Source organism: Lacerta agilis, chromosome 4 (assembly GCF_009819535.1).
Source record: "Lacerta agilis isolate rLacAgi1 chromosome 4, rLacAgi1.pri, whole genome shotgun sequence".
NCBI lineage: Eukaryota > Metazoa > Chordata > Lepidosauria > Squamata > Lacertidae > Lacerta > Lacerta agilis.
Genome location: NC_046315.1, coordinates 38794262 through 38923924, shown reverse-complemented (window position 1 = coordinate 38923924; position 129663 = coordinate 38794262). Strand labels below are relative to the sequence as shown.

Below are 129663 nucleotides of genomic sequence, written 5' to 3'. Positions count from 1 at the left end.
CACACCCACATCCCTCTTTTAAGACTACTGGACTTCTTAAGGCAGAATTGGGATATATCATGTGCGCAGTCTGAGATGGTGGTGGCAATGCAATCTCATAGGCCATATGAATACAGGATTGTTGACATTTACATCATATGCATAATGAACAGACAGAGAGAAATATTAAGGGACATATCTGTTTGGGAGCCTTGAGCATTATATTTTTTTGAAGACATATATATTTGAAAAACACGTTAGTATCCTTGAGCACATAAGTAATGTGATGTCTCATTTTGTCCCAAAGATGTATAGATTCTTTCTTATAGGGCTTGCTATTGCTGAAATAAAAATAATTACACACAAACACACATAGAGAATCAGTAAGAATTCCAACAGCAGTGAAGGAATTGCTCTATGCATCTGAGGGGGGAAACACTATAAAATAGAAAAATATATCACATTTTTAGTGAATGCAAAGCAAAAGTTCCATGAACTACCACAAGAAATGATTAGCAGACCTGTATTTGAATATTTAAGAAGAAATTTGGGGAGGGCTAGGAGAAAAAAATAGGTAAAACATTAATTACAGCCAATCTTAAGGGGGGGGGGGATATAAAGCCATGCATCAATGGCATCTGACATTGTATAAACTGAACCTGATTTATAAATCTTTCTGAGGATAACTGCTGGAAAAACCTCATGCAGATTATATGCCACATATTTTGGAGATGAAATAAAATTAAAAGTTTTTGACAGTTAGTGCTGCATTATAATCAATCACAAGATACAATATTCCAAATAAGATGACTTAGAGTATTACTAAACCATTTTGAAGGCTGCATTGAATGCCGAAAAAACCCAATAAATCTGTCAACAGCAGCTAAAATATTAATTGCCATGTATTGAAAAAAGAAAAGTTCCAGCTCTACTTGATTGGTACTGTAGGATTCGGGTTAGAACATTGCTATACAATATAGCATAATATAAATTATTATATTTAGGCCCATGAAAATCATCAAAGATCAACATTTATCAATGATAAAGTTGGTAATGACGTATGGCTGTTTATGCCGTTTACATTGTTCTAATGAATCATCTCGCTTTTGCTTTATGCTACTTATTACCAAACTTGAAAGGACTTTATTTATATTTGTAGGTATTAACGCTTGTTTGTTTTGTGTGTTAATGTAAGTATTAAAACTTCTCATGGTAACATGAGGGTTTAAATAAACAAAATGATTTGAATCAATAATACTGTTTCTATACTACTAAGACTCATCCTGCAGTAACATGGAATACAGTGCCAAAATAAACATTTTTTCACTAAACAGAAGTTAATATCATGCAGAACTGAGCCACATTCTGAAGGTGCACAAATGTAAATAAGATCAACTGTAAAAACCGTATATCTTGTGGCTCATTTCCCACCATACAACCTGAGAAGAAATTTACCAATACCGGTAGTTATTACGGAGAGCTGCGATAAAAACGTATTAAATGCAAACATGTTCAAAAGTATTGTTACACATCTACCAATCTGGACATGATAAAAAAGCTTAATATATTATGAAGAATGAAGTCAGTACCCTGTATCCAGATTTATAAGATGGATTCTGGATTCATTCTTCATTGAAGGGAATTTTGTTGCCTGCTCCTGCAAAAGTTTTGTTACAAAACAAATATAGTTTTGTTACTATATTTAAGGATCTGGTGACTTCTGTTTCAGTGTATCTGAAGAAGTGTGCATGCACACGAAAGCTCATACCAAGAACAAACTCAGTTGGTCTCTAAGGTGCTACTGGAAAGATTTTTTTATTTTGTTACAAAGTAGGGCAGCTTAGTTCAGATAAAGGCACTTTGCCAAAACTGGTCATATGTAAAAGCAGCAACAAACATTACATCTAGGCTTTGTGATCAGTTCACCACAAATCATCAGGACTGCAGCTCACAGGGCCCTTCATAAGAATATCAAATCTACTGCTTCCATCACCATCCTATTTTAGCAGGCAGAAGCTGACAGTTCATGAAAAATAGCATTTTTGTGACTAGTCTATCAATCTAAAAAAAAAAAAAAGTATAGTCTGTTGCTGCCAAACACTGGTTTTCCCTCGACCTGCTCCCTCATTTGGCCTCTACATGTTTCTACAGGTACATCACATACATTTTAGCTTTTCAGTATGAAAGAGGCAGGTCATGTACCATGAAAGCAGGGCTTTTATTTATAGATATGAACTAGCTTGACTGTTTGAACAACAATCCATTTTCTTCCAATAAAAAAGCTGGCTGAATATTAAACACAAGGTGAATCTTTTACGAGGCAACAGGGAAATAAGATATACCAAGCTCGCAACACACACTTCACAAAATTAAAACTACATACAATAATACTTTTGTCCTCCCCCAAGAGATCCGCAAGGTACTTGTTCGTGATTACATTCTGCAGTGCTTTTGCCTTCAAGCAGCAGTTTTCACAATGAGTAAACACTGCCTAGAAGATGAGAAAACTGGGTATGACAATCAGCACTGTACAAAGGAGATCACAGTACAATGCTATCTAAAGGAAACAGCAAAAGGTGGGGGAAGCACAGTGTGCAAACTGCTAAGCACCAAACTGCTCAATTGCTCACATTAAAAATAGTTTTACGCTGCAGACTCAATTCCTCAAAGGTGAAGATCATTTTCTTGAATGGAAAGCTCTCAACTCCCTACCCCCCAAGAAAGCATGCAAGAGTGTCTCCCGTCCCAGCAATAATTAGCACAGATACATAGTGTTATGCCTGGAAAAGGGGTGGTTTACTTGGGCAAGGAATGTGGCAATGTAGAACACACGTTTAAAGTCTCTATGCTACCCTGCTGAGTAGCGTCGCTGTCCTCAAGCTATGAAACCTGGAACAGCTGGAAAGGGGCAGAAAACTAGAAAAGGACACACGGAAAGAATAGTGGTGTGTTTTATGTATGGAATGAATAAATAATAGAATCCTGGAATTGTAGAGTTGGAGACTTCCCGAGGAAGTCTGTTCCACTGTTGAACAGCTCTTACTGTCAGAAAGTTCTTTCTAATGTTTGGTATGAATCCCCTTTCTTGTCATTTGAACCCATTGGTTTGGGTCCTATCCTCCAGAGCAGGAGAAAACAAGCTCGCTCCATCTTCCATGTGGAAGCCCTTTAGATATTTGAAGACGACTATCACATCTGCTCTCAGTCTCCTCTTTTTCAGGATAAACAACCCAACTCTCTCAACCATTCCTCATAAGGCTTGGTTTACAGACCCTTTATCATCTTGGTCACCCTCCTCTGCACACATCCTAATTTGTCAAAACTCCAAATGTGGCCTGACCAAGGTAGAATAGAGCAGTACTATTACTTCTAGAAGTATAGTCTCCAGGTCAAGAGAATAGCATTAGCTTTTTTTGCTGCTGTATCACTTTTTTGCCTCTTGTTAAGCCTGTGGTCCACTAAGAACCCTACATCTTTTTCACATGTACTGCTGGCAATCCCATGAGGTATCGTAATTTAAAGTTGTCAGCCTACTCTTTCACATTTTCTCCTCAACTTCCATGTTTAATATATTAATAAGATACCAATCACTTTTGTAGAAGACAATTAAGCTACTGTACTTGGGGATACAGAGAGATCAAAACCTGGTCCCTTACCCAGTACTTTTGCCAGTGGTGTCACAAGCGAGGGCAGGTTTGACCCCTACGTCACTGATACCATGGACTGTAGCCATTTGCAAGAAGGTAAAAACAGGCACACCACTTCTACCTCAGTGGTTCACAACCTCAACACCCAGGACCATGTAAAAAATGCGGAGGGTCTTGAGGGACCCTATAGAACTCAATTCCCCAGGAGGCAGTGATGTCCACAAACTTGGATGCCTTTAAATGAGGATTAGACAAATTCACGGAGAGGGTTATCAACGGCTACTAGCCAAGGTGACTTTGCTCAAACTTTTCCACAGTTGGAGGCTGCAATGCTTCCGAATACCAGTTGCTGGAAACCATGGGAGGAGAGAGTGCTCTTGTGCTCATGTTCTGTTCACTGGTTTCCCATAGGCATCTGGTTGGCCACTGTGAGAACAGGATGCTGGACTAGATGGGCTATTGGCCTAATTCAGCAGGCTATTATTATTTTCTTAGCTTGTTGTAGCAACTGTATGTAATGCGCTGTTCTAGATGCTGTGTGATTTTTAATTGTATTTTTACACATTTGGGTATTTTCACCTAAATGAAGCTCGCAGAACACTGGTGGTCCATGGACCAGAGTTTGGAAACCCCTGTTTTACTTCATACCAACCCTTTGCCATCCAGACATCTGACTAAAGAAGCTATTGGGGGGGCGTGGGGGGAACGACAGGATGAGAGCTTTGCTGATCACTTATTAACTTATTATCAAAACATAGAGAGTCAATTGATTCCCCTCCTAAGGCCTTATAGGTAAGCATCTGCATGCTAATCTGAGCTATTGAACTGTCCTCATAGCACTTGGGTATGAAAGCAAGCGATCATATCCTACATTGGCCATTGGTATTTCATTAAATGCTTCATCTAGCCAATAAATGTCTAATACTAATAAATGTCTGAGGATGATCAGCATCACTGCCACAAACTCTTTCAACCTGTGAATTCCCAACTGAGGGGATTTGCACTTGATCCCTTGGAGAGTCATCTCTGAGGAGCAGGCTCAGTGGAGATCTACAGTATAAGGAAAGCTGCAAAGAGAGGGAAATAAATTTCCATTCCTCATTCTGTCCAGACCCTTCCCTTACTGACACTATTCCATGTCTCCATTTGTTGAATAAAGTAAAGAAGAAAATACTGCATTCAGGCAATACTTTCTAATGACATCTTCTTGGCATAAATCACTGAGTAGTTTTATAAACTTCCGAAGAACAAGTCATTGGCCACATGAATGACAACAAATGCTGGTTACAAACAGGAAATTTTAAGCCAAACATATTATAGTATGCATAGTATAGTATTATAAGCATGCATGCAGAATGTTCTTTTAGTTAAAAGTATCATCTTCATTTACAAGAGGATTACCCAGTGGCTATTATATAGATTGCCTTAAATGCTTAGTAGTAGTAATGTTGGTCATCAGTTACAAGCTCAATTATTACTGCATTATTTGCATTAAATAGAACAGTTACATTTCTTATTACAAGAGAATGTCTCATACACAGTTTTAACATAGGCAATTCAGAACAGTTATAAGTACAGTGGTATCTCAGGTTACATACGCTTCAGGTTACCTACGCTTCAGGTTACAGACTCTGCTAACCCAGAAATAATGCTTCAGGTTAAGAACTTTGCTTCAGGATAAGAACAGAAATTGTGCTCTGGCAGTGCAGAGGCAGCGGGAGGCCCCATTAGCTAAAGTGGTGCTTCAGGTTAAGAACAGTTTCAGGTTAAGAATGGACCTCCAGAACAAATTAAGTTCTTAACCCGAGGTACCACTGTATGCAAGTCGGTCCAATGAACACCATGTAATATTTGTTGCACCAAAGGATCTAGGACTTGTGACTGTGCAGTACACTGCCCAAACAAATGCAGTTGCTTCAAAATATGCACCCTAATTCCAGGCACAAAATGCATCACACACTGGATAAGCAACTTTCTGACCAGATGCCTGCCAGAGAGGCAGTAAATGATTATGCCTTTATTTGTTTGTTTCAGCAAGAGTTTACCACTGACTTCAGGTGGCAGCCTCAAAGGCAATGTGAGTTCTGCATTAAATGCCTAAATCTGCAAGATTCTTCTTAAGGGGTAACATCCAATCTCTGCAACGGACAGCTCAAGCAAACTTGCATCTTATCTCATTAATTGTCTTAGCTGTCCTTTGAAGACAGAGTCAATTCTCTCTGAAGAAGTCTCAAAAGAGATTGGGCCCAAACATGCTGTTCTTGGTGCCTTCAGAGGTCTTGTCTCTCTCTGGTTCCTGTGCCAGTGTCTTCCCAAATTCTCTTCCACTAATTTCTTAAGAACTACCTGCAACAAACTCTCCCACAAGTACATTTATTTGTGACGATATTTTGACTAATCACTTAAGTAAGAATACATTCTCCTCATGTGCTTTCCCTATGAACTGCCCTTGACTATTTTCATTTTATAATAAAAACAGACTTAAAAAAAAAAACAACTGGAGGCAGTTCAAGCTATTAAACTCTCCAGAAGCTCCAAGCTGTTTACACAGCTTTTACTTGCTCAGTGTTGATTTTATATTTCCAATTACGCACAAGCAAGGCAAAAAGCCGAAACATTCCATAAACCAACGTTAAGATGTGCTAGTAGTTAAATGAAGAGTATTTGATTGTACTTAGCACTAATAGTGTGGATTTACAATGATGTATAATAATGAGAAAACTATTAAGAGTAGTTCCTGAAAATCATTACCATTATAATTAAATTCTGAAAGGAAGCAACAATAGGCAAGTTGATTGTGAAGGTTGTAAATGAAGTTGCCTTGATTTTACATCTCAAATCTATGCACAACAAAACATATTAGGATAGAATATGACCACTCCAGAGCCTCCTTCCTCTAGGCTTCATTGAAATGAACAGCAGCAAACTCTCTGCCTCTTCTTGCAATATTCTGCATGCATCACTACTATCAAAAACATTTTATTTTATTACCCACCCTTCACTCTAAGATCCGAGGGCAGGTTACAATTTTAAATACAGCATGAAAAACCATTTAAAACAGCTTATGAACACAAAAACAGAGTGGGTCCTAAAAAAATATGCCCCTCAAGTGTCAAAGGCCAGGGTGAACAGGTTTGTCCCCAGCATTTGCTGAAAGCTGTATAGTGAAGCTGTCAGGTGCACCTCTGCAGGGAGGAAGTTTCACTACATAGAGGCTGCAGCACAGGATGTCCCCAACCTTTATAGCAAGATATAGGAAGATTCCTTTCCTGTCTCTACTTTGAACTTCATTTTGTGGTACTTCATAATCCAACACAGCCTTGGTTCCTAGAGCACCTGGGTCCCAGGAAGCAGCTTACCATCACACCTAAGAATGAAGACTATGCTAAGCATCGATACAATACAATCTATGTGGGTCTTTCTTTGTGCTTGGTCTGTAATCTGCAGTCAGTGCAGAATTATGCAGAGCAATTGTTGACAGGAGCGAGACCTTGTCACAATATTACAACTGTGTTCAGAGATCCACACTGACTGCCTGTTTGTTACCACGCCAAATGCAAGGTGTAACAGTTAGTATTGTCATTTGTGCAAAGGGGGAGGGGGCAGACTCCCCATCAGAGGCACCAACTTCTCAAGATGATTGAGGGGGGCCCACACAACGTCCTGATGTCACACATGCAACGTCGCCAGGGGGCGGAACCAAATGCCCTTTGAATATTGAGGTATGGTGGCTGCAAAGGGGAGATAATATTTTGAGCTGTGACATCTTCTCCTTGGAATTTCCCTCCCCTTATACATTAACCAAACACCCTTACGTATGGTGCTCAGAAAGCAGACAAAATATGCTTTATTCTCTCACTGGCTTTTAATAGTATTTTATTTTAATGCAGTTGCTGATGAGCTGTTTTAACCCCCTTAAGGTTCTTTTACATTTTACCATGGTTTTTATTAGGTTATTGTTAGCCATCTTGGCAGAGGTTGGACATAAATATTTTAACAAGGTATAACTAGGCAAACACTTTGCCAACTTACTATTATGCAATTACTATACAGAAAAGTAGAACAGTACTTCAAGACCAATTCTGTCTTTATAAAAAGCATTTCAAGTGTGGTATTTCACATTTCATGCCTATGTTATCAAGTTGAAGCTGGTGTTAAGTGCTGCAATTATGATCCTGAGACTAGGAAGTAAATGTCTAAGATTGACTTGGTATTTCCCCCCCCCCTTAATGCCCACATTCCTGAATAATAATGTACACTGAAAATAAATAGTTTGTGTTTCCATGTTTTATCACCTCAACTAAGCTATTGTGCAGAATAACTTCGGCACATTTTTGCTGGTGCACTTAGGCCACTGAATATTGACTCGGAGGTAGAACTAATTGCAAGTATCAGATTACAGTGCTCTCCGTTTTGGATAAAGCTTCAAGTCCCCCCACCCCCACCCCAGAAATCCCCACTTATTTCACAAGAACTGCTGCATAGTACAAAGTTTAAGGGTAGCAGCCTCCGTAGCATAATTGCTTTCTTTTCATATAAATTGCTTCCATGATCTCCAAAAACGAGTGCACTGTTAGCATCTTTCCATAGTCCTTTTCTGTACTGCATTTCAGAACTACAAAGGCAAGGGATCATTTAATTTCAGACTGAAGACAAGGAGATAGAACAAGTTACATTATCACCACCTCTCTCTCATTTCCCTTGTCTTAATCTAGTGCTCAAAACCAATGATCGCAAGAACATTGAGGTTGTATACTTCTTTGCAAATAGTTTAACAGATGCCCCTAATACTATACTACTGCTTTCCTCTCCTGGAGCAGAAAAAAAACATGGGCATGTTTTGCAGAATTCATGGGGCAGTAGCATTCTCTGTAACCAGACTCGAGGAGGAAGTAAATAATCGTGGGACAGAAAATAGGGTTCTAATTACAAGGTTCCTCCCCCCACCCCAGTAGCTTTCAAAATGTACTTACCGGTAAATACCCAGGGATACTAAATGGCATTTGGGAGAGCAAGTATATTAGCACCTACAAGCTAAAACAGATTAAAAGGCAATGCCCATGTTCACACATTTGTCTTCCAGGTGCTTCTCTGCAGCATCTGGCTGACCACCAACGGCAGACTGGAGAGTAAGGTACACAATAAGTGGATCCAAGATCAGAGATAGTGATTTACAAAAGGGCTATTGCTGTACAGATATATAGCATTTTGTCCTAAGCTTATCTGCAGCCACAGGGTGTATGGGGTGTTAGGGGAGGGATAGTACCTCTGGTGAGGGACACACTGTGCTCGTTCTGGGGTAGTCTGTCCATCTTTGGTCCCCACTCTGAACTCAACTCTCACCTGTGTCTCCTGGAAGCTGTCAGCATGTGACAGTGGCACACCTTGGGAACGGCTTCAACTGGCTGATTAAACCAGGGGAGGGTAGCCAAAGGGTCTCAAACCCTCAGCGAGTTAGGGATTCCCCTGCATGCAAAGACAGCAGATTGAGTGGACAGGACCAATAGTGGGTCCAACGGTCAGGAAGGTGGTTTCCACCACCCCCAGGCTCAGCCACACATACGAAAGATCTTTGTTGTGTGTGAGAGGGTAGGGAACCCAAGATGCATTGTTACAAGTCTGTACCAAAGCCTCCAACTTGGAAAGCTCAACAACCTAGTTTGAAACACATCCGTTTGCTCAAATATCCCCTGGGTAAATTTGAATTTGACACCTTTCTAAATCCTGCCCTTTTGTTTTCCCATGGGCTAATGTTAAGTACTTTAATAATGAGAGAGGTAGCTTGGCCTTCTGCCCTGGACTGCCCAGACAAATGCCTGTCTTCCTGTAATCACAGGGCAACAATCCAACTGCCTATTCACATTTCCTTCCCTCTTCCAGGTAAATTGTTTTTGAAATAATAAGATGCAAGTTTGTTCAGTTAATTCCCTCTCCTCTCCCCCACCCTGCCTAACAGAAGAGTGATCTCAGAGTATTCCCACTAGGGAAGTATACTCAAGACAGCCTATGTGGAAAACAAGAAACGCTCCTCCTACATCTCCTGGTATCTTCCTTGTTCCCTGAAAGACAAGACATGCCAGAAACAATTTCCCCTTTTAAAAAAAAGTCTAGGATTTTGGACAGAATTTTTAAACAACTAAGAACCAATGCCTTCTTTTCTGGTAACAGCAGGGAGCAAGAAATACATTTATTTTGTATGATTTTCTTGACAATGAATTTACTATTATTATTATTATTATTATTATTATTATTATTATTATTATTATTGCCAGAAGCAGGTTTCAAGGAGGTTAATTTCACAATTCATTGCCATGCCTGGCCCACATTAGAAACTCCTCTAGTTACATGGTGTTCCCTTTAAAGTGTTTATAATTACTCCACAAATATTAGGGTCAGTTGTATACGGTTTCCAACCAACCTAAATTGGTGGGCAGTGGCACCAAACTTGAGGTACCAGGAGACTTTTGAGCACTAGGGAAGAGACTGTCCCAAAGTAGTTCAGCCCAGCTTTGTACCGTACTGAGTGTATGGCTCAGTTATGATACTTAGGACATCTTAAAGGTAGATCTTGAGAAAGCCAATTTTGCTGACCCTTCAAACCTTGCTTGGTCCCAAAAATATGCTCTTTTTTGCAGGGGTAGGGGTTGCTGTCTAGAGAATTTAGAATTGGTACACATGATCTAAGATTGTGAAACTGAATTAATTTTGAATTAGGATCTCGGTGTTTAGCCGAACTGAACTGGTATTAGGTATTTCTTCAGCAAAGCTATACCCAAGGAATGATGAGTTATTATGGCTATACATCTAATTTTAAGTTGGGAATTGAATATGGCTGATGAGCCGCATACTTATTCCCCTGAACTCACGTGGGTCAAGTTTTGACAGGTGGGTAGCGTTGTCAGTCACCTGACATCACAATGATATCAGGCGAGCCATTTTACCAAAACAATCAGCTGACTGTCCACACTTACAAAGCACTGTGTACAGGGAACTGCACATGACTTTGGAGATGCTGTCACTCAGCTGATCAGTGATCCCTTTATGCCCAGGTACATCTTTAACTGACCCGCACCTGTCATCATATATGAATAGTTTATGGTTTAATGTGGTGTGTAAATTGGGCCAATATATGATGTCAGCCTAGGGCAGATGGACATGGCTTGGTCAAATAACCTAGTGAGACAAACTGGGATGTCTTGAGGACCAAATTACGTCTGTGGTCTGCAGCTTCTTCCCTGCTGTTTTAAATGAACTGATGAAGTAGAAGGGGACTTATAGAAACTGATTGACTTTGGTAAATGTTTGTTTTCATAAAGCTTGAATCCTGTGCCAATGTCGGTTTATACTGTCCATTTATGACTACGTGATTTTAAAAGTGAAGTGGGCTGGGGATGTATGTTGATTTTGCTCACTGATGTTTAACCAATTTAATGCTTCTTTAATTTAATAGTTTATGGTATTGTAAATTTTAGTTTCAGGCACCGATCTCTATAATTTGCTATCTTCCTTTATCTGTTCTAAGCTGAAAATCAAACCAGTTTCCTTACTCCATTACAGGATAAAATTTCAGCTTCAAAAAGAAAATCAGATTAGCAACAAGGGAAGTAGTTTATAGTAGCTTGGCTGGTATATTGAACTCCTTCCGAACCCAGCCGTAATTTCTATTCCTCCTCCTCTGCCTCTAAAAACTTGCCTTTGATGATCAAGAGATATTAAATATGAATAAGAGATAGGAGAAGCTTGTCAGTAAAAAGCTACTGATTCTTGTCTCTGAAAGGCAAGCCTGTTCTTAAGAAGTACTCCTTGATTTGCCACTTAGCTCTCAGTTTCCGTTTGTGATCGATCTTACAAGGACTAAGTATCTATCTTAGACTTGTCAGTGGAGCACAGTATTTTGCATTTAATGCAATCCACAGTGCTCTAGATACAGTAGTTAACCTTCAAAAACACCAAGTGCCTACACTCTTATCAAGTGTATAGTGGCGAAATGAAAAGAGGAAAAATTTTAAAGGCTGAGAGAGCCTTACTAGTTTTGTGGCATAGCCACACACATACTTGCACTGTGTGGTGGTGGTGGTGGTGTTTTTAAGTACCATAGGTCAATCCCAAACATGATGCTCACTTAGGGTACCTATTATGTCCTGTTTTGCTTTACTTTGAAGGCATCCTCTGTTTGAAGGGCTGTCCAGTCCAAGTCCAGTTCCAAATGAAAGAACTATAAGGAGGAAGAGCAGAGGCTGCCCATCAGCAGTTTGCTCCTGGATGGCAGACTGAGCAGGCACACAGGTCAACTGGGCCAGCCTTGCCTTTGACAGTGAGATATGTATTGCACTTCTATTTATATTACAGTCTTTGGGTCAGATTCACCTTACAAACCCTGTCAGCAAAAGGCTGCATGACGGCTTCACAATGGGACTCTGCCCCGCTCCCCGTGCCTCCCTAAATTGGTCTGGGGTGGGTGGTTGGAAGAACAGTAGCGAGAGGAGAGGGGAGCTGATACGCTTGTGCTGATGGAACATTTGTAACAGTGTGACGTCAAATCCCACCCACTATTTCTAAGTTCGCATATTATATAAACACATGCAAATTTATGCAAATCTGTGCCCTCTTTTTGGCAATATGTAAGCTTACCCAGCACGCTATTTATTTATTGGAAAACATGTAAGGGACCCTCACGGGCAGGCAATTATTCTCAAGCAATGTTTCAGCATCCTACAACTACTGAAAGCATGTTTGAAAGGGGATGGATTTGTTATAATTCTGCTCTGGCAGCATACAATCAGATAAATGCCAGATTTAGTTTTCTATTCTAGATGCAAATCTTCGGATTAAAAGGAAAATGTCTGGTCAAGATTTGCATTTTAACTAGCTGGCTGTTAAGTCTTTTCTAACACTAGGTACATTGTCTCAGTATCTTCAATATCCCCCACAAACATCCCTTGAAAGCGCAGGGAATATTACAGACTCAGATTAAGTTACCTATAATTATTGTTGTATCAGCATGACATATTGAGAGAATGCCATTAAAGTAGTCAAGTTTAGAAAATAGTATGTTAAAGGATTCAGGAGTACAACAGACATCAGGTACAATGTAAGGTGGGGAGGAAGAGAGAAGGTGGGTGGGTAGTGTTAAAAATACCGGTAAGAGTCTAGTAGAATAGTTATGGAGTATTTCAGATTGAATATTCCCCTTAGCCTTCTACCTGTTTATTCTGCCCATCTTTCTCATTTTAGGACTGGCCAGTGTAGCACATTGACCTTTTCTTAAGGTCACTATTGCCACTGCCCAATATTCCTCCCCAAAAATTCAGGTTTGCAGATATAGTGAAAGGAGTCCTGTAGCTTCCTTAATATTTGCAAAAACTGGAGATCCGCAGATCTCTAGTTCAAGTATTTCAACTTCTTCAAGCCATTGGCCCAATTCACATTGCAATAAATCACAAATCATGGTTAAAAACGATAGGCAAAACGTTCCTAAGTCTCAATGCTTCTCATAAAACAAAATTTAAAATAAGTAATAAAAATAAATATCATATAAACAAGAGCTCTGTGTAATCCACAGAGACTTAAGTCCAACACAAATAACCTATGAACTGCAGTGGGCCTGAGGTACTTCCATCATTTCCTGGCATGTAATCTTAACAGAGTTCAGATTGCCACAAATTCTAGAATGCAATGCTGAAGGCTATATCAAGAGATACCATTACAGAGCCGGTGGCAGACAACGGTGAGCAAGTTCCATACACTGAACCTCAAATACTACATGACGTACCTGGGTCAACAGGAGGTCAGGACTATCACAAAACTGGAGCTAAGCCACATATTCTGGCTGGTTTTTTTGTCCAAATCATATGCCTGAGGCTAGGACCACCAATGTTCAGTCCCTGCAGAGAGCCATTCCACTGCAGATCATAATCAACAACCCTCAGGTCAAGTGCTTTAAGGAGCTGCAAAGTCTAGTAAAAACATATGCACAGACCAATGTATTTCAGTTAACATTGTTTCATTTTAATGTTATGTGGTTTACACAGAGCAACTCAAAATTAAGTTAAGCACATGAGACCCAAACTCATCACTTGGTAAGAAGAAAAAGGATTTGAAAAGCAAAGGGGGGAAGGAAGGGGGGGGGGAGAAACCAGCATCAGAAACAAAGATGAACTGTAAAAATACTGTTTTGCACATCTGGCAAGAAATGGAACTTGCTAAAATATCAAGGAAAACTGTGTTTACTTTAAAATAAATAAAAAAGGGGGGGGATGCCACACATGTAGCCACCACATTTCAGATCACCCAAAGCACATCCTAAAGAGTATAAACAGATTTCCACAGTCTAACAAAAATGGGATAAACCTGTCTTTCACAAACAAGGCTACATTTTAAAGTCTGAGCAGCTATTATACTGTTTATGCTACATTTCTCTCAGGAGACACAACAGCTAAAAAGCCTCGTATGAGTGACAAGCAATTTGGATATTGTACTTCACAAAGAAAAGCTTCCATTTCAGTCCAGGAGGAGGAAAACATTCTTAGCCCAAGTATGTCACGCAAATTTTAAAAATGTCACATTTTTATCAGCCACCAGAGGAATCCATACATTTGGTGCATGTATATAAACCAATCTGCAGACTTGTTTCACACAAGCTAACTTCAGGTCACATCTGCACAGTACTGCACAGCACAGCACAGCACAGCACAGCACAGCAGGCCCACATGCTCCCCAACCCCCATCCCACACTGCCTGTTCTATATTTTGCTTTAGATGTTAGTCACATGAGGGCTTGAGTTAACTAAGATTGCCCTGAAACCATGGTTTGCAGTCTACCAAAAGTACTTTTAAAATTTTACTTTACAAAACATAGAAATTACACAATTCTGTTTTTAAAATCAGATTTGGGTATTTTGTATGGATGTGGAATACACTTAGCTCCCCCCAATGAACTGCAGACATAGAGAGGCTTTTGCCTTTGCTGAAGCAATCTCTTATCTTCCCGCAGGATTTTGGGTCCCAAATATGCTAAGAATAAATTGTACTAAGGAAGGAAAACTATTATCTGAGCCACTGCGGGTATATTAGGTCAAAGTCGCCTCCCAAATGCACCCTTGATAAGTCAGAGGCCCTGCTCCATGCTCTTCTGCCAACAGGAACATAGCAGTAGCCTATGAAAGACAGGGCCTTCTCTGCTGTGGTGCCTAACTCCTGAGAAACAGTTGATCAGCTTCCAGCAGGCAGCAGAAACTGCCCTGTTTCACAATGTTTTTCTGGATGCTGCTTTAAAGCAAGATCCTATCTGATACTGTGATGCTTTTTGTTACTTTAATATTAATTTATTGATGCATATGGGTTGTTGTGAATTTCTATTGACCAATGGAAGCTATCTTGATTATTATAGGAAGGCAGGGTACAAATTGCTGGAAATAGATAATGCCACTGAGCAAATGGGAACAGGTCACTCATTATAATAAAAGAGGAAGGAGGAATAGATCACAAGCAGGAGGACTAGATCACAGATATTGTTGGCAATTTGCCGTCCGAGTCATAATCTAGGAAAGGTCAGAATTTTTTAAAAGGTCAAACTCTCTTGGAACAGCAATATATATGATAAAGACTGCACTGCATCAAATGTATGAGAAAAGGCGTTTTGTTTTTCAAAGGTCTTATACGCTTTTGAATTCCCTCCTTTCTGATCCCCTTCCTCCTGTACTGCAGCAGCCACACAACCATCCCAGCTTTGTAAACCATTTGGAGACAATTATAGCTTTGCAGTATATAAGTTGCTTAAATAAATAAAAATAAATCAACAATCAAATATTTTAAGGTTGGAGAACACACAACAAATGCATCTGCAAGACTACAATCCATTAGATAAATTCTGGACTCTAGACCTAATGGTATGCAAAGTGGAGGTGGGGCTCTTTAGATGGTAATGGACATTATTCCAGACAATCTTACAGGGACCCTTCTTTAATTCTTGCTTTGAAATGTGGCAAGCCAGTCCTGCTGCATCTAGGGGAACCCCCTGTCCAGAGGGGCCCATGACTTCTGCCCCAATTCTATACCCAATGGCAGCAACAGTGATGGCCCAGTGTTAAACATGACAGCTGTAGGCATGACTCTCCTCTCCTTTTTAGCCACAAAGGGCTACTGGCTCCTTAAGAGAGTTCCATGTATGCAACTGATGCTGCAGTGGACCAACACTGCTCACCTAGCTCTCTGGTGAGCAGCAGCAAGTACGTGGAGAGCACAGGGTGAATGTGTTGTTTGCCACTCAAGTGCTTGCCCGTGGGCAATACCAGCTCGGCCCAATGGAGCAAAAAATTGCAGAGCAGCTTGGTGTTCATCAGGCAGCCAATAAGCTGCTTTTAAAACACAACAAAACTTAATTCTATGACCCAGAAAGATATCCCAAGAGAATGAGTTCTAGTGTTTGCGATGGAAGTCTGGGCAGCTAATTTAAGCATTCCTGCCTGACGAAACTGATCTGTGCAATGCATACATGTAGTTAGTTCTTCATCCTTTGAAAGATATTAATGTATTAGATGGAAGCCCATGGCCAAGGAACATTCTTCTAGTCCCGCCCCACAGCTGAAGTGCACACTTGCTCTCAAAAAGTTTGCCAGTGTGGTGTTAGTGTCAGAAACTTCAACTCCAAGCTTGGATGTTTCAATAAGCATCTAGTTACTAAAATAATCACTGCATGTCCATAAATTAAGTGAGCCACAGATCTTTCCTCCTGATCCACTAATTTATTCCTTTTGCACTGAACCTTTTGCACTGAGCTGCAAGCTGTCCATTCACTATGTGACACTCTTAGACACAAAGCCAAGATTTCCCTGCTGACTTGGTCCCTTCTTTATCAGTTAACTTTTCCTTACCAAACAAGAGGAAGAAGGAAGATACCTATCTTGAAAAGCATGCCTCAACCAATGAACAGCACAGCAGAAACTAGTTCAGATTTTCTGGTGCCAGATTAAGTTTTCCCCCAGGCCTTTTAAGGTTGCTGCAGCATTTTAAATCTGTTTTAGATTTTGGTTTCATTCTTTGCTCTTTTAGCTTTTGTTTTAAGGTCTTGATTTTTACCCCCTCCCGTGCTTTTATGGTACTGCATTGTATGACTAATTTAAGGACAGAGCTTAAGTTTTTATTTATTTTATTTTAATTCTGTAAATGCCAAAAATATTTATTATAGGGTGGCTTGTAACTGTCCTAAAAAAACCTCCTGGTTGGCAGTGGGGCTTCGGTGCTCTGCGTAAGTGCTCTGCGTACCTCTTTGCACCACATCATTAAAAGAAACCAAAATAAATTATGTAAACTAATGAAATTTGCAGAATAAGGGAAATTGTACAAAAAATGTGCTTATTTTGCACTGTCAATAGAAAACACAGGGGGGGGGGTTGCCTTTCTTGTAATGCAGGGCTTTGACAATGAGCCTGTCTGCCATGACACTGGGATCATGACATCCTTCTCCAGGGGATGAGACCAGGAACTTAGGGTGGAAGATGGTCAGCCTCAAATTTACACTTGGAAAAAGAGGAGCCCATTGTGCCAGTACCTCTCCAACTGGTGGATGTTGAGTCAGTGAATGATAAAGCAAGCAGAGTCCATTTAAATGAAGGGGCTGCTCCCACAAAAGACAGAGCTAGCAACACTGATAAACTGCAGCTCTAAGACCTAGTCTGGGGATGACTGCTGCTGAATACATCCTCCAGCCTGGGCCACACACAGAACTGTCCAAAGCACCACCGAAGCCTTGCCTTTGTATTGCTGAGACCATCACTCAAAAAGGAATACTAGCATGAATTGTTTCAATCGAACATTCAAAGCCCAGATTCAGTGCTTTAATTGGATACCTGGTGCAGCATACTGTACACTATCTAGCCTCATGGCAAAACTGCTTCTCGACTGGTTCAGTAAACACATACTCAAAGCAAGTTGACAGAAAAAGAACACAGCAACTCTGATTCACCATGGTGTTTTCATTCTTACAAACACCTTGTGGCAGATCCCCACGTGCAAAAATAGAGACAGAAAAACTCTGGTTCAGAAGTTGCAACTTGTCCCGGGCATTCAACAAGGACTGAAGCCATTGATCACATGAACTTTCAAGTCAGCCCTTGGTGCAGAGTGTGACACTGTATTGCAGCTGCCGCCGACAAACAATTACATTCTGAAAAATCTTCATGAATGTGACTGTTGACAGCTCTGAAGCATGTGGATTTGGAAATGCTGTTTCTGTTTCTTCCACCCTTTACGGCCCAGACTTCGAGGCTACTTTGGTCTGTTCTTGAATATCACAGGGCCAGATCACAGGGCTTTCGGGAACTAATGCAAGTTTCTGCTTGTGCTTTCTACAGGCAATGAACACAAGGTGTTCCAAGGGAAAAGGCAGCTTGCCCTTTTAAAGCATGTTTCCTACACTAAAGTTATGTGCAGGAGTGTCCAATCAGGACTGTTGGCTGCTGTCTAGACACAACTTTCCATCAGATAAAAGCTCTAACCAAAAACAGCTGTTAGTTTACTCTATTAAAAGAACAGGAATCTGATAATGATCCAAGTCAATTACTTGATTTCCTTCATTCTAATCATGATGCCGAGGGGTCTGGATATCCAAGGCCACCGTGACAACCAGCATTGTGGTCCATCTTCCATGTCCCCACCTCCCACACCCATTTGAGAGTAGAGAGTTGTGATTAAATGGTCTGTAAATCGTTCTAAACAAAACAAACGTAATATCATTTTTAAAAATTTTCTCTTGCCACCCGGGTGTGAAAAAAGATCCTGACTGTGTAGTCTGCATCTGATGAACTCTAAGAATTCCAGATAAACCTTCTGTCTCTTGCACAACTCCTTGCAGCTGCTATTTCCTCAGGACTACACCTTCACATACATTTCAAGCTGCTTCCTGGTACATTGCCAGAAGGACTGAGTTTGGACAAGAGTTTGTGATGGTGTGGGTGATATTCAACTAAGCTTTACTAAAAGCCGACTTACTGAAATTAAAATTGACCTCACCTAGCCATGTTCATTCATTTCAGTGGGACCACTCTGAGGAAATTTTAGTTGAATAAACACTCTGTGGGAGGAATTCAACATTGCCAGAGTGTTTGCTGGATGGAATGATTTTACCTCTTCTCCCTCTACACATTGTTCTGGGTGTTCTCCTCCAAGTCAATCGGGGGGGGCAGTGGAGGGAGCTGGAGCTGGGGGGCAGGAAAGCGGGGAAGCCCCGATGCACTAGTGGAAGTCCTTATATAGACTCCTCCAAATGAAACGCATTAGTTAAATCCAGCCCTGTGTATGCTGCCGTAAAATATTTCTAGCACAGGGCTCTTAGCAACCTTAGCCTGGAATCATTGTCGATTGTGCTGAACATTCCTAAATGGTACTGTGCTCTTTGATCTCATCATTAGCCACTTTCATCCACTTTCCCCTCTAAAGATGACAATGTCAGATGTATATACATCTATCAAAATCCTTTAGAATTTTTCCATCTGGGAGTCTATAAAGGCAAGCCACTGAGTCACCAACAATTTGCATCACAAGTTTTTAAAGTCAGGCTGTACAAGATTCCTACCTTGTGTAGACCATAAAATGCTTACAGGCACGGAAGCCACATCCTTGATCTTTATCCAGCTGTTATTTCGTTGCCTGCTCCATGAAGAAATTACACAATAATAATCTCCTCTGTCTACTTCAGAGGTCCACTGGATTCGTAAGCGGAAGGTGTCCACAGTTGGTTTAGAGAAAATAATTTCCCCATTCTGGGCCCGTTGTTTGCTTCTGTCCCCAACTACCAGCGTCCAGTCTGCATCCATGGTGGCAAGAAGTTCATCTTTCACTACTTCATCACTGCGCATAGGTAATCGGTAGTACCATGAGACAGTGAAACGCACATTTGTTTCAGTGTTCTGCGCCTCTGTGATCCTACATTCCAATTCTGTGGGATCTTCTGCATACTTAGGTGTTTTAGTCGCATTCAGAAACACATGGTAATTTGGCTCTGCGAAGCATTTTGTAAAGCAGGAAGACAGACAAGGAAACAAAAGTATGAAATAAAGACCAATTCAGAATGTAGGCTACATTTTCACATTTATCATTTCAGAACGGCAACATTCTTTTGGCATCTTGCAAGTCATGGCATGGGATGGGGCATGTAATTCCCAGAAATGGAGTATCTTCATGGCATGCAGCCCCAAGTCAAACAAAAGGCAGAATCTAAAGCCAAAATTTAGTAAGATACACTATACTGTAGGAATTTCATAATACAACATTCTGGTTACAGAACACTGCATTGCAATTGCAAAGTCTGCCTCTCAGGGAAATGTTTCATTTTAATGAACATGCTCTCCATTTTGGAAGGGTATGCCAAGAGCGTGTCAGGTTTCTGTACACTGCTTTACCATTCATTTTATTGCCCACTTCAGCGACCTTGGCAGAGGAAAGCTGGCACTTGAGCAAGCCAATATTGGAGAGCATCCCACATTTACTTGTTCCTGGTGTTGAGCGCCAGTGCTAGAAACTGAATATACCCTTCAAGTTAACTTTACTGGGGGGGGGGGGAGGTTAATACAATTTCTGACAGTATCATAATCACAAGTCTGAAAGAACTCTGAAGGGCTCACTCTCTGCTCTTAGCAACCATATTTAGGATCCCAGAAAAGAAGAAATACAATGTACTACAAATATTTATAAAGATCATGGAGGGAAAGGTAGTTAATGAGCCACAAAAAGGGTTGGGTTGGACAATCATACCTCACCTTAATAAGTCAAGATCTGAATGAGGCTTATGGATGTACACACAGTGCCCTTGCTCCCCACTTTGCTACAGTTTCCTATTTTGTCCAAACAAGGAAACTATGGTTAACAGTTTCTGAACAAACCAGGATATGAAAACTTAGTCTGAAGTTGGATTAATACCCTTACTTGTCCCACAAAAATTAATTTCCTGGTTTGGCTGATACAGGAAGCAATAGTTAATCAATGTCTCCCTGGTTTTTTTAGCAGGAATGGAGGAGCAAAAGAGTTGCTCATGTGCAGCCAAAAGGCTTGTTCTTGGCTCAGCATAATGATATATGATAATCTGAACCAGCCCATGTAATTCACTGGAGCAGCTTGCTTCCAAACAGAAGCACCAACAACATTTTTATGTCCTGATTAGGAAATGGAAGAAAGTTGAAGGTAAATGGGATGTCAGCTAATCATATCCAGCATTTGGAAGACCTGTAGGGAATAGAATGGCTGGGGCAAGTTTTGGCTTTGACAGTAGTGCTCCAACTAGTCTCTTCACACTGACTCTCAGACAGAGGATTTAGCAGGAAGGAATAAAAGGCTTGCTGGATAAGCCTCATTCCTGCACTCTTGTCAGCTGTCAAAGAACAGCCTTGCTGACAGTTCAACGACTTAATACCCTGCCAAGCTCTCAAACTTCAATCAAGTAGGCGGGGGCTGCTGTTGAATTTTGGACGCGGTTTATGTACTACAGATGAGAATTCCTCTCCTGCTTTACCCACCCGCAGGCAATGTAAGATCATTTGAAAAACATTTTTCTCCTCCCCCTTAACCTGCATCAAAATAATTACTAATTTGGGATGCAAAAGCGAAGAAATTCCCACTGACCAACAGAATACTTTCAATGCAGAAAAGAAGCACCCTATTCAAGGCAGCTTTTAAAGCTATGGATGCTTTCCAGATAATATTGGTAACAGAAGTACAGAATCAGTGGCACCTCTCTGTTTAGTTGCATTCGGTGGGATGTCTGTTGGATGAGAAGAATGAGAGACAAGCTCACTCTCATAATTAGGCCTACAGCAAGCAGGATGGAAATCATTGGGCCATCTTGAGATTTCCTTTCCTTTCCTTTAAAAACTTGCGCAGCTTATTCTCATTCCTCTAAGGCTATAATTCTAAACTAACCTACCGGTATTAGCCCATTGAACTCAATGGCTGCATTTACACATAGAGCTAAATACTAACTAAAGTTTCATAAACCATGCTAGGCAGTGCACAGGGGCTGTTTCACTATTCTAGTCCTTGAGAGCAGTGTGGGTAAAGCAGGAGAGAAACCAATAAAAAAGCAGCTGGCTTAAAGTTTCATCCAAATCCAAGGTTGTGGTTTGTATTGCCCAAACAAACCAACCTCACTAGCCAGGCTTACACTATGATTTGTTATCAGCTTATACTCTTTGGCTTGCTGTTAAATTGTAATGCAGCCAAAGAGATTTACTTGTAGATAAACATGTTTAGAATTGGATTGTACAAATACTGCAGAAGTGGATTTCAGCTGTCATGGCTCTCTGAAGTACAAGAGATGCTGTGGCTGTCAGGACTGGGTTACCATCAACCTAGTCTCCGATTGTGCTACGATAGCATTTAGAAGTGTATATGCACAATGCTTGAATTTCAGCAGAGTGTAAGTAGAAATGCTTGCTCCCACTCCTTGAAAGGCTGTCAAGAATCATCTGGCTCCTAATTGCAAAGTCAAAAGCCAGAAACTTGATTTTTTTAATTATCCTCTAAGAGATGCTGACACGTCAAGGCAAACTCTACAGAACAACATGGTTCTTTAGAAATTTGTGCTAGGGTTTCAGTTTTCCATATCTCTCCTGCCTGGATGCTCATTTCCTAGAACATCTGCATAAAAAGCAGATCTCAGTAGCTTAAGAGTTCAGCCAGGAAAACAGAGTGACTGAAAACAGTTCTCCATAAAGTCAAAGCAGAATATTGGGGTAAGGAAAAGTGAAAAACAATGTTTCTGTCTAGACAAACTTCTGGTTCGCCTCCTAGTCTTTCCATACGGCATAATGTCCATTAAATAATAGAAAGTGATCTATATTATTCTTAGGATTTCCCCAAGGAAATCTGGCAGATCTAACAATGGGTCTGAAAGAACCATTATAGTAGTGACTATGGGATTAGTCCAGTTGTCCAAGCCACACTCCAGAACAACAAATCAGAGCACAAGAAGGTGTCTAGATGAGTCGCTGGACTACCTGAGACCAGATCCTACTATGCAGCTTTGCCAGATATAAACTATAGATGTGGCCTTCAGAACAAGTGTGCATTTGACTATATTTTTATTTCCCTTCCTGTCTCTTTTCTTTGGAGAAAAAACATTTTATTTTGTTTTGTTTTTTTAAGAAGAACTTAAACAGTGTGGATCATTTCCATCTAAAAAAAACCTCAACCATTTTGAATTTTCTCTTTGTATGACTAATGGGAAAAATTACATTGCTACAGAGGATGGCAGCCCATGTATTTTCAGACAGACTGCTAAAGAAGACCGAGACTTAACAACAACCAGCACTGCATAAGTCTGCTTTATGTCATGGCAGGTCCTGTGGGGATTTCCAGCTTATATATCCCACCAACTCTACCTTTGGGCTTGTTGAAAGCTTTTGAATGTCCCCTCTTTTTTCCAAGACAGGGATCACTTTAAATATTAAGACTATTCCATCTTTGTGTTCTTTTAAGTCAAGTTAAAGAGCCACATTTGATCAGAACAAACATTTCATTTTAAAATGTTTTCTCAGGACTGACACATTAGACACAAAAAAGGCAACCATAACTAGTCATGAAAAAAGCCCAGGGTGGCTGCTATAGTTAAGAGGCCATGCTGGACACACCACCAATGAGCATGAACTGGTAAGTCTTAAAGAGTTTAGCATTTTTAAGAACTACATAATTTTCTTCCAACACATAGTCCAGGGCAGGAGGGATCACTCCTATTGAGTACCACTTTCTGTTCACTTCCATATTGTGGTATAAACCCAGGATAGAAAACTTGTGGACCTCCAGAGGTTGTTGGGACTACAACTGCCATTATCACTTTGCCACTAGGTCATACTGTCAGGGACTGATGCAAGTTCAAAGCAAACCACCTCTGGAGGGCCACATGTTCCCTATCATGACACAAGAAAAATTACCCATCAACTTTATAGCATCACCACCCAGCTACTCACCTAATGCCAACACCTCCACAGTGACAGGCACAGATGTCCTCTCTGCTACCTTGTGCCAGCTACCATTGTGCTGTGGCACCCAGAGAGTTGCTTGGCAGTAGTAGTAACCGGAATCTTCAGTGCTCACATCACGTACCAATAGGTGGTAAGAACTCCGATCGACATGGCTGAGGCTGATGAGGGTAGAATCACTAACAACAGAATCACGGTCTGCACTTAGCAAAACCTGAGCTTCTGCCATGGTGCTATCAGGTGATTCACTGAAGTACCACCTGACTTCTGCTTGGAAGATACCACTTCTGTCTGTTGTGAAGTTGCAGGTAAGGTCAAGGGAGTCTCCCTCTGTCACAGATACATTGCTTCTGGTGATGAACACACCTAAAGCTTTGGGCAGGAGGGAAGCAAGACAAAAAAGTGTTATTTTCAACTTTTTAATACAGCAGGTAGCATAACTGTTGGCTTCCACTGCCAGTTTTTTTTAATTAGTGGCCTACATATTTACAGGCAAAGCTCACAGATATTATTGCTGAACTACGGAAAAACAGGCAGTGAATTTTTTTCCAAGTTCCACTACTTATCTAATTCTATGTTCTGAAGCAAATCATTGTGCAATTTCAGTTTTCTTAGACTATAAAACCAGCTTCCTTTGCCTTGTGCATGGATATGCAAGGACACAACAATTTTTTTCCTAATCAAATTCACTGTCAATCCAGCTTCACACAATCTACATCTTAGCTATAACATCCTTCCAACAGAAGGTGTTCCAAATGGCTCTACATTTAGCTACGTACAATTAATCCTCCCAGAAAAAAACAACACCTCACATGCGTACCTACTCCAACATAACTTCAAGCACAGGGAATGTCAAGGGGGTCTCTCACCATCACAGATATGTTGTTTCTCATAATGAATACACCTAAAGCCAAGACACACTCCCAAAGGAGTACAAATCAGATTTTATAAACTAACTATTATGAAGAACTGAATCACATCTGAAGGATTGTTGTGGCATTTTCAAATTCTGTGTGGTGATTAAAGGATTGCAAGTCCAGTATGAGCATACTTGCAAAAACATATAATTTCATTTTGCTGCTAAGAGGCCAACTTGCTTATTCTTCCTTCTCCAAAATTACCATTGTACACATTTTGCAGCCTGGCATGATCCATCAAAGCACATGCATTGCACACAGGTATATTTAAACAAAGGAAGGGGAAAAGTCATTTAAAGACTACTATCTAGTAACTAAGCTATGGGGGGAGGGAGTTGCGAACTTAAGACAACTGTAGATTTAAATTCTCCTTTAGCCCTAGGCAATCCCTAAAGCCAGGTAACAAGACCTTTTACACAAATATCCTATACAAACTACTGAAAAAGAAAAGGGTCCTTTGTTATGAAGCCTAGGTTTTAAATAGATTCCAAACACAACTATGCAGTAAGTATTTAAAGAAAACACAAATATCTAAGTTCTTATTTGCAGTGCCTTCACAATGTATCTAACACATGTACTGAGGAAAGTACACAATGTTATATACTGTGCTGAGATACTTAAGGGAGCAGCCACTCTGGCTTTACACCAAATGTAGGTGGCTGCACATTCTGTCCCACAGCAACAATGGTATTACAGCATAGATGCTAATACAGGCAACATCATTTCATGAATACTGCATGCTCACCTGTTGGCTGCACCACCACATTTGCTATATCCACAGCCTTTTCTTGGATCTTCTGCCATGAAGCATCTGCACCTTTAACCCATTCACTCACTCGACACCTGTAGGCACCTTCATCTGTTGGAAGAGCCTGGGACACAGACAAGCGGTAAATGTCATTGGCCATGGCATCTAAACGCACATCTCCACTGATATAGCGCTCGTTATACTCTGAACCAGGCTGGAACTTGCCCTCATGCGTCAAGGAGAGAATTTCTTGCCAGGCAAACCCATTTCTGAATTCCCAAGACACGTGCAGATGTGTGTGTTCTGAAGAATTGGTGGATGCTGAGCAGCGCAACTGAAATGCATCTCCTTCTGATAAGTTCCAAGTGGATGTAGCTTTAGACCCACCAATGGTTAAGCCATCCGCAATCACTATTCGGAGAAAAGAAAAAGTTATCAAGCGTGTGGGCTATAATAAATGGCTTTACATAAAGCAACGATGAAACAGAGTCAAGCTGTGGTAGATTGTCATGAAAGAGATGACTAATTATGCAGCATAATGAGTACGCTGAGCCAAAACAAATCACTCACATTGGAAAACATGAGCAAAAAAGTGTTTTCACACACCACACTTTCTCCCTTAACTCAATCAATTATTCAGCTTCAGAAAGACCTCCACCCACAATTACCTATTCAAGTACCATATATACTTGAGTATAAGCCTAGTTTTTCAGCACATTTTTTGTGCTGAAAAAGCTGCCCTCGGCTTATACTCGAGTGAGGCGGGCGGTGGGGGCGGCGAGAAAGAAGCCCTTTCTCTTCGCTCGTGCCGCCACCCGCTCTCCCCAGTCAACCATTCCTTAAGAAGTGTATAAGAACAGCGGTTCTTTACTCTCCCCAGGCAGCTTGTTCCATTCCTGAACTGCTCGCATAAATGCAAACTTGGCAAAGGAGGAAGAGGAAGGAGCAGCCCAAAGGGCTGCTTTCGGGCTGCTCGTTCCTCTTCCTCCTCCTCAGCGGCAAAGGTGAATCGGCTTATACTTGAGTCAATAAGCTTTCCCAGGTTTTTGTGGGAAAATTAGGTGCCTCGGTTTATATTTGGGTCGGCTTATACTCGGGTATATACGGTAAATCTATTAGCAGAGAAACTTCCCCTTCCAGTATACAGTGGTGCCCCGCTAGACGAATGCCTCGCTAGACGAAAAACTCGCTAGACGAAGGCATTTGTCTAGCGGAAGGCTGCCCCGCTAGATGAAAAAGTCAATGGGGCTGCCTCGCAAGATGAAAAATTTCCGTCTTTTTTTTTTTTTCGTTTTGCGGAGCGCGGCTGTCATTGCCGCTCCGCAAGACGAAAAACCCGCTAGACGAAAATTTTCGCAGAACGAATTATTTTCGTCTAGCGGGGCACCACTGTACTTTATTTAGAAACACAAGTCAGAGAAGAAGGAGGGAAAAAAAGACTGGAATATAACAGGAGCTATTCTGAAGTGGCTTTGTCATGCTGGCCACATGACCCAGAAGCTGTACGCCAGCTCCCTTGGCCAGTAACGCGAGATGAGCGCTGCAACCCCAGAGTCGGACACGACTGGACCTAATGGTCAGGGGTCCCTTTACCTTTATTCTGAGCATTTTGCTTTGTTTTATAAATTCAAACGATCCTGTTGAGATAGTCACCAACCCACTGCTTCAATTAAGGACAGTGCTATGACAATGGGACATGGGGCACTGTCTACCTTCAGGTTATACAAAAGTGTATTTGGCTGGATTGCATCTATTCCAGCCATTTCACGTAACGCTTGCAAAATTACACTAAGACCCAATACCAATTGTAAATACCCCTCACCCTTTAGAAGTACCTTTGACTTCAACTACGGCATTGTAATTTCCCTGAACGACAGAATCTGTGCTGGGCGTTGTGCATCGGTACATCCCTTGGTCAGCAGGGCGGATGTTTCCAATCACGAGTTCCACAGAGTTGTTGCTGTTTCGCCTCAATGTGATCTCTTTACCGTCAACCCGATCTTTATACTCCTGAGACGTGAACCAAGGGTCCCAAGTACTCACTACTTGTACAAATCTAGAGTCCGGAGCAGAGATTCTAGAGAACTCCCAGTCAAAGTTCTGCTCGCTGGGTCCTTCATATTGACTAACGTTGCATGGAATCACCACCTCTGTGCTCTCAACTCGCACTAGAGGACCTGCAGGCACCTTCACAATACGCCCGTGGCAGGAAGCTAGGGGGAAAAGCAATGGATTGTAAGTTAAAAATTGCAAATATATATATATATTAAAACAGGGAGATGTGGGGAGGTAGGAAAGTAAAAAGGACACTATTGTTTGCCTTCTAATTGATGATATGTTGCAATGTTTTAGGTGAAAATGTTTGTCAGCGAATTAGGAGAGCGGGCAGTGCGTTGAAATGGCGGAAGGCAAGATCAAATCCTTGCTTAGTTGTGAAATGCAATGGGTGGCCTTTGGGACTTTGCTACTCTTCACTACATCCACATTTGACTTGTCATTGGATGCCATCTGGGATTGTGAATACTGTCAGCCACAATTTAAGAATTCTTGTTCTTTCCACAAACATGATTTCCTTGATCCTCCCTTTCATCTGCACTATGTACAGCTCCACTTTAGAAGAGTTAACAAAACTGAATCAAGAATTTAAAAGAGTCCAATTACCACCTCATCTAGTTTGCAGATGAAGTGGTGTGTCTTGTTTCAGAAACAGAAGTAATTTGAAATGAGCTGCCTGTCCATGACTGAAAAGAGAGTCACCAATTCTGGTGATATTCCGGTGTCTGGATATATTCTGAAGATTTTAACCATTTTGGTTAAAGAGGCATGCCACCAAGGGTTTGTTTCCTTTGCAGCATTTTAATGTTTTAGACATCTCTCATCAGTTAATGCTATTAACATTTTCATTGCTGTGATAAGTTGGGGACTTAAGTGATTATTTAATGTTAACAGAATAGGAAGTTCAAAACTGCAACTTTGAATCAAATTACAAAGTATGTCTTGTTCTTTTCTTCTATAAATAGCAATCAAAGAATTGCTTCTCTTATATTCATAATAAACAAAACATCATGGAATCCTATAGACACAAAAGTATCATCTATTAAATTTCAGCAATGTTGCAATTTGAATCATTTCACAATGCTTGTGTTTTTGATGCATGGTCATGTAAATATATGTGGAAGACAACAGCATAGAGTGGGAGAGATCTCTGCCCCCTACAGCCCTTGAGCTTTCATCGTAAGAATGACACCCACATTTTGGAGTTACAAATACTCCAAATGGAAGACACAAAAGAAATGAAACCCTTATTTCCCATCTCAGTGTTCACTGGTGTCAAGCTACAGCTGTTGCTGGAGAGACAGGGAGCAAGAAGACATACCCAGCACTAAGCATACCCTACATTATCCACTGTCTGCAGCCATGCCCCATGGCAGAACCGCATCTGTTTCTGACTGACAAAGACTCACAAGTTAGGGATGTATATCAAGACAACAAAACCTGACTGATAACTCAGGAACAACCTATTACAGGACATCCCTAGAAGAGAAAGTAACAGAACCACTTGTTGTCCATCTACATGTAAATCACCCCAATGTATCAATGATCAACAGCTTATCCTGGGTAATTATGTTTTCTTCACCCAGGCCTTTGGTGGTACTGAAGCATTTTCTTAGAGAGAGCCCCCACCCCACCCCACCCTAAAACAGCTGCTTACCTACAATAGACACAAATATAGGGATCAGACCCTGGAGCAATCACAGTTATGTCCACATATCCACTCAGGCAACACTATTACTAGTTACTGTTACTGTTGCTATTACTATTACTATCAGCCATGACATGATCTTTCACATACAAGATGTGTACAGTGTGAAAAATGCTATGCCACTGTTCTAAGAATGAAACAGTGTAAATAATTCTCTAGTTGTAAATTAACACTGCATAGTGGCCAGTTTTGAGGCCCAGGTTAGGAAGTATATGAAGTAGCATCAACAGGAAACTCAATTTAAAATCAATGATAATTAGCCTTATATATTGCTGATTTAAATCACTTTGGCCTGAATCAATTCACCCTGCACAGAAGACCACTGAGCCCCGTTAAATATGTTAGCTGCTCCTCACGAGTCCTAAGTGTTTCAGTCAGCCATGTGAAAAGCCAAAACCTCTTCTGCCTTGCAGTGGGCTTGTTTTGAAGCCCAAAAATCTCCAAGAGCTACAAATTGGCTTTGGTAGGATCTCTCATTTCCTAAGAATGCTAAGCAAGCACTGCTTTTATTTGCAGCTCAAGACTTTCCATAAAAGGAATAACCATTTCAGCTGCAGAGATGCTTCAATTTCAGCCTCCAAACAAAATCACTTTAAGGATGTCTAATCCCACACTGTCATGTGTGTGCTTGGTTTCTTGCAGGACCGTCGCAGTAGCACCCCAAAATGCTGCAACAGCTCAACAGCAATTCTCAATTCCACAACAGCCATAAACATATACGCAGTTTCCATAGACAATTAAGGCTGGGGAAAGCCATAGGATAAAGGTGTGGAAGCCAGTATTACATCACCTTTCTTCACCTGGGAAAGCAAGCAGGCAGCCGAGGAGGAAGCACTGCAGCAGCCTTCAAGGAAGGCCAGGTGGGTCTGGGAAGGCCCATGGCAGCACATGAATGGACAAGATAGCAACTACTGTCACCACCTGGACCGAATTAACTTTACTCTCCCTGATTACTTCACAATATTGTGGTGAGCACATGAGTACTTTATGCACTGTCTCCTGTTTCCTTTTATTTCCCTTTTGCCATTCCCCTCCCCTTCTCCTTGAGTGTGTGGTTTCCATGTCTGTGCTTTCTTTGAGCGTATGGCTCCTTTGGCTGTTTTATTGGTGGCAGTTAGCTGAGAGGCAGCAGCCTAAACCGGCTCCTGACTCCTCGGCACTTCCATTGAGCAGCCATGGTTCTGGCCCACTCCCTGGTACTGTACTTCCAACAGTAGATCTGACTGTAGTGTTACCTCTCCCCGCCCTGCCAGCTCAGTCTCACAGCAAGCTCAGCAGTGGACAGTGGTCTTTCGCCTGCCCCCAACATGCTGCCATGCCAAGCAGCAGCTGTCAGCAACTCTAGCATCTTGTAACCTTGTCACCGACCAGCAGCAGGGAGAGATGAAAGAATGGGGGAGAGAAAGAGGTCCCCACAGGTGGTCACCCCCACCCTGTTCAGTCCCACTTCCTGTATTCTTTAAAAAAAAAACCTACAATTCCCAGGAGTCGGGGGGGGGGTGCCATTTCCTTATTTGCCTCAGGTGGGAAAATGTATTTGGCTGGCCCTGACTCTAAGACAGCCACCCTCAACCTGCGGGCCCTCCAGATGTTTTGGCCTACAACTCCCATGATTCCTAGCTAACAGGACCAGTGGTGAGGGATGATGGGAATAGTAGTCCAAAACATCTGGAGGGCTGAAGGTTGAGGGTGCCTGCTCTAAGAGAACTTCCTGGGCCAGAGATGGGGTGGCCCTCCAGATGTCTATGGACCAATCCCTGGCCATTGGTCATGGAGTCTAAGAACAAATGAGAAGAGCAGGTTCCCTATCCATGAGTTAAGCCCTGCTCAGTCACCAAGGTCTTCCTAAGCTCTGGCATGTTTCTATATATTTTCATTGTTCCCTTCAGCCCAGACTCCTGTTTCCTTCCCATGACTACTGGTTCCCAATGCCCAGCTCACATCAGACTGCTGCACCCTGGCCCTGAACCAAGGTTCTTTCTTTTACCCGGTATCCTTATAGTTTGAAATGCAAGAGACTGAACTTGGGAACTTCTACATAGAAAGGGTCTCTATATAAAATTATGAATGGTGTGGTGCCATCCAGTGAAACTGAATGGTGGGAGATTCAGGACAGACCAAACAAATACTTCACAAAGTACACAGTTAGAATTACAGGATTTGCTTCCACAAGATGTAGCAATGATGATCAACATGGATGGCTTTAAAAGGGGAGGAGACAGATTCATGGGCAACAACGCTATCAATGGACTGTAGTTATGGTGGATGTATATCTTCTCCAGTATCAGAGGCAGCATGCTTCTGAAAGCCAGCTTCTAGGAGAAATGAGTGATAGGGGTCTATTGAATTCATGTGCTGCTTGTGGGCTTCCCTTAAGCATCTGGTTGGCCAATGTGGGAACATACTGCTGAACTAGATAGGACTTTTGTCTGGTCCAGCAGAGTTGCATCTCGTGTTATTATTAAAGCATATGTTTTTACCAGTGAGCTATGGCCCCTTGCTGCCAATAATTATTTGACAGTGACAATAATTATTTCTCTCCATTCTATGAAGCATATGCTGCACAATCCATTCCTGTCAATAATGGCCTCTGTTTCACTGAACTGATTATTCCAGTGTTACCTCTGACAACTATGATTCAAGTCACATATGATCAGGATCCCATTCTGCAGGCCATCAGGAACATTAGCCAATATTAAAAGCAGGCACGCAACCCATGAGAGTTTTCTGTAACAGCCCAGCCAACCAATAAAACAGATTATTACATCATCTTCACCACAGCATTTCTTGTAATGCATTTTCCTCAGGGCATATCCAGCCAGACACAGAAATACATTTTGCAAGGACATTTATTTCTACTGTAGATCTGCATAATGCAGCAGGGTTAATGCTGTGGGAACCAGAGATAACTTCACAGTTCATATGCCATAACATTTTTAACCTTGGTGATGTAATAATCCAAGTACTTTGCATGTGCTTAAATAGAAATCTAATGATACAAACTGCTAAAAGGGGAACATTTTAACTTTAAAAAAGTAGAAGGGGTACAACTAAGGCAGGGGAGATACAGGGTTTTGGAGGATTTGCTGAGTACCGCACATCAATAATTTTAGTCTCCAATTTGAGCCACACAAGCATCTCAGTTAAAACAACTATAGGGAAGCTGACAGGAAAGTCCAGATTTTACCTATTAGCTATCCTTTACCTGACACTGTCCTCAAAAAAACCCGCTCAGTCAAGTGTGTTCTCACTAGTAAAGAATCTAGCTGCTTGCTGACAGCTTCCACCAAATCAACACTTAGTGCAGAGATGTTCAGTGTGGAGGATAAGGAGAAAGATTCACACACACAAATACACACACACACCCTACCACCACCAGATAACCAGGCACAATCCAAATATTCTGGGGTTGACAATAGTTTTTAAAAAGCAATCAAGTTATTACAGAAAAACATAGTGTTCCGTGGTTCTCACAGGAGATGCTCACATTTCAAACAAACAGGAAGTCGCATTTTTCTTTGGGCTGCAGATTGTAGTTGCTCATCCCCAAAACAGCAACATTCCAAAATGGAGACATCAAAGGAATTATTTCTAACAAGGCTTGCATATTTATACAAGGATTAGCAGGTTCTGTTCAACCTACCATCCTTGCAAAGGTCAGTAAGGCTCTCTTTGTCAACTAAAGCACTGAATCTTGAAGCGCTTGTTTAGGAGAGGGAAGCAAAAGGTTATTCTGCCTTCAAAAGGAACAGAGGAGGAAAAGAACGCTGCTTATAAGAATTTTCTGAAGGGTTTTAAGGAAATTGAATCTGGCATAAGAAAAGGAATTAGCTGCTGTCTATAAATGATTCAAACCTTCAGGGTTCTGTCTGATTTAACTCAGATTTATCCACAGTACTAACAAAACAACTTCAGGTATACTACACAGCCAATATACTGTACTATGTTGCAGAATCTAAGTCAAAGACAACCTTCCCGCCCTCCCCCACTTCCTTTTCCCTCCTGTCACCTATGCCCCCCCCCTTTAAATAAAAAATACACCCCGGAACAAAATGTGAACCATTATTTCAAAATTTGTTGAACCTGAATACCAGTGCCCCAATACATAAAGCACACACATTAATTATAAAAGCTACTTCTTCAGAATAACGATTCAGTTCAATTAAAGTGATAGTGGTACATACACTAGCACAAACACAATTTTATAAATAAGCATCCAGCATGTTTTAAAAGCATATTATACTATAACATGAAAAATAAAATACCAAGTGATTCCCCCCCCCGCCATGACCCACTTAATAAGCCTGAGAGCCACACATATTGCCTTCCCCTGCATTAGTGATTTTTATCCTTCCCAACTTTAGATATTTTAAACCAGCAGCACATTCTAAGGTTTGCATAAAAACCTCCATACAGGTTATGGGGTGTTCATTTTTCTGTTGCTGAGTGAGCTCTGTTCCCCTCAATTGTATTCCCTCAAAAGCACACATATACTGCCTTCAGATTAAAAACTATCCTATCTACCTCCCTCGTCACCGAGCCAAGTGGACTATCCACTTTTGTGGTTTCCCCCCAAATGCATTGTAGGTTCATCTCCTCAAGCGTTCGTTCAGCAGGGCTTTGGTTTTTTTTTAAGCCCCCTTTTAACATTTTTAAAACCCTGGGCCTGTAAAGGGGAGAGATGTTTTCTGCTGCTTGTGTGAGATGGGAGACAAATTCTGTATTTTTTTTAGGGGGGCAAGGTCGACTATTATGATACAAGGTGATGCAGGAGCTCCTCAAGTTCACCCTCCTTTTATGAAAAGCAGAGGCAGTGGCAGAAATGCAATCGACAGCTGCATTCTACCCTCAAGAATGTCTGTTTAGGAACAATGCTATATCAAAGGGGCACTGTTGGGGGGAAATGATGGTTGCCCCCATAGGCTAACTACTTCCCAATAATGCCAGTATTCAGCAGTGGCATTCAAACACACAAACCAACACACACTTTCTGAAAGAGTCTAGGCCAAATACTCAGCCCAACTCTTATTAAAAACTGCTTTGAGGCATCTCCATGACTGATGCCAAGGGTTGGCTAAATCAGTGCTTTGCAAATCCTGCTCCTGCTGAAAACAAGAACAGTGTGCAATGTGAGGGTGGGGGTGGGGTGGGCAACAAGATGCATCAAGTATTGTTCCAAAGCAGGCTCACTGCTAAAGTTATATACATCTGTATACACCTTTAAATGTATGCACTCACCCGGCCACCCACTGCTTCCAAGATACAACGATGGCTACAAAATGTATGCAATCGATGGCTACAAATGTATGCAACGATGGCTACAAAATGTATGCAACGATAGCTACAAAATGTATGCACTCACCCGGCCACCCACTGCTTCCAAGATACAACGATGGCTACAAACCAAGAATCTGAACACGATGCATTTTGTTCCCAAATTACAACCCTCCATTTCATTTTGTTATAGCATGTTTTCGTAATAGCCTCCTCTGTACCAATTATCTAGAGTACATTGCTTTCTTGTGTTCATAATTTTTTTAGCCATGCTATCTATCCTTTAGTTCATTTGCAAATATAATAAAAGCCAATCTCTTATGCTCTTCCATCATGATGAAAATAAATTTGGGGAAAAAACTTTGACAGTAAGAGCTGTTCGGCAGTGGAACAGACTTCCACGAGAGGTGGTAGACTCTCCTTCCTTGGAGGTTTTTAAACAGAGGCTGGATGGCCATCTGCCATGGGTCCTTTAGCTGAGATTCCTGCACTGCAGGGGGTTGGACTAGATGACCCTTGGATCCTTTCCAACTCTGAGATTCTATGATTCTATATGAAAGGCACTAAGGCTACAACTGGCTTCTTTAGGGCCAAATGAAAAATACCTTCAGTAGCATCCTATATATGTTTATTCAGATGCAAGTGAAATTTCATTTGACCCTACTCCCAACAGAAGTATAAGATAGCAGTCTTAAATTACTTTTCTCAGTAATTTTCAACTTCACCCCACTAACCGTTCCCAGCACTTCATTTATATACTCCCCAAAGATTTGTTTTCCATGTCCTTCTGATATGTCACAATGCACAGTTTTCTGTGTACTTCTGCACATGGAACCATATGCATAGGTGATTATTTGGACTACTTGTTTTGTTATGTCACAATGCATTTCTTAATAACACCAGAGCAGGTGGCTCCTTCTTCAGTAAGTTGCGATCAAAAATTGCACTGCCACAAATATCCAAAAACACACAATTTAGATGTGCACTTGTACGCATAGTGCTAACCTGTGCACACGGAGGAAACAGTGGACCCTGGTGTGTCAAAAGCACATGCAAAGTGATGTGATAAACTCAAATGTAATTCATCAGCTCTTCTGTGGCATTGCAATCCTGTTTCTAAACTTGTTAAGAACTGACCTCGGCAATTATTTCCCACCAACTTTGCCCACAAATGAAAAAAAAAGCTTATGAACACTACTATTTAGAGTTATAAAACTGCTGAATATAGTGGGTTTATCCCTATGGTACCATTTATGAAGAGAATCTATCCAATAACCTTTACTATATATACTGCGCCTGCAGTCCAACAAAAGCATGTAGAATGGTTGGAAGTCAGAACAGAATTTCAGAGAGTCAAAATTCCACTAGCCATTTGAAATACAATTGCATAAACCTATAATTTAAGGAAGTATGCCTTGCCCTAATCCCAAAGATTCCTCCCACTTTGACACCTTTAGATTTTTAATCCCTTCTTTTTGGCAGACCATTTCAGCATGTGGCACAGTATCTATCCTTAAAAAAGGTCGTACTCTTTCCTTGCAACAGCATTCAGACTGCCTTGTCCAGCACAGAAATCTGTCATCTTACTAGGCGCTGTGCATGAAAAGCAGTACAAGCTCCATTAGAGGAGCCCAAACTGGAATCTTTATGGCTAAGCTATAATCAGCCTAGAAGTGGTTAAATGCGATGCTCCAAACGTCACTTGCAAACAATACAGTTTTGCTTCAGTCTTCAAGCAGGGTTTTATGTCCCAGAAGATCTATCCCATGGTATTTGGGAAAGGTGAACAGGAGAAGCCATCTGAGATATGCATGCATTGCTTGTCCCTTGTCGACTGACTTTTCTTTTAATGGATAATGCAAAGTGCTTATCAAAGGAATTAGCCTGGGTATAATTGCTTAAAACCTATTATCTCCATCAGGCTGAAATAAAGCATATTGCATCTTAAGCAAAGCCTCAGAAATGTGATCAGATGCTAATAGTGCTAGATTCTGCTAATCCAAGTACAACTTCAATTAAGAAAAAAACAGATCCTCACTCTACCCATCCCTAATCATGTTCCACCACCAGGATAACTTTGGCTATTCAAACATGTTCAAAGCCCTTGCGAAGAGTGTGCTTTTCTCAGCATCCATCCTTGCAATATGGAGATAATTACCAGGGGACTTTACAAGACTGTTGCATGGCTTGCCTACATAATGGGTGATGTTTGATTGTGGCATCCCACTTGCACAAATGCGACTTTCCCCTCATGTCCCCCTACACACCCCCAAAATATACTATGGTGAGTTGATGGGACTGCAGGTGCCATATCACTGGCTAATATGCATGCACGTTTACCAGAATATCTAGAATTAGTGTGCTCTTCCAATAACTATGTTTAGCTCCTTCTTTGGTTTCCAAAACTGATCATGCAAAACTAGTGAGAGAAAGAAGAGCTCTTCTCTAATCATGCCACGTGTATGTTTCTTCCTTGCCAAGGGTAACAAGCTTGCTCTCAACATCTAGAGATAAACATGCTTTAAAAGTGCCACTTGGTGATGAAGGACCTGAAACAGACTCCCTGTGACCTACCGTATTTTTCGCTCCATAAGATGCACCCGGCCATAAGATGCACCTAGTTTTTAGAGGAGGAAAGGGAGAAAGCCCCGTTTTTGGGGGGATCAGCTCATAATTTTGCAGCTCCTTTTGCAAAGGAGAAAAGCCCTGTTTTTTTTAGCATCAACTCAAAGTTGTGCAGCTTCTTTTGCAAAGGAGAAAAGCCCCGGTTTTTTGAGCATCAGCTCAAAGTTGTGCAGCTTCTTTTGCAAAGGGGGGAAAGCCCTTTTTGGGGGGATCAGCTCAAAGTTGTTGAGCTTACTTTGCAAAGGGGAAAATCCTGTTTTTATGGGGTTCAACTCACAGTTCTGCAGCTTCTTTTGCAAAGGAAAGGGAGCCGTTTCTACAGTTTCCAGACAGACAATCTGATCAGCCATTCACATGTCGCTGGGGAAACAAACAGCCTCCTTCTGCAGAACATTCAACAATGGAGGCCTGGGCAAGGAGCCGGGGCTGGAAAGGGAGCCAGCGACCCTTCTCTCTCCCGATTGCTTGCTGATCAGCTGCTCAGCGGCTTCCTTTCAACACCCACTTCTCTTTTTGTATAAAAAAAGCACAATCTGCTTTTGGCCCCTGGGCAATTCGGCTCCAGGGGCCATGCATTCGCTCCATAAGACGCACAGACATCTCCCCTTACTTTTTAGCAGGAAAAAAAGTGTCTTATGGAGCGAAAAATACCGTAATAGCAAACTAGCTCATTGCAGCAAAAAGTTACTGGGGGGGGGGTGGGGAATCCACTGTGTAGAAGCAGTAGTAGTTTGCCTCCCTAGTTCCCTTCCAGAAAAGTGTGCTTTTCCAATAACTATTGTAACTATGTTTAGCTCCTTCTTTAGTTTGCAAAACCGATCATGCAAAATAGTAAGAGGAAGACGAGCCCTTCTCTAATCATGCCACGTGTATGATTCTTCCTTGCCAAGGACAGCAAGCTTGCTCCCAACATCTAGAGATAAATGTGCTTTAAAAGTGCTACTTGGTGCTGAAGGACCTGAAACAGACTCCCCAAATTGGCTCATTGCAAGGCACTTCATAAAAAGCCAGCAAAAAGTTATTCTGGGGAAAACAATCCACTGAGTAGAAGCAGAAGCAATTTGCCTCCCTAGTTTGCTTAGATGTCATGGAAGGAGAGTGTTCAATAAGAGCTATGAAAAAGCAAAAGGAATACCATGAAGTCAGAATTCAGTGCTTCTTCCAACTACTGTGCCCAGGTGACCAGTACTGCACAGTATACGCCGTATGAAGTTTGTGCCTTGTCTTCTTCAATCACACCTGTAAGGTCTTTCCACCCAACCAATATGGCATCCTTATTGTTCCCTGTTCTTTACTGCCATATATATTAACAAGGAGAACCCTGCTTATGTTGGCACAGGTTCCTGCTCTAGCTGCAGGCAGAGAAATGAACTAGAACAAGAGTAGCCAACGTGGTGCCCACCAGAGGCTGCTACACTACAACTCCCATCACCTCTGACCATTAACCATGTTGGCAGAGGCTGAGCAAAGTTGGAGTCCAAGAACATGTGGAGGGCCACAGGCCCCTAATCTCTTCCATCTTTTTGCTTGCTGGATATTCGCTGCTAATCCTGCAAGCATTTATTCTGCATTTGACATATCTCCTTGTTAAAAGGTAGCAATATTCTAGTTCAGGAGCAGTCATCACAGGACTCTCTTAACGTTACTGGATTCCAGCTCCCTCCAGCCCCAGCCTGCATGGTCAATGGTCAGGGATGGTGTCAATCAGAGCTCTCCATGGGTTTTCTAATCTCCGAGGCTGATTTATGGCAAGAACCTTCCTTCGTTCTCTTATGCAGAGTCTTGAACTTGTGCTTGCACAAATTTAAAGACCTTGTTTCAGGGTCTAAGGGCCTATATTTTAAGCTCTGAAGCTACATCTATTGATAGCATTATTCATTTTTAAAATTTATGTCCTATAAATTTTTCGTCAAAGGCAACTCAAGGCAGATAACAAATAAACCTTAAAACATGGTCACATCAATGATAATTAACTCCAACTTTTTTTTGGGGGGGGGGATCAGCACTCAATCAGGCCTGAATGCATTCCAGAACAAAAACTGGATGAATATGTTTAAGAAAGATGGAATGCACATAATCACTGAGTTCGGGTGGTGGTGATCTTCCCAGTAAGATACTGATCTTGTGGAATTTCCCAGTGTCACAAAACTAATCAGGTTTAGCTTTGCATTATGCTCAAGTTGTGAAAGCATCCAGAAAGGATTTTTAATTCTCATGAATAAAGAATTTAAAAGGTCATTCTTGCCACAAGACCTATCAAATATTTAAGCTAGAATTTATAAGCTACTCACAACAGCCTATAGTCAGAATTTCTGGGATAGTTATCTAGACATAATGTCACATGCAGACTACAACAAATCTGTTTGCCGTGATGAGTGTGATGACATCATCTGATGAGGATGACAAGGTACCAGCTTCCCTTCATCAGGACAAGCAATTATTAGAGTCTCCTTTCTATCTCTTTCTAATAGCCCTAATCTTGCTGTCTCTGAAACCTTATGCCAGCCCAAACTGCAGTCATATGTATTCAAGATTTTTCTTCCTGGCGCACCTAGGCATCTTCCACTGCAATTTGCTTGGCTCTCTAGTGCTTACCTCATTCCATATAAGGCAATATCCCCACCTCTCTCGGTCTCTGTGATAGAAACCATTCAAGCTTATGGGCAAGGCTAAATGGGTTGGGTTGCCTGTGAAATTTGTAGCAATGGACCATCTTGCTATCCCCCCACTAAACTGACACTTCAAGCCACAGAGCCATTTTATTAACCGTCCGCCATTTTGGGTAAATATATATTCTATATATGTTTATATTGGCATTTGTTGGAATTTGCTAATTCCCACCAAGCCAGCAAAACGTTAGTATTTTAAAAGTAATTGTGTCCTTTTCTGTTACTGTATGTGGTACATAAATACCTCCAAGTAACATCCAGGCAGAGGGCCTTCTCTCTAGTTGCACCACTCTGTGGAACGCTCGCCCATCAGATGTCAAGGAAATAAACTACTATCTGATTTTTAGAAGACATATGAAGACAACCCTGTATAGGGAAGTTTTTAATGTTTGATGTTTTATCGTGATTTTAATATTCTGTTGGGAGCTGCCCAGAGTGGCTGGGAAACCCAGCCAGATGGGCAGGGTATAAATACATTATTATCCCCCAAAGTACCGGTAATACAGTGCTTCTGTGAACACGCATGTAAAAGATGGGTTCAGGCATACATGTGTAAACATGCAAGGAGATCCATTCATTATATTCACTTGTGAATAAGCCCCATTCAACTCAGTGAAGCCTACCTCTGAGTAGACATTTGTAAGATTGTGTTACAATCCATTTAAATTAAGCAGTCTATTTAAATAAGTCTTCGACAAAATGGAACAGAGGTATGGGATCAAATTAAACTTCTTTTACTTAAGAGACTCTACTAAGCAAACTATAGTAACACATGCCAAACCTAAATTATAGTTCTCAGAAAATCACTACTCTTCCATTTATGCTAATAAATGTCCCCAAAACTAATAAATAAGACCATTATCACAATACAAGCAAAGCAGTATTTCAAAAACTTTGTGAACAGGGACTACTTTCTTCTGACTCAGTCCTCAAGTGCCTGATCTCTGAAACTTTATGCAAGTTTTATTTCACAGAGAACAGATGGCCTGCACTTCTCAACAGCCGGGTCCATTTACAGCTCATCTCTCAAGTTGAGCCCACCATGCTACTTTCCACTAAGAAAATCTTAGTGCATTTACATGTCTAGGTGGAACAACAGAACTCAAATCAAGATATTAGCACTAAACTGCAGGCTTAATTCATTTTCCCATCTCTTCCAGGAGGTGCTACAGTGCTCGTTAAACTGCATCAAAAGTGAACAAAATGAACAAAGAACAAAGAATAAAACAGAAGAGCAAAACAAGAACATTAAAATGCTAATAGAAACCAGCAGATTTATTTACACAGGGGGTGCATAATTCCCCCCTCCATACAGTGTGAACCATAGCTGTCAATCCTCCCTGCTGTTTCCCAATGCTATAATAAGGGAATTTCCTGCAAAATACGGGAAAGGTTGACAGCTATAGTGTGAACACACCTAGTCATCTTGAGCGAAACAGCAGTACTTCTAAGCTAGGAGCAAGATAGCACCTGTAGGCCTGACCCTGCAAACAAAAGCCTTTGCACTACACCCCATATAGCCTGTGCTTCCATATAGAGTTGCCAGGTGTATATCACTCTCATTATGCAGCTGCAGGCAGATCTGCTGTGCTGTCGTAAGGAAGAGCCATCCTTTGTTGGAAGAAGCTGCAACATTTTGAATGCAGACCAATTTGGAGCAGACCAACAATGGATAGGGTGTTCACCTCCTCTGCCCCAGCTCTTGTCTACTCAAGATCCCCGCATTCAACATTGCTTACACTTCAACTGAAGGAAGAAAATGTGACACAGACCAGGAGTCATCTAAGTGTTCCTAATCGCTCAAACTCAATTGCATTAGAAAATGTGTGTTATGGGAAGCCAGCATACAATTTAAAATTAGCATCACACCTTTGCTGCCTCTGTCAGTTGTGATTCCCTGGAACCCACTCCCCCTTTTAAAACTCACAACGAACTGATAAAAGCCACTTGTTTCACAGTTCTGCCAAGACTATCTAGGGAAGCGCTCCAGTTAATAATGGCAGACAGAGTTCAAACTGCAAGTCAAACTACAAGTCAAATCATAGTCAGGAAATGCAATTGTTTATCATGAGCTCCAACTGAAAGCCGTGACAGACTTCTTTCTTTCTGGAGCTTAAAAAATGAGAGTCCTTTCTAAGAGTACTATATATAGACACAGAGGAGCTGTATGCCTGCAGTAAGCCACCCTTTATTTACTCAACCACATATTTAATTCACATAACCGTTTTCTGAAGCAAAACTGCACCATCAGCCAAATGAAACAAAAGATCCCGTATAACGCAACACCAGAGTTAGGGTTCTGTAATTCCCTCCGATCACCCGCATGGTTCTTTGGAGTCGTGGCCTGAGGTTCAAAAGCAGCTTGTAGTTGGAATTGAGGTCAGCTGTTTCAAGCCAAAAATCCCATTGAACTAGCCCAAACTCTTTGCCAGAGCTGAAGTAGCTGTTTTGACTCCAGCCATAGCTGTTACTGCTGGCATGCCGCGCAAAGTTAACCATTGCAATGCAGGATAGTTAATAGTAGAGACGGGGAATCTGTCATTATGTGTCCTTCCCAGAAGCCCTTGGTGAAACCTGCACAGCACCTAAAGAGCCTCATTTGAATGTCTGCTACCTCCTCCCACACTCCGCTTTAAGAAGCTTACAAGATTCGGATAGCTTGGACAACAGCCAATTCTTCTCTTCCCCTTGGACCATTAACCATCTGGCCTTATGCAGAGTTCTGGAGAACGCAAAGGCTTGTACCCCATTTTGTGACGTTGGTTAACTGTATTGCCATAATACAGAGAGAGAGGAAGGTTGCCTTTCCAGGACCTGGGGTAGCAAGAAGGTACACATACCCATCTGTGCATTTGATTATTACCAAGGAGCAGCATTTCCTGCCTTGCCTGATGTCTTCCACTGCCCAAGGGGGGGTAAAGAACTTAGGTGAGGGCTACCCATTTTCTTCCTTTCTCCCTCCTATTCCCTCCCACTCAAGTAGAGGAGGAGAAAATAGTATTATTTACTTAGCAACTGACGTTATCTGGGGAATGGTACTACATCTGCCACCTGGGCCTGGCTTGGGATAAAAAGGTGTGTAGTAATCCTGCCCCTCTTAGCTTTGAATATTCTAATGGTGCTGGAGGAAATATGGGGGAAACAGTGGATAAGATAAAGAAGAGATCTTTGTATACACCCATTCTTCCATAATACAGTAGTACCTTGGTTCTTGAACTTAATCCGTTCAACTCCTAAAACCCTTCGAAAACCAAGGCACAGCTTCCAATTGGCTGCAGGAGCTTCCAGTACTCAAGTGGAAGCCATGACAGAAGTTCAGCTTCCAAAAAACGTTCACAAACTGAAACACTTACTTCTGGGTTTGCGGCATACGGGAGCCGATTTGTTCGGCAACTAAGCCGTTCGATACCCAAGGTATGACTGTACAAGGAGAGAAAAACACATCAATTTTGTTTCTTGGCTGAACTGCTTTAGAACCATGTACCAAAAGTGCAATGTCCTTGACACACGCACAACAGCAGTATCCCACTGGTGCTCTCTCCCTATTTTGCCCTTGGAGTGCTATCAGAAGCTGCTCTGCCAGCTCACATCTCACTGAGCTTAATGGGCCTTATGCCAGCCAAATGCTTAAGCATCCACTGTGCATAATACTTTGCTGTAGCCAAGTGAGATATGCCTGCACTTGCCCCATCCCGCCCCTGCCATTATAGAAGTTTACAAAGCAAGCTATCATGTGCAAAACTGAAGTGAGAGCACACAACATTTGTCAACACTTGCTGCAATCTACTATTAAGTCAGATTAGTGGAATACCAGCTTTCCTCTGTTACATGGATACAAACCGTAATATTGTCTTTCAAGCTGCATTTGAGGGGGGGGGGAGGTTTTAGGTACTCTATACAGATTCAAGACTTGAAATCTGAATGCAATTCAGATTTTGAAACAGAGGTTGTAAATTCAAAATAAGACTCCAGAAACTCAGCATTATCTACCTGTTGACACTCTTAATAGTTTTAATGTTTAAAAAAACAGTTCTTTTCTTCCTCCATTAGCTTTCCCTACCCCCTTTTTCATGTTTCCATTTAGACTGTAAGCTTGCAGGTATAGTTTTGTGGTTAATTCTGTGTTTTGCACCGTCTTGCACCATTTTGGGGTTCTTGTCTTCCTCTTCACCACATAGACCCCCTTCTGCTTTGCATTCTCCACCCAGAACATTACCGGTAGTTACAGCAAGCAGGGCCACCTCCCTCACTCTCCCAGGACTCTAGCAAGAGCAGATGTAAGAGTAGGAAGCATCAAGAAGTTTTGCTTTTGCTGCAGACAGGTTACTCTCCCTCTTAGCCCCCCCCCCCATCTCCAACTCAACCTCCAGAGACATAAGTATAAAAGCTGCTTGACAGATGTTTCAAGTAGAGACATAAAGTTTCTGGAAATTTTTAAGGACATGGAAAAACTCATTTTCCCCTTCATTTGGTGGGGAAAGAAAATTTCAGGAATTTTTTTTTTAAATCTATGCAATACTTAACTTTCTTATCAAACCCATAATACAATATAGCACATAAAATTGTACATTTGGGCATATTTATTAAATGCACAGCATAAACCTATACACATTTACTCAGGAATAATAGCCATTGTTTAGATGAACTGTAGGATTACAGCCTCAAAACCATACTTGCCTTAAGAGGCAATGCCACATGCATTCACTGAACCAGGTGGGACTTACTTCTGAGGAAGGTACTGTATTGTAATGTTAGTTTTGAGGGTATCTAGGAAGGGAGAGATGAAACAGACTGCTACAAGAGATACAGCAGATACAGGATACTGCTCCTAGTACCCCCAAACTAGATTGAAGGTCAGAAGAAGGCAGCAAGCAACAACTGACAAGCAATGAAGGCCCCGTATGCTCCTCTCACTAAGATGGTAGCCCAGAAATGCATATTGTATTTGAGTGTTGTATATGTCTACACAGTATACACAGGGATTATTCTCTAAAATTGTAGATTGTCTAACATTGTAGATGGTCTAACATATCTTCATACTGCATATTTTGTGCAAGTAAAACCTGGAATTTTAGCGGGGGGAGACTTTCGTCTCTCTGATTTTAGGAATGATACAGTCCAGAAAGGGGGCAGATAAAAGAGAGAGAAGAGAAAAGATTGGCTTGACCACTACTGGCTTTTGCCACACCCATGTCTGGCATGCACATCCTGACAGATTGCAGCCCTTGACAGTGACAACAAAAGGTTTTGCACTTCTGTTATAAATAGAGTACCAAGACCAATTTTAAATATGCAAGTTGGTGCCTCATATGATGGCAATTCAGACAGAATGTTCGCTCCTTTGGGACCAGTTCATATGACAGTTTTGTTCTACGCAAGCAGTCTCAACCATCCGCAGCAAGTACCAGTATTCATGTGAAGAGTGTTCATCTGGGTCCTTATGGATACACAGTTAACAGCAATTCCACCTACCAAGATAACAGGAATTGCTCCACCTGGATCTGTCAATTTTCACACTACGTTTATGCTTACACAGAGGGTCAGAAGTTGGGACTGCTGACATATATAAAAAGGGTGTTTAACTGAGATGGCCCTTTGAAGCACAGTTCTCAAAGAATATACCGTACACTACTGGACTTCACTGCAGCAGCAAAAGTTTCTAAAGGTGGCCTAAGCAGAGAATAACAGTAGAGGGGCAGGTGAGGGCGGGTGGAAAGAATGTCACATAGCAATAAATCCTTCCATGGCACAGAACTGTCATTCCTAGTTATTAGCATACTTCAGTATTAAGGTCTAGTCAAAAACTCAAGTTTGACAAGCAGGCAAATAATACTTCATTACCATTTCTCTACTTCTTCTTCCCCACACTGTTCACCTCCCATTGTCTCAAAGAGAAAAGAAGTGAGAAGGCTTGCCTATTTTCCCAAACCTGACCATGCTACTTGCTCCCCCCAAATCCTTCAGGAAGTAAAAGGGGTTAAGTGGCATTTTAGACATTTGTATATCCAGCAGTTACTCCTCCTCTTGAACCTGTCTCCTAAGAGAGGCTTGGAAGACAGAAGAAGCAACAGAATCCTATTGCCCCCACAAGTATTACCCTAGAATTGCTTCAGGAAAGAGAGCAGATGCATTGTTCCTCCTGTTCATGAAGGCTAAGTCACTAATGCCAAAGACTCTGGTGGCATCTTCCCCTCACCTCCCATGTAAAGCTGACTTGCATCCATCGCTCCCCAAGCAACTTGCAAGCGCACGCCTCTACCCAGTAATAACAATCCCAGTTACACGTTTAACTCCTTTGTTTTGGTTAGTGTGCTATCATAATCAGTATCTGGCAAACTGCCATCTGGTAGAGCAGGACCAAGATTGCAATAGGATGGGTTTCTCTTACCACACCATTTGAGCATCCCCACAAATACTCAGTTTCAACAAGAGCTTATTCCTTGAACACCAACTAAGTAGTAGTCAGACATGTATAGAGTCACGTGCCTGTCAAGTGTGTCAATAGTGGCTGAATAACATGGCTTATCATCTTTCAAACTCTACCCTACATTGCAAGCCCATTTACCGTATATACTCGAGTATAAGCCGACTCAGATATAAACCGAGGCACCTAATTTTCCTACAAAAACCTGGGAAAGCTTGACTCGAGTATAAGCCGGTTCACCTTTGCTGCTGTGGAGGAGGAGGAGGAACGAGCAACCCGAAAGCAGCCTTTTGGGCTGCTCCTTCCTCTTCCTCCTTTGCCAAGTTTGCATTTATGCAAGCAGTTCAGGAATGGAACAAGCTGCCTGGGGAGAGTAAAGAACCGCCATTCTTGTACGCTTCTTAAGGAATGGTTGACTGGGGTGAGTGGGTGGCGGCACCAGCGGAGAGAAAGGGCTTCTTTCTCGACACCCCCCACCGCCCGCCTCACTCAAGTATAAGCCGAGGACAGCTTTTTCAGCACAAAAAATGTGCTGAAAAACTAGGCTTATACTCAAGTATATACAGTACTTTGCCTCAATGAAGTCTACCTTTACAGTATGTTTAATCTTAAAATAGGATAAACCACCACAAAATATTAATTTTCTGTTTGTGGAAACTCAGCACTGTGTTGTGATCACAGAGCCCTACTACAAAGCAGACTGTGCAAACCCCAGTATTAGAACCATCAGCCCATCCTGCCAATTTACTGCATTTCAGCGCAGATTCACACCTCCAAGACAGCATTCCCTGTTCAAACAAGCAGCTCTCAATTATTTCCTCATTCTCAGCTCTAAAGAACTATGCAATCTCTTTAGACTCACTCACAATACCATTTTCATTTTATAAAAGTGTCTAACTTTGCAGTAAACTGTAAATCAAACCTGCACTTCAATGATTCACAGAACCTGAAGTTCATTTGTATTGGGAAATCTACCCTTTATCTGCTGCCAAAACATAAGAACAGCTATATTCATGCAATAACATGTGCCAAAAAGCCCACCCAAGATTTGGTGGCCTCCGTCTTACGCCATCCTAGGAACATGAGCAGTTTTACTCTTGCCTTTCTATATAGTATTCCTCATTTTTTTCTCCAAATTACAAAGATTCTTCCATGGAGAAACACATTATTAAAACCTCCCGCTTTACTGAAACAGTACAGGGCCAGTTAATGTTGCTGATTGTGCAAATGAACAACAAGCACAATAAAAGAAACCAGATACACAGATCAGGTGGACAATGCACACGTTGATTTCCTTTTGCACCACAAGTCCACAATGAATATTAAAACATGCATCTAGAAGAGTAAAACTGAGAGTACATGGTCAGACTAGTTCAAGTCCCAGATCACAACAATGATGGCAATGCACAGAGTGGCATTTCTCCCCCCAGACACAAAGGTGCTAAATTTCACGCAGCAAGCCAAGTATTATCAGAGAAATGTGATCCTCTTTAGATTTTCAGATGTTTTCAGCATAGGCACTGTGAGAAAGTCGAAGACAAAATTCAGTTTCAATTTAGTATTGGGTGAACCAATAGTGTAAGTTAATCCATTGATTATAATGAAACCTAGTACATTCTCCATCAAATATCTCCCCCCGCCACCCTCACACACATACCCTGTATCTGCTTTCCTTGATTATTAGCACTTTGCATCCTATATCCACAACACATTTTTGATCAGTTCTTCACTTGCCAGATGTGGATAAAAGTTGTTTAATAACTTTGGATTTCATATTTCATGAATTTTGGGAAACTAAATAATATTTTATTACCTTTAGACTTGTCTGTGTTTTGCATGAGACTTTATTCCAATACATAGTTTTAGAAGAGATATGCTCTCCACATCCATATCCATCATTTCTCATCCATTAGCATTTTCCCAACTTCTCATTTAACAAACTGCCTCAGCCGCTTTCGCTATAGCAATATGAAACTATTAAGGGCACTGTGTCCTTGGAGATATTAGCATGGAGTCATGCTGACATTTTATTTAATTTAAATCAATAATCAACTGAACCTACAAAGGCTCAGCGAAGATAGTGTTTAAGACAAACGATGATATCAACAAGGATATAGAAAATACAGAAAATTATATACTGCTAAATTAAGAATCCCCCCCCCCCGTGGGAATTCCAAGTACTTTTTGCAAACCACTTTGACGTTGTGGCGGTTGATTTTTACAATCAAGCAGTATATACATTTTATGAATGAATGAATGAATGAATAAATACTTTTCCATAAGAAGCTGTCTTACTAGATGAGACCAAAATTCCTTCGAGACCAAAATTCCACTACCTCCAATACTGGAAAGCTATATATCTCCAGAAACTCACAGACAGGGAATGGAGATAATTGTCTTCTCTTGCTTGCACCAGCATCAAATACTCAAAGAAGAACACACCCTCTCAGAGTAATGGCTCTCTCAAGGCTAACAGCCATTAAGAGACCAATCCTTCATAAATGTGTTTAATTTTCTAAAGCCATGTAAGCTAGTAGCCATTGCTGCATCACATGGGAGAAAACATATGTTGTTAAATACTTGTAGAAGTACTTTTGGCAAGTGTTTCAATTCAACTTCAACTGGCAAGCCCAACATTACAGAATAGAGAAAGAACATTATCCATCATCTTGCCAACACAATTTTGTAAACCTGCATCATGTCCAACCATCTACAACACAGTCCAGAAAAAGGAGTCTAAAACACTTTAATCACTATACAAATTTGTAGGTATTCTTTTCTTGAATGCTTCAGAACAGTATACAGTATCAAATGCGACACCATAGACAGCAGTCAGCCACCAACAAATCTCTCTACGCTCTTAGTATAGCGTGTTCTCCTTCCTAGAGAGCACGTGTTGCGGTTGGGGCCTAGCAAGACACCCTGCTGAAGTTTTGGGGAGGGATCTAATCTGTTAGCTAGGGTACTGATAGGGGCCGATGCAGTTGTTGGGGAGTTTAGCATGTTGCAAAATGTTGATGGACAGGTCAGGGGTTATATATACTGGGCGTTCTTAGTAACTGCCCCTCTTTGCTGCGTGCATCGGATCTCCCATCCCCCCCCCCTTGGTATAGGCGTGCGCTTTGACCTTGCTATTGCCTGTCATGGGGTCGTCTGCTTTGACAGGGGCCTAGTAGGAATTTTCCCAATTGGCAGATTGGTTTTGGCCATTGGGCTTTCGCCTACTACATAGCAATTAGTCACAACTGTAAGGTTGGCGGTTAGGCATTGGTTATTCAATTGGTTGGTGGAGGGGAAGTGGTTGGCCGTGCCTGCCCCTCCAATGCTGCTGCTGCGCAGGGAATTCCGTTAAAGGAATCCAGGGGCTCTCCATGCTTGTCCGTCCCTGGTCATGGGTTAGGGCCACGCAAGGGCCCCTGGGAGCATTAAGGGAGAGGGAGGGTCTTGGTCGCCCCGTCCCCCAAATACTCTCCCCAAAGTGTTTTCCCTCTTGCTGTCTTCCACCAAGCGGTTGGAAGTCAGCCTGTCCCCTAGATGGGACATAGTCAAACCAATGCCTAAGCAACCACTCACATGTTGTAATTTAATAAAACGGTTGTGGCCAAATTTTTATGCCATTAACCTTAAAAAAATTTCTGTGTCTGGTGTGAATTACTTGGGGGTGGACTTGAGGACCTCTACACGCAATCAAGCTCATCTTGTGAACTGTACATTCAAAAGTCTATTTGTTGCTCAAATGAGATAGGACTATTTTATCTGCTTCATGTGCATAAATAAATTCTATAATTTGCAGGCTATATATATATATATATAATATCAAAACAGAAATCCCATGTGTATTCTGCTCAGACAGTTGTTACAAGCAGCAAGAAGGGACTACATTAATTTATCTGAAGTATGGATTTCACCTGTGTTTGGGAGGTTAGGGGAGGGGTAGTACTTCTGGTGGAGGACGTGTCATGCTCCTTCTGAAGCAGTTTGTTCACCTTGGGTCCCCACGCTGCGCTCAGCTCTCAGCTGGGGCTCCTAGAAGCTGTCAGCAAGCAACAGTGGCCACACCCCAGGAAATGGCTTCAACTGGCTAGCTGATGGGCAGCTGATAGGTTTCAAACCCTCTGTGAGTTAGGAACCTCCCCTGCATGTGAAGACAAGCTCTGGCACATTGAGCAGACAAGAGCAATAATGGGTGCAATGGCCAAGAGGGTGGTTTCTGCATGTGCTGTAGAGGGAAGTGAGGGGGCTGATGGGGTTCATCAACCTGGGAAGACAGCCCATCTAGGAGAGGGAAAACTCTGATCCTAAACCTCTGCTGCCTTGCAGGATATTTCAGGAAAAGAAAAGGCTACACAAATCCTGAGTTGAGTCCCTAAGGTGGTTGGATGGCACCTTGTACATCTCCTTCTGGCAACTCCTGCAGCCAAGCTGGTGCCAAACATGTTGCTCTGCTTTCCACACATTAGAGTGGCCAAGAAAGGGGGTATTGTTGTCTGGGTAGCCCAGGACCTTCACACATCCTGCCTAGGTGCCCCAGGCAGATCACATTGGTGCTGCTAACACAGTGGTTTGACTTTACCCCTGTAGGCACGCTCCATTGCCTCTTGAGACAGATGGATGCCAACAACAGAAATGGTCAATAGTGGGAAATAATTAGTATGCAAAATATCTGTACCATCTGCCTGGATGCAATCACTTTGTAGAGCCTTGAAATACTTCTGAAATTTAGGAACAGAAGAGAGGAGCAAGAGCATGCAAAAAGTGGTTGATCTCAGTGAAGCAAGGCCACACTGGAACTCTCTCTTTTCATACCAAGTTGGGCAAACCCTACTCTTAAAAGTGCTGGATGACAGAGCAGAATTGTTTTTATTCTTTACCACAGAGGAATGAGGAAAATGTAATATCAGGTTGCTGGCAGTTGGAAAAGAACAGGTAACTCAGCACATATTAATTTCACCTTTTAATCCTTTCAAGCATCAGGACTTTCCCATATCTATCTTCTGCATACTCATTTCCAGTATTGATCAGTGAAACAGCATATCTAATGGGCAAAGCTCTTTACACTCTCTCTTGCTTTGACTTTTTACCATAATTGCATTGCAAAGAACACTGTTTCATGACGTTCATGATTACAAGCAGACAAGCAACTAATTACTGGAAGCCTTTAACTGCAGGGTTTTGAATTAAACCTTGATTCAAATTACTAACTGTTGTAGCATCAAAGAAATCAAACAGCTGGAAATGCAAGCCATTGCAAACAATGGACATGAAATGAAGCTCTCTGAAAGATCCCTAATGCTAGCCAGAAACTGGAGATTAGACAGAAAAAGCAATGCAAGAACCTCTGAGGCATGGAAGACAAATATTGATTACCTGGGGATTTTGAATGTTGATTGGGAATGTTCTTGCTGTGGTACAACATGAGTCACCTGCTTTCCCTCAAGCCCTTTCCCACCAAAAGAAAGAAGCAGTTTTTTAATTAAATGGAACAGTTATCTTAATTAGGACTGCAAAGGCTGACATTTGCTCAGGTTACAGATCAAATACACACAACTTGCATAAGAACTTGCAAGGTGGCTTTCCATGTGGTTTGGCAAAAACAGACCTACTTGTGGATATTTAATTTTTTCCCTGCAGTTCTCATGCTGTTAAAAGGTAAACTAAAGACTGAAGCACTCATGCTCAGAATGCAATGTCACATGCCCATCTGCAAGTTCAGCCACCTTCCCAAGACATGTACCTCAGCTGTTTCCCTATGAAACCATAGTTAGAAGACACGCTCTATTGAAGGCAGAAATAGCAACGCATTTCGACTTCCGGCGGCGACGCCATCGCCGGGTGGTCGAAGGCTGCCTCGGTCTCGAGGCGCCTTGTCCATCCCGGGGGTCAGGAGCCGCGCTACCGCAGCGCGCGGCTCCGTTTGGGGTGCGGGAAGAGCGTCCCGCACCCTGGGCTCCCCGGCTGTGCCCGCGGAGGCTCCGAACCCTTCCCCTGCTCCCCCTGTAAAGGGGGAGTGGGGGTGAAGGGACAACCGGAGCCGGGCTTCAGGGGACATGCCCCAACCGGGATGCAAATGCGGCGACAAAGCCCGCGGTGAGCGTCCAAGTTCTACCTGCGAAGAATGGAGCTAAAAACCCGGTGGTCGTGAGTAAAGATTTGGATTAAAAATCGCGTTTTTGGAACGATCCGGGGGGAAGGGGAAAGGTAGCCTGCCTCCCTCCCTTCGAGCCGAAGAATGTAACCAAATGAGGGTTTACTGCTACAGAACTGGTTTCAATGTAGCTAAAATTGACACATGAGACTGGCAAACTCTTTTTTCGGGCAGTTAATTAGAGGAAAATATCTCCATTTAAAGTTGCGGTGTTTGCGCTTCAGCACAGAAAAATGGCGTTGAACAAAGAGGAGAGCAGAAATACAACACCCACTTCCTCCTCCTCTGCCAGTATGCTGGGTTTTGTCCTTGAACTGGTATTGAACTCTGGACTAACAGATGAACAGAGACTCATTGCCTTGAAGGTGGAACTTGTTTATAGAAAAGTCAAAGTCTTGTGTGGGGATCTGAAAGGGAACCAATTGCCCACAGAGGAGGCTTTTAAAACTTTTGACACTTATGAAGAATGTCTTGCTAATGAGCTGAGAGAGTGGATGGAAAGATGGAGAGAACTGAGTGAGCAACTTCGGAGAAGAAATTCGCTTTTTGGGGGTGGCAGCCCCAAGGCGACGTTAAGATTTGTTATATCCAGTCCCCGGGGTGTGAGCTCGGGGGCCAGGGACAGAGAATTAAGGTATTTACAAGAAGAAAAGGAACGTTACAAAGAACCGAAGAAGCAGGGAGATGATGAGATGGACACCTCTGAACTCGTGGCAAGAAGAGACATGGACTGTGCCTGGATCTGTGGACGTTGGGAGAGAGAAGTTACACGGATGTTCAGTGCCGATGCCACCAGGAGAAGAATAATGGACAGAGGGGGTGTGGGGTGAAGTCTTAAACAAAATTTAAAGTAGTCTAACACGGCAAATCGAAAGTGGAGGGTGAATACTGTCAACAATACTCTGTTATATTTTTGTTTGTATATGAAAGGAGATATTTCAAGTTTTTATGTTATTAGCAGTAATCTTAAGGATAGAAGAATTAGATTTGATGCGAGGAGCAAGATTAAGACTTAGATTAAGTTAAGAAATTGATAAGATTGAATTAAGAAGAACTAGGATGAGGTATTATTATGGTGATGTATTTACTAGTAAGGTGTTGAAAAGATAATTTGATGTAAATATATAATTGAACTAATTTTTTTTTTTTTTTTTTTTAAGAAGAAATGGTTATAAAATAGATTAAGGATATAAAATCGAAGGTGAAAAGGCAGGGGAAGTCAATGGTCAAGATATGGAAAAAGAAATTTTTCTTTTTAGAAAGATACTATAAGAATCTTGACACTGTTTGTATTTGTCATATTTGTTTTGTATTTGTGGGTGTGGGTGAGGGTATATGTTGTTTGGAAAAATGCCAATAAATTCTTATAAAAAAAAAAAAAAAAGAAATAGCAACGCATTTCCTTGTACACTTACTTGGTTTGGTAAATATATAACTAAGTAAATACCCTGATAGCAGGCAAGACCTTTGGTCATGTCCCCTATACATGCCATACCAAACCTCTGCAAATATATATGTATCAGCAAATTATTTCCCTAAACTTCAACCTTCAGGCCTAACTAAATATTCTTGACATTTTCTGATACAGGCAACCCCCCATTTACACATGTTCCGAGGCACTGCACGCATCAGTGAAATTGTATCTTTTTGAAACACAATAAAAAACTACAAACACCCTGTTTCACCCCTGCCCTACTACCCCTTTTTGTGACATTTTTGTGACTTTTTGCGTCACTTTCAGGTTCGGTGCAATGCATGCATGCACGGTCGTGCACATATTGAACGTGCATAAATGGAAGGTTGCCTGTACCCTATTCACTCATATGAGGGAGACAGCATCAACAAACCTGCCTCTCATTGCCACTGTACAATCATGCAAAAATGAGAGAAAGAATTTTTAAAATGCTTGTCTATAGCATTCTCTCTGTAGCCAACTTTAACACAAGGGCACTTTAAAACAAGTGATCCTCCATCAGCACTGTGGGCAGTAAAAAGGTTTTTTTAAAAAAAAAAAGAGAGAGAGAGAGAGACAAAGGACCCCTGGGCAGTTAAGTCCAGTCAAAGGTGACTATGGGGTTGCGGCGCTCATCTCACTTTCAGGCCGAGGGAACTGGCGTTTGTCCACAGGCAGCTTTCCAGGTTATGTGGCCAGCATGACTAAACCGCTTCTGGCGCAAAGGAACACTGTGATGGAAACCAGAGCACACAGAAATGCTGTTTACCTTCCTGCCACAGTGATACCTATTTATCTACTTGTACTGGTGTGCTTTCGAACTGCTAGGTTGGCAGAAGCTGGGAGCTAACCCCGTCGCGTGGATTTGAACCACCAACCTTCTGATCAGCAAGCCCAAGAGGCTCAGTGGTTTAGACCACAGCGCCACCTACATCCCTACTGGGCAGTACCACATGAACAACTGAATGTTGGAACTAGCATTTTTATTATCAAACTATATGTGATGATATGTGACTGCAGATGGTGACAGCAGTCACGAAATCAGAAGACGCCTGCTTCTTGGGAGAAAAGCAATGACAAACCTAGACAGCATCTTAAAAAGCAAAGACATCACCTTGCCGACAAAAGTCCGTATAGTTAAAGCTATGGTTTTCCCAGTAGTAATGTACGGAAGTGAGAGCTGGACCATAAAGAATGCTGATCGCCGTAGAATTGATGCTTTTGAATTATGGTGCTGGAGGAGACTCTTGAGAGTCCCGTGGACTGCAAGAAGATCAAACCTATCCATTCTCAAAGAAATCAGCCCTGAGTACTCACTAGAAGGACAGATCCTGAAGTTGAGGCTCCAGTACTTTGGCCACCTCATGAGAAGAGAAGAATCCCTAGAAAAGACCCTGATGTTGGGAAAGATGGAGGGCACAAGGAGAAGGGGACGACAGAGGATGAGATGGTTGGACAGTGTTCTTGAAGCTACTAACATGAGTTTGGCCAAACTGCGAGAGGCAGTGAAGGATAGGCGTGCCTGGCGTACTCTGGTCCATGGGGTCACGAAGAGTCGGACACGACTGAACGACTGAACAACAACAAAATATGTGATGACACCCAGGTCTGTCCACATCATATACAAAGCAAGGACTAGTCTTCTCTTTAGATCAAGAGGGACACACAGATTAAGGCAGAATGAATCTTCCTATACCTGCAATTTACCTGCCTGTAGTCTCTTCCCTCTACCACCTCCCCCTTGTGATTCTCACATAGCCCCTCTCACTTCCACTATTGGAGGCCAGCTGGGGGAGTGAAATGGGGAGGGGAAAATAAACTGCCAGGAAGTAAGTTTAGCACTCAGATATGCATCCATGTGGCCCCTTTTCTCTAAAAAGGCAATGAACCATTGGGTCCAACACCATTACTTTTTATTTTATTTGGACAAACTTGGGTCAACAAGCAAGTCTGCCACAAAACTAGTACATGTACACACAGATCTGTCTTCTTTGAACTAAATGGACATGAACACCAGGTCCACTAAATACTTTAAGTTAAGGAATTATTTAAACCATTCATTTCATCTTAGAGGAAGAGGATGGGGGCATGAAACATGGTGCGTCCAGATAATAATAAATCCAATATTTTGCATATGAAAATACCAAGAACTTCAGATTTGATGAAGATCTAAGTACTGCAGAAATGATTTTAGATAACTGATAATCCTTAAGAGAAATGGTTCTTCCATTATGCACCCCAAGGCCTGCATTTCCATTACCCTCTGCTTAAGCCAATAAAATTATTATAAATCTTGTCATGTTAAACACTGAAGCTTTTCTATAAAACTTTACTGTGTTGTATAACTGATATCTTATAGGTTAATTACAGAAGCTCTGAAATATCTTTTCCTTAAACAGTGATGCACTAGCAATCTCATTTAAAAATCCCTCTACATTCTATATTTTCTAGGTTTTTTCACTCTCTCACACATGGTTCTTATTTTAAAATGTGTTGTTTCGAAGTGCTCCAATCACTAGAGCCCCAAAGCCAAGTATGGAACATTCCTAGTCTAGCACCGGAAAACACACCAGGGCAGCTGTTCTACAGAGTCTACAAACTTTTAACAATTATAGATGTGCCATGCATTAATTAGTATGGTACATAGAGAAATCAAATTAACAACACTAAAATTAGCGCCAGAGCACTTCTGAACACCAGAACACCTCTGAATACCAGAGCACACACACACACACCCCAATGCATGCAAAACTCTTTAATGCTAGTTCTTTAATGCTGCAACGCTATGTGGACAAATTTCAGCAGAAGCCTGTGTTTCCATTAACCTAGGTGTCATAGAAGGAACTAGGAAGTGAAAACAACTGCTGGACGCACTGGCATGGCAGCTTCCAAAATCAAAGAAGTAAATAAAATATACTGGCGGAAACTGTAAAAGGTTTACCAATCTAAGCACCGTATATGAACAATGTAAGAAGATGCCTTTCCCCCAAATCATAAAAGTCCCAAAGCTTTAGACAGAGAAGTTCACAATGAACTCACACCCTAAAAGGGCAGCCGCTAAAGCCAGCCATCCTATTCATGAGAAGACTAGACAGAAAGCTAGACCTCCCGGCTACATTAAGGAAGGAATTAGGTTCAGAGTTTAGTTACCTCTGCTATGACAGAGAGATAAAGAAGAATACGTACAAGAGTAGATCTGTTTCCAGTCTTTTAACACACGCTTATAAAGTGACGATTAAAGCTGCATCAATGTTTTTTGAGGACCTAAGAGGAATATGGCACTGGGGGTCTCATTTTCGGTCATGGAGCAGGACTGCCTCCTCCAAGTCAGAGAAATCACTTGGGACTCTAAAAGTGTGCCGGGTCGCTTCACTGGAGAGCTGGGTCCTGCACAGTCGGGGGGTGGGGTGGGGAGAGACGTCCAAGCGTGGGCAGAGTGCCTTCCTCCACTAACAACTTGCGCGGGTATATTTTTCCAAGCTTCAAAGGGTCACAACATGGCTCTCGAGCAAACCGTACAACCCTACAGTTCAACCCTTGATGATTTGATTTTTAAAAAGACAAAGAAAGACCAAAAACAACAACAGAAACCCAGGCACTGCTCATATCCCGCAACACAGCCAGCTACATGCGAATAAGGAACGCCGCGTATCCAAAAGCCAGGTCAGGTCAGGATCCCCATCACCCGAGTCGCGCCAACATCGCCCTCACACCGTCTCCCTCCCTTGCTCTCGCCCCCCCAACCCCCACTCGCACATCCCACCCCTCTTTTTCCCACCCACCTCTCTCCCCCCAGGTTCCAAGGACTCACCAAATAGCGACAGGAGCAGCAGAAGAAGAAGGGGCGCGTCCTCCCCTCGGTGCCCCATGCCTCTGCGTCCAGAATTGGGGGCGGGCGAGAAGCGCGCCGAGAGCCAGCCAGCCGGAGCCCCCCAAGTCGGTCAGCGAGCCAGCAGCCCCTCAGCTAAAGTGGAGCCTCCAACAGGGGGTGGGGCCACAAAGCAATAAACCCGAGCGCGAGGCAGAGCAGCGAGCAGCCCTCGCCCGCCTGTTTCGCGTTGGCTGGCTGGCTGGCTGGCTGGCTTTGCCCTGGGTGCCGGCAGGAGCGAGGGAGCCGCCCGCCTCAGTCGCCGCCGTCGCCGCCGTCCCCCTCCTCAGCCCGGCCGCGCAGCCAACCACAGGGACAAACTTTCCCTGCCCCCGCCCCGCTCCCCCTCCCACAGGTGCCGAGGGAAGGCCGGCCCGGCCCCCACCCCCTTAAAGGGGAGGAGGAGGAAGAGGAGGTGAAGCGGCTGCGCTCCCCGCCAGCCGGCAGCAGCTGCTTGTCCTCCGACGGCGCTGCCGAGGGATTCCCCGCGCCGCCTCACCCCGGCCGAGGGAAGCCATCCACTAGTTCCTTTGCATTCACAACCAAGCAACCTCCGCACCTCGCTCGGCACACCCCGTAGTACCCGGCGCGCGCTCTCGGTCGGTGCGCGGCGCTGGCCGCCAAATCCCGCCCCTTCCACTCTCTGTCTCGGCGCTGGGATCCCGAAAGGGGAACAAAGTGCCGGCAACTAGAAAGCGAAGCCCTAAAACCAGGCGGGAAGAAAGAAGGCGGGGAGGGAGGAAGTTTGCCGCTCAGGCGGATAAAGAGCGCAAAGAGGCTCGAAGGGAAAAATCGAGTAGCCCGAAATAGTCCCACACGTTGGAAGTGAGAGAGGCGAAGGGTCGTGTCTCGGCTGTCACCGTCGCGCGGAGGGTTTTATGGCTCGCAGCGCAATCCTAAAGTATGTTAACTCCGGAGTAAGACTGGCTGGGCTTTGCTCCCAGGAAACGTGGGTTAGGTTTGCAGCCTTGGCTTCGTACACATGCTCGTTTGCAAAGTAAATTCAGTTGAAATGAAGGGAGAAAGGAAGTCCGGTGGGAGATCGGGGACGTCTTTGGGAGCACGAGTGCCCCCGCCTCCGCTTCTCCGCTTTAGGGGCCGTGTTTGGGCAATATGTGATTATGGGACACGCTGGGGATTACTAGTCAAAGAGGCAGACGCCACGGGAAACACTTCCCACTTGAGAAAGGGAGGGTTCTCGGCGCCACCTGCTTCCCAGTCGCAGCAAGAACGGCGAAAGGTCCTCCGCACCTTTTGCTCTAACGGCTTTAAATCCTTCCCCCTGGCGATGGAAGACGGAAAACAATAAAACCGATTTCTTCACAGCAAGACACATACCTATCAGGGAAAAGTGGGGGGGGGGGCCTTGATCACATAGGTGTTGGTATCCGTCAGTCTCGAGAGACAATGGAGTGCGCCTTCTGGGGTGAAGTCAACCCGCTGCGTTAGTAGCACCAAAGTGGCCTCCCGGGATGCAAGAAACATATTTGATTTTTAAAGGCAATCCTTTCCTCAAATCACAAACATGCCTCACAATATTTCAGTGGTGCTTTATGTTATCCCTTATAGTATCCTTCTGGGCTGGCTTCCTGGGTTATGATCTGGAAAGATGGGACTGGTCGTCTTATTAGGTAGTGCTGGGTTACTGCTATTCTGTCCCATGGTCACCAGCCGCCAGGAATGCTGAGAAGTTCTATCTTGTCCCCATTTCTGTTTAATTCCTATATTGGAATTCAATGTCCACCGTTCGTTGCTGGTTAAGTGTGGATAGTGTAATTATACGGTGAAGTCAGTAGGGGGCAATAGACTTTGATATATATGGGTGGAATCAGGAGGATCCCAATGCTGTTCTTTGTTTGGACAGAGACAATAAAGTTATTGCCTATTTCTTTATTAGTGTGGCCTCTAAGCCATCCATGACATTCTCTATGTCTTTTTAAAAAATGAAACTGGAGTGTTAATCTACAAGTGTTATCAATGTAATGGACAAAAATGTCACTCCATTTAAGGAAAGTCAATCCTATCACCACCACATCTTCACAGGCCTTCCAAAACACCTCCAGTATCATAAACATTAACAACCACTGGGAATGATAATCCACAGTAATGTACTTCTATTTGAATGAGAAGGTGAGCTATGAACCCTCATGAGGAATTTTTGAAAATAGACGCAGAGCCAATATATGTTAAGAGTATGTCCTCTATTGTGTGATAATGTGGTTTCCTTTGTTATAAAATATATTGGTATAATAACTGCCTTATGCAATGCTCTTCAGCTGTTTAGATATTGATCTCCTCTTACCACACAATAAATGAGAGTTGTAGGTTTTGGCCTACAGCCTCAAACATTCTTGAATTCTAGGCGAGGCTGTTTGCTTTTCAGATCAGGCAACTGATGCTGTTGATTTAATTACTGTGGGTGGTTGTTTGTTGTTTGAGTTTCATTTTTAATCCACAGGTTTGATGAAGGAAAGGTATGCTGGTTTAACACTACCTGGGGTCATCTGGAAAATAATTGTTACTGCTTCCTTCTTTCCCTGAACTGCTGTAAAAATACAGACCACAGCCCAAAAAAAGGATTCAATTTCAATATATTTCTGTTTTCCAGGGCATTTATATGACAAAAACCTGCATGCTACTGCCTACATGTGAGCTGAGCTAGGAAGATAAAAATGGAGGCACATACATTCAGAAGATGGATCTCAATGCATATAATTCAGGGGGTGAGATCTCTCTGTTTGTAGCAAGCATTGGTGGGCCATTTCTAACTTAATTTTATTTTTGCCATCCTGGTGCCCTCCAGATGTTTTGAACTACAGCTCCAGCCAGCATGCCCATTGGTGAAGGCTTCTCTACCTGGTTATTTCGAGGGTAGGAATTTATTGTGGGGGCAGGATGTTCTAAAACTTTTTAAATTACAGTTCCCTGAACCTGACACAACTTTCACAGGAAGGGAGTCTGAGGAACTGAGACAGTGGTGAAAAGAGGTGCAGTTCTAGACTGCAATGACAAAATAGAAACTGACAAATCACCAGGTCCAGATGGCATCCACCTGAGAGTTCTTAAAGAATTCAAATGTAAAATTGCTGGTTTTCGAACAATAAAAAATAACTTGTCCCTAAGACCTGTCTCCATACCTGAGGATAGAAAAGTGGCCAATTGTTATGTACTGAGCTTGGATCCTAAAACAATAGGCAGGTAGGATCCTAGAAGGCAGCAACTTGATTGGTCTCCAGGAGGGGAGTTGAATCAGCCAATCACACAGGACCCATTGTGTAAATAATGTATATATAGCCAGATGGTTTTTTTGTGGGGGGGGGAGGAACTGACTCACTCGCTGATGACCATGAGTTGAAATAAAGAGCATGAAATCAACACTCAACTCAGAGTACAGTGGATGCTCGTGTTGCGAATGTGATCCATGTGGGAGGTGCGTTCACAACCTGCAGCGTTTGCAACCCACACCACTGCGTCTTCGCACGCACGTGATGCAATTTGGTCTTCTGCGCATGCGCAAAGTGCGATTTAGCACTTCTGTGCATGCGCAAGCGCCGAAACCCAGAAGTAACCCGTTCCAGTACTTCCGGGTTCGGTGCAGAGCGAACCCAAAAAGACGTAACCCGCAGCAGCCGTAACATGAGGTATGACTGTATGTTTCACTAATGTAAGTCCAATTTTTAAAAAGGTATCCAGGGATGGGATCCTGAAAATTGCAGGCAGCTTAGGAAAACAAATGGGCTGGCTGAGACTGATGGGAGCTGTTTTCCAAAAATTATGGACAATACCAGGTTGGTGAGGACTGCTGCTTTATGTGGTTGCTTCATGGGTGAGAGTTTGGGTGCGTAATTCTAATACAGTGGAACCTTGGTTCTCGAACGCTTTGATACTCAAACATTTCAGCTCCCGAATGTCAAAAACCCGGAAGTAAGTGTTCCAGTTTTTGAATCTTTTCAGAAGCCAAATGTCTGATGCGGCTGTTGGCTATTGTTTCCGGGGCACCTGCACCAAACAGAAGCCGTGCCTTGGTTTTTGAACATTTGGAAGTCAAATGGACTGCCAGAATGAATTACATTTGAGAACCAAGGTACCACTGTATGCCTTAAATGTACTGCTATCTAGATACATGGTGGGAAAGCATATGGAATTTACATCCAGATAGGAATGTGTAAATCCCCTTTGAGAAATTTTGTTACTCCTATTTAAATTGTTTTCCTGGTTTCACTTGGATGTTCTGCCTGTGGCGGAATCTCTGAATTCACTTCCAATGTGACTTCATGGAAATACAATTACAACCTAGGACATTGGAAATCACTATCTCTCTCACACAGCAATCCCAGAAGTGTCATTGGGGGGGAGGGGGTGCGTCGAGTCAAAACTGTCCAATGTTAAATTTTAATTTTAATTCAAAAGGAATCCCAGCTGTCCTGAAAATACAAAGTTTGTGAACATAGCAGAAACTCACTCTTTATTCTCAGTCTTAACTTTCTTTTTGTGCTAGGGTGGCCAACAAGGAGCCCTTCAGATATTGCTGGACAACAACTCCCATCAGCCATGACCATTGGCCATAACGGTTGGGGTTGATGGGAGTTGGAGTCCAAAAGCATCCAAAACACATACACCTTCCATAGAACAGCTATTCTTCTTTACCTGCAGAACACTCTTCCTACCAATTTCACAGAAAACAAAACTGTTGCCCTATTGCTGCATCAGTTCCTGACCAGCCAGCACTACCAATATCTTTTTATTATTATTACTAGTAGTACCAATAGTAATAAAGGGGGGGACTTGGGTAACTACCAACCGATGAGCTTGGCATTGATACCAAGAAACGTCCTAGAACAGATAATTCAACAGTATGTCTGTGAACACTTGGGAAAAGATACTATGATTACTAAGACCCAACATGTATTTCTTAAAAACAAGTCATGCCAGACAAATCTCTCTCATATATATATATATATATATATATATATATATATATATATATATAGGGGGGTACAAGCTTGGTGGATCAGGGGAATGCTGTGGGCATAGTATATCTTGATTTCATAAGGCTTTTGACAAAGTCCTCCATGATATTCTTGTGAGGAAGCTGGTAAAATGTGGGTTGGACGAGGTAACTGTTAGGTGGATTTGTAGCCACCCAATATAATCAAAGGTCAGAAAACCAAGCCTTATGAGGAGTGCTTGAAGGAGCTAGGTATGTTTAGCCTGGAAAAGAGGAGACTGAGAAGAGATATGATAGACATCTTCAAATATCTTAAGGCCTATCACATGAAAGATGGAGCAAACATGTTTTGTCCTGCTCTGGAGGGTAGGACTTGATCCAATAGCTTCAAGTTACAAGAAAGGAGATTCCGACTAAACTTCAGGAAGAACTTTCTGACCGTAAGAGCTGTTCAACAGTCAAACGGACTCCCTTAGGAGGTTTTGGACTCCTGCTTCATTGAAGGTTTTTAAGTTGGATGGCCATCTGTCATGCATGCTTTAGTTGAGATTCCTGCATTGCAGAGGGTTGAGACTAGATTACCCTTGAGGTCCCTTCCAACTCTACAATTCTATGATTCTATAGTAGTAGCGGAAATTATTTGTCAGTTTCCACAAATAAGCCTCAAATCCACTTTCAAATCCATAAAACACACAAAGCTTTTCATCATCAGAAAAAGGTGCCCCAAAAGGTAATCTGAACTACTATTAGATATATTCAGAGTTCATAGATATGTAGCTGTAAAACAGAAGGTACTTTATAGCTACAACACAATGGCACTGCACTCAGTTTACACAAAAGTCAATTACTTTTCCAGATACTAAACAGTGAAAAATCAAGCCTATTGTGTTTTTCCCCCTCTCTTTATTTGAAAGATGCTGAAATCAGAGGCTGTTTCACAGATCATGCAGATATAGCTAGTGAAGAGGCTGGTTTTCTTTTGCATGCTTCAAGTCCTCCATTTGCATGTTGCTTATTCTTGCCTTATTTTTGATGGACTGATACACCGATTGATTTAGGCCATTTTCCCCACAATTTCCATTTTGTAGCAATTTAAGCTTTCATCTGAGGTGTCAGATTTAAGTCAAAGATTTTCTAAAAACAACAACAAACAAACACCATAAAGCAGTCAAGTACCTTTTCCCATTTAAAAAAAACATATTTATTTATGAGGTTCACAGTAAATGTGTGATCAATGGTTTGTTTCAATGGGGAGAATCCAATTTGACTTTCATGTATGATAGTTAGATACTGTTTTATTGTTTTGTTGCTGCGGTAGCAGATTTATTTAGTTACATTTCCTCTAACACGAGCACCTCTGTTAATTGCTGGCCCAAAGAAATCTCCCATTTTCTGCACCGGGATAATGAGTTACTTCAGGCATATCTCAGGTGAGTGTCCAGAATAAAGAATTAGCTGAAAGGATATGTGTGTGCACTTGCAGTTTGTGACCCTGAAATTTAGATATAAACAGGACCCCCAATGCACTTCCCAGAGAAACATGACACCCACATCCCTAAGTTTTCTTTGGATGCAGGCCTGGCACCAGCTGTCAGCCAGGTTGGGCACTGACTCAGGGCTCCAGGGGCTTGGAGAGGCTCAATACTGGTCCAGCCTGGTGGCTTTATCATTCATCTTCCTCTGGGTGCTTTTCAGTAATGGGCAGCATTGCCACTTTGGAACAGCAGCCAAGCTCAACTCCTATCTGTGGTGGCCTCCCAACATTCTAAGGTGACCCAAATGTGATGCCCTGTCCCTTTAGATCTATGTCATGTATCCAGGTAGTGAAGGAGCACTGATGAATCAGACCAAAGACCTATCTAGTCTGGCATTCTGCTTTTACAGAACAGATGCTTATCAGAACCCCACAAGCAGGAAATGAGCACAGTAGACCTCACCCCACAGCTGCCCTTGGGTCTGGTTCGGAAGCTCCATCTGGTGCAAAATGCAGTGGCCAGACTGCTGAGGGGGGCATCTGGCAAGAACATGTGACACAATTGTTAAAGCAGCTGCACTGGCTGCCCATCCACTACTGAGCAAGGTTCAAGGTCTTTGTATTTATTTGCGAAGCCCTGAACTACTTAGGTCCAGGGTACCTTAAGGACAGCTTGAACCCTATATCCCAAGTCGGTTCCTGATATCTTCTGCAGGAGCATCACTGGTCATTCTCCAAGTTGGCAAGGCTCATCTGGTAGCAACAAGAAATAAATCCTTTCATGTCATCAGCCCAATATTGTGGAACACCCTTGCCAACAAAGATTCAGCGGGTGCCTTCTGTTTCAATTTTTAAGCTCCTGCTGGAAACTTTTCCATCAGGACTATGCAGGCAATTTAGAATGTACGTTTCCACAATAGTTAGCTGATGCCTGTTTTTAACTTTTTATATGGATTTAATTGTATGGCTTTATGTACTGTCCTTGTAAACCACTTTGATATTCTTTATGAATAGCTGTATATAATAATAAATAAATGAACTTGTGTTCAGAGGCATATCACATTCAATACTCCGCCATTGTGCATACTTTTAAAAACCTCTGTCATGTCCCTGTTTTTCATCTTGTTCTAAACTAAAATGCTCCAGATATTATAAGCGAGTTAGTTGCTCCCGCCCCACCATCGTTTTGGCTGCCGCCTTCTGGATGTTATTCAGCTCTACAATGTTTATTTTGGCCACAACCAGAACTTCACACAATCTTCCATTGTGAAATTAGAAGAGTTTTATTTTCAGTCCTGCTCCTAATGAACCCTAACATAGCATCCACCTTGATCCCAAGATCTCTTTCCTTGTCATTCACTGTCAGTTCAGACCCTATTAGCAGTTATGTGCAATTATTATAGAAGGTCCCTGAATGTGTCCAACTGGCTGAACTACCTAAGGAGGAATGAGCCAAATCACAGCCAGACAATTTCATGTGTTACTGTTACCTCCATGGAAATTAATCGAGTACATGCAACATCTTCCCAGCTTGTGTGCTTGCAAAAGGAAGAACACTTTTATCACACTTAATATATTTTATATATTTACTTCCTTACTATACAGTGGTACCTCGGGTTAAGAACGTAATTCGTTCTTAACCTGAAACTGTTCTTAACCTGAGGTACCCCTTCAGCTAATGGGGCCTCCCCCCACCGCCCCGCCATTTCTGTTCTCATCCTGAAGCAAAGTTCTTAACCCGAGGTACTATTTCTGCATTAGCGGAGTCTGTAACCTGAAGCGTCTGTAACCCGAGATACCACTGTATTTATATAAGGCCACCTAATAACATTGTACTTCGGGCACACCACAAACAGAAAATGCTAAAATGCAGTTAAAACAAGAATGGCATAAAATTGCAACCTAAAAATGTGCAGCAGAAAGAAAAATAAAACCAGATAACTGAAAAACTAGGCAGCACATAAATACTGGCTGAAAATGGTAAATCACAGCTTAAACAAAGGCTGAGAGAATAAAAAGGCTTTATTGGTGTGGGAATGGTGATAAGGAACATAGCAGATAAGCTGCTCTGGGGAGGACATTTCATAAACAGGGTGTCACTGGTTAAAAGGCCTTTCCCAGAAAGCCACCCATCTCCCTTCACTTGGTAGGGCACCACAAATCAAGGCATCTGAACGTGGTACTTCAAGAATCCTGGTCCCAAGTTGTTTAGAACTTTAACAGTTAAAATCTTGACTTGAAATTATAAATGGATTGGAGGCCGGTGCAGTAGGTAAAGCAAAGGAATGAAATTATTGAGTCATCCAGTCAGCAGTCTTAATGATCAGTTTTGGATCATCTTTGTTTCTAGCCTATTCTCAAAGGCAGCCCTGCATACTTGCCTGGACTACTGGATTGTGGCACTGCCCTTGAAGACTGCCTAGAAACTGCACTTAGTGCATAACGTGGCTGCCACTGCTGTCAAGTATCCCGTTTCCCCTGGGATTCTCCCTTATTTCAAGCAGTTTCCCGCTGCTCTCCCTTATTTTTTATTTCCCTTAAATTTCCCGTTTTGTAATGGAAGCAGCTCCTCCCCTGCTGGCCAGGGACTGGGTGGGAAGACCTCGCCTACTTGGAGAGAAAAGCCTCAGCCCTCAAAGCAAGTGGGAGCCGTTTCCCGTGCTTACAGGGGGGTGTATTCCTCCCCCTGCATCAGCCCCTATCCGCTGCCGCTGAGCCCCTCAGCCGGCCAATAGGGTTAGCTGGCGGGCGGAGCCTGGCTGCCTTTGAGCAGCTGCTGCTTCCTGTCCTGTTTTGATGGGATCAGACAAGAAGGCGATGGGGCTCCATTGCGCAGAGCACATGGCTGCCCTCCTCTTTGCTGGCTGCCCTACTCTTTGCTCCGCTCCGAGCCCGCTTGGAGTTTACATTGCTGCTCCGCCCACTTTTGCTTCTGGCTCCGCCCACCACTGACATGTGACTGTCCCCGGCATAGGTGAGACTACTGATCCCTTATTTTCAAATCCGAAACTTGACAGCTATGGTGGCTGCTAGGTTGGTGAATGGGGCAGCCCAAAGTGAGCATCTGTTGCCATTCCTGAAAATGCCACACTGGCTGCCAGCCAAGTACTGGGCCCGATTCAAGGTGCTAGTACTACCGTAGTATACAAAGTTCTAAGTGACTTGGGGCCCAACTACATAAAAAGCTTCCCCAATACTGACCACCTCATGCACTAAATCAACAGAGGAAGCCCTGTTGGTAGCGCCATTGCTGCCGCCGCCTGGTTGGCGCTGAGCCACAATGGGGCCTTCTCAGTGCCGCTTCTCCATTTCTGGAATGTGAAGTACCGGTATGTCTGCCTCCCTCATTATTAATATTCAAGAGGAATTTAAAAACATTCCTGTTCACACAGGTATGGTTGAATGATACTGACCCTGGCAACCTTGAAGTTATTGGCTCTGGGTGTACATAATAGGTTTTTTTTTTTTAAGTGTTCTTCAATTTTTTTATTATTTCTTTATTTTATTTTATTCTATTTTGTTGTTTGCAATTCCTCCCAGAGGAGGTGCAGAAAAGAAATTTTTAATAATAATCATAATCATATTGCCATAATTTATTACGTGCAGATTGATTTCCATGTAGGGAATTGTTATTATTAAGAAGCTGCTGCCATGTATCACAAGAACCGCGCTCCTAAGTTGCAAAGTGCCCAGAGCAGCACAGAGGGTAAGACTGGATGATTATTATGCTGCCATCACAAAACTTCTCCTTTATACTCCGGCAGCCCTGGGGACCTGGGGGGAAAAGGAGTGGGCAAAGTTTATTAGAATCTATGAACAGCCCACTGACTTTGCAAAGCCAGCCTAAAGCTCCTTTGAAGCATAAATCAAGAGAAAAGACGGCCTCTTAAGAGGATGGATGTTGAACTTGGAATAACGAAATATTTATTTAAAGATTCAGCCTCGCTGTAGAAAATAAAAGAGGACATAAACACTGAACACTCTATACGCACTGTCTCTAGCAAAGCAGATACTTTCAGCTAGGCTGTCACTCCTTTAATTTATGTCCAAGTAGTTACATTCTCACACTAAAAAGTCATGGGTATTTTTTTTTTTTTTTTGTCCCTGAAAGCAAGACAGATGCCAAAGCCAATATGGATCTGCCACGCTGACTGGGCCAACTTTTCTGCTTTTCCGCTTGAAATGTCTTTAAAATATAGATCAGATTTACTTCTAGACTCCTGCTGCTGTTTTGCATTTTATAACTGATGTTTGCTCAGACATTTCCCCAGGTTAATGACCCCAGCTTTGCAAAATCTAAGCCCTCCTGTAGACAGCCACCCTAGCATGAGTTGGAAAGCTGGAAGGAATTGATTTTTCACGCCTGTGGCCTTCATTCCCCAAAACTGGATAAGCTCCTATACAGAGAAAAAAGAAATGAGGTTCACATTTATATTGCAGATATCATCAGAGTATCTGGGAGAAGCAGGGCCAGCCCTGCCATTAAGCAGAGTGAGAAAGTTGCCTCAGGCAACAGACGCTGCAGGGTGGGAAGTAATGCCAAGGAGTTAGAAGACAGAGCTGTGGGTGGCATGTGACTTGCTCTGTGCCCCTAATCTAGCCTGCCGCCTTCAGCTGTGGTCAATGACTCTGTCCCATTTCCATTGCTGAAGGACAATTCCACAACCAATCCTGCCAGCTTCTGGAGATGAAATTGGTGGTGGGCTAGGGAAGAATCTTGTCCTTCACCTCAGACAACAAAATGTCTTGGACCAGACCCAAGGAGAGGATTTCCACAAACATGCCAGGGACTAAAGATTTGTGTTTGAAAGACCAATGCCAGGCATTAGTCCACAGCCTGTGAGATCTCAAAACAAGTTTATAAAAGTGTATGTAGTTTCATACATCTTTCAAAAACAAAACATTTTAAACTGAGGTGACTTACAGATTTGTCACATTAATGTGTGAAGCTCCCCTCAGAGACAAAGGCCAGGTGAGCTGCCAAGTAAAACAATTTGCAAGTTCCCTCTCTCCAGGGGCAGCCCATCATGTTTAGCTGTCTGTATGGAAAGATTTCTTTGGGACTTCATCCTGCTCAAGTCCTCATTTCTCCTGAGAGTCGTGATATGCAGTGAGACGATCTTGGGCCGTGAGTTGCATATTATTCTTCCAGAATGCCACCTCCAGTGGGTTTTTCATTCTTATCAACTCTGGTTGTTTTGTCCAATGTTTGGGGTGGGGTCATATTAGGTCAGTCATTCCCTGCGCTAGGCTCCCTAATGGCCTCTTGCTCTGGGAAGTCTCTGTGGCAAACACAGGCCCTTCATTGTCATCAAACAAAGAAGAGTCCACTCAAAAGGATCTTGCTTGGTTCTGATAGCGAACCACTTTTTTCATCCTGGAGCTGTCCATACAATCATTCCTGATAAGGAAGCTACAAAAGTGTAGAGAGAGCTCTTGATCTAGGGAACTGGACAACTGTGGTGTGTCTTGTCAACATTTATCTAGCACCCACGCTCATGTATGCAAGTCCAGAACTTGCACCTGTATATTTTGCAACCAAGTCTGGTTTTCTCTCTTTCTCAGACTGCTTCAGTTCTGAGGCTGATCCTAAATATGCCTACCTGGAACAACCAATATTGAGTTCATTGTGAATTACTTCCTAGAAAGTTGTGTTATGAAGTGTGTGGTTTTTTTTGGGGGGGAGTAGGCTGTATGAGAGATCCTTCTAACCCCTGGATCCAGCAAGCGTTGAAATATAAGCCAGGCTACTTCCCAATTTTGAGACGATCGCCTGGGTGATGGGCCATTATGGAGAACAAAGGATGATGCTCTGTATGAGAGCATATCTCTGTGTGAGGTGGGGCTCCTCCCTTAACAGATAAAGCAGAGTTTAGAATAGACTTTGCAGTGATGTGAGCTAGAAGGAAAGCAGCAATCTGGAGAGAGAGAGCAACGCTTGAGGGCAGCGTTTGATTTCCCTGGTTAAGTGCCTGGGACTTCTGGAATTTCATACCGCTTGGAGACTGAGGTGGCATGCAACCATACATATGGCAACTCTAATTCCATGTGTGTGTGTGTTTTTTTCCCTCTTTGCATTCCCCAGTTTGAGAATCTCTGTGATTTAGCCAAGCGCTACCTGATACAGAAATGCACTGCTGTGCTATGCCTTTTTAAATGGGAAACATAGGAAGCTGCCTTGATTCCCCTAGCTCAGTATTGTGTCTAAATTTACCGGCAATATTTCTCCAGGGGTCTTTCCTAGCCATGCCCAGAGATGCTGGAGATTAGACCTAGGACTTTTGCATGCAAAGCAGAGCCTCTACTGCTGAGCTATAACCCATCTCCAAATCTGTTCATTGTTTTTATACTGCCAGTTCTGTGAAGAATTTAGTGATTCGTTTAGGTAGGTAAGAAGCCAGTAGGACAGAAACAGGCACAGTAGAGACCATGCAAGGAACTAACAGCTTGTCGTCATCATAGCTAAGCTTGTCATCATTATAGACATGGAGCATTCAAACATATCTCTACTGAACTGTCCGAGATAAGGCTATCTTGGCATTTGATGAAAAGAGTGAAGGATTCCTGTGGTTTTTCTTGCCGAGAATTTGCTTGGCCAGTTAACGTGAAAGAAAAATGCATTCAAATGGACTCCAATAAATGATGTGTGGTATATCACTGAGACACTTTCCCAGAGGTATCCAGATCATGGAATAAAAATACATTTATAGGAAAATACTCATTGAAAATTGCCAGTTACATTGTTTAGCCAGAGACTGAAGCTCCTATCATTCACAGCAGTAATTTACTAAACCAGATTTATGCCCACAGTGAGGATGTATATGTATGTGTGTGTGTGTGTGTATACACATACCTGCATTTGGGAATGTAGGGTTCATTTTGTTGCATATGTCACAAGCCACATTGTAAAGACTTTCTCTTTAAAAGAAGGTTATAAATCTGTTATATACCTGTAAGTGCACAAGGAGGGAGGAAAAACCCTCACAAATTCAGGACAACGGATAATGAACTAAAGCGCTATTAAGGATTAGAATACCATGGTGCCATGTTTCTGAAATGCAGTCTAGAACTGGAATATGTGCACTAGCCACTAACTGGATTTTTTCCTGTGTTTCTCCCACAAAATTTCAGTGTGTCAATAGCAGTTGTTTAATAAAATAAAAAAAGCTATCCTGCTCAGACAGGATATTATTTCACAACAAGCAGCTTTGCCTTTGGTGCAAGAGTATTGGGCTAATTTGAATTAAACAAGAATTCATAGATACCACCACAGCCTGAACTGACCAAACAAGACCTTTATCAGGCTCAAGGAACAAATGGAATGCCTTTTAACCATCTGTAATCCATACGAAGCATAATCTGTAAATTTCAGGACGTGTAAGAAGAGCTAGTAATTGCAATGGTCCTGAACTTCACAATGAAGGTGAAGGAACTGGGTCCTTAAATATTATATTATATTATATTATATTATATTATATTATATTATATTATATTATATTAATTATATTATATTATATTATATTATATTATATTATATTATATTATATTATATTATATTATATTATATTATATTATATTATATTATATTATATTATATTATATTATATTATATTATATTATATTATATTATATTATATTATTGAATTTAAGTCCAGTGGTTAATGAACATAACAACGAGCCATTATGCACGTTCCCCAGGCCTCCTGGATAATGTGCACATAATCTGTCCATGAAGGGGAAGTTTGCACATTTTCCCAACAAGCCTTCAAGAACGTGCATATATTGAGAGAATTATGTACATTCTCGGGTCATTGTGCATAATCTCCAACAGACCTTGGGATATTTGCATATCTCATTTGAATTTTATATGTTCTCCAGCCATTGTACAGAATCTCTTATCACGTCTTGGGAAATGCCCATTTCTTACCTGTATTTTGTACATCCTTCTGGTAATAGTCACATTCTCAGGGCATTATTCTGTCTCCAGGAAACATGCCTTCCTCCCCCTCGGCATCTCTAGTTCAGATTTGTGCAATCTTTACACACAGAGAGAGAGAGCTGGGCTGCTTCTGTCCCACAGTGTGATATTCCAGGGGCCACAACATACCTTGCCACTTATCAGCAGGAGAAAGGGGAGGAACTTCTTTCTGCAGTCCTGCTTCCTTTTCAGCACTCTCAGCTGTTCCCCAGTCAGCTGAGCGGCACAAGAGGAAATGCACCTTCTCCACAGCCTGTTTGGTATTGACAGGAAATGTGCACACTTCTCTCTTCATGGACAAATGATGTGCACATTCTCCATGAGGCCTGAGGAATGTGCACAATGGTTGATTGTTCTACACACTGACTGCTCAATTTCTCCTTGATGTATAAACACACACGCTTAATCATTTATTTTTTAAAAAAATTATGTATCTACCACCCACTCACAGAAAACATCGAGACGGCGTAGAACTCTATATGCAAATACCATAAAACATAAGCTACATAAGAACAATACAAAGTGATCATAAAAATGAGTGATTCGTCTTGAAAAAGATGGGAACAACTTGAATAGGCCTGTCAGGATAACATATAATCAAAAGACAACAGAAAGTTAGCAGCAAGGATGCCTGCCAAATCTCTGCTGAAATATATTTATATTTATAAATATGAAACAACTCAAGGACCTGCTTGCACTGTGGGAAGAAGCAGGAGAAGTTACCACGTAATATGAAAAGTGTGTCAACAGGAGTTCTCCACAGAACCACTGTATGATCCAATCAGGGAGAGTGTCAAGCTGTCACTTGTTTCCCCCCACTGAGGAACCAGCTCCAAGCTGTCTCACCATGCAATTTTAAGGGGTGATTGTGACATTGATACGCAATTATCCGAAAAGAGGGGCACTGTTTGAAAGCACCCTAATAAAGCTTATTGCACCCCCCCTCCCCACCGTTTCCCTTAAGAAAAGTGACGGAATCTCAACCAAGAAGTTTGTCCTGCACATTGTCATTCCCCCTCCCTCTTTTTGGGATGACAAGTTAGATAGTTATCTGCCTGGCAGGAAAATGGGTCAGATTGTCTCCATGTATACATTGCCAATGGGCGTGTAATAACAAGCCACCGCAAGGTGCCCTGCTGATCAACTGGTTGGCCTGTAACCTTTGAGTACTTCTGTGTTGGTGCATCATTACAGCAGCACTTCCCAGGACCTTTTGCTGATTGTCCTGATGAATTTTCAGGAAGACCATTCACAAGACAATTTTTCACTTAAAACCACCACTGATATATAGGCCCAGATTTGCTTTCAGCTGGGGGATTCTTCTAGCCTATCTGATTCTACCGGGTGCCTTTGTAAATCATTAATTCTTGGCAATTATCACATCAACAAGAGGTAATGGCCTTCAAGTAAGCCAGCTGGCAGATCTTAAAGTGAGCTTGATGACCGGTGTCAGTTTCAAAGAGTTCAGAAGATCGTTTTTCTCCCCCAGCTGTGGGGGCAAAATGGTGACTACAGCAAAAGGGTGTTCTCTCTCTCTCTCTCTCTCTCTCTCTCTCTCTCTGTGTGTGTGTGTGTGTGTGTACATTCACATATACAAACGCATCTGGGGACCGTGTGTGTGTGTGTGTATACATTATATATATAGATGATAGATAGATAGATAGATAGATAGATAGATAGATAGATAGATAGATAGAAGTGGTAGCTAAAAAACAACAACAGCAGAAGCAATACAGGAAGAGGCAGCGTCAAAGTGTACCTTGATGTTGTTTTAATGGTTTTCAGAAAGGCATGTGTTGTATGTAGGTTATCTTTAAAGTCCTTGATTTCAAGATAGGTAAGAATTAATTGCATGTTAATAAACAAGCCCATATTTTGACAGACTTAGAAATTAGTAAATGCAGATGTGTGTGAACCGTTCTTTGGGTTATTAAAATGGTTTAAGTTGGTTTAGATACTACCTATATACAGGTTGTCATCCATTTGTCTCAACCATTATGTTAGCAGCACTGAAGTGACCTCCCCTGGGCAGTGTGTATAGAAGTCCTGGGCTGCCCACATGACAAGATCCCCATCTTCACCTCTATGATGTGGTCCAAAGGGAAGGAAAGCAATACATTTTGCACCAGCTTGGCTGCAGGAGTTGCCAGAAGGAGGCATACAAGGTGCCATCCAACCATCTTAGGGACTCCACTCCATATTTGTGGAGGCTTTACTCCTTAGCCTTTTCTTCTCCTGAAGATATCCTGCAAGGCAGCTGAGGTTCAGGATCTGAGTTTTCTTTTTCCTAGATGGACCACATGACCTTAGAGCGGTGCTGTGCAATGCCGGCTCAATTACCAATAAGACCAGTATCATCCAAGACATAATCATGGGTGGAGGTATTGACCTGGCATGTGTAACAGAGACATGGTTGGACGCAATAGCTGGGCCTGTTCTTGCCACTGCTTGTTCACTGCTTCTCTTACACACAGCAGCCTAGGTCAAGTTTTGCAGTGATTTTTTTAAGAAGTCCTAGTTTTCACCAGGTGTCCTATTAGGGAGACCCAACTTTGTGAATGTATGTTCTGGAAGCTGGGCAATAGGGGCAGTGCAGGATTCCTGTTGAGGTACCAACCTCCCTGCTGCACCAAGGGTTCCCTGCCCAAGCTGCTTCAGGTCATGTCAGATGAACCACTAGAAAATTGCTGAAAATTGCACTGAATGGTTTTTCTGCTTATAGCAACTGCAATGCTCTGTGCTAGATGTTGTGTAATTTTTAATTGTGTTCTTATTGCTTTTTTATTTCTTATATATTGCATTTTATTACAATTTGAATTCCATGGAATTCAAATTGTAATACAATAAAATACAATGTAAGGAATAAATGAAGCAATAAAAACACAGTTAAAAAGCAGTATGAATGTTTAATGCGATGGATGTTCTGTTTCCTCTCTCCAGCCACATATCTACAGAAATGCCACAGAGTTCCTGAATGAAGTGCACACACCACAGCTTGGGAACCCCTGATTTAAATTATGTAATAATGGGACATATGGGATGTCTCATTAACAAAAGGGCCCACTAGGAAAGGAAAGTATCTAGCTTACCTAGGGAGAGGAATCTGTGAAGTAAGATTGGACTCATGGTGAAGACATGAATGGCAATTTCCATGACATGAAAGTGAAATGGGAAGGTAACAATAGCTAGGGGAAAGCTGTGGTAAGTGACATGCAGTGTGATCATTTCCCAAACTTAAATTTAGAAGAAAAAAAGGTCTAATGGTACACTATGGGTCATGTGCTATTTTACACGTTGATAATGCATTAAATTTTAATGAAACAAATACATGTAAACACAGTATATCTGCAAAGCAAAACTACTGAAAAAGGAGATTCAACAGATGTGAAGAAAAATATCTGATTAATGCACACGTCACAGATGTGAAACTTTTCTAACTACGTTCTAGTGCACGCATGTAACACTAAAGCATAGATTAGTACTACATGTGAACCAATGTAATGAAGTGAGGAATCCTAGCAGAGTTTCATCAGATGTTGGGGGGGGGGGGGCGGTGGCAAGGAAATAACAATGATTAATTGCCCATTACAGTGGTACCTCGGGTTATATACGCTTCAGGTTACATACGCTTCTGGTTACAAACTCTGCTAACCCAGAAATAACGCTTCAGGTTAAGAACTTTGCTTCAGGATAAGAACAGAAATTGTGCTCTGGCGGCGCAGCGGCAGCATGAGGCCCCATTAGCTAAAGTGGTGCTTCAGGTTAAGAACAGTTTCAGGTTAAGAACGGACCTCCAGAACGAATTAAGTTCTTAATCCAGAGGCACCACTGTATTTCTTCTGAGACCATGGAATATTTTGCACTGGTCTACCTTAGAGCTGTCCACAACTAGGATTAGTTTTGGTTTTTTTACTTCTATCAGATGGGTTTGGAAAGGTCGTTCTGTCATCAACAGAATATGGCTATTAGTAGGAAACAGTCCTGTGGACAAGGAATTGTGCTCTCATTCAATAAAATGTTTGAAGGGGTTAACGTGTGTCATCATCCTAGAGAGAATTTTTGGCAACATGGTCTTTTACAGAGCCAAGGAGGGAGCCAGAAAGGAAGATCAGGAATTCATACAGAGGCATTTGCATCTGAGATGGAGTAATATAAACCTTCAGGATATTGGCAGGTCTTTCTCTGCTGTAGAGGATACTGTCCTTCCTTTATTGGAAAGCTCTTACAGCCAAGTTGCTACAAGGTTATCACAGCTCCCTCTCTGGCAGTAAAGGGGTCTCAGCTTTCATTTCATAGGGAGAAGGCTGAAACGCTTTCTATTTCATGAGGCTGCTTTCTATTAGAAGATTTGCTCTAAGGCATGTTCATGAAATGATCCACTGGATGCTGCAAAGCTGAAAACAAAGAGGAGGACGCGTCTGCAATTACACATATAAATGTGTAAGTAACGAAATAGAGATTATCTCCGTTTCCATGGCAATCATTCCCTCAAAACAGCTGGATTGGCAGTTAAGAGGAATAGCTCCAAAAACTTAGGGGGGGAAAGGTCTTGTAATTGCATCAACTGATAAATAAGAAAAAGACATAGAGTTGCAGAGTTGAAAGAGATCCAGCCCAGCCCTCTGCTCAGTGCAAAAATCTGGAAATCAAGATGCAACTACAGCATCCCTGGCAGGCGGCCATCCAGCTTCTGATTCAACACCTCCAGCAAAGAAAAGCCCACCCCCTCCCGAGGCAAATCTGTTCCACTGTCAAATAACCCTTACTGTCAGGAAGCTTCTCCTAATGTTCCAGCAAAACCTGCTTCCCTGTTGTTTCCACCCATTGGTTCCTAGTCCTGCTCTCTGTGGCAAGAGAGGACAAGTCTGCTCCATCATCCACAGATATCTGAAAGCAGCTGTGAGGTCTCCACATTGTCTTCTCTTCTTTTCATGCCCAAGCCTCAGGCCCATATGCAGATGGCTCCATGTCAGATTGAGATTCTGTGCCCCTCACCCCCCCCCCCCGTCACAAGCTAGGCCATGTGGCTTGACATCCCCACATTCATACACCCAGAAAGACAAGCCTAAAGTCCTCTACAAGCTCCTGGGGAGGTCGAATGTATTCCTCTGATTTCCTTCAAGATGTCACAGCAGGCTTCCTCGACCTCGGCCCTCCAGATGTTTTGAGACTACAATTCCCATCATCCCTGACCACTGGTCCTGCTAGCTAGGGATCATGGGAGTTGTAGGCCAAAAACATCTGGAGGGCCGAGGTTGAGGAAGCCTGTGTTACAGTGTGCTCAAATAACTTTTTTAAAAAGCAAAACATCCAGAAACACATGGTCTAGTCTATATAAGCTGATTTTACCTAGTGTGCCCCTGAAAAGAAACCACCACTGTGTTTCTGTGACTCTGCTAAAATTATTTCCCAACAAGTAGAGAATGATTCTACAATAACAGAAAATAATCCCTAAAAAAGGAAGTCTGCCTGTTGTGAAAGCAGCCCGTGCTGCCTTATGTGATATTGAACTCTGCCATTCCTTAGTCCTTTTTGTTTGTTTGTTTGTTTGTCTGGTGATTGTGGTTCCCATGATCAATAGATATGCAGCCCACCCATGGTGCATGTTCCTCTTCTACAGAAGCTTAAGCCTCTTTATTTTTGCCATATGTTTCCTTTCAATGCTACAGAGGAAGCTAAGATGGGTTATGGATACTTCCTAGAGATGAAGTGCAAAAGAATAGGGATCATTTCTAACTCTCTTCCATCAACTGCACACGCAAGAGCAAAATGAATAGTGCCCCAGCTCCCCCTTTTGTACACTCAAAAGCTTTTCATTTCTCTGCAAGTATTAATTCAAGAAATCTTTTCTGCCATGAGACCATGGCAGACCATGGCTCTTTAAAAGCACTCAAATTGGCCAGCACCATGACTGGTTTCTGATCCAACACAGATTTGGGACAAAATAATAATTTAAAAAATTCCTTCCAGTAGCACCTTAGAGAAACCTCATACCAATAACAAACTTAGTTGGTCTCTAAGGTGCTACTGGAAGGAATTTTTTCCTCCGACTATGGCAGACCAACACAGCTACCTACCTGTAACTAGAACAGATTTGGGAGTTGCTCCTTCACAATTTCGTCACAGTTTGGAGGTTTAATCTGAAATCAAGCAGGATTTGAGTTCGCTGATGTCTATGGTAACTTCTCTCTCTTACATCATGGGTGTTGGATAATATTATGAATGTGTGTTCTGCATTATTTTATTAATAATACTGCCACAAGTTTGTCATGACCTTTAGTTAGAACAATAAACTTCAGAACTGAACTTTGTCAAAATGAAAAATTTATGGAAGAGGCAAACCCAACATTTGAACTGCCCAGTTGTGATGGGAGGTTTGGGAGGTGTGGGGTTGCCATATTTCAAAAAGTAAAAATCCGGACACAAAAGTTGTTGACCTTTGTTTCCCAACGGCCAAATCCCAAATATGTCTGGGAAATCCTGGACATATGGCAACCCTAGGGAGGTGCAAATATTCCAAGGAATGTTGTGAGATCTGAAGATTTTCTATGATGGTGACAGTTGATTTTATGTGAGAGGTCTCTGCCCCAACAAGATCAGACCTTGAACTGGGCAGACTGTCTGGTACAACTGTGGCTCCAGTTTGCTATGCAAGCAGGATTTTTTTATTTTTTTATTTTTGGTCAATTTTGCAAAAATGATAGGGTCAGTTGTGCATTTTCTTGAGCTCCTGGACTTCCAGTGTTGCAAAACAGAGAAGTACCCCAGTACCATTCTGAGAAAGGCCACTAGCATGGAAACATGGTCTCATTTGACAACATCTTTATAACTATTAGGTTGCACGCGCGCACACACACACACACACAAACACACACACTGCTTAATAATAAGACAGTCTCCAAGCAGTTTACAATACAACAAATGCAATATGTCTATATGGCAAACAACAAAACTGAGAAACTGCAGTATAATGCAGTGCAGTGCAATGCAATGCAATATAAAACAAACCTATAGTAAAATTGAATAAAAACAATAAAAAACCCAAACAGAAATATAGCAGCACATTTTGGAAGCTTCTTAAGAGGCAGGGATCCTGATGTGTGCCCTTTTCACAGTGCAGTGCAGAGCAAAACAGGGGGGGGGAGTTGGTGAGATGAGACATGTACCTCTAAAAGCAGCAGCATCTGCATCCTCCATCCTTATATTTGTACTTCTAGATTAGGCATTGCCCAACAAAAGTTTGAATTCCACTTACACTTTTGAAAACATTACCCATCTGTTTCATGATTCAGAGAAGTGGTTTGGTGAAATTTCTTTGGCACAGAAACATATTTAAGATTAATTTTTTACCAGTTCTGATGCTTGCAAAGTGATGTCGTTTTGTCTTCCATCTCCCTTAGCTTTCCCCCCTCTACGCCATATTCTACAGATGCCTCATTAGTGTGTCTGGACAGGTTAAGAATTTAAAAAGAAAAAAGGAGTCCCTGTCAGTTGGAAAACACAGTGCATGACCAAGGAGAAAAATGCATTCTGCTTCCCACTAGGCTCTCAATAAGCGCAGCTAAAAGGCACAGCAACCACAAACCTATTGCATAGAGATGCAATGCTTGGATGTCCTCATAGTGTATATACTGTGTATAGGGATGAGCCAATTTGTCTGTTTTGGTTCCCTTTGTTTCTTATTTCACTTAAGTTCAGTTCTTCACATTTTGACATCAGTTGGTCATCATTGCATTTTAGTGCAAATTTCTCCTAACATACACAATGTTGTTGGATTCCAATTCTTGACCACGCTGGCTAATGAGATCTGGGAGTCCCATAACATCTGGAGGGCCACAGGTTCCGCATCTAGGCTCTCCTTCTGCTGGACTTATACTCAAGCCTAAGCACATGTTGACTACAGAAACATGTGTTGACCCCTGCTTCCTTTCGCCACCCTTTTTAACTGTGTGAAATTTTAGATTGCAAACTTCTCAGGGCAGGGACTTGCTCTCTTCTACTCTGGAAAGCACAATGCAATTGATGACACATTGATGAAAGAAACACCCTCGGATCCACACATCATCAACACTGAGAAATAGTAAATTCAACTCAGAGGGAAAGGACACTGACATAAAATACAGTGAGTAAGAAGGGAGGGACTCAAACACTCACTCACACCTACCTGACCTCGCAGAGTCTTAAAAATGAGTTCGCTTCAGTGGAAAACATATCATGTGCTCAGACTACAAGAAGGCACAGTTTTAAGCTTATTGGGGGCAGAAAACTGATGCGGGGATGTAGAGGTTTGGAGCTTTTAGAGTTAACAAGCTCAACCAGATTGTCCCACCCACAGGAGGAAGAGCGTCACCGGATGCTCTGTGTACTGTTGTACTGTGTAATGTGATACTTTCTGTTTCTGTTTTCCGGAGAACGGAGAGAAGGGAGAAGCCACCAACATGGCTTGCGTCTCTCCAGGAATGTAGATTTATGACTTGTAAAATAAAGCTTCTAGATTAGAAAGAAGCCGGACTCTGTTGTCTGTAATATGCTGGCATGCACACACCCCGTTGCGTGAGAGAAGATAAGAGAAGATAACTCTGCTGAATAGCACAGGAGACGGCATCAAGGAAAAGCGCTTCAGCAGGTACGCGCAGAGGAAGTGTGCCGGGCTCCGTTAGTGTGCAGAAATTGGTTTGAAGCGTTTCCAACAATCAAAAAACACTTCAGGTTATGGATCCAAGCTTTTCCCGATTCTGGACTGATTCTGGAGCAGTTCCAAGGATCCAGAACGTGTGTGCCAAGCTGAGAAGTGCCTCCCTGGTTTGGACTGTGATGGAGCATCCAGGGAAGTTTGCTTTGCCAGCAGGAGCATTCAGCAGTCTGCTGAATGGCTGAGGAGCCTAAAACCTGCTGCCAGGCGTTGGAAGGCAGCAGGAAAGTCCAGATTGAGGTGTGCCCAAGCAGTGTACCCTCTCTGGTGAAACCCCCATCTGTGGAGCCGGGTGAGAAGCTACAGATTCGTAAGTACGCTACCCCTGGGCAAGATGGAGGGAGCCATAGCATTCCCAGCAAGGAGGAGGGAAGCTTTTGTTTGCAAGCACCTCCAGCCTCACAGCTTCAATGCAGAGGGCTGTTCCCTGAGAGCGTTGATGTTCTGGCCAACGCCTGTGAGGAGGAAGGTCTGGTCAGTGCTTGTGAAGCCTGGAAGAAGACCCTAGCCCAGTTTCACGGGGCTGAGGGACTGGCTGAAGTGGCTTTGGAAAGCTCGCCCCCAGCTCGGCTTATGGCTGTTGTGCAGCAACAGTGCCATGGAAAGCAGGAGGGGGGGCCAGATCGCCGTGGGCTTTGCTCCCAGAAAGGGAGGGGCTGTTTCCAAGTCTGAAGCCAGTGTAAAAAGTTTTGACTGTGGAGCTGTGTTTTGTCACGTAGCCTGCACCTGGTCTTTTGTTGACGTGCATGGCTGAAGATAAGGCCAAGGACATGACGTGTGGTACTGGCCATGAGAATCGCAACAGCTCTACCACAGCCCAGGCGGAAGAGGAGCCCTACTGTTGTGATGCAGTCACCGAGGCAACACTGAGAGAGGCCAACCCTGGTGGGCTGCGTGTGATGGTTGCCGTCGTCGTCGTCGTTCCTCCTGGTGGACTTGTGAGGAACTGCGAGTCTCCTATAGAGCAGTTCACAGAACTGACTGTTGGAGGCAAGAAAAGGCTTGACTTTTTGCTAACAGTCAAGGGACAGATCCAAGGGACAGAACTGGCGTTTTCTGTGGCTGTTGACATAACTCTGTATCTGTTGTCTATGTCAAACCTTCTGTCCAATGTTTTTGCTGTTTGCTTTGTGCTTATCACCTGTTCTGATTGCAGGGGCCAGAAGATGCTTCTACGCGTGAAAGGCAGCCAGGACGGGCTGTTTGCTGTCGAGGGGCCTCAAGCAAGAACAGCGGAAGGTGGCACTGATGGAATGTTTGCTCAGTGCACCAGTGTGCCCATGCACCACTTATGTTTGTGTCAGTGGTACCAAAGGCTGGCAAGTCGCCACTGGGACAGTGTGCTGAAGCAGCCTGAGTTCTCTGAAGGGTGCAAGTTAAGGGCATGTAACAGCTTTCTTGATTGCAGGGTTTGCAAGGTCGAGGAGTCGACATCCTGCTACCCCGCGTCTGAAAGGGAAACCACGCGTCCCTTTTCCCTGGTTCATGTGGCTGTTTCTGAAGGGAAGCCAGATGCTAGCCTGGGGGGAGCGTGCTGTTCTGAGTGTTTGGCTGATGTTTTCTCTCACCACATGTGGTCTGCGTTGCTCAAGGAGGCAACTGAGGCAGCACCACTGGTTGCAGTGGAACAGCAGGTTTCTACTGGAGTAGGCTGTTCCCAGGTCCTCAGTGAGAGGGGGAGTAAGCACAGTGTGACTAACCTGCTTTCTTCACAGGTATGTGGTCTTGCAGAGAGGCAGCAAAGGATGCTGCATGCTGCCACTGAAGACATGCTCTTGGATGCAGAGCTTCCACAAGGGTTCTGGGTGGAACTGGGTGGCAGTGGTCCAGGTGGATCAGCCCCAAGAGGGGGTATTGCTGTGGCTTTGGCACCTGCTGGTGGCTCGGGCCGACTTCCCGGCCATCACCAGGGTGCAGCGCAGCTAGGGGCAACTCCAAGGCAGCAGCCTGGGAGTGCACCCGCAACTCCTATGTCACGGACTAGGAGGCAGGCCACGCTTGGCGACTCTTTGTGTGGCAACTCTTCTCCAGGAGAGCCTGGCGCAGGTCTCGTCCCGGAGCAAGAGCAGGGTTCTTTGGCAGTGAAGCAGGAGCCCAAAGGCGCGCCAACATCATCCTTGGGTGGTTCAGTTAGGATGCACAGGTGCAGCAAGTCTGTAGGTGAGATGCCTGACGTCAAGGACGTGCAGGTGGAGTCCAGTGCAACTGGAGCAGAGGGAGAATCTGAAGTGGTATCACAGCAGTCTGCACGATCCACTGAAGGGATTCTGCCCGAGAGGTTCACGGCCACTAGCGTGAATGCTTGTTTGGTTCAGTGTGAACCGGAGAGCCTCGTGGAGGTTCAATGGGTATCTCAAGGTGAGGCCCAGAAATGGCAGGATGCCATGGTAGAGCAGGTAAGCTCAATGAGGTCTTTGGGTGTGTGCACAACCACGACGCTGTCAGAAGGTCGTTGGGTGTGCAGACTCAAGACGGCAGCAACTGGCGAGTTGCAGTGCAAGGCTAGGTCCGTAGCCAGAGGTTTCACTCAGGAGGAGGGGGTCCATTGTTCCGAGGTACTGGACGCACCCTCTCTCAGAAGCGAAACCACGCGCATGCTGTTAGCGGTCGCGACTCAAAGCAGTTTTGAGGCAAGCCACTTTGGTTTGGATGCCTGTTTGGATTCCGACCTGGATGAGGAGAGGTACGAGGTACCTCCGCCAGGGTTCGAGGACAACGGGCCAAATCAGGTGTGGAGTTTGCACGAGGCAATCACAGGCTTGAAGGAGTCAGCCAAAGATTGGTCCTCAGGCGTGCAAGAAGCTTTGAGAAAGCTAGGTGTCAGCCAGAGTTGTGCTGATAGCTGCCTGTTTCTGGCAGGAGTAAGTCCAGAGCAGGAGCTAGTTCTGCAGTCCGGTGCGGACATGCTTTACCTGGTGGAGACCAGGGGACAGGTGCAACGGTTCGCAGAGGAGCTTGGTCAGTCTTTCCAGCTCAGGAACCTAAGCCCTGTTGGTGTTTACCTAGGTGTGCAGGTAGACAGAGCCGAAGACGGTAGTGTCTTGCTCAATCAGACTGGCAAGGTAGTGCAGTTGTTGAAGAAGTTCAGAGTGTCTGAATGTGCTAATGTCAGAACACCCATGGAGACGTGTCTAGGTGAGGACAGTCAGACCGGGGAACGCTCTGAGTTCGAGAGCCCCGAGGTGTTTAGGTCAGCTCCTGGGAGGCTGTTGTTTCCTTCATGGTTGAGCAAACCTGACATAGCAGTTGCTGTGGATCTGTTCAGCAAGGTGGCTGCAAATCCCAGCGTGCATGCCTGGAATGGCATGGTGAGAGTGCTCCAGAGTTTGCAGGAGACTAAGGAGTTTTGCCCGGAGTTGTCAGCTACCGGTGAGCCCCAGCTCACGCGCTGGTGCGACGGCGGTTGGGCAAATTCCGAGGACAGGAAATCTGTGTCTGAAATGGTTGTACAGTGTGGAGGAGCTCTAGGCGGGCTGAAGTCCCGGCGCCAGAGCCTCATTGCTCGTTCTCGTGCAGAAGACAGGTACAGTGCGTTGTCAGTGCTTTGCAGGGAACTGGAGTTCTATAGGTGTTTGGTCCAAGAGATCTGCGTTCAGAGTTGCCTGCCCGTGATGGTTTGGGAGGACAACCAACTCTGTTTGTTGGTGGCAGAGTCTGGACAAGTCAAGGCCAGACCCAAACACCTAGACGTTCTCTTTCGAGACGTGTGCGTTCAGACCGGCTTGGAGAAGCTGAAGTACTGTTCTGGTCAGGTGAACCAGAGAGTTGGGTTCACGAAGCCCCTGAACTTCCAACGTCATGGGGAGTTCTGTGAGGGTTTGTGTGAGGTAAGCTGCAAGCTTACAACGCCCCTGTGTGCGGGACAAGAGGGGGTGTAGAGGTTTGGAGCTTTTAGAGTTAACAAGCTCAACCAGATTGTCCCACCCACAGGAGGAAGAGCGTCACCGGATGCTCTGTGTACTGTTGTACTGTGTAATGTGATACTTTCTGTTTCTGTTTTCCGGAGAACGGAGAGAAGGGAGAAGCCACCAACATGGCTTGCGTCTCTCCAGGAATGTAGATTTATGACTTGTAAAATAAAGCTTCTAGATTAGAAAGAAGCCGGACTCTGTTGTCTGTAATATGCTGGCATGCACACACCCCGTTGCGTGAGAGAAGATAAGAGAAGATAACTCTGCTGAATAGCACAGGAGACGGCATCAAGGAAAAGCGCTTCAGCAGGTACGCGCAGAGGAAGTGTGCCGGGCTCCGTTAGTGTGCAGAAATTGGTTTGAAGCGTTTCCAACAATCAAAAAACACTTCAGGGGAACTCCCAGAAAATGGCTTGCCCTCCTTCCCAGATTAAAATAAAAGTGAGCATGGAGAGAAACATGTCCATGGAGGACCAGACACTTGTTAGGGTTCCTTCTAAACACGACAAACTCTCACTAGAGGTAAAATGACTCCAAATCATGCCATTGCAGGCAGCAGATTAAAACTGTCCTCTTCTACTCAGAAGAATGAAACACAGGTCTTATTATTTACACACACACACACACACACACACACACACACACACTTTATATTTAAAAAGAGGCAAGGCATTTCACCCCACACTGTCCTCAGCCATCCGAATTCTGCGCTGGATGAACATCCTTTAAAACATGTCTGGGGCACTTCAGGGTGAAAACAACATATGCTTTGGGTGGGTGCTGAGATTAAGAGAGCTAGGAATCATTATTGAGAATTTGTAAGAGGACATTAATTAAGTGTTGTTCAAATACTAAGATAAGCATCTAAGCATTCTTGCTACACATTGCTTGTTTAGCTCTATAGAGACCTCATCACACACACACATATCCATACCCTCATTTACAACACATACTTGACTATTCAACTCCATGACTAATAACCGTGCACATCAATTGGTTTATATGTAAAGTCATCAGGATTTATTGAATGCTTGCAGCCTGCTTAAACTTACTGTGTCCAGGACAGTCAAATTTTCCATTGAGTCACACACTCAAGAGATGCCCAATGAAGTCTGGTCTGGTCTGAATACATTAAAAAGAGCAGCACAGAGATAGCCATACATTTTGCCTTGTCAAACAATTATATAATAAAATTCCATCCCTAAGCATAGGACTCATATTTGACAAGGCAAAATGTATGACCATCTCTGTGCTGCTCTTAATTAATGGCTTTAAGTGCTCCTGCCATCCCCAATTCATACTCAAACTGCTTGAGGAGCCATTTGCAAGTGGCCTATACATGTACCTCTTCGGAGCCTGCTTTGTTGTTTTGGATAGTGGGTCTTCTCATTTTGGTGTTTTGGACTGCTTTTACACTTTGGTGAACATTTGAATCAAAACTTTGCTTTGGTTCATTTTCCAAAAGTTTAGATGACTAGAATGAAGAACAACAATTGCCTTTAACTACTTCACTTTTTGGCAAGATTGAAAAAAAACAACACCACAGCCTTAGTAGACTCTAAGACTGACTAATATCCAAAAGCTTGATGCACAGAAGAGTTTTTTGTTTGAGCTATAACTTCTTCTTCATCATCTTCCTCCTCCTCTTCTTCTTCTTCTTCTTCTTCTACTTCTTCATAACATGTGCACAAGAAGAGCCTGCTGGATCACATCAGTGCCTCATCTGGTCCAGGATTCTGTCCTCCCAGTGCCCAACCAGATGCCCAAAATCAGGATCCAATGAAAACACCACACTCCCTTCCTGCAGTTCCCAGCAACTAGTATTCAACTAGTATGCAGCCTCTGATTGTGGAGGCAATGCCTTTGATAGCCTTTACCTCCATGGATTGGTTGAATCCTCTTTTAAAGCTATGGATGGTTAGAGCATGGACAGGGACTGGCTGGATGACAGGGAGTGGTGGGAGGCACCAGCCAGGGAACCATTTCTTGACCTTGCTATTTCATTTCTTGACCTTGATATGGACTTCGGTTGGTCGCCTTGGTTGTCCAGGAGGCCTGGTAGGATTTTTTTCCACTTGGCAGATTGGTACCAGCCACTTGGTTTTTCGCCTACCTCGTAGCAAATCATCACACCTTTGTAAGGTTTGGCGGTTAGGCATTGGAAAACGTGTTGTGTGTCAGAGGAGAGGTTGTGGCCACCACCTACCCCTCCCCTTGAAGGGTATTCCATTAAAGGAATCTGGAGGTCGTGGTTCCTGTCCGATGCCCTGCTGGTGGCTAGGGCCATGGCTCAACACCCGGTGACTCTAGGGGAAAGCTGCCAGTTGATTTGCATCAACAAGCTCCCCCTACTGGTTGTTAACCCTTGTGTGACTCCCTGCAGAGTGGGCAGGAGTCAAGTATAGTCTGTCTGATCCAATGCCTAACCCAATACTACTCACATTCTGTAACCAATAAAGTTGTGGCCTTTTTTAGCCCATTAACCTAAATACTTGTGTCCATGTGTATTATTTTATCTCCAAGCAGGGGTGGGGCCTCGACTCACAAACACTGCTACTTGCTCGTTGACCTGCGTCTGACTCCAGCCCTGACACCTTGCAAATCTGCATATCTAGGTTTCATTTGAGACACTTTCACTAGTGAATAGTGCATTACTTCTAGGCTACGAGATGCTGGGTCTCAAGGCTGCCTGAAAGCCTTTGCCATCTTTACATCTAATGTGGAAACTCATTCTTCTTTTTACTGATTACTGAGAGGAAAGCCCTCTGCACGTGCTCAAGGGAAACCTTTCAGGATTGCCTCACAAGTCCCAGGGCTGAGCCCTGACACTGAAAATAGATTCTGCCTCAGGGTAAGAAAAAGAAAAATTCACACCTAGGTACATTAAACTCAATTAAATATTTCCCTCCCTCTTGGTCTGGCTGATGGTGCAATCTTACTGGATGGGACTCAGCAATAATATAAAATGAACGTATCAGCTCTGAGTTGTTGTTGTTGTTTACTTCCTCTCTGTGTCTTTGTGTAAAGGCTACAGCACTAAAATTGGTCTTTGCTTTCATTCTGCAAGTCAAATTTGTCTCCAAAATGCTGCAGTTTTCCCAACCAGACACTGTGCTTTTGCAAACTCTCTCTCCAGTTATCCTAAGGGGCTTCTCTCAAAAACCTCAGTCAAGACAGCTCATCTCAGTGCCCAGGAGCTTTACATAAGCAATGCCCATTAGCGTTAATGGAAGATGCTTGCATAAATCTCTCAGGCGAAGATGGGAGAATAGACCCTTGGGTATATACACATGCATCAGTGCCGGAGTTCTTATCAGCTAAATGGAGGAAGATGCATTTGCACCTGCTAGTGTTCTGCTCCTTGGGCCTCCCCAAAGAAGCTTCTTGCACATGGCAATTCAAGAAGCAGCAAAATCCATTGTAGTGCATCTAGTTAAGTCAATTCTACAACTGTAGAATCCAGGGCAGCATTTCAGCACTGGAGACATGAAGCAGTTGTTGCTTGCATATCTCAAGCAGGAGCAGGAAGTCTCCCTATTCCCCGTTCCCCATTGTGAGCTTTGCATTCCAGAACAGTAAATTAGTGGAATTACTTTTGCTATGCAAGGTGGATTTGGGTGACTCCCACTCAGCCACCCCTCACCCCACAAGTTCTCTTGGGTGTGTACCAGATATTTGCCTGACTAGAAATAGTCAGAGGAGACAATAGTCAGTCTTGCTGTGCAGTTGTTTCCTTTACATGCAGTATCACAACATAATTCACCTATCACTTAAACTTTGCTAGTGAGGATCATATGTCAGGACCACAGCCTCCATCGTCTTCCTTTCCATATTGATCAATGATGGAAATGAGTTGCCAATTTGTCTATTGCTCTTCTTGTTTATTTGTTATTCTTGTTACGTCTCTCACAATGTTATATTAGTATTAAACACAATGATAAATTTTGGTGCATTTGTTTTGTGGAACACCATTTTTATTGGAGCACTCAATAAATGTTTTTTGCCGAAATTAAAAAGGCATTAAAATGAACTTTAAAATAAAATTTTAAAGAATTCCTGCACGGTATAATGTTAGGTTAAAGAAATAAAAAGCCAACTACATCTATGGGGTCCTCTATTTTTTGCTGAATGTATAAAACATCCCAGCACAGTCTATTACAAAGGATGAATTATGGCTTAATAACCAGAGGAGTTCCCCCCACCTTTTGCAGACCACCTATTTAAATATTTAACTAGCAGATCAAGCAATTTCTTTCAAAGCTTAATATAGCAGACATGTCAACATGTAACATACCAGATCTATTTCATCCAATTCACATGGACATCTACCTTAAAACGAAATCCTGTTCCAAAATTGCAGCAATGTTAATCTTATTAAGGTAAAAGCAAGTAATGTATCCCACGTTTTAAAATTTAGCACAGTTGTTAGCTAATATACCAGTGCAATGGGGTACTTGAATCATCACAGAAAGACAGTAGCAGGGGGCAAATTTACAGCTAACAGAACAGGCTTTCCAGGACTCTTTTCCTGCCTGTTCCTGTCCACATTCATCATCACGAATGGATGGTGACAAGAGCAACTAGAAGCCCGGTGCTTCTGGATGCACAACAGGCACAAATTCATCAGGTGATGCTTCTCCCTAGCAGGGATATGTGGTAAGAGCAAAGGCTGCACCCGTTGAATTTCTGCCTGAGAAGCTGCCACTTCTGGCAGGAAACAAGCAGATAGTGATGCAATCATTGCTCTTTGTCCTTGTTTGTGATCCGGACTTAAATTGCCCTTTCCTCCATCTGTATAAAAGAGAAAAAAAACAGACAATGAGGCTGATCTTTACATAAGGACATTATAGGGCACTATGGCACTGAATACCACTTGCTGGGGAAAGCAGGAGCTTGTCAGCTTTCCAGGAACATCTGGTTGGCCACTGTGGGAAACAGGTGCTGGTCTACGTGGACTTGAGATTAGACACAACAAGGCTCCTCTTATATTCTTGCAGCTCCTTGACCGCATTTTTCCTCCTATGCCCCTGTGAGATAAGGCAGATGGTGTAGAGACATTTCAAAAGTGAGGGCCAGAGGCACACCCTTCTATTCCACTCAGAAAGGAATAGATGGCAGCTGTTGCAAAGAAAGCTGAGCCACTCAACATAGATTTTGCTCCCGCGTCTACAAAGAGAATACGTCAAGCAGTGGAATGAACTGAATCTACCGGGGCCTGGTGACGTTTGCACAGATTCTGAAGGAAATAGTCTATGCAAATCTCAGAGCTGCTAACAAAGGAGCTTCATTAGCACAAGGGTTTCTGTTTGTGCAATGGGAAGCCCCCCCTTCCCCTTCATGCACTCCCCTAATCTGATCTGGAGGGGGGGACCCCATAACAGGTTTAGGGGCACACACAGGGTATGTGGGGATTAGAACTGTAGAGTTTGAGGGAACTCCAAGGCTCATCTAGTCCAACCCCCTGCAATGCAGGAATCTCAACACGTGGTTCCCCCATCCAGTTTGAAACCATACCGGGGGAGGAGGAGGAGAAGCTCAGTTGCAAAGCCAGAAGTTCTTGAGCAATGGAACTACTTCGCCAGATATTGCCCCTAATGTTTATAGTGGAGGAATAGTGTGGTCTTGAAAGACTGGAAAGGAAGATAAAATGATAGAATGGCCAGACTCCAATACAGGCCTGACTCCAGATTTTGAGGGTTCCATAGGCGGTGGCCCCATATCTTTGTAATTCATGGGTGAAGGTCCCTGGCACTTGCCGAAGTATATTGTCCGATGGCCCTAAAGAGCGCAATTTCTAAGAACGAGCAAAAAGTTGGAGAATCATGAAATGGATCCGTCTATGTAATATAAGAGGGTGTACTTTGGCATCATATACCTAAGCTTTAGCAAGGCTTTTCTCATCTCTATAAAGGCTCAGGAAATGTGGACTAGAATGAAGGTGGAGGCACATTTAGGTGATACACAAACTGACATCAGATTCAAAACGAGTATCCAAAGGAATCAGTCCAAAGTCCCACATTGTTCAGCACCTTCCTTAATGGCTTGGAAGTAGGTTTCATAAACTTGTTGAAACTGTTGGCTTTTTGTAAACTTATTGAAGAGACTGGCAAAGATAGAAGAGTGTAGGCTACAGTTCAAAATGAGCTCCGTAAACTAGAGAACGAATAATTATGACAAAATGAAACTTGACAAAGACAAATGTAAAGGATTATAAATGCTCCTTTATACGATGCAAAATACCCAGCTAGGCAATAGTACTGCCAAAAATGATTTAAGTGTTGCGGCGGATCACTAAACATGAAACAAAGCTATGACACTCTGGCTTTTTCAGTACCTGTGTTTGGGTAGAATTCTCAGTCAAACGTTAATCACTGCAACATGGAGACTTTTCCTATGAAGTGCGTGAAGAACTAGGTCTAAAAAGAATTCTCCGTTGTAAATTTTTGTGTTGAATATTCTGTAGATATATATGTGGATCATTAACATCTGGCAAAGAATCTCTCCGTTTGCTGCACAAAATGGCATGTTGCAAACACCTGCAACTAGGGGGTGTGCACAACCCCAAGGGCTTGTACAAACCAAAGTAGGATCTTTCTTACATGCCCTGAACCAAAATGCAAACCTCAAAGGGCAACTCAGATGTTTAAAACAACTGTGCAGACAAGTGAGGAAAAGAATACCGCCTCCCTTATTTCCCTATAATGGGGAATGGGGAATACATGAAGCTTTGTTTGGCTGAATCGGGATTCCGATTTGGACCTGAACTTAATCAGACAGCATCCAAAGTACTGTTTTTCAAAATGCCAGGCTGTTTTTCAAAGTGCCAAGTTTGTGTCTGAACCAAATCTGGTGGTCTGTGCAGCCCCCTAGGGTGAATCCTACCCAGTAACGCCATCTTTCTTTATCCTTTCAGCTCCTGCCACCACAAGAAAAGCCTTGCATGTTAATTGGGGAGGTGGGGTTGAGAGACAAGGAACAGAGCAGTCTGCTTCAGAACGAACTTTTCAGGATTATTGTGAATGAAGCAACACTAAGATAAGTGAGAATAAAGCCCTCCCAACCTTTACAGTTTGAAGCCAGGAGCTAACATCGCTGCAGGCTAAATTCACAGCTCAACAAAGTATGACGTGAAGAACTGCTTCGCTTACACCAGGACCAAGTTGGTTTGCTACCGTCAGCGATGGATAAAGAAACCTTTTCCCAAGCATGGACATTTCCCAGGCTCTGGCAGCGGCTCCAAAATTCATTTCACCCTTTAATTCGATTTCATGGAGCAGAGTAAAGAGAGGTGGGGCAGAGGGAGAGGACCAAGGGGATAAGGGAAAGGGCATCTTACAATTCTTCCTTTGAATGCAGTGGTGCTCTTGATCAGTGAGGGGTGGGATAAGTGGTTTCCATGGCAATATATTCCCAAATACACACACATATATTTGGCTGGGAAGGAATTCAGTGCCCTGTATTGAGTGTCAAATTTCAGCAAGAGCACAAGTCACTTCCATTTCATCATCTTCCAAAAAAATAAAAAAATAAAAACCTCTGGCTTTAACTAGGTCACATTTTCTTACCAGAGCAGAAGCTGCTGCAGCCTTGCTCGGAACGGCTTAACCACCCGAGAAGAATTTCACTAAGAGGCGCCTTATATGCCAGAATTGGTGATAAAACCTCCTCGCCTCTACTCCAGAGAAATAAAAAAGAAGCCCTGTGTGCAGGGTGGGTGGGGGCAAAACCTTTGGAATGGTGCCATTCAACGGCAGCATTAGAACAGCAGTTTAAAACAATGACGCAGTCCCCCAAGGCAGGCCACAGCTGTACACACACTGAGCACATTGGGGGAGAAATGGGGAATGGGGACAGAGAGAGAGAGAGAGAGAGAGAGAGATTTGCAGAAAGCCTTTATTCCGCTTCTCATTTCCCAGAAAAGGTTTTGTAACATATGCTATTAATTCAGTGTGAGTGGGTATGCAGGATGTTTAGTATACAAAGTTAAATTTTAGTTTCATCCCATTGATTTTAATGCCAAAGCTTCCTGGGCAATGTTTCTGAAATATATTTCACTTAGGATTGATATCTTTGCCCATTTTTGTAACTATGTTGATTTAAGTATCTGGTTGTTTCTGTGGGAATGTTTAGGAGTGTGGATGAGTATATATTATTTATATATCTCAATCCCAGCTTGTGTGAGCAAGCTCCAAACTTAGCAGAGTTTACATTCCCTTTTAAAACACAGCAGAAAAACGTTTGCATAGGCTTGCTTAAGCCAGCTATATTCCTGGTATATTCCCCTCGTTCCCTCTTAAAAGTAGAAAGACACAATACTGATTATAAGATATAAAAGGAGTTTACTTACAGACATCCATGAGTTACAGTACATGCTTCAAGGAGGCAGACAAACTTAGATAAATGTATTTACATGCAGTGAAGCTGCTTCCATGAGGGAACAGGCTTCACCTCTGCTTCTCTCAGCTGCAGGCTGAGAGAGAGCATGCTGCTTCTTCAAAGGATGAGGCAAAATGGGAAGTCTTCTTTGGGATCTTCCTCCCAGGTAAGACCACACCTACTTCTGGTTCCTGTAACTCAGTCCAGGTAAACAGGAAGTTAAGCCTGGAGGACTGAGTTACCTTCATGTCCTCTCTAGGAGTGTTGTGTTTGGCTGCTCTGTGCTTACATCCCACAAACCCCTTCTCAGACGAACACAACATACAAACATATACAACTTTATTCAACCACCCAGAGTCCCAGCTTGACACGTAGATTCTGGAAACTCTCTCTTGGGAGGGGCTTCGTCAGGATGTCCGCAGCCATCTCATTGGTGCAGCAGTACGACAGTTCCACAAGTCCATCCTGGACTGCCTGACGTATATAATGGTACCTCACACCTATATGTTTTGTCCTGGCAAGGAACTTTTCACTCTGAGTCAGTTTTATGCAACTCTGATTGTCCTCCAGCAAACTGACAGCTTGCTTTCTCACCAAACCAAAGTCCTTGATGAGTTCATCGAGCCAGGCAATCTCTCGGCACGCTTCCGATGCAGAAATATATTCAGCTTCTGTGGAAGATAATGCTACACAGTTCTGTTTATAACTGCCCCACACAACAGGTCCATCCCCAAACATAAAAACATGACCACTTGTTGATTTATAATCAGCATTATCCCCAGCCCAATCTGCATCAGTGTACCCCACCAACTTAGGGTCACTGACAGCTGGCAACCTTAATTTACAGTTCACCGTACCCTTCAGATAACGCACCACCCTCTTCACACCAGCCCAATCATGCTCAGTGGGAGAACTCACTTTCCTGCTAAGAATCCCCACTGCATTGGCTATGTCAGGTCTACATGTGGTAACTAAATACAAAAGTTTACCAATTACCGACCTATATTCACTGTTATCTGGCAACAGCTTCGAATCCTGCTGATTCTTCAGGAAGTCTGTGGCCATGGGCGTTGCAACTGTGTTTGCATCTTGCAACTGCATGCATTCAATCAGTTCATTTATTTTCTGCCGCTGGCTGAGAAGAAATGATCCGTCTTCTTCTCTTTCCACTTGGATTCCTAGGTAGTACTTGACGTCTCCTAGTTCTTTGACTCCCACCTCTTTGCTGAGGTGTTTCACAATTTGCACATAGTCTCTGTTATTAGATGTTGCGATAATCAAGTCATCAACGAAAGCCAATATATAAGAAAATTGTCCATTACTTGACTTACTGTACAAGCACTTGTCAGCGTTTCCTTGCTTGTATCCAAGTTGCACCAGCATACTGTGCAATTTCTGATTCCAAGCTCTAGCAGCCTGCCTTAATCCATAAAGTCCTTTTTCTAATTTGCAGACTAGATGAGCCTCATTCGGTTTTATAAAACCCTTAGGCTGTTTCATATAAATCTGTTCTGTAATCTCGCCATGCAAAAACGCAGTCGAAATATCGATGTGACGCACGTCCATTTGCTTAGAGGCTGCTATGCTCAAAAGCATTCTTACGCTACTGTATCTTACAGTTGGTGCAAACGTTTCATCATAATCTTCACCATATTTCTGCGAAAATCCTTGTGCTACTAGCCTTGCTTTGTAGCGTTGCACTTCCCCTTCTGACCCCTTCTTAACCTTGAAAACCCACTTGCAGCCAATGGCTTTCTTACCCGGAGGTAGTTCTGTGAGGGTCCAAGTCTTATTTTGATGCAGTGCATCCATCTCCTCCTGCGCGGCCTTCTTCCAGAGACTGGCTTCTGCAGTTGGCATCCGCTGAATCTCTTCCCATGTGGAAGGTTCCTGTGGTGACGCCGACCCTGCAAGGTAGGACAACCTTACCAGTGGAACACCTCTGTTGGTTCTGGATGAGCGTCTGACCTCTGGTTCTGGTTCCTGAACCGCATCAGCTTCTTCATCATCCTCCAACGCTGGCATGTCCCCTTCTGGATCCTCTTCGTCTCTGGAGCCGCCAGGATTCTGGTCCTCTGCGTCTTCTGGTGCATCACCTGTAGGGGGCGCTATGACACTAGAAGGCAGATTAGTACTTTGTGGGGTTACAGAAGGAAAGTGTATAAGTTCTTGAGTCCATTCTGACTCTTTGGAACAGTCAATGACAGTCTTCCTTGTGTCAACCTTTGCAGACTGGCTTTCTGAAAGATCAACCTCATAAACATTATTGATTAGCTTTCCTTGGATATACACTTCACCATGCTTGGTTACATTGCATTGTCCATTTTCAAATGTGACCTTGAAACCTTTCTTTTCAAATGTGGATACACTAAGTAAGTTGCAGTTCAATTCTGGTACAAACAGAACATTAGACACTCTGGTTCTAAATGGTTCATTGTCTACATTGAATTCCAAATGCACAGAACCTGCACCTTTCGACTTCAAAATGCGGCCATCTGGTATCTGAATTTCAGATTCTTCATCATTTAGTTCATCAAAGTACTTTTCATTAAAACAAAAATGGGAGCTCGCTCCAGAATCTAAATACCACTTATTATGCACATTTTCATAATTCTGGACAGCTAAGCTCCTTTCTTGCAGCAGCATGTTGCACTCATGCTTCCCCCTTTTGTCCCCTTCTGGCTTAAAGGGGCGGGGTTTGTTCACTTTAGGAGATTTACAGTCCTTTGCTATGTGACCTCTCCTCTGGCAGTTAAAACAAGTTATTTCTTTGGCCTTTTTAAATTGCTTTGAAGCATAATTATAGTCACTTCTCCTAGAGTTGCGTTCTTGAGAATCCAAGCTTTCTCTGCATTCCTCTCTTAAGTGGCTGATTAATTCATTAAAAGTCAGATCTTTTGTGTGATCCATTAGGCTTCTAAATGAAGAAAATGCTGGTCCTAGCGATGCTAGCAAGAAAGTCACCTTAGTCACTTCATTAAGAGCTTCAGGAGTGAGAGCAATTCTTTGCACAATCTCTGAAAAACTCTTAACATGCTCTGTGAACTGCTCTCTGGAGTTCATCTTTAACTTGAGCAATTTATCTAGCAAATGCCTGTAGGAGTTCTGTGTAGATGCTCCATAAATCCGCTCAATGTCTTTTAAAATCTGGGATGCATCATCCTCAATGTTTATTAAGGATAGATGCTCATCGCGAAGTGCACTTAAAATTATGTGCTTGGCTTCGCTATTCTTCCTTTCCCAGGCTTCAATTTTGGCTAAATCTTCTTCTTTATCTCCTGTAGGCTTTTCATCTTTTATAGCCTGCAGAACGTTCCTTGCACTCAGATATACCATTAAGCGTTGCTTCCAGTGCACAAAATTATGGTCGTTCAGCAGCATATAGTTTGGCCTTGCTTCACTAACAAAAGCTACACTAGCCATCTTAAAATTCAAAAAGTTGAAAAATTTTCAAAAATCCAAAAATTTGTCAAAAATTCCAAAAATCAAAACCTCAAAAATGCTCAAAAATACAAAAACCTCAAATAAATCTTCACTGCCTCTGAGTACTGTAAACTCTGAGGGAGGGGAGGGGGTTAATCCCTTTTCAGCACAAAGAACAAAGACAAAGAAACATGTGCTCACCAGGAAGTACTTTAAAAAAAAATCCAACTCAACTCAAAAACACAATCCAATGCAATCCTTCAAGAATACACAAAAATATGCAATACTGGGGCCAATAACCCTTTGTGGGAATGTTTAGGAGTGTGGATGAGTATATATTATTTATATATCTCAATCCCAGCTTGTGTGAGCAAGCTCCAAACTTAGCAGAGTTTACATTCCCTTTTAAAACACAGCAGAAAAACGTTTGCATAGGCTTGCTTAAGCCAGCTATATTCCTGGTATATTCCCCTCGTTCCCTCTTAAAAGTAGAAAGACACAATACTGATTATAAGATATAAAAGGAGTTTACTTACAGACATCCATGAGTTACAGTACATGCTTCAAGGAGGCAGACAAACTTAGATAAATGTATTTACATGCAGTGAAGCTGCTTCCATGAGGGAACAGGCTTCACCTCTGCTTCTCTCAGCTGCAGGCTGAGAGAGAGCATGCTGCTTCTTCAAAGGATGAGGCAAAATGGGAAGTCTTCTTTGGGATCTTCCTCCCAGGTAAGACCACACCTACTTCTGGTTCCTGTAACTCAGTCCAGGTAAACAGGAAGTTAAGCCTGGAGGACTGAGTTACCTTCATGTCCTCTCTAGGAGTGTTGTGTTTGGCTGCTCTGTGCTTACATCCCACAGTTTCATTAAAAAAATGCAGTGCAATCCCATCTTTGATTTACAATGGCTAGGATGAAGGTGGACTGTTACCAAATCCCTTATACTGGCTTAAACCTAATAATAATAATAATAATAATAATAATAATAATAATAATAATTTATTTGTACCCTGCCCATCTGGCTGGGTCCCCCTAAGCTTCCAGTACAATTTGCCTCCAGACACATTTAGTGAACATGTGGAAAAGGAAATGGGGTTGTACCCACTGGCCTCACCTTCAACCTCCCCACATGCAATGGAGAACGTGCAAGTCACCCTGTATGAACACAATCACTGCATGTGGCTGGAACTGTCAAAAGTGCCTAGAAAGCAGGTACAATCAGGGTTTCGTATCATGTATCCACAGATCCATAGCATCAAGTCAAAGTTGGTTGGCAGTTACCAGTCACTGCCTTTTATGTGCGGGTTGGGCAGTTGCTTTATCTACGACAGAGGTGGCCCTCCAAAAGGCTGCTGGATTCCAGCTCCCATCAGTCCCCAGCTAGTGGTCAGGGATGATGGCAGCTGTAGTCAAACAACTTCTGGAGGGTGGTAGGTTAGCCACCCCTGGTCTATGGCATCTGCTTGTATCTATGAATATGGCCAGTGGAATACTGTACCTTGTCTATGTTCCTATTGAGAAGCTTGAAGACAGTGGCACTACTGGTTCCTAAGCTGTAAGTGCACAGGGCAGCTCAAGCCAGTTTGCTGCCTTGGGAGCAAAGGACAAAATGTAACCTATCCTCCCATTTCTTGCATAGAGTACAGTGGTACCTCAGGTTACAGACGCTTCAGGTTACAGACGCTCCAGGCTACAGACTCCGCTAACCCAGAAATAGTACCTTGGGTTAAGAACTTTGCTTCAGGATGAGAACAGAAATCGCGTGGTGGCAGTGGGAGGCCCCATTAGCTAAAGTGGTACCTCAGGTTAAGAACTGTTTCAGGTTAACAACCAACCTCCAGAACAAATTAAGTTCTTAACCTGAGGTACCACTGTATACCGAATCTTACTTCAGCACTGGCAATGGGTCAGTGTCTTGCACTGCAGGCTAACTTAGGGGTGGGGTTCAGGGCAAACCACATAGCTCAGTTCTCTAACATCTCACTGCTGTTCCCCACCATCTGCCACCAGAGGCAGCCATCTCACGCTGCCAAATGATTAAGCTGATCCTGTCAAGGAACACAGGAAGGATTCTAGAAGCAGGCAAATACTTTCCCATTTGCATAGCCTGGTCAGCCTGCATCTGTTCTGTCTATGCTGCTTGATCCCTCTCAGATTAGTAGACCCAGTCAATTCCAGGTAGGGCTGGGGAAGTCCCTTGCTTGAAATCCTGGACAGCTCCTGACAGTCATTAGAAACAATTCTGAGCTAGATAGATAGTTGTGGATACCCAACAATTACAGCCAATAAGAGATGCGGTCACACGGTCCAAGTCTGAGCATTCATTGCGGAGTGAAGTGGGAATGGCTTCGCTGTGCATCCAAATGTTCAGTCGTCTCTTGAATTTAACAGAGCTCTTTTGGCCTCCGCTATCTTATGGCAATAAGCTTCACACATTAATAATGCATAGGGGCCAGTTTTAAATATATTGCCTTTTAGAGACATTAAGGTCCTCTTGTGCCTCTATTATTAGAATGGGAAACAGGGTGTAGATAATTTACTTTCATTCATTATTTTTAATGTGTCTGCCATGGCCCTTATTCTTTGGCTCCATAAATTAGGCATCCAGTATTTTCATTCCGGCTTCATCTTGGGGGCTTTCCATGCTGATAGCACATGGCTTTTTCTCTGTCTCTGGGCACCTTTAGTTTCAGCTGTTTTTTTGAGATAGGCTGAACCTTGCGCCCTTCAAATGTACTGCAGCTCCCAACCTTGAGACATGCAGACTGATGCTCTTGAGAGTTGTAATCCAAACATCTGGAGGCTGCCTGTTTAGGGGAAGGCTAGATGAACCATGCCATCTCCAGCAGTGAGGCTGGCTTGAGATCCTGGAGGTTCCTGGCCAGCTCAGCCCTGCCTGCCGCCTCCTCAAAATGCCCAGTTGAGGCCTTTCTGATGGCTCCCACCAGCCTCTAGGCCTGACCTTTCCCCACCCAACCTTAGATGAAGAGTGATGAAAGCAGAGGCCAATGGTCCATCCAATGGTGCAATCAAGCCTGTACATGTCTACTCAGATGCATATCCCATTGGATTCAAGGAATTGTCCACACTTCCATTTGTCCCATGCCTAGGCAGCACAGTTCTGAGCAGTTTTCAACTTCACCTGCAGTTTCTAGGCATGGGTCCAAGCGATTTTCCACTTGCCCTGTTCCTTTCCCAGGAAAAACCTGTTCTTTGGTGCTAAATTGGAGCAAGAGTTAATCCATAGTAAACCTGAATTGCTATTTGCTCTGATTGAGCACTAAAGAGCAGTTTCCCCCAGGTAAAAGCAGTGGGGCAAGATAAAGTTACTCCCAGGTAAGTGAGTTTAGGATTTGCAACCTAAAGCACATGTGTGGCTAAACCTTCTTTAGCTGTTTTAGATGGTGAGAGAAGGAAAATACTGTGCATGCTCAGTGTACAGTTACAAAGAGAACCAGATGCAGACAGATCAAAATAGATTTTCCTAGAGTAGAAAAAAGGCATTCATTTCAGTGAAGTCTATTTATCAGCCAAATTGTAATGTATTTCCAGCTGGTTTGGCTATGGCTAGGCTAAAAAGAAAATTCAGGATTATTATTATTTTTAAGGCAAAACATACTTATTTCAATTTCCCTTGGCTCATTTGAAAAAAATGGCTGATTTATATTTGCTCAAGCTTTCAAGTAAATTTCACATCTAAAAAGAAACTGGGCCAGGGAAGCTGCTTCAAGTTCCAAACAGCTGGAAATGAGATGGTGACGACAGTGAGGGAGGAGGCGAAAATGGAAATCTTAATCCACTTCAAAACTAAGCTTTCTCTAATATAATACAGAAGCCCCTCACATTTACATGTACCTCACATATACAGGTTGGTGGCAGAGCCATTCATGGGATTACTGCAAGCTCAGAGTTGCTACTGCTAGTTGCCCACACCATTATTTCACTTCTCTGGTCATATGGCAATCTGCATCTTTGCATGTAGTCCAGCATCCTGTTCTCACATTGCCCAGCCTATGAGAAGCCCATAAGCTTGTGATTCCTAGCAGATGGCATTCATGGGCATACTGCCTCTGACATCAGGTGTAGAACATCATGTGTCCCAGTGGCCTCAGAGTGCAACAGCCATCACAAATCAGACACTATGGGAATCTCCAGCTAAGGTGTTGGACCAGGTTCAGAAACCACTGAACCTGAACTGACAGACAGGAACCCATAGGGTGTGAAGCAGAACTGCTGAAGGATGCGGCTCAGGAAGGTGTGCTACCTAGGTAGAGCCCTGAGGGCCAGGTAAAGAAACAGGGGCTGCACATTGGTCCCCTGGGCCTGAGATTTCCTATTTCTGATCTAACAGAAGTAGAGCTACCAGTGAACTGTCCAAGACAATATTCCCCTCCCCTTCCACCCACTGAAGATGACTAGACTTGCAGGTGAATTGGATGGGACAGTATTCTGCACAGCTGAAGGTGGCAAACAAAATTAGGGGACACTGATACATGGCTCACTCAGCTCCATCTTCTAACACCTTTGTGCCATTTCCATCCCTGCAGCATCTGCTGCCTGAGGCAACTGCCTCACGCTTCCTAATGGTAGGGCCAGCTCAGAGCTATATATTACAGGAGATCCGTGCCACATGGCTGCTGCACTCTGTGCATCTCTTCCTCCTTTCTTCCTTGGTAATTCAAAATATTTTCCAGTATATTTTCATTTTCTAGTGTCTTTATCTTACTTCTTTACAGATATTAATCCCTTCCTTCCCAGTCCTTCCAATAACTGCTTTTTCCATTTGTTTTCTGTCTTCCACAAAACCAATTAAAGGCAGGTATTTTGACCAGTTTGCAAATCTCCCTCCCTCTTCTTTGAAAATGGGGGCTTATTGTCCCAGTTCTGCACATCTGAAATGATTGGGGGGGGGCATAAGATCCCTTTACTACCACATTAAACTTACCAAGCTAACAAATGAAACTTTGTGAAAGAAGCTGCAGAGCTGTCCAGATGTCCAGAATAGAAGTGACCTGATAGGAGATAATGATGAAAAAGAGCCATCATCTCATGGCGCATTCATACCTCAAAAGCAAAAGTGGGCAGTGGAGTTATATCAGTGGAGATAGAAGGAAACAAAACAACGTTGCTAATTAGGGAACAAACACTGGCCATTTCTGAACTTGACTGTAATGGCAAATGACAGATCTGTCACTTGACAGAAGGGATTCATTCAAATTGATTGAATTGTTGTTGCATATCATTAGAAGCAATTAAGGTGTTCACACTGTGCATCACTTACGGGGCATATTCCTGAAATATATGTGAGCAGATTGTGTGTCTACGGATGTGGTTCGCAGTTGCTTAACACAGCAACAAAAGAAATTTTAACATGTGGCTTATTTGCAAAACTTATTTGCATTTGATGGAGTATGCGATGCTAGCCTGTGATAGCTTACGCCAGAATAAATTAACCTTCAAGACGCTACAATTCTGCTTTTCTTTTTGTTCCTCTAGAGCTCTCCTGTAAATAGCTATCAGCACCACATGAACTGTCACCTCAGGTATATAATGTTGTTTGGCTTCTCTGATTGGAACACATTAATTCTATATTCTCTCTCTCTCTCTCTCTCTCTCTCTCACACACACACACACACACACACACAGAGAGAGAGAGAGAGAGAGAGAGAGAGAGAGAGAGAGAGAGAGAGAAGGAGGAGGAGGAGGAGGACGGCGAATCTATTCTTTTATTGCCTGCAAATACTCAATTGCGAGGGAAATCCAATTTTTCTGTTGTTTTTTTTAGAAAGCTGGGAGTGTGTTTTTATAATGAATACCCCAATGGATCTTAGATATTCCAGAGAGGATTTAGATAACCCTAAGTGGCTTACTTGTGTTAAAGTCTGCAACATCCAGTTTTAGTTCCTAGGAAATATCTGCTGGAACTGCCCAGTCCGTTGTGAGAAAACTGGTAGATATAACGATTTATCTATCAGAACTCATGATGTGACCCCCATGACTGTTCTGTTGGGTTATCTGGATATTAGCCTTGAGGAGGGGAAAGAGTCTGTATGAAATCTAACAAATACAGCAAAGATATTTGTAGCACAAAAATGGAGAAACAGTTCTCCATCTACGATAAAGGAATATTTGGCAAATAAGCTCCTGAAATTACTAAAAAGTAGTGTGAAAGACGAAAGTCGTAAGAATTTTACAATAATTGGTTTCTGTTTATTGAATATATGAAGAATAGATTTGGCATGGTTATTGACAAATATGGAAACTTCTCTATGTGTTGAATAATAAATATACAAAAATAAATATTTGTGTGGTATATTTCCAACTATGACAGAGGTTATCTTCTAATATTATCAATACATTATTTATAAAGTATGTAAATATTAAAAGTGAATGTACATAGTTTAAAAAAAGACTATCTGCTGAAGATCCAATTCATGGGACGCTGTGAGGTCTGTTGGCCTCTCCTCACCAAGATATTTGCTCCCTGAGGTTAAGGACAAGATGGCTCCCATTCCACATACAGAAGCCAACTGGGCTCACAGCTAAATTTCACTTTGACACCAGTCATGGGCCAGTCTTCCACTGTACCCGAGCCAGTTTTGGATGGTCAGAACGTATTGTGCAGCATACAAAGCTCTGTCCTTCAACAGACGAGAATGGCCAGAGGGCTTAGAAGAAAAGTCACAGGGCTACCAACACTGTCCCACCAATGTCTGCTGCTTGGGTGGTCATCTCACTTTGCCCAATAGCATTTTATTTATTTATAGTATTTCCTACCTTCCCCTTGCCATAAGGCCCCGGAGCATGTTTCAACAATGTAATAATGCAATATTTAAATCAGTTAAAACTGCTCCATAACTGAGTTGCACACTTAAGAATGACTTTATTCTGTCACTGGGAGTAGATGGTAGTACAGAGAAGGCACCTCTTGATGAGAACTATCTTGAAACACCCCAAGTTTCAAACTCTGATGGTAAACAACACAAATATAATTGTTTTCCTCTAGTTGCCTTGATATCAAAGCTCTAGCCAACTGTAGATTATTGATTGTAGATGCATTTAAATTGGCCTGGAAAAATAAGGTTTGTGGTGGATATTATGCTACCAGAAATACTTATTTACAATATGTATACACCATACAATCACAAAAAGTTTTCTGGGCAGTTTACAGTAAAAGTGAAAACTACAAATTATACCAGGACCTTCTCCAGCCTATTGTCCCCTCCAGATGCTGTTGCACTAAAACTCTCATCATCCCTGTTGATTTGAAAGGCACCAGGTTGGGGAAGGCCGAACTATACAAATTATCTCAACAAAAAACAGCAAGAATAAATCCAACATACAATGCAAGAAAAGGGAATTACAACAGTGCAAAATATCTAAAAATTACTAAACATTCTTTTGTAAAACTGAGAGGCCTAGGAAAATAATAATAAAAACAAAAAGTTTCCACCTGGCATTCTGCTCTAACAATAACAAGAAAAAGCAATGTTGCATCATTTTTTGACATTTAAATGAAGATTATACTTCAAGGTTGGAAGGAAAAGCACCCACCATCCAATACTCAGAAATTTTTATTGCCCTTTCTATATTTGAACATTTATCTTACAATTGTCAGTCTTATTTGGATATCTATTTGGACATATGGACTGCTTATACTAAGATATGTGTTTACATCAGGATTAATGTCCAGTACTATTCTATTGATAAGGTGAGCCGAGGTAGTTTCTTTCTCTTATATCTTATTTTTAATATAAATATTGTGTGCTTTTAAAAAATAATAATTAAGAATTTGACTTTCTTAATAAAAAGGTTGCCACACTTAACAAAATACAATCCAGAGCTCTGTTATTATTCATCCTCCTTACCTCTCTGCACCCACTGTAAAAAAGGGGGGGGGGTTAAAAAGCTCATTGACTTACACATCAACAGATGGAGAAATAAGACGCTTTGAGAAACAGTTTCAGGAAAGCAAAATTAAACATAACAGATATGGCTTTCATTAACAAGAGCAGCAGTAAAAACTAATTTTCCATGGATGCAAATGGTTCCTCTGCTTGCTCTGTATCACGCCATTTGGGGAACTTGGGTATTATGTTGGGAGGGGGTTCACCCCGGTTCAGTCTTTTATTGCCACAGCTCTCCGAGTCTGTCAATATTTGCAAAAGAGCATGTGCATATCTCAGGAGACAGATAGGTGTGTATTGGATTTCCATGGTGAGAATGAGAAGAACAGACAGAAGCTGTAATGTAGGAGCCTGAGGAGACTAGCAGGGCCAAGTAAACAGCCTTGTTTCATTAGATGAGAAATGAATTCCCACTTCAAGCTCCATGGCTGGAACAGGCAGAGGTCTCTATTGACAAGCAGAGGCATAAGTACACGTAAGCACGCGTCAGGATGTTGCCTTGCTTCACTGACAGACAATCCCCTTGACATGAGGCAGCCACTTTCAGCCAATAATAGTAACCATTACACAACTCTCCTGTGGGACAGCCTGCAGAGACTGGGATGTGGCACTACTACAGTACAGAATGTAGCACATTGAGAACACTCTGGGGGGAGAGAGAGAGAGAGAGAGAGAGAGAGAGAGAGAGAGAGAAAGAGAAAGAAAGAAAGAAAGAAAGAAAGAAAGAAAGAAAGAAAGAAAGAAAGAAAGAAAGAAAGAAAGAAAGAAAGAAAGAATTATACCTACTTCCTTGAGAAAATAAGAAGCTCCTGTAAGTGTCAGATTTCCGGTATCTTATTCTTTATTTACATTAAGACCCCCGGGTATAGGGTGGTAAAAGGTAAAGGTACCCCTGACCGTTAGGTCCAGTCGCGGACGACTCTGGGGTTGCACACTCATCTCGCTCTATAGAACAGAAACAGAACAGAACAGATCTCTATTGTCATTGTCCCCTTGCAGGAAACAATGGAATTCCTATAGGCCGAGGGAGCCGGCGTTTGTCCACAGACAGCTTCCAAGTCATGTAGCCAGCATGACTAAGCCGCTTCTGGCGAACCAAAGCAGCGCACGGAAATGCTGTTTACCTTCCCGCCGGAGCGATACCTATTTATCTACTTGTACTTTTGATGTGCTTTCGAACTGCTAGGTGGGCAGGAGCAGAGACCGAGCAACGGGAGCTCACCCCGTCGCGGGGATTCGAACCGCCAACCTTCTGATCAGCAAGCCCTAGGCTCTGTGGTTTAGACCACAGCGCCAACTGTGTATATACATGCAATTAACAACAACAACAACAACAACAACAACAACAACACACAGGGCTTCCTACCTTCTGCCACCAGTTTCGGGGTGAGTTTAGTACTTGTCTAGTTGTGTCTTGCTCTCTTTTAGTACACTGCCACAATATTTTTGAATGATAGGCTATGAAAAATAATCATAGCATATTCACAATTTATTTTTGGCATCTTCTCAAGAGGCACAACCCCGCTTCAAAAGTCAGTTGTTAATACAATAATAGATTCATCTTTTGAATGTATCGATGAATTCAGATGATCCATAGCTCTAGTGCTAATAGCTATTCACAATAGTACCATTATGCAGAACACAGAAAATCCCCTGCAAAGGTTTTAAGGACATGCAAACACCATACATATCTATTTTAAGGAAAGAGAAGGAAGCATAATAAAAGCATTATTTCACAGATGATTCATTTTTACTCATTTCTCCAGTCACTTCACTTGCACTTCAACCGCAGTAGAATATTCAAATTGTAGCTTCTTTCTTGTTTTATTGTTTTCTAACCAAACCTCCAGAAAGGATTATAGCTCAGGGGTAGAGCACACTCTTTGCATACAGAAATTCCCTGATTCCATCTCCAGCTAAGACTTGGAAAGGCCCATCCAAAACCCTGGAGAGCCACTACCAACCAGTATAGACAATGTTGACTTAGATGGTCTAATGGATCGACTCAGTATGACAAAGCTTCCTAAACAAACAAAAAAATAGAGCTCCTGCTATTTTTTGGACCTATTATTCAGTGTACGAATGCACAGTAAAGTGTAAAGGCACAGGTCAGTATGGAGAGCCAGTGTGGTGTAGTGGTTAAGAGCGGTAGACTCGTTATCTGGGGAACCGGGTTCGTGTCTCCACTCCTCCACATGCAGCTGCTGAGTGACCTTGGGCTAGTCACACTTCTCTGAAGTCTCTCAGCCCCACTCACCTCACAGAGTGTTTGTTGTGGGGGAGGAAGGGAAAGGAGAATGTTAGCCACTTTGAGACTCCTTCGGGTAGTGAAAAGCGGGATATCAAATCCAAACTCTTCTCTTCTTCTTCTTCAGGTCAATTATGTGTCCAGGGAAGCTGTCTACCAGCTCCATCTGGTATGCAGGCTGAGACCCTACCTGCCCACAGACTGTCTCACCAGAGTGGTGCATGCTCTAGTTATCTCCCGTTTGGACTACTGCAATGCACTCTACATGGGGCTACTTTTGAAGGTGACCCGGAAGCTATAACTAATCCAGAATGCGGCAGCTAGACAGGTGACTGGGAGTGGCCACCAAGACCATATAACACTGGTCCTGAAAGACCTACATTGGCTTCCAGCACGTTTCCAAGCACAAGTCAGAGTGTTGGTGCTGACCTTTAAAGCCCTAAACAACCTCGGCCCAGTATACCTGAAGGAACGTCTCCACCTCCATTGTTCAGCCCAGACACTGAGATCCAACTCCAAGGAACTGTCGAATGCCCTCCCATCAAATGTCAAGAAAACAAACAACTATCTGACATTTAGAAGACATCTGAACGCAACCCTGTTTGGGGAAGTTTTTAATGTTTGATGTTTTATCGTGTTTTAATATTCTGTTGGGAGCCACCCAGAGTCGCTGGGGTATAAATAAATAAATAAATAAATAAATAAATAAATAAATCACTATGGTTTCATAAACTAGTGGTATTTCATGTATTTTACAGACAGCATAGCCTGCATTGAGGAGGAGGTCAGGAGAAAGCTGGGTGGAAATACCGTAGCTCAGTAATACAGAATGCAAGAGCCCCAGTTTGCTTTCCTAAGAACATATCAACAAAAGGAGAATCTGATCAAAGGTCCATTTAGTCCAGCATTCTGTATTCACAGTGGTCACAAGCTTCCAACTTCTGATTCCCAGTAACTTTTCTTCATAGGCATACTGCCTTCAGCAGTGGAAGCAGACTTCTAGTCAGGGATAACCTTTTCCTCCATGAAGCTGGCTAATTTGTCTCTTCCCACCCACCTAAACAAAAACAAACACAACATATATTTATTCAAATCTAGCCAGGATCTTTAACTTAAACCTGTGGTTTAAGATCCCGGTTTGCTCCAAAGCTGATAACTATCGTTTTCCAGTTTAGATGGAATGAGAAATTATGGTTAAAGATTAGCCATAATCTGGACACGTTTTAGAGCATACAGTTAGGCATGGCAGGCCAGACCATCTTCATTCTAGACCACAAAAGAAGAGTGTTGACATGTGGAGAATGTGGTAGGGTGGAAGCTCCGAAGGTGTGCTTTAAAAAGCCCAACTTGAGTGGAAAGTCAAGTTCCCAGCTCCTTTCTTACTCTTGCTTGGTTACAAAGAGGTGGGAGATGTGGAAGGAAGCTGGTGGGAAAAGAAACCATAAAATGAGAGGAAGAGAACAAGGTTATGGGAATATGCCTTGTAGATTTTCCCAGGCTGCTTTGCCTCTTCCTTATCTCTACTTCTCTGCAAACATGTGTGTGCATATCATCTTCACTCTCACATTAATAACAACTGATTAACTGCATTCTTTAATGCTTCTTCCCACAGAAGGATCATCAGGAAAAGTGTATTTAGATACAGGGTGTGCATTTACCCAAAATAGAATTAATCCCGAGCATTTGGATTAATACATCCCTAATACTGTGAAAGGTATCAAGGGGGAATTCTTTTACTGTATTTATTTATGCAAATATAGTTTGGTTTGGCTTGCCCTACCCCAGGTCTCGAAGAGATCTCTCCCTCCATATCACAGACCTTCTTCCCTATGTCAGCCCAGACAACCCCGATTAATCCACTCAATCTCAGCATTATTTCCACTCTCTTTGCTTTTGCAGTAGACAGTCTTGGTTCTAAGCCCACCTATGCCAGTAGTGGCTGTCGTGGTAGGGATGAGCCGCAGAGCTGCTTAGGTTTTTGTTGCAATTCTGGCTTCCTTCAGTAAGGAATGGATAATATGCATTGCAGACTCACCACCACCCCTGCCACACCCAGCCCCATCCAGTTAAGCTGACGTGATGGATAAGACGCTCTGCCCCACTACACAAACCACTACTGTCCTATGCCCCACGCAGCTCTAGAATTTCCTCTCAACTCAGTGTTTATCCCTAAGCACCAAATCTAATTATTAGGCTGTGCCTGGGAGCCAGTGGTGCCATCAAGGGAACGGACATTCAAGGCCACACTCGGCAGAGTTAGCAGGACAACTTCCAAATGCAGCAGGGCTGACTTGCCACATTCCAAAGGAAGGGAAGCAGTCGCCTTGACAATCTAAAGAGTAGGACCCCTGCAGGGCCAGCAAGTCTAAAATAGCTGCTCCGCTGCTGGGAATCAGTCCTACAGAACTCAAGGCGGCTTACCTCTGCATAGGCATGTACAGGATTGCCCTGCAGATTAGTTATCCATTACTTAAGCAATCCAGAATTACCCTAATCAGACTTGAACAGAGCAAGAAATTAAGCAGCTTTGGCCCAGGGAGCCAAGAGAATGGCAAAATTGCAACCTCGTAAACATCCTCTACAGCATGCCCAACACTGCCATTATTACAGTCTTGAGCAGATCCAGTTATTTGGGGCAGGGGGCAGACAAAAGACCACTTTATCCCATATGCTCCTTCCCACATGCTCTGGTAGCCATCTGAGGCACTGATCCAGATTCCTTTCACCTATGAAGCATGGACAGTAACTACCAGGTATAAATTCCTCCCTCTATATTTAAAGAAATTCTCCTCAAGAGGGCACCCCACATTAATTCAGCCTCCCTACTAGTCTCCCAAGGACTGGAAGGGTAAATTAGGGATCAGATCAAGTCCATGATCTGACTCGGTGGGCCTTACTAACATCTATTACCCCAAGCTGTGTTGCACAATTATAGACATCATAAGTTTCTCTGCATTTCATAGGAGTTCTTCCCAGTTAGCATGTACAGGACTGCAACTTTGATGCGGCTAATAGTCGCACACATATTTTTCAAGGGAAAGAAATGCCTGCTTCACTCCAATAAGCCCCCTATGTGATGCTATTATCACACTTGGCACAAGCCCTAGAACAGGCTTCCCCAAACTAAGGCCTGCAGGCTGGATGCGACCCAAGGGACTCAGTTTTCCAGCCCGTGGCGACCCCTGCCACCCGCTGCCGCCACCCACTCTTACCGGCGCAGCACGGCTGCCCACTTTTGGGTCAGTGGAGTGCCGGAAATAGCTTGTGCACATGCACAAGCGTCATTTCCGGTGCACAAGCTATTTCTGGTGCTCCACCGACCCGAAAGTGCGCCGGAAATAGCGTGTGGGCACACGCTCCCCCGCCCTCCGGCCCGCCACGCGATCGGCTCTGGAGGAACCAGCCTGAGGCCAGGTAAGTTTGGCGACCCCTGCCCTAGAATCAGTGCCAAAATCATGCAAACAGAAGGGAAGATGTTTCATTGAATATTTCAATTGCCTCCCAAGGATTCTGACCCTCTTTATGGAACAGTGCAAGAAGTGAACTTTCATAGTGTTATGAGTTTTGGGCGTTAACCTGTGTGCCAGACTCCCCAATCCCTGGATCCAGCGAGTGTTAGAATTTAATCAAGGCATCTAATTCTTGGAATACCCAGGCTAGCCTCCTGGTGAAGCGATAGCCTGGGTGATGAGCCATTAAGGGAGATTAAGGGGATCAATGTGAGATGGCAAATGGGTGTCCCCACCTCAACAGACAAAGCCAGAGTTTGGAGTTTTGCAGTGATGTGACCTACAATCAAAGCAGCAACAAGGAGAGGGAGCCACGAATCCAATGTTGTGGCTAAGGGAGAAGCAAGACCCTCTTTTAACATTTTTGTCTTCCAGGAGCACTTCTGATCCGAGTCTATGAGTGATATCAAAATAAAAAATAAAAAAATTCCTTCCAGTAGCTACTGGAAGGATTTATTTTATTTTTTATTTTGTTTTGACTATGGCAGACTGTGGGAATACACTCCGTGGGTGCCCTTGCACCTGCAATTATTTGTACCTGTTTAGGTGTCAATTGTGTGCACTATTTGGTGTATACTTCCAAGTTAAAGCGAAAGTGAAAGCAGGATTCAGTGGGCGTCTTGCCACTGAGATCCCTCCGCTTAGACTTTTTGGCTCCAAAGGTTTAAACTTGTTAATGGTCAGTTAATCTGCTTCCCGCCCTTTTCAAGGGCAGCAACAGTGTTCTGATTGGTAAAAGTATTGATCATGACGTTGTCTGTTCGTTGTCAATAAAAGGCTACAGCTCTCTATGCTGGGTGTTCAGATAGTCGGGGTTTAGATGGAGTAAGGAACGGGTAGGTAGGAACGAGGGTTGGTTGGGTTGGAAGAACGCGCAGGAGGTAGAGAGGTTAGATTGCGGAAGAATTGGCGGTAAAGGTTTAGCTAGCTTAAGAGAGGGATAGATCGCGGAAGAATTGGCGGTAAAGGGTCAGCTAGCTTAGATAGTCTTAGAAAGGACAAGGTACAGAGAGAAGTAAAAGCCCACGTGGGTCAGCCAAAGCCATCAAAAGAAACCATGGTTGTCTGTCTTCATTTCATCTTAGTTTAATTTTTTGCAGTTTATCAGCGCTTTTATTTGGCCGCAGTTTTGGCCGCCCTTTGTTTTAGCACTTTGCTTTAGGGAACAACTTAGGAGGTCGCAAGTGCTTGCAGGTACATCTACGAGGCACTCATTCATCCGAACTACTCACGCACCCTTCAGATTCAGCCTGGCGGACAACCTTCTTCACGGCGCGGTGTGAGTTAAGCTCCGGAATTACCGGCCGTCCCGTCCGCAGGCTTGGCCGGCGCCCGTGCAAGGACGCCCGTGAGACGCTGGCCACAGATCCCCCAGCAACTGGTATCCCGTGTGCAGTTGACCCTGTCCTGCACGCGGGAAGCTCCAGCGAAGAATCCCCACAGCAGACCAACACGGCTACCTACCTGTATATGAGTGATATCGACATCCTTCCATATCAGGCAATGGAAAGCACATGATGGACTCTGGCCCACATTCACCCACACTGCATTAAGCTCTCCACTTCCATTGCTAAACATCTGGCTTTGTTCTGGCTCACACAAAATGAAGCCACAGACTCCCAAGGAGAGAACCCTGGAAGGCAAAGGCCTTTACAGAGGAGAAGGTAAGGGCTACATCTGTTTTCCATGAATGCAATATTTTATTTATGCACTCAGCTCTTTGGTTAAGTGAGCCTGAGGGGCTGAGAATCTGCATCCATAGAAGCTTTTAGCTATTGTCTTCTTGGATGTGGCTGGAAGTCTTGGAATAGAATGAATTGGAGCAGGACCCCTTGACAAGGCAACAGCAAATTGCCAAATGCAATGAGATAAGAAAGCCTGTTAAAAGGTCAATCTGTAGTGATTGCTAATAGCTCGGGGTGACTCACAAGCCACAGGAGAGGTCTATTTCTGATATTCCATTGTGCCCAGTGTGGCTTGCTGGAAGCTCTGTAGTGTGAAAAGGCAAAATAGAGCGAGTAAATCATTTCTTATTGATTGGCAACTGAGAGGCAATCCACTGGCCATCTTGAGAATTCTTCCAAGTAAACCACCCAGAGAATAAAAAGAGGACTCGCTTGTTTTGGAAAGGCTTGCTGATCTTCTGGGTGCAATTTAAGAACAAAAATTGAGAATCTGTGACCTTTGGGCTCTTATGGAAATCTAACTCGTATGTTTTATTATTTACCAAATCCTGCAAGTTAGAGTAGATATGCCAGTTTGTTTCTAGGCCCAATTCAAGATGTTCACATTAGTGTTTAAAGCCCTAAATGACCTACTCTTTGACCATTCCTGTTGCTTTTACACACATTATGATCTTAATGCCTTTACCTTGCTAGGGATGTTGCCACCTGTCTCTCTATTAGCCACTGATAGATCCTCACTCAAGATCCATTCCTGCTACTACACAGGTGGTCCTGTTGCTACCCAAAACCTGGCCTCTTCAAACAGCTGCTATTATGCAGACCAGTGGCTTGCCACACATATCTATGCTACTGTGTGGAAAACCTCCACAGAGGAAACTGGTGACGACATAGGAACCTTCCATACTAAGGCTGCATACACTCTATATCTTTAAAGCAAATTTGAAGCACATTATTTCCCTCAAAGAATTCTGGGAACTGTAGCTTTGCCCCTCATAATTGCAATTCCCAGCAATCCCTAACAAACTACAGTGCCCAAAATTCTTTGAAGGAAAGAATGTGCTTCAAATGTGCTGTAGGGTTGCTATAGGTGGTTTTTGGTTTTTTTTATACTAAATTCACACACAAAAATTCAACACTTCTGACATGGGTTGCCATACGACCGGGTTTCCCCTGTCATTTTTACTGATTTCCGGAAATTCCACCCGGACGCTATTTCTGATGCATCCCAGATATGTCTGGCAAATTTGACGTATGGAAGCCCTATAGTGCTGTGAAGGTATGGTGTGATCTGCTACATGCCCCCCCCCATCAACTGCTTTTGCCCAATATGTGCTTCAGCTGGGATAAGGCACTTGACCAAGGGAATCCTTCGGCTTAAAAAGATTCAGAGACACCTTGGCCTAGAGACAGTCTTGCAGCAATATCACAAGAAAGGTAGCTGCTGTTGGGCTATAACTGCCATCATAGCTAATAGCTGGCCATGCCAACTGAGATTTATGGAAATTGGAATCCAACCGCATGTGTTGGGTCCTATTCTGGCCTTGAGCAGGAGCTCATGGAGCGAAGCAGGCTGATTATCGCAGCACCAAGGAGAGCTCCCAGAGAGCAAGGTTACACCCACTCCATACATTTAATGCTTCCCCCAAAGAATCCTAAGAACAGTAGTTGAGGGTGCTGGTAATCATAGCTCTGTGTGGGGTAAACAAAAGTACCCAGGATTCTTTGGAGAAGGCCATGTGCTTTAAATGTATGATGCGGTTATGACCCAAGTTCATCAACAACAAAGGGTGGATGTAAATTGAGGCCTTTTGTCCCCAGTTCACCTGTTCTATGCTCCATCTCCCTTCGTCAGGGCACAAAGTACTCTAAAAGGCCCAGTCCTCTGGTTTGAAGATGGGAGATCTTCCTGATGTGCTCCCTGCATCATTGAAAAGGCAAGGTAGTATAAGAGTCCATCAGTTCCTTGGGTCTAGGGGAGGACCCCTGAATACTGCTGGACTCTGGGTGTCACAACACAGAAGGCCCCAGGTTCCTTACCCCTACCATACAGCAACCCAAGAAGGAGAGAATCAAATATGGATAAGTTGTTGCTTATCTTTATCCCACACTGGACAAAAGTGAACATTAAAAAAAAAATCTTACAAAATTAGAAGTGTCATTTGGGCTGCAAAATGCATTTGATCAGCTTAAATTCGGTCTCGCTGAATTTTGATGGGTATTTTTCTAAAACACATCACTTCACTGATGTCCTCTCCAGAGATGTCTTTATCCTCTGCTAGCTCTTGTTAAGACGCATCATTCTAGACATCATGGAGAAGCCCCAGGAGAGCCATTGAGTAAAAGCAAAATCACGAGAAACAACCCACAGCTGAAGCATTGAGATTTAACAGCATCGCTCAACAGCTTAGTACTTGGTTGCAGCGCTCTTGGCTGACTGCAAAATTAGGTTGGTGCCAACAGCCTAAGAGCTTTATATTCCATATTCACAACAAAAACTATGATCATTTTTGCTTCAGTGATGGCCTTTCTTTCCCTTGCCAGTCCGGGCTCTTCCTCTTACAGGAAAATCCTCTCTTAGTTTGGCCATGTAGAAAATCCTTTATATGAGAATTCCAAAATTGGTGGGGATGAATGCTTTCCTCTTAAGTTACTCTCCCGTCAAGGATCAGCAAGGTCAGGCACTCACCAAGGTGAGACTAGCAGAGAACCCACCACTGTAATGAGACCCTGAGCAAGTATCCCATTTCCTAGTGGAGGAAGTACCTGCTGGCAGAAGGTTAATCAGACAGGGCCATGTGCTGCATCTTCCTTCAGGTGCAACTCCCACTGCAGAGGCCTCTGGGGGCAAGCTACCATTTCCCAAGGAGGCTGCAGAACTGTAATCCTCTTGGGATCTGCTTCCTCCACCAGAGTGCAAAATGGAGAAGAGAGGGCTGGTGTTGGGGTAAAGTTAGCCATGATGTCCCCACCCTTAGCCTCAACTCTGTCACAGCTGAGCATTAAATTTAAACTTGCAATAACTTGTCCAGAACTGGAGCCCTAGTAACCAATGGTGAAAATGAAAATCAGAGACAAGACCCAAATATGTTACTTTGGATTTTCAGTGTTGGCTGGGTTGACTCATCAAATTGGAAGAGACCCCCAAGGATCATCTAGTCCAACCCCCTGCAATGCAGGAATATGCAGCTGTCCCATACGGGAATTGAACCTGCAACCTTGGTGTTATCGGTACCATGCTCTAACCAACAGAGCTATGCTGAGCATAAATACATTCTTATTTACCTGTATAGTAATTCACATAAATAGGAAGCTATGTGGAAACAAGAGTGGCTTTGGGCATTTGGGGTGGTGCTACAGATTAGCCACCTTTTAAAGATAGTTACTTTGAGAAAGTTCCACCCAGAGTCTCAGGTTCAAGTCTGACATAAGCCCTTTTTAATATGTTGTGGTACCAAATGAATGAAGGGACAGCAGGAATATGCAGCCCAGTTCCCTAGATGACACTGGCCACAAACCCCAGGCAATGCATGATGCAGCTTAGTCTGAATCGGGCTGCCTCCTATGCTCTGTAAGGGTTTACAACTTGGGGGTGGGAACTTTGATTAGCCAAGGTTTCTATTCCCAAGGTCTTGAAGTAGCTACTTTCACACTCAGCCAATCACACATCAGCTGGGAGATACTGCTGGTATGTGCAGTGAGTGGGCCTAACAAACCCTGTGACTTCCCACTGGTCCCTTCATGCATTTGGTAATGAACAGGGTTTTAATGGCAAACCATGCTTTTAATGTTACATGATTGGGTCTTGGGCTTGCATGCTCCTTCTTCCCTCTCCTCCCTCCTCTTGTGCCCTCCCCGACATCCTGTTTGTGGCAAAAGTAGAGTTTGTGATTATTTCGAAGCTATGTTTTGCACCACGAGTTGCTGGCCCTTGGGCCACATGCACCCCACCCACCCTAGTGGTTGCTCCAGCCTCTCTGACCTTTTCTTTGAGTTGAAAAAGGTTAGCCAACCCTGTTTTACATACACCACAGCCTGCCTACAAATGAATACTGGAAGCCTTCATCAAACTAGGGGTTTCAATTTGGGACTGTGGTAACCTATAGTTTGTGCCGACCATAATTTGCTTGGTTCAGATGTAACAGCAAGCAAAGGTTTGCTCCTGAAAGGAAGAGTGGGAGAGAATCAGGCCTTGGCCAGGAAAGAGGGAAGACCAGGAGTGAGCATGTGAGCTCAAGGTCATTCATGAGCCCATATAAGAAAGCAAGAACTAATACAGGAGCCATCACCAGGGCAAAGATACCACCCTCCACGCCAGGGGTCAGCAACCTTTTTCAGCTGTGGGCGTCCCTCAGACCATGTGGCAGGCCAGACTATATTTTGAAGGGGGGGGGGATGAACAAATTCTTATGCCCCACAAATAACCCAGAGATGCAGTTTAAATAAAAGGATACATTCTACTCATGTAAAAACACGCTGATTCCTGGATTGTCCAAGGGTCAGATTGAGAAGGTGATTGGGCCACATCCGCCCCCCGGGCCTTAGGTTGCCTACCCCTGCTCCAAACTATGGGAAAAACAATGGTTAGGCCTGTCTATCTGCCTGGGCTCTGGATTCCAATGAACAGAAGGATCTTTTAAAAAACAGGAAACCAAGTAATTAAAGCAGTCCTTTTCCAAAGGCAGTTGCCTCTTGAATGCCCAAGGGCAAAACATGTGCAACTTATCAAAACAGGTTTATTTACCAACATACATCAAGATAGTCATAGCATAAAATAAATAACCACTTCTAGCTATCTCGGCTCATTGTTTGACAATGGTGTAGAAGGTCAAACAAGCCTTGAAAGCTTGCAGTTACATTACAATGTCCTTTGTGCAAGATATCTTAAAAGCTCTAAGATGAATCTCAGCTGCCCAGACTTAACACATGGGTGGGTAACCTACAAGCTTGCATAGGGTAAAGTGAAGACAAAGGATGGTATACAACTAGGTTTTGCTCAGAGTAGATACATTGAAATTAGTGGACCCAAGTTAGTTAAGGTCATTAATTTCAGTGGGTCTACTTTGAGTAAAGTGTGGTTGTTAAACAAGGGGCCTTGTTTAAAGAGAAAAAGCCCAAAGTAATGTGCAAACAAATATGCCCTACTTCTAGTGCCATGGAGAAATCAGGATGCTGAATATTGTTAATGGCAGCAGGCCTACAAAGTGTACATATCTTTTAATTGAAAATCCAGCAGGGCATAGAAAAAGGTTTGCGCTACAACTTTTCTCCACAGGACTCCCTGGTGCAATTTAATAGGCCAGCCACTAACTGTGGAGGAATTGGATGAAACAGAAGAAATAAAGACAATAGGTATTGCATCAACATTGATTACAAGCGACAGAGTGAAGATCCAAGGACTCCCTGCCTCCAAAACAGAGTTTTGTAGTCAGGTCAAGCAAGCCAGAAATGTGATTAAGATCATATAGGCCAGTGGTGGCGAACCTTTTAGAGACCGAGTGCCCAAACTGTAAACCAAAAACCACTTATTTATCACAAAGTGCCCAAACTTGTTGAGCTTTTTTTGGGGAGCTGCCGACCAAAGTTTTGGAGCTTTTTTGGGGGGGTCACACAAAAGTTGCTTTGCTTTTGGGGGGGGCCCCAAAGCTGCTGAGCTTTTGGGGGGAAGGGAGTCGATGTTGCAGGGTGCAACGTTACTGTGAGCTGCATCAAGCAGATTGGAAAGATCTGTGGGGGTGGGGGGGGAGGAAGATTGCCACCGATTGTGCTTTGTGTGTGTTTGTGTTTTCTGACCGAGGGGTGGAGGAGAGCCCGTCTTGCTGAATCAGACCGAGGAAAAAGTGTGAGCTTTGTGGCGGGCAAGGAGGAAGCAGGAGTGATGAGAGAGCAAAGGCGAAAACTAGAGGTAGGCGCTGTTGCTGCGGGGCTCTGCCGGGAGGACCGTCGCCTTCGCCACTCACACTCCTGCGCTCGGGAAGGGCTCGAGGAGCCTCAAGTGTCCGCCCCTCCCCGGCGTCTGCTTAGGCACCCGGGACTATGGAGACTTTGAACGGCACCAGCCTTGGTGAGCCTCTGAAGCCGCCGCCACCGCCGAGCCCGCACCACTCCTTCACCGAGAAGAGGCTCCACCGAGCTCCTTCCCCAGCCAGACCTTTTCTCAAGGACCTCCATGCCCGGGCAGCTTCCGCCAAGCCCCCGCCGGTGCCCCCCAAATCCCCCAGCCTCTCCGGCAACCCGCAGTCCCTGCAGGCGGGAGCCCGCCCGCACTCGCCGGGGCTGCTGGTCACGCAGAGCCGCCTCTCCCGGATGGGCCGATGGTGCGCGTGCCAGCAGTGAGGGCTCTGCGTGCCAAATCTGCCATAGGTTCGCCACCACTGATATAGGCCAAAGTTCAACATTTGCATCTCCCTCTGTATGATGCTGGAGGAGACTCTTGAGAGTCCCATGGACTGCAAAAAGATCAAACTTATCCATCCTTAAAGAAATCAGCCCTGACTGCTCACTGGAAGGGCAGATCCTGAAGTTGAGGCTCAGTACTTTGGCCACCTCATGAGAAGAGAAGACTCCCTGGAAAAGACCCTGATGTTGGGAAAGATGGAGGGCACAAGGAGAAGGGGATGACAGAGGATGAGATGGTTGTACAGTGTTCTCGAAGCGACTGGCATGAGTTTGGCCAAACTGCGGGAGGCAGTGGAGAATAGGGGTGCCTGGCGTGTTCTGGTTTATGGGGCCACGAAGAGTCGGACACGACTGAACGACTGAACAACAACAACTGTATGGAGAACTGGAGCAAACAATAATTGGGGTTTCTGTGGACTGCCATTTCTTCCAATTCACTAGTAAAATACAGGTTTTCCCGGGGAAAGTGGTGGGGCAAAACAACAACACCACTCAGATACTGAGCTGGATACCCCATACCTGTTCCTAGAAAGCACAGCACAAAAGGAAGTGTGGCTGAGCCCTTAGTTCAATGGGACTAACAGAGATTACATCTGCACTATCTACTTAAAGCAGTATCATACCACTTTAAACAATCAAGGCATCCCCCAAAGAATTATGGGAACTGCAATTTGTTGAGGGTGCTGAGAGTTGTTAGGGACTCCTATTCCGCCCCCGCCCCCCAGAGTTACAATTCTGAGAGCTGTTTAACTGTCATAGTCTCATTGCTGAGCCACAACATACAGAGCTCAGTGGAGTGGGAGACCAGCCAACCAGACAGGTCTCTGAGGTGTACTTGCCTGGAGTCAGAGTCAGCATCCAAAGTTGGGTCCAGTCCATAGCTGTCAAGTTTCAGATTTGAAAATAAAGGATCAGCACCCTCACCTGTCCCGAGGACAGTCTACAGTTCTCAGGGACAGTCCACGCCGTGGTAATCCCCCCAGGCTACAAATTAATTTACACCAGGCTACACACCATCATCTTTCCCCACATTCATATGTGGGATTTGACTGGAGTAACACATGACTGGAAAGATTTGCAGTTCCACAAACATAAGTGTGCACTGCCTCGAAATAAAAAGAAGTGAACAAAAGAAGGCTCACTAGGGGGGCATTGCTAAAAAAATGTCAACTTTGTAACCAGAGGTTCAACTGAATAGAATCTGAATCACATGTACCACAAGGCCTATGCAGCCTCAACTTAAGCTGACTGCAAAACCTGGCCTTTGGAAAGGCCATATAGACAGATACCTTTAGCTTCTGCACCCCTCCTTTGCACACCTGTCAACACAACCACATAGGCATTTTCCACAACAGCTCCGCAGCACAAATCCCTTCTTGAGGGCATTTCTTGAGCAGGCATCCGTGCTCAAGAAATGCGCTCCGCTCTCCACAGCGGACCCATGCTCCCTTGCCCTCTCGAATTTCCCCTCTGCAAGCTGCATCCATGGATACCGGTAGAACATTGCACCTAAATATTTCCATTCTGCACAACGCGCAGCATTTGCACGACCCCCTCCTGACAGCACCACACATGGAGGGATAATTCCCACACATAGCTTAATGGGCACATGTGCAAACCCCACCCACCCACCCACCAAAATATATATATATCAGATCTGCACCAGAGGGAATGGCACATGCTTCTTTGTCAATTTCAGCATAGTTGCGCTCTGTGGGCGACAACGTACGGGAATAGAAAGAGATGAACATTCTACAAGTACAGAATCTGGTGCAGAATGGAATTGGTTTTTTTTTTAAATCTGCTATACTGTATTTCTTAATTAAAAATGCAAGTTGTAGAGTTTCTCCCTTTTCAAGCAGCAACTGTAAAAGGCTCCAGCGTTTGAACTCTCCGCCCCTTCAAGGCCTTCATTTATGTTCATCCTTTATAAATACACCCCCCACAGCCCCCTGCCAACCTTTATCTGTCTTCTGACAACATGCTTTTGACTTGCAGTCTCTTGGATACTTTTTTATGCTGACAGGTCTACACAATTGTTTAAAAATTTCTTGAGTTGCCAGTCATTTTAATGATTGCTCTTTACTGCTATTAATGTGTGTGCTCTTTGTTTTATATTGCTGTGCATCACCCTGATATTTTGTGAGAGTGTGATATGGAAATACTGATACAAATAAAGAAAATCAATAAATAAACATGTTTTCAAGTCTACAGATGCTGAAATGACAGATTCCCCCCCCCCCCCGGGCAAGGAGTGGAAATGTAGATATTGTCTCTAAAGAACAGGCTCGATTTATGCTCCTAGCTACGTGATTCACTATCACTCAACAACTTCCACAAACCACTATCTGAGGTACCAATTATTGCACGTAAGTCCAATAGCACTTTTTAATGCTACGTGATAATGAACTGCGAAGCTACCACTGTAAATTGAACCAGGTCTTTAGAAGCAATAACCTTGTCCACATTTCACCCTGATTTAGCTGTTAATCCACTTTTCTGCCATTCAGATTAAACTAGAGTAGCCCACACCTGCACATATTTCGCTTTGTATATGAGAAGGTGCAACTTTGGTCTTTCCTGGTCATACCAGCCGCCATTTTGTGTTTGCCTCTGTCTTCTGATTTGTTGATTCTGTACCAACAGAGCATGCATGCAGATATCTGCACACTCACCTTATTTTTATTTTTATTTTAAAAAAAATCCATGCCCATGAAGTATGCAGCAACACACACTCAGGCAATTGTAAACTTGCTTGTGCATTTTCTGGTTTTGTGCAAATCTGAGGGATCAATTGGCGGGGGAAGCAGAATCCTCTGTTCAGAGCACACCAGAAAGAGTTAACAAGCACATCTGGAAATGAAATGAAAGCATTGAGGACGCAGCGGGCATGGAAAGGGGAGTAGCAGAAAGTGACAATTGAGCCACCTACCCCAAAGCACTGAAACAAATAATTCATGAATCTGAATGAGGTGGTTTGGAACCTAATTTTCCCCAACTTATCAGGTTTCCCCCATTTCAGGTCAGCCCGTATACAGGCATCATGCCATGCATACATGTGCTACTCAAGTGCAACTATGTATACTTGTCATGCCAGGAAATTATTAAATAATTCAGTTCATACCTGGAAATGGCAGGAGAGTGCTGGAGAGTCCTTGTGGCTTGCAAGGAGACTCTCTCTGGAGCCTGAAGAGGACGCTAGCGATGGCAGAGGAAGCCCCAAAGAGACCTGAGACACAGTGGGGCTTTGTTTAGGCTGCTTCGCTTCTCCATGGAACTGCTGACGTGGGGAGTAGTGCAGCAGCAGCAGCAGCAGCCACTCTCCTGTGCGTCCTCCAGCCAGCCTTAGAGCTTCAACTCTGGTTGAAGAGAGAGTTGTGCGGAGAGACAGCAAGAGAGAGAGAGAGAGCTGGAGAGCAGGGGGAAATAGGCATATAGAGGCTTTTTAAAGGGTGGAGAGACAGCGAGAGAGAGAGAGAGAGAGAGAGAGAGAGAGCTGGAGAGCAGGGGGAAATAGGCATATAGAGGCTTTTTAGAGGGTGCTCCCTACTTTACGCGATTTCCCTTATGTGAGAGGGAGCCCAGAACGTAACCCCCAGGTAAGTGAGGGGACGCCTGTATACAGGGGAAAGGCATCAAGACTGGTATTGTTGGAGGGTAGCATCACATGGACTACCCAAATAAATGGGAATGCAAACAGCTGCAAACACACACTGAACTCTGGTGTGTAAAAGCCCAATATCTACAGATGACCCCTTGAAAAATACAAAATAAATTCAATGTCAGATCCTTCACCATGACGGTAGGCTCATTAATTCAAGACTACCTCCCAAAACGCTTCTACTGGAGGCAGCTCCACCACATATGTATGAGTACCTTTCCAGACACAAACTCTCCAACAAAGATTTCGACCCCATGCTGTCACTTGGGCCAATATAGCTTGTCTATAAAAGCACTTTTATGCTAAAGTTTCATAGAGTTCTCCCTAATATTGGCTGAGATGGAGTGGAAGACTATATAATGATATATATATATATATATATATATATATATATATATATATATATATATATATATATATATATAATATGTTTCAGATTAGTTCTCCTTTCCTTCTCCCATTGGGATATATGTCCCATGAAACTTGCGAGCTTTGAATACCAATGACTCAGAAAGTCACCAGGTGTTGGTTACACCTTTGCATAAAAAAAGCAGGCCTGGTGATGTTGCAACCAGCCCAAGATTATCTCTGCAAACACCTGCCACAGTTGTACTTGAAATAAAGGTTTCTTTGTCTTAATATCTAAGTCTCATTACAATAAAGGCTTTTCGGTTTCCAGATCAAATGCATTTGCCCTTGTCCTGGGTGGGAACAACAGGGACAAACCAGGCAATGGTTTCCATTGCCATTGTTTTCACATTTTTAATGTACTTTTCACATTTTTAATGTACATGCCAAAAATAAAAATAAGGGTTTCCTTCTGGTTTCTGCCTTTCGAGAGCCTGAAACAAGGATGCCATGACTTCTAAATGTGTGAGACAAGGTTCCAGTGCTCACCCATGTCTTACCTTCAGCAAAAATGGGAGATGTTGCCTTATTTAGAAAGCATCCCAATAGCGTTGGAGGTTAGATATTCCCCAACCACATTGTCATGATTTATTGTATAAAATGTACACACTCAGTGAGCTTCCAACATGGGCAACCCATACTGTAAATGGGTTGTTCACATATCACAAGTGGGTTGTTCACAACAGTGAGTTTCTGTTTTTTTTTTTTAATGTATGCAATTTCCCCCAGAAAGGGTAAATCTGGATTAAGGTGGCTGGGGGATATGGGCTGGCATTTTGGTGCCAACAACATCATGTGGGCTCTGTGACAAAAATTATGCATGGGGAGCATCCATTCCACAATAAACACCCTTCAGGAAGCGCTTTGGATCTAGGCATTTATTTTGGAAACTAAAACTGTTGAAGGTGGTTTGCCAGGATTTGATGGTCCTTTTCTCTCTCAGGAATACATTTTAAAAATGAATATTGCAGTAGGTTTGTAACAACACATTGAGTCAGCGCGAGGGAGGAAGACGGTCTAATGAATTCAGCACATCGCAGCCGCCAGCTTTCACGGCGCCTCACAAAGTGGCTAAGCTCTGGTCTGGTCAGAAGCTAGAAAATTCTTAAGAGTCCTGCACTTCATACAAACCAGGAAGCAGGAAGCTCTGAAAAATAGCTCATGATGTCATTCGATGCCAATCCCTGCCTAGTTCTGAAAGTACACAGGAGGTGAGAAAAAGATATTAGAGTTACAACACCAATAATATATTTTGTCACAAATGCCTGCTTCCTCCTCCTCAGTGAGAAGTTGCAACTGGCTTTTCTCCCCAGTTTCCTTCTAAGACACTCCTTGGGAACTGGAGGGTGGGTGGGTGTGGAGATCCACAAAATTCTCTGGTTTTCTTTTTTGACATTCTGTGTTGTGTGCATAGCGTTTCCCTTAATATCTATTTGCAATATTCAACCAGAGCAAGCTAGGTAAAGGTAAAGGTAAATGGACCCCTGACCATTAGGTCCAGTCGCAGACGACGCTGGGGTTACGGCGCTCATCTCGCTTCACTGGCCAAGGGAGCCAGCGTACAGCATGACTAAGCCACTTCTGGTGAACCAGAGCAGCGCATGGAAACACTGTTTCCCTTCCTGCCAGAGCGGTACCTACTTATCTACTTGCACTTTGTTGGGTGCTTTCAAACTGCTGGGTTGGGAGGAGCAGGGACCGAGCAATGGGAGCTCACCCCGTTGTGGGGATTTGAACCACAGTTGCCAACTGTGTCAAGCAAGATCAACTTAGTGGCAACACAAAATAAAAAATAAAAAATTCCTTCCAGTAGCACCTTAGAGACCAACTAAGTTTGTTCTTGGTATGAGCTTTTGTGTGCATGCACACTTCTTCAGATACACATAGTGGCAGTTAGTGGAAATAGGCACCATGAAACCCGGGGAAAGAACTAATAAGAATCAGCAGCTCCGGCCCTGTTAATCCACCCTCCATCATTCACCCAACTTTATTACTCCTGTAAAGATCAGTGATGCATCATTATTACACTTGTATCCTTCCCTTCCTCCAGGGAGATCAGAATGGCATATATAGTGTCCCTACAAACACCTGCCGCCGCCACCCACATTTTATCCCCACAACCACCCTGTGAGGAAGGTTAGGTTGAAAGATGTCTAAAGTGAACTTCTTGGCAAAGTGGGGATTTTAACCCTAGTCTTCCAGATCCTAGTCCAACACTCTAACCAACAAACCACACTGAAGCTCACATTGCTAGACTTTGACCGGGAGACCTGAGTTTGACTCCTCACTCATCCATGAAGCTCAGTAGCTAACCCTAGACCTGTCACTATCTTTTCCTTCCTTCCTTCCTTCCTTCCTTCCTTCCTTCCTTCCTTCCTTCCTTCCTTCCTTCCTTCCTTCCTTCCTTCCCCCTCTCTCTCAGAATTGTAGAACTTCAAGGGACACCAACAGTCATTTAGTTAAATCCCCTGCAATGCAGGAATCACAACTAAAGTATCTCCGACAGGTAGCTATCCAACCTCTGCTTTAAAAACTCAAATGAAGGAGAGCCCACCACCTCTCTTTCTTGTCTACACCACTTTACAGGATTGTTGTGAAGATTTAAAAAAAAAAAAATAGCCCCCGTGTTTGACTCCAAACCCTGAAACTTTGGAGGATGGGCTGGACGGCTCCGAGATCACCCAGCAAGCTTTATGGCTAAGTCAGGATTCAATCGGACTCACCTAAGTCCTCCCCAACACTGATTTTTGTTGTTGTTGTTGTTTATTAACTTAAGGTAGTATTCAGTTAAGTTTTACTTTGAGTAGTCCCATTGAAATCAGTGGCCATAACTAGGCAAGGTCTATTAATTTCAATGGGTCTACTCTGTTTAAAATCTATAAACTGTTCTCTGGGCAGCTCCTAAGAAAGTAAAGAATAAAATTGCAAGGTTCCTCATAAGCAAGGATGTAAGTGCAAGTGTTCTTTTAAAGATAAGACAGAAGCAGTGGAGCAAGTTATGTGTGGTTTTCACAAGATGCAGGCTTTGGGCTGGCAATGTCCCACACATTCCAAGTGAGAGTTTTGCCCTACCCTTTTCCTACCTTGCCTTGCCCTGCCCTGCCCTGCCCTGCCCTTTTACAGGAACTTCCTCCTGCTCCCATCGGTAACTCCCAGCCTGTGAAAATGCTGCCCACCTTCCATTTGCATCCTACCTTGCTGTGTACATCAGGGTCAAAGAGATTGCGATTACATCATGTTTAATCCTTCAGGCTACATGAATCAAAAGAGCTATTGATACTTAATGCAGATCCAACATAATCAGGCAAGCCTCGACAAGTCTGCTGACATACACAGCATTAGCAAAGAAGACAACTCATGCACCTTCAGCAAAAACCAAGCATCCTGGAAAGAAGCCTGGCTGGCGTGGGGGGAGCGTGGAGGGAAGTATAGCAGGAACAAAAAAAGGGGGGGATACTTAGGGCGGGTATGCCTGTTCAGGCACACAGCTCTCCACCCCCACCCCAAGAAATGCTTACAGGTGTATTGTAGCAAGAAGCCTCTCCAGTATAATGGTACCACGTTACTGACAAATCTATGGCATGGAGGGGATTAGATCCGCCCCCTCTTTTATCCAGCACAGACACTGTGGCTCTAACAGCTGTGTGGCAGGCACAAATTCAACAGGCAAAGCTTTTGCTGCTGTGGAAAAAGCTGCACATGTCCATTTTCCATCTGGGAGGAAAGAGGCTTGGTCAGAAAGATGGAGGCACACCTAGCTGGATGCACCACACATGCCTCAAACACAAATGACGCACAAGCTTCCAAATCAGAGGGGACCAGATACTATAGATGATAAGAAGTTGCTCTATACCAGGTCAGACCTTTGTGCATCTGAGCCAGTGCTGTCTAATACTAGGGGCTCTCCAGGGTCACAGGAAGAGGCTTTGCATCCCTCAACTACCTTATTCTTTTACATCTAGGTACACAGGGATTGCACCTGCAAAGGATTTGTTCTGCCATGGAGCTACAGTTCCTCTCCAAATGAAGGAGAGTCTGTGTGCTTTTTGTAGTTGTAGAGAAGCAGGGATTTCAGCAATTCCACCCCCACTTTCTACAGCAGTTTCTGTGTCTGAAGGATCTCCTCTTCCCATCTCCTCTACCTGGACCTTGCCATCATCCTTCAAGGCCGTGCTCTCTGTGGCCCCACGAGTTGAGTTCAGGTAGGTGGCCACAAGCGAAAAGGCCTTCACAGCAGTGGCCCCTTGCTTGTGAAATGAGCTCCCCATAAAGGCCCACCTGGCACCTACTTTAATGTCACTTCAGCACCAGCAAGAGTGTGGTGCCTTTATAAAATCTCATCTCTTTTCCTCTGTTTTTATCCCTGGAATGTTTTTAGGAAGAGTTGTATGCTTCTTGCATGATTCTCATTCTCTCTCTCATTTTATACTAATTGTTTCATTTTGCTTTTCAAGTTTAGTTTTTCATTTTTGTTTGTGCTTTTCTTAGTATAAATTCATTGATATTGTATTATTACACTTGGTAGCCAAGATCGTTATACATCAAACAAGCTTGCATGTCAAGAAAAAAAGAAAATAAGTGAAGCAAAAAGGGAGGAAAAGAAAAATGACACATGAAGGAGAAAAGGGGCAACATAACAAAAAACCTATCAAGTATGGTAAAGGAAAAATATTGTTTACATTGTCGTTCAATAAATGTAAACAAAGCCCATATCTCAACAAATCTGTTTTCTTGATTTTTATGTATTGTGTTTCTCTCCTGCGTATGTTTTATCATTAAGACAGTTTGTCAGGTTTTCCTTAAACAATCAATTATAGTAGGAAGTCTTTATTTTTTTCCATTTTCATGAAATACACTGATTTGCTGTCGCAAGTAGTGTAGTAATGAGCTGCAAATCAGTATTAACGACTTCAGAATGAACTTTGGTGATGCACATGCACACACATACACACAACAAAGATACTTTAAAATCTTATACTGCATCATTTGTAACTCGGCAAGCAACTACAAATTATGATTACCCAGCTCTACCTCTCTTTCAAATCAGAACCAGTGAAGGCCGTGAAGGTCCTGTGTGAGTGCCTGGAGGCGGTTGGAGGATGGATGGCGGCTAACAGATTGAGGTTGAATCCTGACAAGACAGAAGTACTGTTTTGGGGGGACAGGAGGAGGGCAGGTGTGGAGGATTCCCTGGTCCTGAATGGGGTAACTGTGCCCCTGAAGGACCAGGTGTGCAGCCTGGGAGTCATTTTGGACTCACAGCTGTCCATGGAGGCGCAGGTTAATTCTGTGTCCAGGGCAGCTGTCTACCAGCACCATCTGGTACGCAGACTGAGACCCTACCTGCCCGCGGACTGTCTCACCAGAGTGGTGCATGCTCTGGTTATCTCCCGCTTGGACTACTGCAATGCGCTCTATGTGGGGCTACCTTTGAAGGTGACCCGGAAACTGCAATTAATCCAGAATGCGGCAGCTAGACTGGTGACTGGGAGTGGCCGCCGGGACCACATAACACCGGTCCTGAGAGATCTACATTGGCTCCCAGTATGTTTCCGAGCACAGTTCAAAGTGTTGGTGCTGACCTTTAAAGCCCTAAACGGCCTCGGTCCTGTATACCTGAAGGAGTGTCCCCACCCCCATCATTCAGCCCGGACACTGAGATCCAGCGCCGAGGGCCTTCTGGCGGTTCCCTCACTGCGAGAAGCAAAGCTACAGGGAACCAGGCAGAGGGCCTTCTCGGTGGTGGCGCCCGCCCTCCCATCACAGGTCAAGGAGATAAACAACTACCTGACATTCAGAAAATACCTGAAGGCAGACCTTTTCAGGGAAGTTTTTAGTGTGTGATATTTTTGTATCTGATTTTTGTTGGAAGCCGCCCAGAGTGGCTGGGGAAATCCAGCCAGATGGGCGGGGTACAAATAATAATAATAATAATAATAATAATAATAATAATAATAATAATAATAAGGTCAATTTGCTCATTACCAACCATACCCTCCAACATTCCTCAGATAAAAATAGGGACATTTCTCCCTCCCTCCCCAACTGACCCTCCCTGACCCCCCCCCCCCATTTTTATGTCCCCCGTCCTCCACACAGAGCATTTACTATCAGAATAAGGTTGAGTACCACCTCCACTTCACCAATGGGACACAGCACACCCACCCTCCTGAGAAAAAGAAACCCTTAATCCTCATTTTCTTTTCTTTTATTCTTTGGTAGATTTACGAAAAGAAAAGCAGACACCAATCAATAAATGTATTTTATTTTAAAATTTTATTTATGCTTTATACATTTCACTAATTTTACAGTCATTTTAACATTTCAAAATTTGACTTCCTTCCCCCTCTTTCTGCGGTTCCTTAAATTTATTTTTAATATCTTCTGCATATCCAAATTAACTTAATTTGCCCATTTATTCCTCTACTTTAAATATAGACTCTTATGAAACTGCAGGTTATTACAACACTCCTGCCAATGTTCTTACCTGTTTAAAATTGATCTGTAAATATTCAATAATGACCGTTCCCCACATCAAATGGGGGGTGACGTTTGCGTGGTCGCGCACAGACCCCCGGACTCCAGTGCAACTCCTAGTAGTTCGGGCTGGCGTCGCCTTCCCCCAGGCAGGGATACCTGGGGTCTCCGCCTACCTCAGTTAACCGCCCAATCCCACCTGGGGAGGCGTTGCCAGGGGATTGGCCAGGTAAAGGGAAGGGACCACCCAGCCCACACAATAGAAGGTGTAGCCTACCTGGGAAGCAGCAATCGGGGCTCCAGAGCTTCTGCCACCCCCACTCCCTCAATTAGTGCTTATTTTTGCAGGTTAACCCCTTCTCCACAGGTACGCAGGCACTGCTATGTCAAGGCGGCTGTTGAAGGGCCGGAAAGGAATTTCCCTGCATTGGCAGGTTTTGCCTTTCCCATAGCAAAACGTCACAACTTTGGCGGTTTCAGGCCTTGGGCGGAATCCTTTAGTCATCTTCCTAAAGGGGGGGGCAGTGACTCCACGCCCCCAGTGCGACGGCGATACCAGGGTTCCCCGTTAAAGGGGTCTTGGGGGGAGGCATTGGCCATACGCCGAGAGGTTGTCATTGCCTTCCCCCACCAGTGGCGGCGAACGGGGGGGCAGGCTCTCTGCTTGAACATATGTTCTCCAGAGCCAGCCCAATCCCCACACATTCTGGATAACCCTGAAGTTTCCCAGATCCCCGGCTGGGGACTGGGAAGGATAAGCCCAATGCCTGAGCCAAGGTCTCCCTACATCTGAATCTTAATAAAGTTATGGCCAATTTTATTCCCAAAGCATGTTGTCTTGTGCCATTATTCCGCTCAGGGGTTGCCTGGGGTTTGGGAGACTCCGCCTGTCCACGCAAACCATTTCCATTCTTTTATTTAAAAGTTTGTTATCTTGATTCCGCTCTGGTCAGACCTCACCTGGAATACTGTGTCCAGTTCTGAGCACCAAAGATTCAAGCTGGAACATGTCCAGAGGAGGGCAACCAAAACAGTCAAAGCCCTGGAAACGATGCCTTATGAGGAATGGCTTAGGGAGCTGGGTATGTTT

At 43.3% G+C, this 129663-nt stretch overlaps 1 protein-coding gene across 2 annotated transcripts; it reads right to left on the bottom strand.

Moving 5' to 3' along the window:
* Positions 1 to 19139: 19139 nt before the first annotated feature.
* LOC117045591 (prostaglandin F2 receptor negative regulator-like) lies at positions 19140 to 57680 on the bottom strand. Of its 2 annotated transcripts, none has more exons than XM_033146793.1 (5): positions 51381 to 51444; positions 27094 to 27471; positions 25256 to 25669; positions 23582 to 23965; positions 19140 to 19623 (listed from the first exon to the last, which is right to left on the bottom strand). In XM_033146793.1, exons 1-5 carry the CDS (start codon positions 51427 to 51429, stop codon positions 19160 to 19162), a joined length of 1689 nt encoding a protein of 562 aa, XP_033002684.1. In that variant the 5' UTR covers positions 51430 to 51444; the 3' UTR covers positions 19140 to 19159. The 2 variants fall into 2 exon arrangements, with proteins under 2 accessions (XP_033002684.1, XP_033002683.1); XM_033146792.1 differs by lacking the exon at positions 51381 to 51444 and adding an exon at positions 57423 to 57680 and having other exon boundaries at positions 19141 to 19623.
* Positions 57681 to 129663: the final 71983 nt, after the last annotated feature.

Bases quoted from the DNA above. Each gene is read 5' to 3' on its own strand.
- LOC117045591 (XM_033146792.1), bottom strand. From the start codon at position 57,480: ATGGGGCACCGAGGGGAGGACGCGCCCCTTCTTCTTCTGCTGCTCCTG. The intron at 27,472-57,422 runs GTGAGTCCTTGG...TTTTCCCCCTAG, and splicing joins GCTGCTCCTGTCGCTATTTG to CTTCCTGCCACGGGCGTATT. The intron at 23,966-25,255 runs GTGAGCATGCAG...TCCTGCCCAAAG, and splicing joins TGTGGTGGTGCAGCCAACAG to CTTTAGGTGTGTTCATCACC.